Consider the following 121,896-nt stretch of genomic DNA (forward strand, 5'->3'; position numbering starts at 1 on the left):
TGTTCCCCTCCCCCCACCCACCTCCCCCCAAAATGTTACCATTCATTTCATGATTATGTACCAAGCTTGGAAAATGGTATTTTTTGGCATCCCTTTCAGGAGAGCATGTATGTTTTGGGGAGAAATTTCCAAACAATCTTCTTTGGAAGAAGGGTTGAGAATCAGAAGAAGCTGACTACAGTCAAACTGTAATAGCCCAGGAAACGAGCAGGATTTTTGCTTGTTAATCTAATGAAGGTGGAAATACAGAGGTAGATTCAGGATAAAAGGCATCGCATGCTATAGTGTGACCACTCCTAAATCTTTGGTACCAAATTAATGAAGTCATAAATGCTTGAGGACAGTTGGTATCGGGGGTAACTGGTCACACGTTGAGCTTCAGGTCTATATCAATATAGGCAGGACCAAGATACACAAGCCATAGGGGAGTGTTTGTGGAAGGAGAGAGAAGTCCAAAAGACTGGGTTGGGGAAACAGAGGCTCTTGACTTTTGAGGCTACAAAACTAGGCATTCAGGGCAAGCTTACCTAATTTTCCAAGGGACAGGGAGTCCCTCGCTGACAGTTATCCTGAAAATGTCTGTAATACATAGAGAAACACACACACAAATAATATCTACTAATAAGAGACACTATACTAGGCCATATAAGATTCATGTACCCTCTCTATTGGCTTTAAGTCTAACAGGAGAACAATACTATGTACAAGACTTCACAAAGAAATACGTACTTGTTGTTTATAATTTGTATATTTGTTGGTGTTAGAATCATTTGGGACTGACAAGTAGACTGGATAGAGAAGGAGTCATTGAAATAGGAAACAGCACTAGTTAGAAATGGTCAAGAGTAGATTGGGGGAGAAAAATTAGAAGATCATGTCCTGGTCCTACCTATTTCTACCCTATTGTCAAAACAGTGGTGTTAGTCTTTCTCTGTTGGTTTTTTACCTGGCTGAATGGCTTACTTGGAGCTGTTTATTTAAGAACATGAACACAAACTAACTCTCTCTCTCTCTCTCTCTCTCTCTCTCTCTCTCTCTCTCTCTCTCTCTCATTCTCTCCGAGATGAGCTTAAGCAAAAAGGGAGACTTCTTAGGGGAACACAGGGAACCTAGGAATAAACAGAGAATAGAGTCGCCGGACTTCGCAGAAGACTGGAACCAGCAAATGGTAAGACATCAGGAACGAGTTCTGCGACATTGCTTCCACCATCCTGGGACCACATAGTTTCTCACCTCTGCTTCTCTTTGTATATCGGTAGATCCTCCTAGCATTTAAATCAACTGGCTTCTCTCCATTTCCAGTGCCATGACCCTAGAGTAAAGTACTATCCCTTTTTGCCCTGAAAACTAAAATGACCTTCTAATTTTTCTCCCCCAATCTATTCTTGACCATTTCTAATCTGTTGTTCTCCTCACCATGTCCAGAGTGATTTGTTAAAAATGGAAAAGGTATTCAATGATTTTCCATGGCTCCTATGGTAAATTCAAAATCTTAAACATAGTGTGGAACTGGATTACTATTCACCTACATTCAGTGCCCTTCATTGTGGTATCCATCTCTGTTGGAGGATTATACAGCCGTGCCTCTTGTTTTCAGGCATGGCAAAGGTTTGGCTGATGAAAAGTGAAATGTGAGCACACGCTTTAAGAAACACCAGGTGATTTACCACTTTTCTTTTCCTTCTGCACTGACAACGGCAATATTCCAGATAGACACTGCTCTGTCAGCCTGAGTCAAGAGGGAACGTGACATGAAGCAAAGCTATGGAGAGCATGTTGCATGAGAGATAAACCTTATTGTAGGCCACTAAGATTTTTGGAACCATTTGTTACTCAGCATAACCTATCCTATCCTAACTGATACACATGGTTTATAGGCTCTTGCTTATTGCTCCACCTCATTGCTATAAGCCCATTGGCCTTTTAGTACTTATACAAGATGCTCTCTTCCATCTTAGAATATTTATCTATGTTATTTTCCCTACTTGGAAAGTTCTTTACACCTGTTTTTGCCTGGTTAACATATACTCACCAGTGAGATCTCAACTTAACTGTAAAGTACTCAGGAAAGGATTACCTGATCTAAGTTCAAAGTACCTGAAATTCAACTTCTTTGTTATTATGTCTCTTTAAACTATATATTTCACTAAGACAGAGACCAGGTGTGCCTTGGTAAGCATTATATTCCCAGTAAGAGGAAGGAAGGACTTCTTTTCCAAAGAGTAGCTTTTTCTGCATCTTTGTCCATTTGGAAGAAAATGGCCATTCTAGCCCTAGAACCACAACAACTCTCCCCTTTAAGGCCACCAACTGATCGGCATTCCAATGTTCTATTTCAGATTCTTGGAATCAGAATCTGGTTGGCTAAACTTGGACATGTTCTATCATGGTCCACCCAGAGTTTACTGAAAGATCTAGGCCAAGCAGAATTAACTTGGCTACAGAGACCTGTTCTCTGGGGAAAGGGACAATTCTCAGAGAAAGGGAGGTGGACTGAGTAGATATCTCAGAAAATATCTGCTACAGTCACTATAACTGAGTTCACTCTTCTGTGTCCTTGACTTTGTTTTAATAATCTTCTCAAAACTATCCTCACACAGTATACAAGGGAACAGTCCCTATAAGCAATTTCTTAAGGAAGAAAAGGGTGGTGATCAAGTAGTTCTGAATCTGTCTCTCTGAGTTTTGCCTCTCCTTTGGTAGCCTGTTACTTTGATGACCACTGCGACTTCACTGTGATCTCTCAGGGGTAAAGGGCTACTCTTTTAACACTAACATTGTGGGGACAGAGCTCCAGAAAGTAGTTTCCAGGCTCTCAGCCTCACATAGACAGGTGCTGGATCAGATAGTAAATGGCCATCAACTGTGATTGGATGGCCATCAGCTGTGGCTAGTTGGCCGTCAGCTGTAACCAGTGAACCATTGGCCACTAATATAACTGCTGTGGCTACGCTAGCAGAAAATGGGGGCTAGCAAGAAGATGCTGGCTGAGCCTGCAAACGGAGCAGTGAGGGTTGCGAACAGTGTGGCTCCTGCTTCCTGTGTCTCGGATCCAGCCGCCAGCGAGAATATAGTGGTATGACTCCCCTACCTATGGCTCCGTGGGTGTTCCTTTTTGGCCTCACCATGTCCTGCATTCTTATGTGGGGAGCGGGAGCAGGGACCCCGCATGACACCCTGCACGACAAATGGCGCAGCGAGCAGGGTCTCCCGCACGACAAACATAAAAACAAAACAAAAAACCCAACCATAACAAAACAAACACAAATAAACAAACCCTTTCCTCAATTCTCCATAATGCTTTTGGGATAAGCTAGAATTAAAAAAAAAAAAAAATTACTAATATTAAGGAAGAAAGGAAACAAAAACTGCAAGGCAATAAAAACAGTGAAGTTTTTCACAAAGTGAAGGGTTTTTTTACCGTTTCCCTGGATATATAGTCCTTGTCTCATTTTACTTGGGACCTAGGGGAAAAGAGGAACTTTATCATTTGAAATTGTGAATCTGTTTCTCACCAACAACAGAGAAAACAAAAACAAAAATGAAGTTCAACTCTACCAGGATTTTTTCCTGTAATATTTCTTTGGCTTTAAAAAGGAAAATAGAAGATAACACTGTCCATCTAATTTTTGTTAACATTTTGAAACTATTTCTATATGTTTGGTGATTTCTACTTCTTAAAGACCTTTAAAATATCTATGAAAAAATTTAAAGGTACCTGCATAAACAGTGATACAATCCAGATATTTTTGAGGTCTTTAACTTCTTACATGGACATGTGTAAAAAAAAGGTCTTTCATCTTTTTTATTGTTAATACAAATTAGAACATAACTTCAGGTGAACTATATTTAGGATTCCCTAAAAATATTTGCAAATTGGGACTAAATATAACACATCTGAATCAACATGCTATGGGTTTCCATAAATCTTTTTCAAGTTGCTTCGTTCTGATAAGTATGTTCCATGTTCTATTGCTTTTCACCACCCTAAACAGAGACTATGAGTTCGGTAATTGTTTTTAGCTTAATTAAACTAATTTACTACTTAAACCATCACATTTTCCAGGTTATCATGCAGTTTTTATTTTTTCTTGGTCTCCCTTTTGTATTGTATTACTTTCCCCAGCATAACTAATCTCAGAAATAATTTCTATACCTTTAAAAATGTTTTATGTTTGTTGTTTACACTTATGTATGATATATAAAATCAAAACTATTATCAATATTTTCTTTAGAACTATGTAAAGTTAGAAGTCTTTTTCTAAGGTAAAAAAATTGAGGGACCATATGCTTTGAGTCACTTTAAATGACGATTCTATTTTAAAGTATTTATAGCAGCATGATGTAGGTTAAAACTAGCATGGGGTTGGCAATTAGGAGATTTAGGTTCAAGGCTCTATCTCTGCCACTAAGTTACCATGCTCCTAATTAATTAAGTAAATATGGCTTATTTTTTTCTACTTGCAAGAGTTAGGCTAGATATTTTTAAGTCTCTTCTAGTTCTAAAATTCCATGGTGCTAAAATGTGAATGTTTGTCAGGGAGGGCATTTACATCCTGGCTTTTCTAAGTGTTATTTCATATATTTTAATTGTCATTTTCAACCAAGGCAATGCACTAAACATATAAATAGTTGTAAAACTTTTTGTTATATACACCAGAAAAATTCTTTATCACACATCGTGAGTTGGAGTTCAGAAAATGTGTTCACAGAACTCCAGACCTTCAACAAGTGTTTGTCAAATTAATGCGTAATACTTCAGAAGACAAAAAGATAAACATAAGTGCCGCATCAGCCCAACAGATCTTACATAGAATGTAAGAGAAGTACATAACAGTATACATGCTTTTTATATATGCCAGCTAAGCCACTCTTCGAGTAGCCATCAAACCAGATATTCCCTACCACTTTCTCTTAAGTAGCTCTCAACAAAGTCATTGTATTTCAGCCTCAAATTATCTAAAAGTAGGCAGTTGCCTAGAATATCCATTCACTGCTCAGAAAAAAGAAAAGCTGTACGTTGGAGACTTGATTGGCATTCATGAATACTATAGTGTCAATTTTAAACCTACAGTTACACCACTTAGCTATACGTTCGTTACTAATAGGTTAGCTTGCATGTTGACTACACCAAGCAAAGTTGGCTTTTTTCCGTTAGTGGGGCTGATTCTGCCCCACCTCCTTCAGTTTAAATTCAGCTAAAACAATTCAAGAAGCCAGTTAATTAAATTTTAAACTCTGGAGTTCCATAGACCAAGCCATAGTAGTTCAGCGCTTGGGAAGAGGCATCTCTCAAAGGCTGGGCGTTAAAAGTTACCGGGGATCGTAAGCCGCTTACATTTCTTAAAAAGAACAGACCACACCCCAGTGGAGCCAGCTGTGCACCTTACTGGTCCGAAAGGCGCGCTGGGGGTGGGAGGAAGCAAAGGGCACGATTAGTGTCTTGGGTTGATGGGGGTCAAGGGAATAACTTATAAAAGTCTGAGTTCCGAAACTGTGGGTTGTAGAGGTTAGAAAGGGGCTGGTTTACGTTAGGCCCAAACTTCGGCAAGAAAAGTTTCACTGGGGAGAAAACGAAAACAGCGAGTGGGCTCCCGAGTTCTAGCGTTCACAGCGGGGCCGTTAAACGCAGCAGAAAAGAGGGCGTGTCTTCTTCTTCCTCTTCCCGCCTCCGAGACGCGAGCCTAGTCCTTTCCCCTCATTTTCACTCCAGCCGGGTCCAACCCGCAGGCCCCACCTTAGCCGGGTCGGAAGCCGCCCCGCCCCCCGCCCCTCTCCCTCCTCGGGTCCCCTCCGCCCCAAGTCGCCCGCCCGCCGAGGGGCGGCGACCATGGCTGTCACGTGTCCTGGCAGCCGCCAAGTGAGGCCGCTTTTGCGACGCAGTGACAGCCAAATGGTGCGACAGGAGGAGCCTCAGCAGCGGCCGCTGCGCCCCTCACCGAAAGGCTTGAGGCGGCTCCTGGCGTCGCCCAGAGGGAGCGATTGAGCGAACAGAGTCCCGCGCGGGCGGGCGGGAGGCGGCGGCTGTGGCGGGCGGGCGGCGAGGGGGAGCCCGCTACGAGTACCCTAGCTCCCCGCAGCTCTTCATGAACTGGGCGAAATAAGCCGCGCCTCCAGCAGGGGCTGCGCCTCCATGAATCCCTAGTTTTTTTCTTTCTTTCCCGGCTCCTCACTCGCCTCCCCGGGTCCCGTCCCGCCTTCTCCCTTCGCCAGTGGCGGCCGCGTCCAGGTGCGGAGTCCAGAGCGGAGCGCAATGGCGTCCAATCCCGAACGGGGGGAGATTCTGCTCACGGAGCTCCAGGTAAGGGCCGCGGCCCGGGCGGGAGGATCTGGCAGAGGAGAGAGGGAGAAAGTGGCGCGGGGTCGGGGACCGAGGGAAGCGGTGCGGCCGCCGCGCCCCTAGCCCGCTAAGTGCGGAAACTTGGGGATGTCACTCGGGAGCCGCTTCCTTCGGGAACTGGACCCTCTCCCTCCTCCAGAACCCTGGCCTGCCACTGCTTTAATTACCTACCAGAGGGACCCCAGCTCTGCTTGCAGCCCGACTCTGCTCTCTCCTTGTCCCCGGAGCGGCCAGCTCACCGCCCCCTCCCTGGGTGTCAGAGCCGCCGGCGGACGCCCCTGCTGCCCCCTCTCGGACTGGCCGGGCCCCGCCCCGCCTTCGCTCGTACTCTGCTCCTCTAACTCCTTTGAATGACTCCCAAGTTGTTTTCTCGTTCCTCCCCTTCCCCTCAGACTCCGCACAAAGAGCGCCCCCATAACTTCCAGCCCCCAGACAAGTTTTTTCTTTCTTTTTCTTTTTTTTTAAACGTGTCTCACAAATGCTGGCTTCGCTTCACCAGCCCTCTCCAGGTGACTGCATTTCTTTCCTCTAATGCGAGGGCTACCTTTCTTTTTTTTTCCTTTTTCTTTTTTACCAAGTGATATATATGGTCCCCCTTTTCAGCTACTCCGTGCTCAGATTCGGAAGCTCAGATACTGATGCTTTTCAGACTTTCATTTTCCCTCCCGTTTGAACACCAGAGAAAGCTACAGAAGTTGTTTACAAATGAGAAAGCAGTTGACTGAGGGAAAATGTTGGGCACCACATGCCTGCAGAAGATGAGAACAAATTGGGTTCCTTAATTAGTTAAGCCTATGTCGAGTAGCAATATTATTGTTAACTACTTCCAGCTAAATATTTGATGATGTAGACACGATTTTTGTTTTTAGGTCTCTATGATTTACAGGGGGTACCTGCGCTACCCTTTTGGGTTTATATTTTCATTACTTTGGAGTGTTACACAGATGTTTACATCTGGATTAAAATTTTATACTTGTATTTTGACTTAAACTTAATTTTGATTTTTTTAATATAGTCGTCTCCTACCTTCCTAAGATTGGAGATAGGAATTTAGGAAAAGAAAAAACATACTTACGTTTCTTTAGGTGCGTTAGGGAGTTAATTTTAAAAGAGACTGAAATTAGACACTGAGGTATTGATCCTTGATAATGTCAATAATTTAAGTATTGCCACTGTTTCTAAGTTTTTGCCGTTCAAATGTTCTGTTCGATAGCTCCATATAAAAGATTGCTTTATTGTGCTGTAAACTTGAAGGCATTGTTATAATACGTGATATTTCCTCCACAAAAACAGAGACTTCATCAAGGTGTACCAATGCACTGTTGCAAATTTGAAATCCTTTGGAAGTGCAAAGCTGAATTTCTTATCATTGCACATGTTGCTGTATTTTAATTACTCTTAGCCATATTAGTATTTTAATTACTTTTAGCCTTTTATAAGGAGGTCTTACAGCATACATTTGTTAATGAATGGAATTTATTGTTTTATTAATTTACATGAGCTTTTAAAATGAAGTTTGAGGCGCAATCAGAAATGTTTTCCATTGCTTAGTCTTGAAATATGAAAGACATACTTTGGTTCTGACTGAGAAAAAGCCATGAAAATAGCAGGCGCATTTTCCTTTGAATGGAGTGTCTTCAGAATTAAAAAGATTTGGCATCCTTTTTTGTATTTTATCAAAAGTTGGAATAAAAGACACTTATTTTGGCACTGGACCTGAAAATATATTTTCATGTGTATTAAAATGTAGCATTTAGGGACTTTTAACAACATCAGTTTTGACAATAGCAAGGAAGCAAGTTAGAGAAATAAGGAATTTTAAATATGACTATTTTAAAAATGGGACCCAAGGTAAGGAAACACAATCTAAAGATAGACTTTTAAATAAACTAAAATGTAACCTCTTCCAGAAAAAAAATTGTTTTTATGACGTGTTATCTTATAGCTTGTCACATATATCCAGGGGATTTTTCTTAGTGTTATTTGATCCCCAGTGCTAATAAGTTAATGCATTTGAACTTTATCATGTTTATTAAAATAAGTGAGAATATTATTTGTATCCGTACTTAAGATAAATGGTGATAAAATTTGCCTCGCCGAGCACATCCATCTATTCAAACATTTCATTATTTCATTGGGTCAAGAAACTACTATACAGTAACTAAATATTTATCAAGCTTGCTGGTAGAACCAGTTTTTTTTAAAAACTTCAAAGTTTGGATTTATTTAAATTGAAAAGTTGTTTAATATGAAGTTCTTAATGCTTCTATGCCAAACTATTTTAAATATTTAAATTGTAATTTATGTAGCAAGTTTTAAAACTTGTGTTTAGATATTAACTGTTACTTTCCCATATCTTGTCTCAAGAATACCTGCTTCACTTTGAAAGTTACGTTACCTACTTTTAATGAAATAATGATAATTTATTTAGAAACATTATATGTCCAACATTTTAGAATTATTTTTCAAATTATATCGCAGAATTTGAAATACGTAACTACTTGAGCTGGAATTGGCTTATTGACCTTTAGTTGTGGGGAGACAAAGAAAATTTTAAACCGCAGTACTTTGTCTTGTTTCTTACTGTAATATTTCTATGGAGTAATGTTTAAAGTACACGCAAATATTGATGGCTAGAGGCTTCAAAGTGTAAGGAAGAATATTTACTGTAATTAAAATTAAAATTGGCTGTTTACAAATATCAACTTAATTGGCAATCTTAAATTTTTATCTCTTATAACAAACTTTTTGTGTCCTATTCATTTTATTTATTTGTTTAGTGTGAAACTTAATGAAATACTATTATGAGGCCAAAGAAATTAAAGTTTTTCTTTTTTTTTTAGTTAAATTTATTGGGGTGACAATGGTTAATAATAGTACATACGTTTCAAGTGTATAATTCTATAATACATCATCAATGTATCACATTTTATGTTCACCATCCAGAGTCAGTTCTTCCATCACCATATGTTTGACCCCCTTTACCATCTTCTACAACCCTCTCTCCCCTTACCCTCTGGTAACCACTAAACTGTTGTCTGTGTCTATGAGTTTTTGTTTATTTGTTTGTCTTGTTCCTTTGTTGCTTTCATTTTTGTATCCCACATATCAGTGAAGTCATATGGTTCTCGACTTTTTCTTTCTGACTTACTTCACTTAGCGTGATAATCTCCAGCCGTGAAGATCCAGCCATGTTGTCACCAATGGTAGTATTTCATCTTATGGCACAGTAGTATTCCATTGTGTATATATACCACATTTTCTTTATCCAGTCATCTATCGAAGGACACTTTGGTTGTTTCCATGTCATGGCAAGTTTATTTTCAAGGAAATTGGATTAATGAAAACTATATAAAGAATCTCAAAATGAAAATATTGACTACAACAGAAATTTTATAGACTGCAGACACTAATATTGAGTAGCATACTAATAAAATTACCTTGTCGATTATTACAGATTCTTCTTCATCAAAATGCCTAATAAAGTGTCACGTTGGGAATCTGAAATGCCATTCTCAGCAGAATTTATTTAGGGAGAGGTGATTTGCGTAATTGGAAGGTTGAAGTAGTTAGCCTTAAATTATAGAAACATTTATTTCAAGAAACATTGAGTACCTACTAAAGCTGTATTGGAAGATATAAAGATGAAAGATATAGTTTTCACTTTCTAGACAAGACTACAAATACCATTTATTGACTATTTGCTGTATGTCAAACATGGTCCTTCGTCCTCTACACCTTACTTAATCTTTACAACAATCCACTAAGGTGGGTGGGTGATTATTTCCATTTTACAGATCAAGAAATTAAGTTCAAGAATGTTTAATAAATTGTTCACGGTCGTATTAAGTCAGAGTTTGAATGTTTCCCACTACACCATTCTGTAAGCTACTACAGATCTGTGGACCCATAGATGTTTTGCATTCCAATGTTACAGATGTATGAACTTTCTAAAAATCGGCCAAAAATATAATTAACCAGAGTTAACTTTTAAACATCATATTACTTGTTAGGCTCCTCTGTAACAAGGAAAAATGATTTCCACATTCTATTTGGTAGTCTATAATTTAACAGTGCTTTATTATTGTGAATAAAGTGTAATAGTCTACAAAGAATAACAGTACCAGTAACCTTTTTGCAGGTTTTCTTCATTTAACAGTTATTGTTTCTGATGAAAGTTGTCAGATATTTGCCCAAAACCTTCCAAAAGATTTTACATTTCTCTGTAGAATATCCGTAAAATAAACTTTGCTTTAAAAATTAAAGCTTATGTTGAAACCAAGCTATGTGTTTGGCACTCAGTAGATATTCAATACATTGATGAGAAGTCCCCATTTGTCATCTAGGATTAGAAATGTCTTGACTGTTTTAAGAGAAGTTGGTTATAATCATTGACATAAGAAATTACTTTGTTTTCTTTAACTTACATTTCTAATCTCTTGTCCCAAAAATATTCCCTTCACGAGTTCAAAAGGGATTTCTGTACTAGTTTTGTTAAACCTATATACAGCAGACTGTTATTTTACCCATTTGATGGGAAATTAGGAGGTGGCATCTAATTTTGCAGTGATACTGGAAAGTGAAAGGTCTCTGTATTGGGAGGATTAAAATTTTCGGGTGAGTTGGAAGAATGTAGTATGAGAAAGGCTCATAAGCGGGATGGGTAAGATAGATTTTACAGTTTTTTTGAATTATAAAAGTGATACATGGTCATTGTAGAAAATTTGGAAAATGCAGAAAAGCACAAAAGAAAATAAAAGGTGCTCATAGTTCTGTCACTCGGCTGTAACTGACAAACTTGCCACTCACAAGCTCCATGGTATTTGAGTCTTTTTCCTTCCTTTTTTATTGGGATATATTTCATAAACACATTGTGTAATTTTAAGATGTACAACATACTGATTTGATTTTTTTTTCCTCCCTTTAGCGCATTTTACTTATTAGAGTTTTAGAGAGAAATGAGGTTCGTAGAATTTTAAGCTAGAAATAGCTATAGCTTGAAAAAGAATTTGCCACTAGTTCTAGATAAGTAGGTCTAACTAGTTTTATTGACTTTTATCTCAAAATATTTTGATTTTGAGTCATTACTTTAAGATACAGTTAAGAAGAGAACTGGCGAATACAGTATGGACTTAGTAATTAATAGACAATGATACATAACGTCGACTTTTTGAATAATATATCGATAAAATGCGGCCTTTAGCTTAGATTTGATTATTATAGAAATCTCCATACATTATTAAATAAGGTATATTTTAAATAACTTGCCAAATATTTATTGATGAGGTAAACACATCTGACATGAAACTAGTGTCATATAATAATGGCTCTTAAATGGATCATGTTTTTCTGTCATCTCTAATTTGTATAATAGAGATTAATTCTAATTTCCTACATCTCCTACTACTCATATATGATCAATGTTTAAATAAAGGTAGTAGAGGCACCTTCTAGGCATTGTGTATTTACCCCAGGGCTTTGCATCTGATTCCTTGGGTTATCTTTCTGCTTTTCAAATTTGGCAATGATTAATTTTCCTGCCATTTATCACTTTATGCCTACGTGCCTACTTTTAAACAAATGGGAAAACTGGAGTAGCAGTTTGTAGAGATAAAAATAATGTGACTTCCAGAAGCATACATGATATTTGAATAGAATAGTTAATTCTGCATCATTTCCTAGTAAAATGTATTGTGTTGAACAATTGTCAAATAAATGTCTACTCTATTTCAAAAACCAAGTTTACTCTAACTAGAGTATGAAAACATAATATTTAATATGATTAACTTTTGATATACAGCAGAGTTCAAACTTGGCAGCAGTTAGGAAGTTGAAGACTAGTTTAAAACTTTAAAAAGAATTTTAAAATTTTGAATGGGAAAACATACAAATGAAAAAGTAACTTCTACTATCTTAGAAAAGCAGAATAGAGAACATTTATTTTGATACATGTCTAGTTTTTCTTAATTTTATCTAATGAAATCTTACTTGAAACTAACTCTGTTGTCACATTCAGTTTTTCACAATCTCACAAAAATTAAATTTGTGTAACATTATACACATAAATATTGTCTGTTAAAAATAAAGAACAGGAAAGCCTAGAAGGAGTGTATTGATAATAATAAATGCCTTAGATTGGAAGGTAAATGTTAGCGTCACATTATAAAGATGAATTGAAATACAAGAATTACATAATATATACCATTATTAGTATTTATCTATTTTAGAATCTTGACGTGATTGTTTTTTCTCATTGGTTAATGCTTTACCACCCTTGCTCACAAACACCTTAATTTATTGGAAAGTTGTTATGGCAGCATTTGGAATTTATTTCCGGTTATAGAAGACACATTAACTTGTCTTTTCACTTTTTTTAGGGAGTTTGTGGGAGGGACAATTTTAAATGTTTTACCTTTTTGGCAAATATTCAGAATCATTTATATCCTTGTGATCAGCAAACCTGCACTTAACTATCTATTCTAGATTTGGAATCGAAAGTGGAAAGTTACCGAATTTATGATCCGTGGATTCAGTTATCCCAATGAAAGTTGTATCGCTTAACACATACTAGACACTCAAATTTTAGTTGACTCAATTAAGGAGTGAATTTAGAAGCAAAGAAATAATGAAAATTCTATACATAAATAGTTCATCAACTGCTCATTTTTCTCATTCTGTATCTCTTCAGTGAAAAATAGTATTAGTTATTTTTAATATTTTATTCATTCATTTGAGGGGCAATATATTCCAAGTATAGAATTATATGTGAATCGGGTTTTCAGTTATGTGGATAGCTTATCAGTAAAGCGTTGATTTACTGTTGGATATAAAATAGAAAATATTCTTCTTCTCTTGCAGAATTGACTCATATTGACAAATCTGGAATCCTAAATGCAGTTTTTGTTGTTGCTATGGAACCTTTTTATGAAAAATATTAATTTTAATTTTAGTTAAATTTGTTAATCTAGTTAGAATACTTTTGGTTTTTAGTACAGAAATATTTATGAATAGCCTTATTTAATTTTTCCAAGTTAGAAGTTAAGGTTGCACCATACTAGGTTATGTAATAAACTATACCTGAAGTTATTTTTGCTTAAATCATTAATAGTGCATTTTCCCCATATAGTACCAGTTTGTGATTATTCTCTTTTTTGTTGCATCCCCTGAAGCCTTGGGTCAATAAGAGCCTTGACTTAACCTCTTGTTAACTCCCCTTACATTCCCCAATTGTGGCTCAAACCTTTTCTGTTTTCTTAAGTGGTACAACCTATTCCCCCTCCTTAGTTCTCAGCAAATCACTCACCTACTCACTGCCTCTACTGTATAGTGTTCAATAATGAGAGTTTCCTCAACTTTTCTTCTCTTTAAGATATCTTGGAATTTTACCATCTTTTTTTTCTTAATTCCAGTTTTAAGGAAAAATTCTTTGACCTTGCTAAGGCTATACTCTCTTGGACTTCTTTCTTTGGAATATCATTTCATTCTTTTGCAGAATGGGGCTTTCATTCTTCCTTGATTCTGCCTGTTCTCATCTCTCCTTTTTATATTATTATAGTTTTTCTTTAATACTGCTGTCTCGTCAAATTTCTTTCTTTTAATCATCACACTCATTTAAAGAAATTTCTTAGTTGTATTTATTTTCTACCATTTATTTCCTAACTTACTCAAATATGACTTCTATCCCAGTTATTCTGTTGAAATTATTCTCTTAAATGCATCATTGATCTGCTTATAGTCCTTAGAGACAATTTATACCGCTTCAGCTTCCTAAAACTCTCGTTTAAATTAAGCTTCATGGACCCTGCACAGTATTGGTTACTTTTCTTTTATCATACCTGTCTAGATTTGCTACTATTGCTTTTGATAACTCCTTTCCTAGTTTAAATGTTCTATCTTTTTAAGCCTATTTTTCTCTTAATTCTGCAGATTAACCTCCAGAATTAATCACCTTTGTTTTGTCTCAGGGTTGCAGGGAATAGAAACCCATTTAAATTAGCTTAAACAAAAATTAGATTTATTGGAAAGCTACAGGGACATCTCACTTAATCAAAGGTAGAATATATAACCAAGTCCTGTGAGGACTAAATAGAAAGGTAGAGGCTTTCTTTTTCTCTAGGGTTACATGTTCTCATATCCCTTCTTTTAATATGTATACTGCTTTATTTTTTCCTTTGTGTACTGGTTCTCCTTTCATGTGGTCCCCAAGTGGCACTCCTAACTTGTGAATTTACATTAATCTACAACTCTGATGCCCACAGCTAACTTATTCACTTATTCTGTGCCACAATTCTAAATTCTTGGATAAGAAAATCTGGTTGACTCCATGCAGAACATGTACCCCTGATGCAGTCAACTATGGCAATGGAGGGATCGAGTTCTCAAGACTAGTATGTACCAGTATGGCTACAGGGACTCTCCTGTGAGTTAGGGGTGGGGCTGATCTCTGAGAAGGGAATATAGGTTATGAAAGCACTTCTCTACGTAAACCCTTTTAGTAACTTGCCATTTATTATAGGATGAAATACATTAGACCTTCCATCATCCAGTCCTTATCAGTCTTTTCAGATTTTTCTTCCTATGTATCTTACACTGTGATATTAAATTATTTGCAGTTCTTGGAACTACACTGCTTCTTTGTACTTCTGTATCTTTGCATATGCTATTTCTAATTTTAAGAATACTAATACTGATCTTCTGTCTGAAAAGCTTTTGACAAATTGGATACTCCTTAAAATTCCTTCAAGAAAAATGTGTTCATTGAATATATTAATGTATTCACATCATTTAATAAAGAAAAATTTTACGTAATATACATTTTTGATAAATAAGTAAATTTAGTGTTGGTTATATAGCATTTTAATCCATTGACAAATTAGCCTATTTCCCATTTTGCATCTCCTGTTATTAAATAAGTATACCCAGTATGGCAATTACTTGTTCAATTATGTGTATGTCTCCCACTTTCAGAACAGGAAATAGGTCTTACTCATCTTTATATCTCTAGTGCCTGGCATATGGTTTATGCTTGATAAATGCTTGCATAAATAAATGACCAATTTCTATGACCAATTCTATGATTGATTTACTACTTCTGACTTCTTGGATCTCTAAAGGTTATCATTCTATCCCTGGTTGTCAGTGCTAGTAATTTGCTGGTCATTTTTGACTACTGTCTCAGCCTCTTCTGTTGATTCTTCTAATTATGTAAGTTGAATTTATTGCTTTGCCACTGTCCAAGTTTGAGCTGTCATTATCATTTGGATGATTACAATATCTTGATACTCCATCTTTACCTCGTTAGTCTTATTCTGTTTTTATTTGGACTATGTACAACTGTTAGATTCAGAAGTTGTCTCCAGCATTCAGTGATTCCTTACTGCCTGTGAGATACAGTCCTAACTCCTTAACTCAGCACTGAAAGCTGTCATTGTTGTAGCCTCCAAATACCTTTTAATTCTTAGCTCTTTTCATGCAAGCAGACTACATTGTAGTCACACCATGACTGGTAATTTTTCCTCACTATGTATTTTTTCTGTATTCTGTCAACTGGAATGCTTCTTTAAGACCCATTTCAAATTCTGCTTTTTTCCTTATTTTCTCCTAGCCATTATAATCTCAGTCAAAATCTAAGGATATTTTCTATCTCATGACTTTTATCATATATTGCATTGCACTGTAGTTGTTTTTATCCTAGTTCATTTTCACTCCTAGGTTGAATGCTTAAAATCTTTGAGGGAAAGGACTACTCGTATGGGCTATATTCTTCATCTTTTACCCTTTCAGTCCTGAGCACAGCAACTTGTACATAGTAGTTACTTATTAATGTTTGTTGAATAAGTAACAGTCTCATGTCTGAAAATCCCCAGATTTTACATTTATTACTTTAAACTTTTTTTCTGCTTTTTTGGTATTTATGAGGGAACAGAACTGCTTTACGTGGTTTTTCTTTAGGTAGGGCCACTTGACAGTTACATAATTTTAAGTTTATTACCTTCAGTCATATAATTGAATTCCCCATTGCAGGCTGAGAATTTTCTACTGGCAGAAGGAGCTGTGTCTAGATACAGCTGAAGCTAGTAATAATAATAAAAGTAAAAATTTTGTTACTACAAACAAATTATAACCAGGTCATATTAATGTTGTTTCACTTAATCCTTAAAGCAATTCTACTGAAGTAGTGCTATTATCTCTACTTTATAGGAAAGATAGCTAAAATTTAGAGAAAGTAACTTCTCCATGGTCTTATCACTGGCCTGAACCAAGATGCCAATCCAGGTCTCTCTTCCTTGGGAGCACAAATTCTTCTTAACCTGTGTACTCTAGTGCGTCTTTTCTTCTTTCGGCATTTTTCTCTGCTCCTCCATTTCTCAGACTCATCCCCACTCCAATAACCACAGCCTGTCTCCTGTCTGTTCAGGTTCTTACCTTTTACCTTTTGCAGCGTCTCTTATTTTGTATTGTTCCTTCTCCCTCAACAATGCCAGTACTTGCTTTTTCATTAGGATCATTCTTGATAACTAGCTGGTTGATCTGAAGGGCAAATTTATGCTGAAGTCTTACCTTCAAGCTCTAGCTAGGTAAGATAGGCTTGAACCCGCAATCTTATCCCCTGTGGAAATCCCACGTCTATCCATATTTTGCCGGTGGTGGTGGTGGGGGGGGGGGGACTTAAGCTCTCAGGGCAGCCTCTGCTTCCTGCATTTCTGTTTCTACACATGTTTATAGAAATATAACAACTGGTTTCAGCAAGTATATCCATATTTCACTTAGTTCTCTCCCCTCCCCCAGCATTGTATACCTAGTTTCATATCCTGTGGCTGGCTCCTCTCACATCTTCATGTCTGTTCTTCAATCCTTTTTCCTTCTTGTCCATTGAAACTCCAATTCTTCTCTCTCTAAGGAAGAGGGAGAGTTCAGTTCCCTCAAATTGCTCCTGTCGAATGGCACCACCAAATTCCTCAAGTGTTCATCAAATAAAAGGAATATATATATTTAAGCGTGTTACAACCACTGGGTTCTGGACCCATGCTGTTTATGATGATATTTTCAGAAGAAGGAAAATGTTGTAAGAGTATGTATTCTATATACCGTGTTTCCCTGAAAATAAGACCTACCCCGAAAATAAGCCCCAATTAAGATCTCAGCCAGATGGATCTCAGCCAGTACGTTATCACGATGTTCCAGAAGAAGACATGAATGTATTTCAGTAGATGTAGATTGTTGTACATGAAAAAATAAGACATCCCTTGAAAATAAGCCCTAATAGAGCAAAAATTAATATAAGACCTGGCCTTATTTTCGGGGAAACACAGTATGTTGGTATAAAGTTACCAGTATATAGCTAAAGTGGTGGACTCCTCCATTCTGAGATTTTGCCATTACTGCTTCTCTTTACTTTCTTCCTTTCTTGATGTCAAAATGTACTTGCTTTTAAGAAATGATAAGGATAATTGATAGTAATATACTAATTGGCAAAAATAAATCGGTAACCGTGTATGTGTGTGTGTTTGTGTGTGTGTGTGTTTATAGATGTGCCAAATTTCTTTTTGGAAATTTACTGATCAATAATTTCAAGGCCTAGTTGAAATTACTGGTCTAGTAGATAATTCAAGTTTCGGAATCATATAGACCTACATTTAAATCCCATATTTGGTGCATATTAGCTGTATGACTTTGTGTGGATTATTTAATTCCATGAGACAAGTTTTCTTATAAAAATGGGGATAATTTCTGGCTCAGGGGGCTCTTGTATTTTTTAAATTATGTATATAAAGTGCCTGGTATATACTGTGTTTCCCCAAAAGTAAGACCTAGCCGGACCATCAGCTCTAATACGTCTTGGAGCAAAAATTAATATAGAACCTGGTCTTATTTTAATATAAGACCGGGTATAATATAATATAATATAATATAATATAATATAATATAATATAATATGAGAATATAATATAATACTGTGTCTTACATTAATTTTTGCTCCAAAAGACGCATTAGAGCTGATGGTCCGGCTAGGTCTTATTTTGGGGGAAACACGGTAGTAGGCACTTAGTAACCCTTCCCTCTCAGGTTTACATTTGAGGATTACTTCATTTTTCTTAAAATATTTCAGTTGTACAGTTGATAGGATGGCCAAAGTCGGGCATAAGAGACCTAGAGAACTGATCAAACTTCATAGGTTAATTGTTTGTTCCTTTTCTTTTTTGCTTTCTAATGGGTATAATGAGGATAATTGTCCTAAAGGTGTATATATCTCCATGATTATCTTTATTTAAAATAACACTTGGCTGAGATTGTGTGTAAGAATAATTAAAGAAATCATAGGTTAATATGTGATGAACTTCTAGGATTAAGCTTTCATTTAAGAATCTGGTGTGTCATTTGTTATGAGAAAAAATATACAACTCAGTAACATGGTGAAGCAGTTTAAATTCAGATTCTTATTTTGTCCTTTTCCAGAGGCTTTTGGACTTTTTATAAATTTAAACTCAGATTGTATATCTGCAAAGTCCAAAATGGTCCTGCACATTTCAGCACTAGAGAAACAGATTTTGGTTATATACTTCTGAATATTAATAAATAATATCAACTATATAATTGAATATGCTTGAGCTTTGATATGTGATTATAATAAATGTCAAGGTGTTTGTTGCTTATTGGTTATCATAATTGTCTTTGCATTTTGTTGCTGTGGAAACTATCTTTGCCCTCCATCATCAGGAGAGTGTTCATTTTACTATAAATTTTTATTCTGGTGCATGTTTTCATTGTGTTAGAACCTCATAAAACTGTACAAAATTCTACACTTAGTTTTGATTTGTCCTTTTAAAGATGGTATTATAACCAATGGAAACCTTAAATTCAGATCTAAATTCTTGCTTGACCAAATCCCTAAAAAATACTTTACTAAATCTCTTATATAAAGTAAACCTTTTCTTTTGTTTAGTTTGAGATTGACAAGATGGTGGATAATTCTTTATTACAGTATAGTATAATAATTACAAGAATTGGTATTGATTATAAAGATACCTCATACAAAATAAGAGAACCATGTTAAAAAAATATTAGTAGTATACTGATAGTAATATCACTCTATGTGAAGCATTTTTGACTTATAAAGCTCTTTCACGTGTCTTATTTCATTTGATTCTTAAAATGACCCTTAGAGTTAGGGATGGGGAGGGATTATTGTTCCCAATTTACAGGTGTTCATATTTACTCAGCCAATGTCAACTTGAACCATTATCTTCTCACTTCTGTTTCTCATTTTAGTACTCTCATGATTCTAGTTTTATTAACTTTTAGGATTATATTTTTTTCCTTTAGTGTACCTGAAAATGGTTAACGTTTTCAAAGTTGTGTTAAAAATGAGTGTGAAAAATATCATTTTTTCCCCAAGAGAACTAAGAATAACTGTAAAAGAAAATATATAATTTGCTACCAAGTTGTGAGTATTCATGGTAGTATCAAAATTTTTTGTAGTATTTTTATAACATAAAACATGTAGCTATTAAAATTTAAATTAAATAAAATTTAACATTCTTCAGTTACTCTAGCCACATTTTAAGCACTCAGTAGCCACATGTGTCTAGTGGCTGCCGTATGGGACAGCGTTCATATATGGAACATTTCGATCATTCAAGACAGTTCTATTGAACAGTCCCAGATAATGAGTGCATAAGTCTATTTTTTTTTGGGGGGGGGAAGGGGAACAGGACTTTATTGGGGAACAGTGTGTACTTTCAGGACTTTTTTCCAAGTCAAGTTGTTGTCCTTTCAATCTTAGTTGTGGGGGGTGCCGTTCAGCTTCAAGTTGTTGTCCTTTCAGTCTTAGTTGTGGAGGGCGCAGCTCAGCTTCAGGTCCGGTTGCCATTGCTAGTTGTAGGGGGCACAGCCCACCATCCCTTGCGGGAGTCGAACCTGCAACCTTGTGGTTGAGAGGATGCGCTCCAACCGCCTGAACCACTGGGCCGGCCAAGGTCTATTTTAATACCTTGAATTTAGAGAAGACAGAGAAGCCCCTTATATGGGCTATCGAAATATTTTATTTACATTTGAATAAAGAAATTTATTAATTTGTTTAATAAGTAATTATGTGTATTTATGTGAGTCCAGAGGACTTTGTTCACTTTGACTGGAAGGTGTGAAAATACTTTATAAACTGGGTAAATTTTAAATAAACTGTTTTTCAAGTGAAGTAAATGATAATGTCTTAGAAGTTTAATGTATTAAAAATATGTAAATCTTTGTATGTATTTGTATATATCAAAGATTTACAGAAAAGTAGTTTGAGTTTGAAGTCATAGTTTGTACCCATCGTTCTCTTAGTTATGGGCATATGTGTTAAATTACATTGTTTTTTGGGAGTTGGAGTTTGATCTCAGGTGTAGAAAACAGCAAATGATGATTAGTCGTAATTTGTCCAGTTTTTCTCATGTTGAAATCTTCAAACAACTTATCCTAGGAATGCTACTGGGGGTGCCAAGAAAATGTATACCAGTGAACACTTTGGTCAACATTGTTCAAGCAGTAGTTCGCAGTATCAGAAGTGTCTAGACGCTGATGGCAACCACTTTGAGCACTTCTTGTAATTGCAGAAGTCAGATGTGACTTGTATCCATCATTTGTTATTTTAACTTGCTGAATAATTGCTGGAGTTTGAAAATTCATTTAAATCTATTGGTATATATTGAGTATTACAATTTTAATAGTTTTTTCATTTCTTAAAATATGTATACTTTTTTTGGCATCTATTTTTTTATTTTAATTTTTTTATTGAGATATAATTGACATACAACATTGCATTAGTCTTAGGTATACAACATAATGATTTGAAATGTGTATATATTGTAAAGTGGTTACCACAGTAAGTTCAGTTAACATCACCACAGTTACAAATTTCTTTTAATGAGAACTTTTGAGCTAACTCTCTTAGCTACTTTCAAATTTACTATATCGTATTGTTAACTAGAAATTCTGTATTCTTAATTAAGCATTTTTACTTTCTCTGAGATTAGATGAAGCCTTTTGTTTTTTTTCTGACATCTTCAAATGCCATCTTTAGGGAATGACGGGGCAGGTGGTGGGGTGTGTGTGTGTGTGTGAGAGAGAGATTCCCTTTATCATTTGGGTTGTATGTTTTTATTAATACTAATTTGTTAACCTGTCTTTTAAAATTATTTTTTAAAAGATATCACAAGACATTTTTAATGCTTGGAACAGTTTTGAACCAGCTGACTATGTTTAGAAATTATTTTAACTTGCCGAATAATTGCTGGAGCTTGAGAATTCATTTAAATCTAGTATTTTTAGGTAATAACAAAAGCTATTGATTTTTTGAGTATAGTTTTTGAAAGACTTTAAGTTAAAATAATACCTCATTTCTAAGAATAGTGGTTTATGTAGTTTTCAAAACTGAATAGGAAATTGATCTAATCTCATTTTTAAAAAATCTCATTAATTTTTCCATATCAAAATTTTGACTGTTATTGCACTAATTTAAAAATCAATTTATAGTTAGAACTAATAGTAAGGAATAAAACATTAGGCTGTTTTGATCTTGTGAAAAGAGAAAGGAGTGATATTGATAATAAGCAACTCTGGAATAGGTATCTTTTTAGGCTTAATTATTGGAGTTGAGCTAAGAAAGGATACCATCCAGTTCATACTCCAGCTCTTTGTAAAACAGAAACTTGTTTTTCTGTTACTAGCTTGGCTTACTACAGTTGCAGTTGAAGAGCTGGTGTAATATTGAGAAGTGACTGAAGCTGAGGAAAGTAGATAATTTTTAAAATCTAGTATATATATGTAGATACCATAAAAAACCTTCAGTAACCAAGTAAGGTAGATTTAAATGAAAGGAAAATTGTTCTCTCACTATAGATTTTCTATACCAATAGCAGAAATAAATAAACATTGAGGTTAGGCTTTCCAGGCGGGAATTCCCGCCGGTTCTCAGGTATTTTTTTTGCTTTCCTGTTCCCGAATCCCGAGATATAAACTGTTTTCTGTTCTCCATGATGAATCGTTTCCACAAAGTGATGGCCGATACTACCAACCACCTGCGTTGGGGAAAAAGCAGGGGGAAAAATTCAGGTGGGAATTCCTGCTCAGAAACCCTAGTGAGAAGGAAATAAATAGGAAAAATGTCTAAGAGATACATTGTGAGTAGGATGTTTATTTCCCATTGTGGGTATCACTGGATTCAAGGAGCCGATTTTCCTGATTTTCAAACCAATTTTTCTTGGGGTTTGGGAACGGGAAAGCGAAGAAAATTCATGAGAAACGGGCGGGAATTCCCGCCAGGAAACCCTAATTGAGTTTAGGAAAAAGTTACCAAACCAGAATTTCACAATTTGCTATTTGAATATTAACGTTTTGTCTTTGTCTGATGATACTTGCAGCACATATTTTTTCATATCTAGGTAATGATATAATTCATTAAATTAGTCAATAGGAATTCCTATTGTATACCCACTATTTGTAATCAGATATGAGTAAATAAATTGTGGTAGTATTGTGAAGTTAAAATAGACACATTCTCTTTGTTTCAGTAATCCCTAGAGAAATTTTGTTTAAATTAATTTCAAAAGTCGCATCGAGACTTTTATGAAAGTCACCCTAAAAGGAGATCAGTTCTTATGATACAGGCATTGCCAAGTAGATACCAATGAAAGTTCTCATTCAAAACATTTCATGTGTATAAAAAGAGCAGTTAATTTAAGGGCGTGCATTATTGAAAGGATTCTGTATCAAAATGGAGCCATCTAATTTTAAGCATACTACTTACAGCTTTAGAAAACTGATAAAAAATAATCCTTACAGTACTTAAAAAATAATTTTTAAACATCCATAGAGTATGGAGCAGAGTCACAACTAACATGCCTTCAAGGGTCTAGGCAAGTAATATAAATTAATGAAGCAGGTGAGTGAGTGCAAGAGACATAACGTACGGTGTGGGATTGGCATTGACTGAACAGGTAAGCAGGTATAAAAGCAGCTGGTGGCAACCACTTCTCAGCTGTGGTCATTTGTGTCTATGTGGGGCACTTATTGCCTTTTATTGGGAGGTACGTTCTAAATTTTAAAATGTTTGTTCAAACTCTTAGAAGACTATAAACCAAATAAAACATGTCTGTATAATAGAACCATCTCTGCTACTGCAGTAATTTGTCTTTATTAAATATTGAAGTGCCTACCAAATTCAGTACAACATTGTTCAATAATACTTTCTGGGATGATGGAAATGTTATATATCCTTTCGGTATCTATCCAATATGGTAGCCACTAGCCACATGTGAATTGTGGCTAGTGCAACTGAAGAACTGACTTTTTAGTTTAAATTTAAATATACACAGTCACATGTGGTTAGGTACTACGGAGCTAACAGTGGCATTCTAGAAACTAAATTCAGTTGCTAAGACAATCATGAACAGTTACTAGTTCAAGATTTAAGTTATATTTCAGGATTTCAGTGGAAGAGATAGCTTGAGGTCACGCACAATTTCTAAGTGAATTGTACAGGCAGTTGGTATAGGACTTCAAAGGAGGGAGTGGTCATTTTAAGATAAGCTTTAGAGAGTAGGTAAAATTTAAACTGGCTCGGGGACAGGTGAAATTTTATTAAGTGGAAAAGATGTTCTAGGAGAGTGGGATAATGGGAATCAAATGCATGCAGGCAGGAAAAATTAAAGAAAACTTTTTCATTCATAAGGCTGCCCCAAATTATGTTCTTTCTGTTTTTTCCTATTTTGACAGGCAAATTAATAATTAAGGTGGCCTTGATGTATTGCTGGTTCTAAAGTTTGTTCAACAGAAAAATAAGGCATTGTGCTGTTTTTATTCTTTGAATACATCACCAAAAACGATGTAAAGAATGTAATTTTTTAAAAATAGCTTTATATCATACTTACTCTTTTTACTTGGAATATGCATATTTTACCACTTTGAAGTCTTTTTAGTCAGTTAATGTGTTTTTCTCTCTGTGTGATGAAAGATAACTCAAGAACCTATAGGGGAAAGCAAGTGAAAGCTCTCAACTGTATAGTTTTCATGAAGTATCCTAGTTTCAGTTGAAAACTTTTTCTGTTTAATAGTTGGATCTTTTCTTTGGGGGATTTATTTAATTTGCAGCATGGTGTTTGAAATATTTTGTATTCGGTTCATTCATACACCAATTTAAAGGAATGACTTCTTTATTAGTTTAGCTGGGGAAATCTTTGGCTAATGTTGCAGTGTTAAAAAATATTTTTTTGTGTTAAAAAATATTTATGAATTAAAATACACTAAAGTCCCTGTTAAAATGCTTCCTTATGAGATAAGAACATTTCCTTGATAACCTTGTATAAAAATAGCAGTACCTGTCACCCTATCTTTCAGCATCCCCTATCTCCCCTCTGCCTCCTTGTTTTACTTATGTAGATTAAATGAAATAAAGTGTTTATTTTATGTGGCTAATACTTAATAGGCACTCAAGAAATATTCTTGCCAAACCTTCCTCATTCATGGTGAACAAACAAATTCTTATCTATTAAAATTTATAGTGAGAGATAGTTTTTAAAGTGGTGATTGTTTTTTAACTCATGTTAATAATATGGTACTTATATTCATGTATTACCATGAAGTTTAAAATATGCAAATAGTGTTATAAGCACTATTTTATCATTAGTAGTTATTTTAATTACCACTTGTTGAACATCTGTTACGTGGCAGGCATCTGCTAGACATCTCACCTTTTTTATTTTACTCATCCTCACAGCAGCCCTAAGAGGTATTGGTTTATTTTCTTTATTTACATGTGAAAAACAAAACGAAACAGAGGCATAGAGAGGTGAAATTACTTGTTCATTTTACATAGTAAGTTAGCCTGGAATTTGAAATTAGGTCTGTATAAATCCAAGCCAATGCTCTTTTCACTATATGTTTTATATTTTTATGTTTTAAATGAGTATAGGAGTTTATTGTTGAATTTTGTAGTAAACATTCCCCCGCCCCCCCCATCGCAGAATGTGATTTGATTTACTATGGAGTCCTGGGAACAAATAATGTGATAAAAAGCCAAGGCTACTAGTTTATAGATCCATAAAATATTGAGTTGGACATGAATCAGTTTAGCCTAATCTCATTTTACAGATGAGAAAAATGAGACCCAGAAAGGTTAAGTGATTTGTCTGCCATCACTAAGTAGGGCAACTGGGACTAGAACCAAGATATTCTAACTCTTAATAGAGTATGATTTTTAATGAACAACCTTGAATTTAATAAAAGGAAAATATAACCATGTGTATCATTAGGAAATAAGAGAAAAAAGCTTTTTCTTTAAAAAAAAAAACACCTTTATTGAGACATAATTGTCATACATTGAACTATACATATTTTAAATATGCAATCTGATAAGTTTTGACATACCTCCATACCTGTGAAACCGTCACTGCAGTCAACATGGTGAACATATCTTACTCCAAAAGTTTGTGTCCCTTTGTAACCTCACTCTTGCCATCATTCCTGTCCCCCCAATTCTCAGGCAACTAACTTCTGCTTTCTGTCCCTATAGATTCGTTGTATTCTCTAGAGTTTTACATGGAAAGAATTGTATGGGGTTTTTTGGGGGGTTTTTTGTTTATTTTTTTTTGCATAGCTTCTTTCACTCTACATACTGATTTTGAGATTTCACCATGCTGTTGGATTTATCAATAGTTTGTTCCTTTTTATTGTTGGGTAATAGTCTATCATCTGGCTGTAAGAGTTTGTTTATACATCTAACTTGTTCATGGATATTTGGTTGTTGCCAGGTGTTTTGGCCATTGCAGCAAATACAGCTGCAATGAATGTTTGTGTTGCAAGTTATTTTTAGTGGATTTATGCTTCCATTATTCGATAAATGCTTAGGAGAGAAATAGTTTATTTTGGTATGAAAAGTATCTCATTTTAATTGCATCTTCCTAATTATAACAAAGGGTTGGTATATTTTCATTTGTTTATTGTTCATTCTGAATTCTTTTTCTATTATCTATTCTTTATTATTTTCTATTATCTGTTTTTCTATTATTGTATTTTGCTAACTAAAATATTGAGGGAAAACAACTCTAATATTTCACATTTCTTTATCCTCAAGTGCTCTCTCTAAACGCAAAACTAATCCATGTATAATTCATATTTGAATTACTAGGATACTTGGGTCCATAATTATTGTTGTATATTTATTTTGATGCGTTTTTACTTATTTTGTGTATTTGAAGAAAAGCCAGTCTTTTGGGCAGTATTAAATATAATGTAAGAATAAAACTGATTGCCATTTGGTTATGGTCAGTAGCATGATTAACACTAATGCTAGTTGCCAACTTTGGGGGGGACTCAAATTATTCATTATTAAGTGTTTACTTGATACATGATGCCTTAGTGACATTCTGTAGATCTGCAGTGCTAGCCTCCCTGTTATCCTCTAACTATGATTTTTGTGGTTCAACCTGTCTAACCTGTACTTCTTGTGTTAATGTGAATAGAAATAAGGAAACTAGTTATGGGTATTAACTGGTTCTCTGTACGTTTTTGTTATCTAACCCCACCCATAATGAAATGTCATTTTATAAACTTTGTTTCATTTGGTAATAAAGAATAAGATAGCTGAAAATCTTATGTGACTATTTATCTTCCTTTGGGATGCTGCTTATACCAGAGGAAAAGTTGGTTCTTCATTGTGGAGTATGTGACCTGATGTATTGTAATATAATAATAAGTCGTACTTGAAAATTATAGTTCTGAATTGTGATTAATATCTAGTTTTGTTTTATTAAATATTAAACCATATTATGCTTCATCAATGGAGGATGAATTATAGTTTCCAAATAAATTTGCTATGGGTTTTATAGCAAACGTGACAGAACAATGACTAAAATTTAGGTCTTCTTATAGTCTCTTTCTTCCCCTGTCCCCTGCTCCCCTCTCCTTCCCTCCCCTTTAATATGCCACCTTAGCTTAATCATTCTAGATATTATGGGATGTGAAACGTGTTTCTATGTTGGAAGCATGTAAGAGTCTGAAATTTGTACATTCTGTCTATTAAAATAGAGAAAAATTTTAATTATGTTTTTGATTGAGATGTCTTTTTTTACTAATAGTCATTTTAGTAATATTAAATGTGAGATGTGATTCGAGAAAAAATTATATCCATATTAATGAGGTGATTAAATCATAAGCATTTAAATTATTACTTTGGATATATAATGCATTTTAATAAATTACACATTTGGAATCCTTTTACAGGGCTTATAAGGCACTTTACAACTGCAGATAGATCATTTATAATGTGATCATTTATATTGGTTAATAAGTAGATAGAATCTTCACAAGTTTCAAACCTATAAGAGTAAAACGAGGTTTGAGGAATGGTAGTCAAAATTTGAGGAGGAAGGAACTGTATTTTATGTGATATTCTTTCGTTGCCCACTACACTTCTGATATAAAACATATATGATTTGGTTGGTGTATAAAATTATTATACTTGGTATATTTATCTCTGTGTAGGCCTGGTAAGAGAAACAAACAATGTGGAGAAATTATTTTTAACCTTCTTTTTCCTGAGCTTTTATAATACTGCTAAGATGATCAAATTTTGTGATACATGATTGGCTTAAGAGTTATTTCTGTTTTATGTAAATAATATATTTGGTGATACTTTATGGGCTTAAAATTCACGTTCTTCTAACCTGATCTATAATTTTTAAACAAATTATATTAAGTAGATATATAAGTAGGTCTCTGTAGATCTGAGCCATTGGATCTATTGACTTACAAGAAGAGTGGCTTAATCATCCTTATATCATCAGTGTCTGGAAAACAACTTTACACATAGTACGAGGTGTGACAATTAAGTTCGTGAACTCATCCTAGAAAAAGTGCTACATAGCTCATTGCTGAATATAACTATGGTCACCTTCGAAGTGTTCCCCTCGGGAAGCTATGCACTAGGCACTACCCTTCAAAGCAATTTTGGAACTTTTTCTGGAATGGCCATCAGAGCTGTCGTCATATTACCCTTGGTGTCCTGAATTTCATCAAAATGTCTATCATTCAATATTTTCTTTATCTTCGGGGAAAGAAAGAATTAATTGGGGGGCCAGATCAGGTGAGTAGGGAGGGTGTTCCAATACAGTTATTTGTTTACTGTCTAAAAACTCCCTCACAGACAGTGCCATATGAGCTGGTGTATTGTCGTGATGCAAGAGCCATGAATTGTTGGCAAAAAGTTCAGGTCATTTTCGTCTAACTTTTTCACGCAGCCTTTTCAGCACTTCCAAATAGTAAACTTGGTTAACTGTTTGTCCAGTTGGTACAAATTCATAACGAATAATCCCTCTGATATCAAAAAAGGTTAGCAACATTGTTTTTATTCTTGATTTGAACTGATGGAACTTTTTTGGTCGTGGAGAATTAAATTGACTGACTTCCATTGTGCACTTTGATGCTTTGTTTCACGATCTTATTGGTACATCCATGTTTCGTCACCAATTATAACACAGCCCAAAACATGGTCTTGCCTCTCCAAAAGGTCTTGGCAAACTTCGATTCTCCTTTGCTTTTGTTCATCGGTGAGCTCCTTTGGGACCATTATTATACACACCTTTCTCATGCCAAGATTTTCAGTTAAGATTTTCCTGTTTCTCTATCGATGTTTACTTGGTCTGCTATGCTTCTCACAGTCAACAGACAATTTTGACATACAATTCGATGAACTTTTGCAGTGTTTTTGTCAGTTCTACTCGTTACTGGCCGCTCTGACCTCTCTTCATCAGTGACGTGTTCTCTCCCCTCAGAAAAACATTTAACCCATTTGTACACTGCCGTTTGCTTCATGGCATTAGCCCCATAAACTTGGACTAACATGTCCCTGATTTCACTTCCACTCTTGCCGAGTTTAATAAGCAGTTTAATGTTTGTTCATTGTTCTAGTTCAAGCTCAGCATTCTCGCAACAGCACACAGAAACACGCAACAACAATAATGAGTGAGTGCCACTCAGCAAGGCACTGCCACACATCGACACAAACACAAATGTGAGACACTGAAATACCAAGGTTATGAAACCTTACCGAGATGTTTGTACAGTGCTGCCAGTGTAAGCGCACAGTGGCAAGTTCACGAACTTAATTGTTAGACCTCGTAGATATTTAATAAATTGTTGCTGAATAAAACAATTTTTTAAAGCAAACTTGTATGGTAAGTTAGAACAGAAGGTATATCAGAGTCCCTGTATGCCAAAAACTGAATTATTTATATCTGGCCTGACTATTATTGTAGGCTACTACTACCCCTTCCCATAGATATTTTTGTAGTACCTCATGGAATATGACTTTTGTAGAAGGAATGTGCTTGCAATTATGATTATTATATACTAATATAAAAATTTGTCAAGAGAACCAAGCACACCATATGCTGAATAAGAATATAATGTGAATGATTCCTTCAGGTGGGTAATAACCAGGGTTTGTTATAAATTATTTAAAACATTATATTAGCATAATATACCACAAAAAATAAAGGTTGTAAGTCAGAATCCATTAAGATACCAACTTGTGCAAATTTCACTTGACTCTTAATACATTTGTGCCATTTTACTTGTTTTATTCTGATATGTTAATATTTGTGGACACAATTTGAGAAAAAATACGAGGAAAAATAAGTGATCCATTACTAAAATGTAATTAAGTAGAGCTAGAAAAGTTTAATTTTTAGGAATTATAAAAGAAGCTTGTATATTACGTTGAGCGTAATACATACTTAATGTTTCTTATAGTGAAATATACCAAGTAGCATGGCATTTCAACTTAAAAATTCTTAACATATTTTCAAGGAAATATACTCAGAGTAGAACAATTTTAAGAGGTTGAGAGGCCATTACCTTCATCTGTAGTGTGTGTGAAATTCTACACAGAGGCCTGTCCTACATTAGATGACCATCCGTGAATTCTACAGTGTTCCTTAACTATTTCCACTGTAGTGAAATCAAGTGTCTTTGCTGCTAGATAGCTCTCTCCTTTTCTTTATTTTTTGTATCATTCCTTTCTCAATTTATTATATAATAGGCATACCAAATGGTACATAGAGTAATAAAGCCAAACACCACCATATTCACCTAGCTAAAGAAATAAACATTACCAATATAATTGATTGAAGCCTTCTTGATATCTCTCTGACATTTCTTCCCATCCTTATCCCTCCAACCCCAACTACTATACAAAATCTGGTAGTATTTATCATTTCCACACCAGGAATTATTTCTTGATGAAATTTCTAGCTCTGAATGGAACCCTCATGGTAATTATATTTTTCCTTGTGTCATCAGGAGACATGAAAACCAATATGAAGGACAGTAGAAAGGTTGTACTTATTTTTATTCACAGCATTTCTATCAAATCGCCAGTAGTATAATATTTTATCACTCACTCGTCTTTAACTTGTTTCAGCCAAGTCACATGGTTCTCTTATTGTTTGTAAATAGCTATTGTTTTAACTTGACTAATTAGTTTTACTTCCTTGGGGACTTTTTTGTATTGTCTATATAGTTTCATTTTTGCCTTCCCCACCTCCCAGCTCTGAGTAACTTGGCAACTTGCTTTCTATTTCTTCAACTTAACCAGTAAAATAAAACATTTAATAAGGGTCCCAAGCCTGATTCCCTCCTGCCCCCCTTGTTTTTCCCTGTCTGTCCTGTCCCTTCATTTATCTATCTGTAATAATCTTAGGTTGGTTGCCTTTTACTGTATGCTTTCACACAACAACAAAAGCATCCCTCAGCTTTTCCTTTGTGTTCTTTTAATATCTCTTTAAGCACCCAAATTCTTATCATTCATTATGCTTGAAATAGATGCACTACTATGTTGTCTATTCTGTTTATGGTTAGTGTTAAAAAATATTTAATACTTTAGCACATTGGAGGGTTTCGTGATAATCAGATCTCTAAATTAAGCATGACACAAAAGAATTTTAGCCCCATCTTTTCATTTTGATATCCTACTATCCTTTGCCTACTTTTTGACTGTATTTAGTAATAATGATAATGTTGGCTGTCCTGATAACTGAATAAGTGATAAATGCCAGGTACCGTGACAAATATTTTTATATTTTACTAATTTAATCATTTTATAATCTTTTGAGACAAAACCTTTGTTCATAATTGTTCTGATGTACTTTCAGGTTTCGTTATTTTTTTAGCGTATTTTGGCTATTATACAGAGTCTCTGTCTCTGCCTGTCACCTCCCTACCTGTCTTTATGTTATGGTCATCTTCACAATCAGAATTTCCACATATTTCCAAAATGCCCCTAGGAGGTGATAAAGCCCCTATTGAGAAGCTCTGGCTAGGGGAAATGACTTTTAGTTCACATTTAGAGATGATGAAAAATTATAATGTGTAAGTAGACCTTAATAATTTTTTACTCTTTGATTTTAAAAGTGTCAGTTAAAGAATTATGGTCAGTAATACTTAGCTATATGAAACTATTATCGTTATTTCTTGTATTGTTAGGACAAAGAACACGAAACAGGGCTTGTATGTTTTATATTCTGGGGGTTCGGCACTGGGGGAGGTTCAGAATGAAGATCCCCTGCTTTACCTTCAGAAGTATAAGAACAGATAGAATCTAGGCACTGAGGAAAATTTGTTTCATTGATCATCCAGAGCTCTGCTCAATATAATTCTTGAAGTTTTTAAAATTTTTAACATGGTTGATTTTGTATGAAGGAGGTATTCTAGGAAGTCAAGGTCTTATTGTGTGCTTTTTTATGAACATATTTTCTTTAAAAAGTCTTTTTTGCTTAGTTAGGCTCCTAAAAAAGAGCTGATAGCTAGAAGGTAACTGGTTGATGAAAGGCTAGGCTTACATGGGTTCTGAACTTGGGGTGCTTGGATAGCCTTAGGGGGTCTGTGAACCCCCTGCCACTGTGTGTATGTGTGTGTTGCATACATTGAATTTTCTGAGAGTCCATTGTTTGTGTCAGGATCCCAGAGTAGATCTGCAGTCTTTGATCCCACCCCAACCCCAACTCCACAGACACACAAAAAGTTTAAGAACCACTTCTAGAGGAAAATTGATAAAATTGGTCAGTGGAATGGTGATTACATGCTCCTAGAGTTGTTGGTAGTTCTGGTACCTGTTACTTGTTAGTGAGTCCTCTGGTTTAGAATACTGACAAGGTAAAATTACTTCTATTTTAAGCATATAAGTTACTAAGAATTTGGAATGTGATGGTAAAATAACAAAGGAAAATTTAGTCATTAAAAGGACAATTACAAAATTCAGGTTTTACTTACTGTATAATTTTCTCCTGTGCTTCAATAGGCATGTGACTTAATACAAAATAACAATGACTTGTGACTGAAAGCCCTTTCCATATTATAAATGATTGTCTTGATTTCTGACTCTGGCTATTTGTATTTCCCAGTACCTTCTTTTTCTTTTTGCCTGAAATTTTCTATAACTAGAGCTTTATTTGAGGGGAGGAAGAGTTTGGGGTTTGGATATGGGAGATTGTTCTTCTACCTCTGAATCTTGAAGTAGATTCTTTTCGAAATAATTCCCTTAAAAATATGTATTGATTGACTCCAGTGTGCCAGACATTGTGCTGGAACACAGTAGTGAACTGCCTCTGCTCTCACAGAGTTTGCCTTGTTGTAAAGCAGGGCAGACAAAGTCAAGTACGAAAAGGAACGTGATAGGGAACGTGCACAGGCACCTAAGCAATGATTGTAAATGGTATTGTGTTTTTCACGTCAGTGTCCACGTGGTCATTGTGAGTACATGGACGTGCATTTGTTTTTTGAGTTTTCTGTATCCTGTGATGTTGCTGTACTCTTTTATTCTAGAAGTTTCCGGTAAATTTCTTGGTGTTTTCTCTGTAGATGTCCCTGATAGGGACAGTTTTAGCTCTTCTTTCCTTCCAATTTATATGCCTAATTGTCTTATTGAACTGGTTAAAATGCCTAATACTGTGCGGAATGAGAGTGCTGGGAGCAAACATCCCCATCCTGATCTTAGGGGAAGGCATTTAGTCTTTCATCTCTAGAAATGATTTAGCTCTGAAGCAGATGCTCTTTATCAAGTTGAGGAAGTTCTCCTTTATTCCTAGTTTACTGAGAGCTTTTAATCATGAATGCCTGTTGAATTTTTTCAATTGCTTTTTCTGCATCAGTTGGTATGATCATGTGATTTTTCATCTTTATTCTGTTAACGTGGTAGATTGTATTGGTGGATTTTTGAATATTGAACCAGTCTTCCATACGTGGAATAAACCCTACTGAGTTTTAATGTATAATTTTCTTCGTTACTGGATTCAATTTGCTTATTTTTTGTTGAGGATTTTTATGTCTGAGTTCAGGGGAGAAATTGGTCTTTGTGTTCATTTACTGTATCCAAGTAACATTGATCTTATAAAAGCAGTTGGGAAGTATTCCCTCTTATTTTCTGGAAAAGATTATGTAATAGTTATAGGACTATTCAAATTATGTGTTTCATATTGGGTGAGTTTTGGTGGTTTGTCCTTTTTGAGTTGGTTCATTGATCTAAGTTGTTGATTCATATGTGTAGATTGGTTTTTAGTGTTCCCTTCTTATTCTTTTAATTGCAGTAGTATTTGTAGTCATATCTCCTGTTTTATTCCTGGTACTGTACTTTGTGTCTTTTCTTTCTATCTTTGTCAGTCTTGCTAGGGGTTTATCAATTTTATTGATCTTTTCAGTTTTTTCCTCTGTTATTTTCGATTTCATTGATTTTTGCTGTTATTTTTATTGTTTCCATCCTTGGCCTGCTTTCAGATTTATATTGCTCATCTATTTGTAATTTCTTGAGATGGAAGTTTAGCTACATCCCACAAATTTTGATACATTGTTTTTTCATTTTTATTCAGTTTTATGTATTTATTTTAATTTCCTTGGGGACTTCCCCTTTAAACCATGGATTATTTAGAAGTGTGTTTTTAAGTTTCCAAATGTTTGGAAATTTTCTTACCGACTTTCTGTTATTGACTAGTTTGATTCCTTTATGGTCAGTAAATATATGTTGTATTAATTCTTTTAAATTAATTATTTTAAATTTATATAGTTTTGTTTTATGACCCAGGTTCTGATCTGTCATGGTAAATGTTCCATGAGTGCTTGAAGAGAATATGTATTCTGTTCTTGTTAGATGGAATCTAGTTGTGGAGGGTGCAGCTCAGCTCCAAGTCCAATTACCGTTTTCAATCTTAGTTGCAGGGGGCACAGCCCACCATCCCATGTGGGAATTGAACCGGCAACCTTGTTGTTGAGAGCTCACGCTCTAACCACCTGAGCCATCCAGCCACCCCTCTGGGGACTCAGCGGCAGCTCGTTGTCTTCAATCTAGTTGTAGAGGGCACAGCTCACTGGCCCATGTGGGAATTGAACTGGTAACCCCGCTATTCAGAGCCTGCTCTCTAACCAACTGAACCATCTGACCGCCCAGTAAAGTCTCTTTTTTGATGGTGGTGTTTAGTTTTTAGGTGGTGTTTAGTTATTTTGTCTTCTTGCTGGTTTTCTCTCTGGTAGTTCTGTCTTGCTGAGAGAGGAGTGTTGAAGTCCCCAACTATAATTGTATATTTTTCTGTTTCTCCTCTCAGTTCTATCAGTTTTTGTTTCTTATATTTTGAAACTCAGTTGTTTCTACATTTAGGTTTGCTATGTCTTCTTTTGGATGGATCCTTTTGCCCTCGTTTGCTCTGATTATTTTCTTTGCTTCAAAGTCTATTTTTCCTGATATTAATATAGCCACTCTGCTCTTATTTTTGATTAATGTTTATATAGCATATCCTTTTCTTTCAATCTGCCTGTACCATGCTATTCTAAGTTAGGGTCTTGTAGATTGCATAGAGATAGGTCATATTTTTTTCAATCCATTTCAACCATTTACACCTAAAGTAATTATTGATATGTAAGAGCTTGATTCTGCTAGATTATTATTTGTTTTCTGTTGGTTTCCTCTGTTTCTTTCTCCTCTTTTCCTTTTCTTGCCTACCTGTGGGCTACTTGAATAGTTTTAGAATTCCATTTTGATTAATTTTTAGTGTTTTTTAGTATGTCACCAGTTTTTTTAAATGGTTACTTTGGAGATTACAATATGCACGTGTAACTTATTAGAGACTATTGCTATTGACATTTTGTCACTTCAGGTGACGTATAGAAATCACTTCTGTTCAGGTCCCTTTACTCTCCCCACTTAAAAATTAAAATTGTTTGTTTCCTGTACATTGAGTACATCAGATGATCATATAGAAACTCATGAGGAGAATGTTGTTCATTTTGTCTTCTTTCTTTTTGAAGTTGCAAGCCTACTTCAGTTATCATTTCTTTCTAGTTTTGAGAACTGCTTTTAGCCATCCTTTGAGAATAGGACTGCTGATGACAATTTCTCTTCGTTTTTCTTTGTCTGAGAATGTCTTTGTTTCCCTTTAATTCCTGATGGACATTTTCACTGGGTATAGAATTTGTGATTGATAGTTCTTTTCTATCAGCATTTAAAATGTTGTACTAGTTTTTTTCTGACTTTCATGATTTTTGTTGAGAAATGCATCATTACTCTCTAGCTGCTTTCAAAAATGTTTTCTTTGTTAGTAGTTTTCATAACTTTGATTTAATGCATCTGGGCTTTCTTTTGATGGCTTTGGATTTATCCTTTTGGGGGTTTGCTCAGCTTCTTGAATCCATAGGTTTATGCCTATTGCCAAATTTCAGAAGTTAGCCATTTTTTCAAAAATTTTTAGATACCTATTCCTTCTATTCTCCTTTTGGGACTCCAGTGACACAAATGTCAGATCTTTTGTGAATATCCTATAGCTTCCTGTGGGTTTTTCATTTTTTTAAAGTTGATTTCCTTTGTCTTGTTCAGATTGGTTAAGTTTTACTCATCTGTCTTCAAGTTTAATGATTTTTTTCATCTGTTATCGCCAGTCTACTATTGAGCTCATCCAGGGAGCTTTAGTTATTATATTTCCCAGTGCTATAATTGCTTGGCTGTTTTTCATATCTTCTATTATTTGCTAACGTTTTTTTATTTATTTATTTTAAAAATGTTTATAATTGTTTGTTGAAACATTTGTATGATGATTGCTTTATATCCTGGTCAGTTATTTATTTTTAACACTTAAGTCATCTCAATGTTGGCATATAGTTACTGTCTTTTATCATTCAGTTTGTCATTTCCCTGGTTCTTGGGGGAGTGATTTTTTTTAAAAAATTACATCCTGGCCATTTTGGCTATTAAGTTATGAGAGCCTGTATCCTATTTAAATCTTCTATTTTAGCAAGTATTCACTCTGTTTAAGTTTAACACACAGATCCTGGCCTACTATTGTGGGCTGTGTTTTCAATGATAACTTACTTTCTAGAGCCTTTGCATTGTTATTCTGGTCTGCTTTGTGTACTACCTGAAAGCCACTCTGAAAACCTGGGTTTCATGGTGTAGTTTATTTCTCAAAACTTTTTATTTATTAGTCAGCTTAATGGATGGGTTGGTTGTGGCAAGTCTGGGTGTTGCCCAGGACTTCTTACGCATGTTTAAAGAATTCTTTTCTGCAGTTCTCTCCTCTTCAAGACCTTCCTCCTCTTATTCCACTCTCTTTTTGGGGTAGTGAGGCACACTGCGTTTCCCTGCTGGATAGGAGTAGAATTCTTGATGTGGTCTTCATTGACAACATGCCATTGGAGGAGGGGACTGCCACTTCAGTCAGCCTGACACTGCTAGATGGGGGGGTGGGGCAAAAGCCCAGAATTTCATTCATTGTCTGATGACACCATGCAAGTGGGGGATAAGAGTGTCTCCCTGGGTCATGTACTGCTGGATATCGGGGTGGGTCTGCTGACACCACATTGTTGAGGGCAGGGACCATCACCCTGATCTGCTTACTCATGTCAAGTGGGAGTATAGATTCCCCATTTGGTCTCTATGTTGCCCTGGAAGGGAAGGAAAGCCACATACCAGGCCCTATGCTGTCTTAGTGTGGGGCGAAGGAGACCATGCTTCCTATTTGGCCTCTGTTGGTATCTCTTCATTGATAGAGAAGAGGATCCCCATTCTGGGCCCTGCTAGTGTCAGATAAAGAGCAGGAGTTCAGGATGCCCACTTCATCCCTACTGGACCACACTGGCAGGGAAGGAGAGCATTGACCCAGGGTACTACTAGTCGACTCATTACCGTGAACCACCTGATGCTGCCAGATGAGAAGTCCAGACTCTTCGCTCAGTGCCCTGACATGGCAAAATGGGGGAAATCCATGGTGCTTGCTGGGTAGGGTAGATGTTGTTAAAAAGGTTTATTTTTTGGACTTGGCCTTTGGAGGTTCTGGGTTGCAGGCTTCTCTGGCACCCAGTCTGGATAAGTCTGTGATAAAAAGAAAACCCAGAGAATTTGCCATCTTGTCTTCCTCAAGACCTGAAGTCCCTAACTGGTCTGCTTTCTTTCCACCTTTCAGTCTTATGATTGTCTTTTGTTTCATGCCTAGAGTGTTTAGTTGTAGTTATCGGGCAGGAATAGAGGGAAATGAGCCTATTCATCTTGTCTAGAACCAGAAATTTGACAGGTCTAATTTTTGTTTTAGTTTCTCAATCAGGAACAATTCTTTCTTTTTTCCCTTTTGGATAACTCTTAATCACCTCCTAGGTTTCAGAATAAACATTAACTTCCTCAGAGTCTTAGAGAGGCTTTCCTCAATAATTTGAATTATAGGTAGGTTTTTCATTGTTCTATCTTGTTCTTTTTTTTATTGCAGTTACCACAATTTTTAATTGTGGTTTACTTGTTTAATATATGTCTTCCCACTAAATAAGTTCCTTGGGTGTAAGGGTCTTGTCTTTTTTTTAACACGTTGCATACGGCGGGGTTTAAATCCCTCGTGAAAATTCTCGTGATCTGTACGCAACGTGTTAATATTTAATTTTTTTAGAACAGTTTTAGATTTACAGAAAAACTGAGAAGACAGAGGGTTCTTATATGCCATAGAGTTATTTTCTCCTATTATTAATATCATAATATATATATGGTACATTTGGTATAGTTAATGAACCTTATTAGGGACTAAAGTCCATACTTTACTCAGATTTCCGTCTCATTTTTCTGCTCTGGGATCCCATCCAGCATGCCGCCAGATTATATTTAATTGCCATGTCTCCTTAGGCTCTTCTTACAGTCTCTCAGACTTCCCTTGTTTTTTATGAACTTAACAGTTTTGAAGATTATTTGTTAGGTATTTTATAGATGCTCCTCTATTGGAATTTGTCTGGTGTGTTTTTCTTGATCAGACCAGAGTTGTGGGTTTGGGGAAGTACACATATCGAGTGTACATATATCAACATGATTTACCTAGCTGAGGGAGCGTTTGTCAGGTTTCTCCTTACTGTAGTTACTCTTTTTTTTTCTGCTTTTCATACTGTACTCTTTCAAAAGCAGTCACTATGTACAGCCCACACCAAAGGAGGAGGGAGTTATGCCCCTCTTCTTTGAGGGTGGAATATCTACATGAATTATTTTGAATTCTTCTGTACAGAAGATTTGTCTCCTTCACCGTTAATTTATTTACTCATTTATTTATATCAGTATGGACTGATAGGTCTGTATTTTATATTTTGTGTTACTAGGTTTGTGCAAAAGTAATTGCAGTTTTTGCAATTATTTTTAACCTTATAAGCCGCAATTACTTTTGCACCAACTTAATATAATCCAATACTATTTTGTTGCTAAAATTGTTCCAGCGTTGGCTAGTGGAGGCTCTTTCAGATGGCTCTTGGCTCCCTTTGACATATCATATCTCCATCAATGTGACATTTTTTGTTTAGTTTTGAGCACTTCCTTACATTCTTGCATTTTAAGGCTCATTTTGTATATTTCCTGCCCCAGTCCTAAAATGAGACATTTCTTCAAAGAGTCCTGTTTCATTTATTGGAAACTAGTGTTAGAAACCAAGATCTAGGTGCTGGGTGTATTTGTTGCTACTGAGGTATCTTTTCTTTTAGGCTCTCTTATCTGACATAGCAGCAAGATGTGTGTATATTAAGCTGTATATATATATACACATATAAATATTTCTGTATGTAACCTGCATGTGAATGCTCATAGCAGCTTTATTTATAATTGCAACAAGCTGAAAACAACCAAGATGTCTGTCAGTAGATGAATGGATCAATCATGTTTGCCCAGGATATGAGACACTGGTTTAGGTTACGAGGTGTCCATCCTGACATCATTCAACTGCGCTAGGGATATGGGATCATGAAAGAACATTTAAGACCTCATTAGAATCATATGGTTTGAGTGAGATTAGAAACATTTCCCAGAAACTCAAGGAAGAAGAGTGCAAAATAAGACCAAAAATTACTTGCGGCATCCTTTGGAACAAAGATGGAACGCTGACCCATTAGATTCAGTTTTGAGGTATAAAACAAGGTTATTTGCAGTGATATACAAACACTTTAAAAGAACACTGACCTTGATAATGGAAAACAATTATATATAGGGATCTGGAATTGCAGTTTTCATTACTGAATTAGAGAGATAAAATTTCATGTTTCAAAGTAAGAAGCTAGGTGTACCATATTATTTGGAACATTGATTTGTGATAAGAGAAATCTTAAGTCAAACTGAAGCCAAAAGGAAATGGTTGGCCTGTGACTAAAAAGTTTAGGGGTATAGAGTATGTTGGCTTTAAGCATGATTGGGTTTAGATGCTCAACCTGTTTCCTCAGTGATCTTTTTCTCTTTGTGTCTCATCTTTGCTTCTTTCTGGGTTAGCTTTGTTTTCTGGTTATCTAAGATAAGGAAAGCACTTCTCGTCATCAGTAGCTTCAGATTATTATTGTCTTTGCAACTGGTTTCTCAGGAGAAGGATTTCTCTATCAATCTCTGAAAAGGGCAGCTGAATGGACCTACTTTAATCACGTGATTATTCCTACCACTATCACCGAATCAAAGGATTGGGTGCTCTCACCTACATGCAGCTCATTCTTAGTTTTGTGACCGGAATGGGGAGGAAGCAAGACAAATTTTTTTAAAGCAACTATATTTCAGAAAGTAATGACTTTATGTTTTGCTTTTTTTTTAAGATAAAGGTTGTTGTCTCTACCTACATCCTTTTCAAAGTGAGTGTGTTTGGGGAGGGGGTGTGAAAAGTGGGAAAGAAAAGGAAATTGTTTTCTTCTTTTTTAATATAATGGTAATGTTATTAGCATCCCCATCCCTCAAATTAGATTGTTACCCTTTTTGTTTTTTGGGAGTCAACAAAAGGTAATTATTGCAATTGAAGAGAGTGCTTAGAGCTATTATCTCTTGCCTGGGTTACTACAGTAGCCTCTGTTTCACATATCTATTATACTCATAAATGTGTACCAAACTCATCTCAAGATTTTGTGGGTATACTAGTGTCTGTTCTGCTGGTCTTGCCTGCACTCATTTATGCAGCTGCATTCAGCTGGTGGCTGTGCTGGGCTGGAATGTCTACCGTGGCCTCACATCATCCGGTGCTTCCGCTGGAATGGCTGGAACAGCTGCAGTGCTTTGGTTCTCTTCCACATGGTCTCTCATCCTCCAGGGCCTCTCTCTCTAGCACAATAGTCTGGACTTCTTTAAATAGTAATTGGTTTTTCAAGAGGGAGAACAGAAGCTACTCATATGAGTTCTTTTGAGGCCTGCGCTTGGAACTCCCTACCCATCATCAGAGTGTCACTTCCATCATACTCTCTCTCAGTGAGAATCAGTCCCAGAGCTAGCCTGGAGTCAGTGTGGAAGGGCTACATGATGATGTGAACACACAGGAAGGCAGGATTCATTGAGGCCATTTTGTAACAATCTACCATAGCTTCATAACTGGTTTCCCTGCTTTCCCCTGCCCCTCTTAAATCTGTCTTAACACAGGAGGTCATATCGTATCACTTCTTTGCCTAAGCCCTACCCCATTTCACTCAGAGTAAAAGCCAAAGTCTTTATTTATATTGATCTATAAGGCCCTATATGATCCTTAGTTAAATAGGGATTTATATTTTATCTAAAGCAGGAAATTCAAAGTAGGCAGTCCAGGACTTGTGTAGCAGTTTAGTAAAGCCATCAGGGTCCCAGGCTCTTTCTCTTTTTTTTCCACCCTTAGTGTGTTGGTTTTTGTCCTGCTTCCCCTTTTTTGTCACAGGATGGCTCCTGCACCTCTAGACCACGGGTCTGCATTCTAGGCAGAAAGAAAGGGAGAAGTGGAATCTTTTCCCCCAAATCCTGGGCTTCTCTTGGACAAGAATTGTCCTGTGGCTATTTCTAGCTATAATTAAATCTGGTGAAATGAGAATTTTATGTGTGCATTTTGTTGCATCTAACAAAATGGGAGTGTTTTTAGTAAGGATACAGGGAGGATGTATATTATGTAGCACCCAGCACTATCTGCTTCGGTGCTGACAGTGTGTCAGCCACAGAAAGCATACTTTTTGTCCTAGGCAGAGCCGTTAATGAGACTTAGAAATAATGCAGTCAGGGTAATTGTAATAATTCCATTTTACAGGTGAGGAAATTGAAAACTTTAGCAGGTCATAGTATTAGAATTTGTACATGGCAGGTCTGGCTACAAATGCTTGGTTCTTTCTATTCATACTATGTTCTATCTGAACCTTCTGTTAACACACACACACACACAGTATGACCTACATCTGTGTACAGCTTTGCTGCTGCTTCAGGTTGTTTGGTTTTCATGTCTGTCTTCCTTAATAAACTGAATACCTGAAAGAAAGCAGGATTGTGTTATTTTGATTGCCTAGCATTCAGTGAATGTTTTGATAAATGAAACTTTAAAAAACTGAAAGTTAGGAAAGCCAAACATCATTTTGCAAATGAGCAAACAGGTACAGAGAGATGGACTAACATTCTTGAGTTGCATAGCTAGTGACAGAGAGCTGGTGTTAGAACTGGTTTCTGGCTTTCTAGTTGAGAACATTCACCCCTGAGACACAGAAGATTGGATTAGGGTAAAGTTAGAGAGTAAGAGGAAATATGTCCTGCCCATATCCCTGCTTTAAGGCTAATTAATGCAAATCTCAGTTGCAGTTGAGGTGTAGTTCAAATGTAGCGAAGTGGATACTGCAGAGGTCTCTTCTAAGAAGGCATTGTGGAGTAAAAACACCAAACTAGGAGTCAGGAGAGGAGTGTGCTAAACTCAGCCAGGTCGCTGACATTTCTTTGTGACCTAAGGCAAGTTGCTTAGCTGCTTTGAACCTGCTTTCCTCAAAACTAACATCAAGGGGGTTAGGCTACATGATCTTTGGAATTCCTTCTAGCTAAAATGGTATGTGATTTACTGTACCTACTGAGTTTTTATGGGTGCTCTAACATTTTTTGGCATCTATCAGGTTAGACTGTTTTATATTTCTATAATATAGAGAAAGTAACAGCTTTTTCACTTCTTCTCTGGGAACTTGGCCAGTGAGAAGTAAACATCCTTTCCTGTCTCTCCCTAAATGAAGTACTGGGTCATAAGTGACAGACTTTTTTCTTCATTTTGTTCTTTGAATCTGATCCTGTTCTTATTTTGGTGTTCTTCATTGTGAGTTTGTTGAAATGTAATAAATTGAAAATTTTAATTTATGTTTTAATCTATAGATCAGAATTTCATATTTCATAAAATAAAAAATAGTTGTACTTCATTATTTCATAAAATAGTTGTATTTAATAAATACGCATTAACACATTCAAATACGTGTATTTGAAATAGTTGGCTGGCATATGATGTGGTCTAGTTAGAGCGAAATGTGTAGTCTAATTCCTTGCAGTAGAATTGTATTGACTCTATAACTTAATCAAATAGCAAATATACTGTAGATTATAAGACCTCAATATAAACTTTCATATTTTCCAAATTGAAATAAAATGAGTTACTTTTGTTTTCCTTTAAATGTCTTTCCTTCCTTAAATAGGTAGGCAGTGTATATGCACTGCTTTAAAACAATCAAAAACTATACAAGACTTTGAAGAACAAATGAAAATTTCTTTTAAATTTTTTACCCAGAGATAATTATTGTTAATACTTTGATCTCTTTCCTTCCAGTCTTTTTTTTCCCCATTCTTATTTTAAACATAATTTGAAAAAAAACTGTGTACATAGCAACAGTACATCAGGCTAGACATCTTGCTGTGGAATAAAAAGGGCATAAATAAGAAAAACCTTTTCTTATTCTCTAGACTATTTAAAATTTTTTTGTAACAACATTTAATTAGCATCCTGAACTTCCTCTTTCTTATAAGTTTAAAGCCCTGCTCTTTCTAAGCTTTATAAGGAAGTCTGTCTCTGCTGAGCACAGTGCCTTCCACATATGAGTTATTAATTTAAAATTTACTGAATTGTCCATTCTATAGAGTAATAATTTCTACTTATTTTCTTAGGTTATAGTTCTAGAACTAGAGTTACTGAGTCAAAGGGCATCATTATTTTTAAGTTTCTTTTAACATTTTTTACTTTTATAAAGGCTTGTGGCTTATAGCTCAGTTATTATTGAATATTATAAAATCTTTGTCAGTTTAAGAGGTAAAAAATCATGCAATTTCTTTCACCACAGCACCATTTTTCTTTCATGTAAATTAACATACATGATGAGTGAACAGGGGAATGATGTAAGTATAACACGGACTCTGTGTTAGTTCGTCTGTAATTTGCCCCAGAATGTTAATATTTTGAAGCACATTTTTTGTAATTTTAGAGAAAACCTTAGCAATATATGAAAACCATAAGATAAAAGCTGAAAATCCTGTAGAAGTTTGATAGTTTTGGGCCTCAGTTATGACTAAGAAGTCTTCTGTTGATTTGTCATTCATTTGTAGATAAAATGCCTTTTATTTTCTCTCTTTATTTTTCTCTGTTTACTTTTGTTATTGTTATTTTCATTTATCTTATTTGCAACTTGATGTGACCTTCCAGTCTAAGGATTTATATCATTCTTCAGTTCTGGAAAATTTGTGCATATATTTCTCCAAGTAGTGCTTCCTCCCTATCTTCCTTAGTCTTTCACTCTAAAACTCTTACTAGATGTATCTTGGGTCTTCTCATTTTGTCTTCCAATAAGGTAAAATTTAATTTTTCATATCTCTGTGTGATGAGTTCAGAGTACTTTTCTCAGTTATCTGTCTGCCAGTGTATTAATTCATTGTCTTGGTCTAATTTGCTGTTTAAGCTATCCACTGAGTTTTAAATTTATTTTAGTTCCTTTGAAATCCATCTAATTTTTACTCTGTTTCTTATTTATTGAGGTCTCAGTTCCTTCTTTTATTTATTTAACCACTTGAAAACCTAGTTACCGAAAAATAATTTTGATTGTTCTATAAATCCTGAGGGTATTAATTCCACTAATGGTTTCCTTGTGTTTGTATTTGACCTGTTTGATTGAATGATTGCATTAAGGATGTGGATGATATAAAATTTAAAGTACTTTAAAAATAGGTAGATAGGATTAATCATGAAAAACTTGAAATATTTTTTGAACAAGTGTTTTGTGCTCATGAATTTAGATTGACAGTGAAAGGAATAGGACATAAGAAACACGGTAAGAGAATATAAACAGCAAAGTGTTCAATTAATTTGACTAGAATAGAATGGATAAGCTTGTGATCTCAGTGATAAAAGGTATAAGAATTATGGGGTTTCTTTAATATATGGATAATTGATGGAGGAGCATGAATACTCTTAAGAGTTTAATTTTACACTTAGGATTAGTTTTTAAATCTTTTATCTATACTTTCCCAGCATATTAATGAATTTTAAAGGGAGTTTGTGATTAGAGGTTGGATCTAGCTAGCTTTGTTTTAAAAAGATGAAAAGAGTATCTACTGTTTACTTTTGGGGGACGCATGAAATTTTATAGAGTAGAAAAGATTGTGAATGGTAGATGAAAGTGTTAAGCTTGTAAACATAATATAATGTAGATTGTGTAGACAATTACCACAGCCTGTAATAGAACCTATTCAGGCAAAGATTATCTCTGCAGATTTTCACTGGTTACGTAGCTTTTCATTTTCCTGAGGCTAATTTATCTTCTCTATATCAAGAATATTATTTTATTGCCTACTACTGCTTCCTGGCATTTTTGAGAGAGAGAGAAAGAGAAAAACTGATTTTTTTGGGGTGGGGGGTTAGACTTATAATTTAATAGATGGAATATCTCATTTCAATTGTTCCAAATGCAAGAAAATTACATTTTCCAATAACTTTCACAATTTATGGCAACTGAAATGTTCAGGAAAGGAGTAAATAGAAGGTACTGTAACCTTTCCTATCTGCTCCCAAAGGGCATTTGTATATTATCTTAAATTACTGATTATATTGTACTTTAGCTGCTGCTCCTTTCCGAAAGGTGTTAGAGCCATTCCACAACAAAAGATGGGAGTAACATTCAGGAAATGGGAGTAAAAACTAAAAATTCAAGCCTATGAAAAGGGGAAGCAAACATGCTAACCACACTATGGTTCATCCAAGTCAGCTAATATAGTTGATGTGATTGAATATCAATTTTGCCCTTGAACTTTCTGGAATATGAATTCTCTTTATCAGAAATAGGAAAGCATGACTTCCTCAGCAGTGATGAATTCTAAAAGAAGGATATTAAATAGTGTAATAGACAAATCATTAAGAAAACAAATTTGCCCAGGCATCAGCCCTCTCCTCAGGTTGCTCATAGTCTTTGGAGTGGTCAGATAACAAAAGGATCGTCGTTCAGATGGGATCCCTACTGCTATCAGAGCACACAGGAGAAGTATTAATCTAAATTCTAAGAAAGGGCATAGTCTCTTCTTTCCTGAGAAGAACTGGGATGAACTTTGAGCAAAGTGAAAGTTAGCAAAGAAGAGACTAGGAAAGCAGAGTTGAAGAAAGAAGGAAAGTTGGTGGATCCCAAAGGTGCAGCATACATAGTAGCTGAGCCAAGAGAGATCGTCTTTGTCATTAAATTTCTGTAATTTGATTGGAATTTAGGGAGCAAATTGAAAAGAAATGGGAGTTGAAGTAGGCAAGGGCCTTCAAAGTATTCATATAAAAAACAAGCCAATTTCATATACTAGTTTTGTTCGTTTGTTTTGTCTTTTGTTTTAACAGCTTTTAAATCTTTATACCGTGATTCTCAAATTATGCAGCAGTTCTCTAGGGTGCCTCAGCAAACTCTCAGGATGCTGCAGTGTATTTTAAGTTTTTAGGGAAGCACACAGTAACACCATTTGTTGGACACCATGTGAACTAACTGGAGTCACTTAGGTTTCAATATGAGATTATTCTACATTCTTTTTGTACAATGAAACAGGAAATGAGGGTGGGAATATACAGTCTGATTTCAAGGTTTGAGAAATTGTGAAGGTACTCAACAGGCAGACACGTCACATTAATAGGTAACTGTGGTTAGTAAAGAATGAAATAAAAATGTAATTTTCTTTCAATTTGTATCATTTCAGACAGCTACTAAGTTGTAAGTATTTTTAGTTATTTGGACCTTACTACTTAATACATGGAATTGTTAGGTATTCCTTGTGGTCTTTGAGGCATAAAGGAAAATTTACTGTGACATTAAATTTAGGGAACCAAGAAATTTAGGGAACTTCTGGCTTAGTACAAAATAATACCGCACAAATTTATGAAAATTCATGCGATGTTTTCTAAATCTATAACGATAGAAATAAAAATATCTAGAGGAATGCGGTTAGCTTGAACGTTTTCGTCTAAGCATTGTTTGCCTCAGTCCACTTTACCTGAAGTTAGACAGCAGAAATTTGGGATTTTATTTGTTGGCAGTAGCCATATTTGCTAAGCCAAAGGTGGATTCATGAACTTTAGAAACTGAATAAATGGATGATAGGACTTATATTCTATTATAGATAGTAAAAAAACCTAGATAATATTTTGGCCCACGTAGAAGCTCTTTGTATATCCGTATAGATAAGAATCAGACATTTTAAATTTAAAAACTTATTTTTGAAATGTTTATATATCAAATTATATATATATATATATATATATATATATATATATATATATTTTTTTTTTTTTTTTTTTTTTTTTTTTTTTTTTTTTTAAGAGAATCAGACGTTTAAGGTCAGTAGATGTAGATCATCTATCCCAGGAATTCTTAATCTAAGATCTATGGAATCTGGAAATTGTACATACAAAGATGAAGTTTTCTTTGTTCTAGTTATTTGTTTGCTTATCAAAGTTTCAAAGGGGTTCTTTGGCCCTGAAAAGGTCAAGAACAAATTTATGGATCAACTACTTCATTTTTTGCTTAGTATGCCTATTAGCACAGGGTAAAGTGATACCAACGTCAAGACTAGATCCTGTATCTTCACATCTGTTAACTCTATTTTGCAAGATACATGTTTTTTAGACGTTAAGGATTAGATGACAAAGTATTTGCACCAAGAATGTAAATAGAACTTATTTATATGGGTGTAATTAATTCCCAAAGAAATTAAAGAAAATCTTTTAATTAGTTAGGTCTGTGGTTCAAAAGGTGCACAGTAAAATATGTCTCTCTTTCCTCTGTGCTTCACAAACTCAGTTGTTCTTCCAAAAGGTAAATGTTATTTCTACTTTCTTGTGTTTCAGAAATTAACAATTTAAAAACCAACAGTATTATAGTAATGGAGTTTAAAATAGTGAATGACATACAAATAACTAAAACATAACTTTGGTTGTTTTAAATGTAGATTAGATGTGCTTACCTGATTTAATTTTCATTTTAAGATGAATTACTTATACAATGTATTACCTTAAATTCTAACAGTAGAACATAATTTAGGTATATTTTCTAGTAATGATGTTTTTGTAGTGAGTCAACCAACTTATCAAGGTGGTTAGTTAGCCATGAAATATATAGAGTTCTGAATGCAGTCTTCCCAAGCCTTAATGCATTTAATCATCAACTAAAAAGTGTTCAAAAGAATATAACTTTATTTTTACCAATAATTAGTTTATTTTAAGAGGTTTCTTATAGACGATAAAATGAAATTTTATCTTACCTATGGAACTTAATAATTTTCACTTATTAGGTGACTATAATGGGGCAAGAATTGTATTTGGAGCTTCACATATAATATTTTGAATTATCACAATATCTCCGAAAGGTGGCCAATATTATTATTTAAATTTTAAAGATGATTAAACTGAGTATTTGAAAGGTTAAATAACTTGCCCAAGATTCACAGTGTCGGCTTTGGGATCTAACTTGGGTTCATAGAATATCAAAAATCCACTATATACAATCCTAAGATGCCTGTATATGTAGATATGTTGTATTTATTTTAATATAAATTTGTCAGGTAATGCTATTTAGTGAGTGGGCAGAGTATTTCAACTTACAGTTTTGTATGGTTTTAAAGGTAAATAAGTAGTTTGCTGCTTATTAAGGAAAGAATTAAATGTAATGCACTTAATAAAGAATCTTTTTTTGTAGTTTTATTCTTATGCTGCACATTTTACTGAGCAGCTAACTTTCCTAAATTTCCATGTTTCTATGTTTATTTTTTTCTGTAGGGAGATTCCCGAAGTCTTCCATTTTCTGAGAATGTGAGTGCTGTTCAGAAATTAGACTTTTCAGATACAGTGGTGCAGCAGAAGTTGGATGATATCAAGGATCGAATCAAGAGAGAAATAAGGAAAGAACTGAAAATCAAAGAAGGAGCTGAAAATCTGAGGAAAGTCACAACAGATAAAAAAAGTTTGGCTTATGTGGACAACATTTTGAAAAAATCAAATAAAAAATTAGAAGAACTGCATCATAAGCTACAGGAACTAAATGCACATATTGTTGTATCAGATCCAGAAGATGTTACAGGTATGTTGTGTATTTTATTTGATGTTTTTATGGTATACTAATAAGAAATGTATCATTTTTTAAAATGGCAAACTTTGTGATGTATAGTTTTTAGCTTTTCTGAAAGAACAGGGACTGTGTTTTCTCTTACAGTTAAGGTCTTGTTTATATTGTATTCAGAAGTGTGTTGAATTGATGGATATGAAAATTGAAACGTTTACTTAGAGATGAGTAACTCTGCTGTCTACTCTCTTATCCTTTGTCAGTAAGGTATTACTTAGAGTCATTTTCCAATATTAATGTTGTATTGAGTCAACCACATGCTCTTACCTGATTCATCCTTGTGATCAGCAGCAGGAGTTTGCCAGATAACTTGCTAAAGTTAAAAATGCATTCTGTGACCAAGGGCTATTTTTATTCTTTGCAAATATAATTAATCAAACCTATGACCTTTGTGCTTTAAGCAACTGAATTAACAACTAAACCACCAGGCATATTGTTTAAAAAAGAAGATAATTTTTTTTTAAGAAGAAGAAGATAATTTTTAAAAGCCAAACATTACTTGTTTTTCTTAAATATAGAAAATAAAAGGAAAATATAACCTATAAGTCCATTCTAAGAGCATGATTTTTAAACAATAGGATTAACAAAATGTTCATGTTGGAAATTTTTTAGTGGTACAGAAAGTAAAAATGGAAACATTACCTCTCTCCACTCTAGGCCCTTTCCCTAAAGGTAGCATTTACTAACTTTTTCTGCTTATCCTTCCAGAAAAAAATTTCTGCCTTTGTACCAACATTCATATATGTATATATATATAGCTATAGATATATATAAAATATATACATTCTTTCTAAAGGTTTTTACTTGAAAAAAATCATAATACACATTTGATCTAATACTTTTGTCTTTGCAAAGATTATATTTTGAACAAGGTATTTAATCTCTTTAACCCCTGTTTCTTCATTTGCAAAGAAAAGGAGTGATGTATGGTTGAGTAGTAATGTATCTAGAACTGTAGAAATTGTAGAAGAACTGTGTGACTAGGTAATAAGAAATAGCATATAAGTAAAATTAAATTTGATTAAGAAAATACATAGATTTGACTAAGAACCTCAAATTACCAATCTCAAAAGTTGCATAAAATACTTCTGATACTCAGTGTACTTGACAGAACTTCTTTTTAATGCATCAATTTTAACATCTGGGACTTAACTAAGGGATTTCATTTGGAGACACTATGTAGAGATTTCAGCCTTGTAAGAATAATAGAATCTTGAAAATGAAAGAAATAGAGAAACAAGCCTTCGTATTTTAGACCTTAAATAATCCCAAAGATGTGCATTAGTTTGCCCAGAATCACAAAGCTAGCTAAGAAGTCTTCAACTTATTTAGTATTCTCTTACCAACACATTCAATAATTACATTATAAGTAGAAATTTGTATTAAGAAAATGCTTTTTTTAGCAATGTCTTATAAACTTAGAAATAGCCTGTTCTGTTGGAACTCTGCCGAGCTCTACATTTTTTGCCCATTACTTCTTTAAGAGAGATCTAAAATAAGAAATGGCGCTGCAGCTTTAAACTCTGTTTATTTAGAGAAAACATTTTCCTCCTCACAGTACTGATAAGTACCTTGTAATTGGAATATAGAAGAGTTTTTGATACACAGAGTCCATTTGGTTTCCCCAGTCCCTTAAAATATTTTAACTTTACTGAAGTATAAATTACCTATTATAAAATAGACATATTTAAGTGTATGATTTGATGGGTTTTAACTCAGGTAATCAACAATATATCCAGTGGTCCTGAACTTTTCCACCACTTCAGTGTTTCTCTTGTATTCATACTTCTCAATCAGTCTCCAATTCCCATCTCTGGATTTAGGCAACCTTTTCTAACTTCTATCCCTTTAGATTAGATTTGTCTTTCCTAGAGTTTCATATAAAGAAATGACCTTTAAGTCCTATCAAATTCCTTTTCTCCTTCAAAAGCCAATTTGGGTTTTAACTGTGAAAGTTTCCCTGACTTTCTCTGATGATCTTCTTTGTCCATTCATTATTTTATTATGTTGTATTGTACATGTTTAATATCATGTACATGTAAATTGTATGTTGCTCTAGGGCAGGGATATGTTTTTATTCACCTATTTTCAAGGCTTATCATAGAGCCTGGAACACGGGAGGTATTTAGTTGTGAATATTGTATCTCAAAAAAACAAAAAACCCAGCAAATAAAAATCTTGTGTTAGTTGTTGTAATTAATACTAAAGCATAATTTATCAGGGAACTTAAAAAATTTAATGACTTGGAAATTTAGAGAAAGCTGGCAATAGTAAAGCTATGTTACAAGCCTTAAGGACATTGAAGTCATTAAGGTCCCAAAAAATGTTTCCCAGAAATTTTAATGATGGGAACCATTTTCATAATACATGAGCTAATTTTTAAAATCTTTTCTATAACTAATGCTAACAACTTGGTAAAATTTCTAAGTGTTAGTTAAAAAATCCAATATGACTTTTTTCAGGACAAAAATTTAATAACTTGGGGAACAAAGCCTTAAATAAAAGTTTTAAGATAAAGAAATCCAGAAACTTTCTTTACTGATTATTTTTAGTATTGACTTTTCAGATAATTTTGGGGCAAATGTTACATGAAGCAAGCTTTCTTAATACTTCAGCTTGTTTGGAATAAACTTGATAAATTGGTTAAAATTTGAATTTATTTAAAAAAAATACTTCTCTTTGCAAATGGCATATTCACACAGTTTGGTAATAAGGTTTTTTTCTTTTTCCCTCATTATTGATATGACAGCATTAAAACCACAACAGTACAAGATTAGAGGTACCGTGTTTCCCTGAAAATCAGACCTAGCTCGAATGCGTCTTTTGGAGCAAAAATTAATATAAGACCTGGTATTATGTTATATTATATCATATTATATTTTATATTATAAAGACCTGGTCTTTATTATATTAAAATAAGACCAGGTCTTATATTAATTTTTGATCCAAAAGACACATTAGAGCTGATGGTTCAGCTAGGTCTTATTTTCTGGGAAACACAGTAGTTCAATTTTAATTTTAGGTCAGATTACTATAAAATTTTATAGTTTTTTACGTTGTGCACTAAGGTAAACAAAATTATTTATTTTAGATTATATGTGACAAGATTATTCAAGGGTAGTACTTTACTTTTAGTTTTCTAAAGTACAGACATTCCCCAAAATTACAATAGTACAATTTATGTTTTTTTCAACTTTACGATGGTGCAAAAGTAATACAGATTCGATACAAACTGTACTTTAAATTTTGAATTTTGATGTTCTTCCTGAGCTAGCGATGTGTGTGGTACGATGCTCCCTTGTGATTCTGGGCCGCGACAGCGAGCCACAGCCCCTAGTCAGCCATGCGATCACAAGGCTAAGCAGCCAATACTTTACAGTGTGTAGTGTTGCAAGCATTTTTTTGGATTTTGTGTTTTTATATCCCATCATGTCTATAAAGCCGCCATCTGAGTCTTCTGCTTCTGATGAGAAGAAGAAGGCAATTACTCTTGATATGAAACTCAAGATAATTGCCCAAATGTAGGCTAATATAAGTGTTACATTTAAGGTAGGCTAGGTTACGCTGTGATGTTTGGCATGTTAGGTGTATTAAATGCATTTTCGATTTAGGATATTTTTCAACTTATGATGGGTTTATCAGGATATGACCCCATTGTAAATTGAGGAGCATCTATATCAGATTAATAACAGAAGTATTTGGCTAATTCCTGTTATCTTGGGTGTATGTAAGCAGAATCAATGACTTAAAGGAAGAGGGACAAATTTTAAGTGCGTATTGTATAAATGATTACAATAAGTAGTAAGTAGTTAGGACGCCTGCTCTTATCACTCTGACAGTGATATTTAACTGTCAATCTTTAGTTTCTTATTTGTGAAATAAGGATTTTTATCAGATGATCTTCAAGACTTTTAACTATAAAACTCTCTGAAATGTTACTTATTATGTCAAGATCTGATGTTTTCGGACTTATTGGTAAAATATGTGTATGTGTTTATTATGAATAGTAAGAAATGATTTTTTTGATGTTCTCTTTATGCCCGTGATACTCTGAGCTTCTTGTTCACTTTCTTATTTCCCTTTCTTGTTAATTCTTCCCATTTCCATCTTCTCAGACCCAACCAAACTTAGACTGATTTTTACCTGTTGAGGTACTGAATATTTTCTTTGGTATCTAGAATACCTAGATGGGAAATATTAATTTAGTATAGAACTAATAGTATTGGGATTTACTTTTTGGAGTTAACCTTGGAAATTCTTCTAAATTCAGAAGATACAACTATATTGAGGGAGTTTTTTCCTTAATGACAAAAGTTCATTTTATGATGTCTGTCTGGAATAAACAGAAGAATTTAATTTTATTTTTTATTTTTCGTCTATCTACCTAAATGTGGCATAGAAATTATAGTTGAATTTTATATGTATTAAAATATAAGTGTGGAATCTGTGACCTGGTTTGTTACGTCATTTCTACGTATTCCTTATTTCTAATTGAATTTCCCATTTTGAGGTTAAATGTTTTGTATTAAGTTGTGAACTCTTAAGGAAAGGATTGCCATTAATTAGCAAGTGACCATTAATTGGCAGATCACTTTTAACACCCCTGGATTCATTTCCTTATCTTTAAAATCATGAGATTAAATGATCTGTAGATCTCTGGCACTTGAATTCTTTGATCATAGACCTTTTTTTTAATGTTAATACACAGTAAAATGGATTCTTTTTTGGGACACCTTCCCATGAATTTTAACATATGTAGAGGTTCCTCTAACCACCACCACAATCTGGCAAAGGAACAGTGCTATCCTTTGGTAGTCACCCTCTCCCCACTTTATATCCCCTGGCTACCACTGGTCTGTTCTGTCACCATAGTTTGCTTTTCAAGAATATCATATAAATGGAATCAAGAAGCATATAACCTTTTGAGACTGTTTTCATTCAACATATTGCTTTTTGATATTCATCCAGGTTTTCGCACTTACCAATAATTCATTTTTTTATTGCAGGGGAGTAATACATTGTGTAGATGTACCACAGTTTATCCATTCACCAAGGACATTAGGGTTGTTTTCCAGTTTTTGGCAATGTTCAGTACAGCTGCTGTTAACTACCCATGAATAAGTTTTTGTGTGAACACGTTTCGGTTCACTTTCATGAATACTTAGAAGTGTGATTGCTAATTCATATATGTTAGGGTATGTTTAGCATTACAAGCAACTGACAAAATGTTTTCCAGAGTGACTACTGTTTTTTATTGTCACCAGCAATATGTGAGAGTTCTAGTGTTCCATATCCTCTCCAGCACTCGGTATTGTTAATATATATTTTTAGCCAGTCTAACAGGTGTATAGTGGTTAGTGATATGCATTATTGTAATCGCAGGGAGGAAAGAAGAAAAATAAAGTGGCGTCAGGTTAAGAAGAATTTACAAAAGAACTATGTATGCCCTAGGTACTGAGTTATGTACAGAATGACGAAGACTTGTCTACCATGAGATAGATACAAATGTGTGGTTTTCAAATATTAAGATCTAATATAATAAGTACAAGCAGTTCTGAAATTTTTAATGCCTAAGTTGCTTATTTCACCTTAAACAAAAAATTTTACAGCCAACAATTTTCTCCATGCTTTTTTGGTAAAATATTTAAAAAGCTAAACCAGAGGTTGTACCAGCAATAAAATAGTTCAGCAGAATTGCTTTACTCGGTGACATCTGACAAAGGTCATGCTGATTAATCATCAAAATTACTGATTAAGTATCCATTAATAATAAGTGAGCATTCATTATAATCTGAACAGGTTCCAGATGACTTTATAATGTAAGCATTATCTGTTTAGGATTTCGGGGGAAACATAAACAGTTAATGTAACTGTAACAAATGGCAAGATTCTGGAGTTTATTTTTAAAATACCAACTTTTAAGTACCAAGCAAAAACCAAAATGTTGACCAGTGAGCAGTAACTGAGAGACTTATAGATGAAAGTTTGTGAAGGAGCTAAATAATTAGTACTTCAGCATACTACTACTTTTATTAATTTAGATTTGGCTAGGTTTATTTCAGCTTTCTTTATTTACTTACTTTTAGTGCAGTAAATAGCCTTGATACAGAAGTAAAAATCTGGCTGTTTAAGGTACCACTTTATGAATATTGAACATTGGGAGTCAGCTGGCTATAAAAGAAAAGACCAAAGGTTTTATGATGAGATCTCATTCCAGCTGAACCATTGCATAGTTGTGTGGTTGTTCACCTCTTGCAACCCCTTCAGGCCTTATTTTTTGTCATTTGTAAAACAAGGAGGATAGACTGTGTATGTCCTTTCTAGACTGTTTTGTGAAAAAAGGTGTTTTAATAGCTTGAGGATAGATCAAGTGTGAGTCATCTAAGCTCTTCCAATTTTGAACACAAACACCCCTCACCCCCATCACCCCCACCCCGTTGGAAGTAAGTAAAGTCTGAGGAAGGTTTTTTGGGGCTGGGCAATAAAGCCATTAAGGTCAACTATATTACTAGCCTCCAAGAGAATCAAGGAACCAGTTTAAGGTTGGGCCTTACATAATCAGGAGCCTTTGGAGGACCTTGATTGCTGCTATGTTCTAGAACTAATTCATCTTGAAATCCAGGTAGTCAGTTGTGGTTTTGGAGAAACTACCAAAAGCATCAGAAACATCATATCTGTTGCTCTACAAGGAGACTACTAACTAATTCAGTTTTTACTCATCATTATGGCCTGGAAAATCTTATCCTAGGGGAGATTTTAAACACATCATATTTTCTGGTACTAACAACATGGTATCTCAAGCCAAGATGGGTTTTCTAGCCTTATAGCCTTACAACCTTCTAGATATTACCCAAATGTTCTATTGGCTTTTCCTCTCATCGTGTTTAAAATTGAACCCTTCTTTCCTGGAAAACAACCTCTAAATCTTTCCCTTTGTTTTCTTTCCTGTCAATGGCATAACCCTAGTAATCCATAACTAAAACCTGACTTTTACTATAGACGCCTTCCTTTCTTTTTGATTTTCACTCTAATGTAAATCTGTATGCCAAGTCACCACGCCCTGTAGATTCTACCTCTGACATAGGTCTCGTATCTCCATCTCTTCTACATTCTTACTGCCAAAGCCTACAAGTCCAGTATTGCTCTAATCCAACCTAAGCACTACTACCAATATTTTTACCTAATATTCAGATTTGATGCTGTTGTTTTCTTGTTTTAAACCTTTCGGTGGCTTTCCATTCCCTGCAAAATACAGTACAAATTTGTAGCGTGACAGAGATGTGCTTCATGTAATCTGACCTCTGACTGTTTCTTCAGCTTCTCCTGCTGCTACTTCCTAATCTAATTTTCTCATTTTTCCTCTTACCATTTGCTCTTTTTTTACCTCTACCTGTGTTTGTGTTTAGTTGGCAGAATGTAGGTGGTGGATATATAGGTATATTGATATATTATTGGTGTGTATATAGTATATTGAAAACTCACCTTTCCAGTGTATTTGAAAATGTTCATGTAGACACACATATACTCTTGAATATATAGACACACATACCCGTGTATACAGGTACATAAAGGTTGCAAACTGTATATGTATATAAATACCTGACTCTAAGCTCTTTGGAAGAATAATTTTGTCACTATTTTGTCCCCAGTCTTGTCCACAATACCTGGATATATGTGATATAATCAATTCCCTGTATTAAATTCCCTCTGTTGAAAATATCTAGTGTGGTTTCTGTTTGTCAACTAGATTCTTCACGCCATACAACAAACTTAGAATACTTTAACTCCAATCTGCTTAACTCCATTTGACTTTTATGCTGTTGCCGTCCATATTTTAGTTCTATTATTTTATCTTCAGTTCCACACATTAGATCTATTATTTTATGTAGTCATTGTTGGTTTATAGTTACTCACACGTTTATCATTTTCTTTGTTCACCGTTTCATCATACCTCTCAGACCTTTCTTCTAGAATCATTTTGGTTTTTCTTTTTTCTTTTTTTTAAGGTATATACTGTAGAAAGATATTTCCCCTGATATACACTTCTAGGTTAATATTTATTTTCTCTCAACACTTGGAAACTGTTATTTCATGGTCTTCTGGTTTCCACTGTTGTTGAGGAGGTAGCTGTCAGTCTAATGGTTGAAGCCATGTAGATAATCTGCCTTTTCTCCCTAGCTTCTTTTAAGATACTCTGCCAGCAGTGTTCTGCTCTTTGAGAATAATTGTATAGATTTCCTTTCATTTGATCTGCTTGGTATTTGCTGGGTTTCCTGAATCTGAGATTTGTATATTTCATTGATTATGGGACATTCTTAGTTTCTATGTCTTTGAGTATTGCTCCTTCTGTATTCTCTCCATTCCTTCATTTTGGAACTCCAATTAGATGCATGGTAATTTCTTCAAGTCTGTCTCTATTTTTCTGCTACTCTCTTTGCCTGTGTCCAGTTCGCTCTTGATCACATATATTGTATTTCTAATACAGATGTTTTAATATATGTATTTTAATACAGAGTTCTATTTTGTTAATCTCGGTAATTTTTCATAGTCTCTTACCCCAGTCATTCTTTTGCTACTTCCTGTATTTAGTTTTAAATGTTAAATACGCTTTTTCACATTCTGTATAAGATAATAACAATAGGCAAAAATCTTTGCTACGCTACTCCTGTAGTTTTTTTCTCATTCATGGTGATTTTTTTGTTTTTTAACCTGGGCTGTGTTATTTCTACTTGTGTTTATATTTTCACTGGAACTTTTCCTATGGGAATTCTTTTAGGTCTAGATTTAAAGTGCCTTCTTTCAAACAGAATTTGCATTTGTTTTTGTAATATACCTGGAAGCAGTACCAGCCTGAGGTCAATTAAAATAAAATTTAAACTTAAGTTTTGGGGGGCCACATAGGTAGTGTGATTTCCTGCCTCAAACTTGTACGGAAGCAGTAGGAAGTTTTAAAGAACATCCATTCCCACTCCCTCTAGTCATCCTAAGCCAAAGGCAAATCAACAAATAATTCATCCATTATGGATGGCACCTTTTGAGGTTTCTGTCTTTAATTAGGTTTCTCCTGGTCTGATTGTCCACTCTGTAGGAGTCCCTAGGCCTTTTCTTGGGTCCTTATTAGAATCCAAGCTTTACTCCACCAGGATGATTAGAACCTGTCGAGTCTCTTTTTTTAATCAGAAAAGCAAAACGTTCTCAGAAGCACAAAGCTGCAGATGTGTAGTTATATCTTTCCTGGGATTGCGTTACATTCACCATGCACTGCCCTCTCCTAGCCCCAACTGCAAGTGAGACTGAGAAATCTTGTGGGTTTTTGTTTTGTTTTGTTTTCTTTCCCCCATTAACCTGCCTCTTATTTTAAGAAAGAGAATGACATTGAGCATGGGGGTTTTAAGTTAGTCAACCTGTAGTGGCAGGTACTTAAAGATTACAAATATCGTCTACATTCGTCTACAACTCTAATTTTATTTGAGATATCTTGTAACACTTTGAAATTGATTGATAATTGTTATTTTTTCTTTCATTATTGGTGAAATTATAGTTTCTTGGGATGTTCTCCACTTTACATAGTTTTCAATTTATTGACATAATTTATAATATCTGTGTATTATTCATTTAAAGTCGGGATATATCTGTAGTAGCAGCATTCCCTATTTCAGTACTAATATTGGTATGTTCTTCATTTTTCTTCCTTGACCACTTTTCTTGTCATATTATTTTTCTGCATCCTTCATAAAAAGATAGTTTAGCTCTAAAATAACTCTACTAATCCTTTCTTTTGTGCATTTCTATTTTGTTAATCTCTGCCCTAATCTTTATTAATTCCTTTTTCCCATTCTCTTTGGAATTATTTGTTTATTTTTTTAACTAACTGATGTAGATGCTTAGCAATTTACATTTGTTGTCTTCTAATATATTCATTTAAGGTTTATAAATATCCTCTAAGTAATTGCTTTACCTGCATAACAAAAGTTTTCATATGTAAATGTTTTTAAATGTATTTTTATTGAAAATATAAATATGTAACATTGTGTAAGTTTAAGGTATGTAACATACTGGTTTGGTACATTTCTATATTGCAGTGTGATTATCAATAGAGCAAACGCCTCTATCATGCCACATAATTATCATTTCTTTTTTGTGGTGGGAACAATTAACATCTAGTCTCTTAGCAACTTTGAAGTTTATAATACAGTATTGTTGTCTATAAATCACTATGTTTTGCATTAGCTTTCAGCACTTATCCACTAGTTCCAAGTTTGTACCCTTAAACAGCATCTCCCCAATTTCCCTACCCTCTAGCCTCTGGTAACTGCCATTCAACTGTCTGTTTTTACAAGACCTTGGCTTTTTTTAGATTCCTTATATAAGTGGTATAGTACAGTATTTGTCTTTCTCTGTCTGATTTATCTCACTTAGCATAATGTCCTCAAACTCTCCTATTGTTGCAAATAGCAAAATTTCTTTCTTTCTGATTACTAAATAATATTCCCGTGTGTGTGTGTGTGTGTGTGTGTGTGTGTGCATGCATGCGCGTATGCACGTGCACGTGTGGCACATCTTTATTCTTCATCTATTGAGGGGCACTTATGTTGTTTTCCTATCTTAGCTATTGTGAGTAATGCCACAATGAACATGAGGGTGCATGTATCTCTTTGATATCCTGTTTCCATTTCCCTTAGATATATAGATACATACTCAGGTGTGGGACTGCTGGGTCATACGGTAGTGCTACTTTTAATTTTTTGAGGAACCTCCATAGTGGCTGCACCAAATTACATTCTCACCAACTGTATACAAGCTTTCTTTATCTCTGCACCTTTAACAGCACTTGTTATCTTTTCTTGGTGATAACCATTCTAACAGATGTGAGGTGACAAATCATTGTGGTTTTGATTTGCATTTCCCTGATGATTAGTGGTGTGAGCTCTTTTCTTTGGGAAAATGTTTTAGTTCCTCTGCCCATTTTTCAGATTATTTTTTATTATTATTATTGAGCTGTATCAGTTCTTTAATATATTTTGGATATTAATCCCTTATCAGGTAGATAATTGGCAAATATTTTCCTTCATTCTGTACGTTGCTTGTGAATTTTGCTGTCAAGAAGCCTTTTAATCTGATGTAGATAGAGGTTATTTTTGCTTTTATTGCTTGTGCTTTTGGTGTCATATCCAAAAAAACATTACTGAGACCAATGTTGAGGGCTTCTTCCCTACATTTTCTTCTAGGAGTTTTATGGTATCAGGTCTTATTTTTATGTCTTTGATCCATCCTGAGTTATATATATATATATATATATATATATATATATATATATATATATATATATATATATATATATATATCTGCCTGGAATTGGTTGGATATCTTGAATCTATGGATTGGTATCTTGTATAAGTTCTGAAAAAATTGTAGTCATTGTCTCATCACATTCTGTCTTTGCAACATCATTATTCGCTTTGTCTTCCCAAACACAGTAAGATGTAGTTACGATTTTTTTTTTGCCTTCTGTGTCTCTTAATCTCTCATTTTCTGTCTTTCCCCCCTTTCTATACTTAACTATTTTTCAGTACTAATCTTCTATTTTAAACTCATCCATTAAAATAATTAAAAATAAGTCCCAGCACTCAAGATGCTTATAGTCTCAGAGGGAAACTAGATATGAAATACATCATTAAATACTATATGATGGATATTTCAATGGAGGGAGGAAAATGTGTTTTGAAGACATATTAGAAAGGGCACCTGATTAGATTGGGGGATGGTTAGAGGTTTCCTGGAGCAAGTAATGCCTGAGATGAGTTAACAATAGTATGGAGGAGGAAGGCAAGTGCATTGCATTTTTCAGAGGTAGAGAGATACTGATTTTTTTTTTCTTAACCGAATGTAGAATTTGACAGAAAAATAATAATGGAACGTTAGCTTAGAGCAGGGGTGTCAAAACTTTTTTCAACGTTTTTTACCAAGGGCCACTTGCGGTAAACAGCCGGGCCACTCACTCGAGGTAAAGTACGTATTGCCTCACCTGGTTTATTGAGTACGTATTGCCTCACCTGGTTTATTTAAGTAAACTAAATATATTTTTGGAATTTGCTGCGGGCCAATTAACAAAGGATTGCGGACCGCAGTTGGCCCGCGGGCTACAGTTTTGACACCCATGGCTTAGAGCTAGTCAGCATAAAGCCTTTAATCCCCAACTATGAAGGTGGGACTTTATTTGAGGCCTCTTTGATATATCCTCTAGGATATAAACAATATATACTGTATTAAAGGCTTTTTATTGAATTTGTGTAACATACATTTTGGAATTGTATAATAATGTTTAGAAGGTTAAAAGTACGAACAATTCTTGTAATACACCCCCAGCCCCCTCAAAACACTGATTTGGTGTTTAGAACAATAGACGCAGCAAATGTTGAGTTGTCTTTAGTCTTAATCATGAGGTGTAGTTTTTTTAAGTGGCAAAGTATGTATTTAAAGGTAAATTCATCATTTGTTCTTATAATTTAAATGGAAAAATAATTTCATCTTACAGTGCTGTAACTGACCATAACCTATAAGAAAGAAAACTGGAGAGAAGAAGAGTATAGCAGGTTAAAAGAGAAAATAGTTGAAATCTGAAGAAGACACCTAAGTGGTTCTTTGATTTCCAAATGAGTAAAAAGTAGGCTTTATAAAACAAGATATATCTAAGGCTACATTTCTGCCTTGGCGCACACACTTTTGAAACCTTTGCAAATTACTTAACCTCTCTGAGTTTCGGGGGCAGGGAGATTGTTTGGAAAATGAGGTTATATTACAACCTTTGTGAGTTCTTTATGAACAGAAATACCAGCTTCTTAACTTAGCCCTGATATGTAATTTTATTGAGCCCTAAACATTGGCCTAAGCACTATACAGGGTTTTTCTTCACAGTAACACCCACTTTGTGACTGACAAAACTGCAACACAGAGATGATAGGTAAGGATATGATCAAGATCACACCAATAAGTAGCAACCACAGGATTTTAACCAAGGCATTCTGACCTCAAAATTCATTACCATTCATTTTTATTTCTTATGTTCTTGTAATCCTTACTAAAACTGAGAACATCTTTTTCCGTAAGAACAGTGTTAGATATAATTGTAGATATTACAAATTCAGACTATTAGAATCAATAGACATTTAATGTCTTAGTACAACCTGCTTCAATGTGTAAGACTTTCTTATATAGCATCTTTAATAGATTATAATCTGGCTTCTATGTAAATGCTTTCAGAGACAAGGGATTTTATTAATTTTAAGGCAAATCATTTCATTGCTAGATAACTCAAAATATAAGGAATTTCTCTTTATCTTGTAATAAAATTTTTTCCTTCACTACCTTTACCCATTGATTGTAATTCTCTGCCATGTGAAGAAATAGTCTAAGTGGACAACTTCTCTTTCATAGACAAATGTTTAAATGTTTAGGCAAGAATATTTCTCTTTCTCATCCTAGGATAAGCACCATCAATTATTTTGCAAATAACACATTTCCATACTCTTCTCAACTGAGGGCCATCTGCTCTAAATGCGTTCCAGTTCTTTTTTAAAATATGCTTATTATAAATTATATGCCAGATTTTGTGTGATTTCGATTTCTTATTCGAATCTTGTATCATTTATGTAATAATAAAGGAAGAAGACCTTACTGTGCACAGATCTGAATACACTTAGCTGTTCAATCATTCGTAGAATGGGCAGTTAATTTATGGACTCAACAGAGATATACTTAAACTTCCTACAGTGACTACTCCTGGTTAATGTCTATTGAATATTTAGCATGCACTATATATGCCCTTTTCTAAGCTCTTTACACATGACTTATTTAATCACAACAATCCTGTGAGGTAGATGCTATTTTCAGTATTTAAAGGATGAAGAAAATGAGACACAGCACTGTTAAGTAACTTATCCCATATTACATAGTTTGTACTGAATCTCTGCCAAAATTGAGATTGAAACCTAGGCACTCTTAACTACTTACTGTAGCACTGTATATATACAAGGATGTGTGTGTCTTAGTTTGGGCTGCTTTAACAAAATACCATAGACTGGGTGGCTTAAACAACAGAAATTTATTTCTCAAGTTTCTGGAGGCTGGGAACTCTGAGATCAAGGTGTCAGCATGGTCAGAATTCTGGTGAAGGCCCTCTTCTTGGTTTGTAAAGGGCGCCTTCTCACTGTATCCTCACATGACAAAGAGGGACCGCCCTCATGACCTAATTATTTCCCAAAGGCCTCACCTCCAAATACCTTTATATCATGGCTTCAACATACGAATTTTGTCCATGGCAAACATTGTATCCATAGCAGTATGTTAAGTAGTTCCTTTGTGAGCCTGATCTGAAATCTTACCTACCTTTTGTATCAGTTTTCTATAAGAATATGTCACTTAAAAAATCAAGTTCTGTAATTTGGGGGAATTCCATTGTAATAGAAACCTTTCCTGATGAATCCCAGCTAATAATTTTGTGACTTTGCCTGTTTCCTGATGTGTAAAGTATGGATAATATCTGTCTCAAAAGGTTATTTTAAGGATTAATATGCATCCATACATGTTTGTATGTGTATAATTATGTTGTTATATATGTAAGTACACACATGCACACACAGAGTCTAATACAGTTGTTTACAAGTCTTTTAAATGGCAAAAAGGCAGCATAGCACAGCAGTTATTAAGGTAGACTTGGTAACAGAATTGACTAGCTATTTCACCTTGGGCAAGTTACCTAACCGCTCTGTGCCCTGGTTTTCTTTCCTGTAGAATAGGTGTAATGCTCATTATAGGGCTGTTGTTCATGAGGATTAATGAGTTTATAAAGCACTTACATCAGTACTAACACCTTGTAAAGTAGTATATAAATGATAAAATAGTATTAGTTTACATCAATATCTAGCATTTGTATTTTTGTAAGTTAATTAATAAATTATATTTAAATATTTTTGAACTAGTGAATTTTTAAAAGGAGTATAAAGCCAAATATGCAACATATCATTAAAGTCAGTCAGTCACATCATCTTTTATTGCAAGGAGAGGAGGAACCTTGAAGCACAAAGGTTAAATAATTTACAGTTTAGGCAATTTTCCAGTGATTACCAAGTTACTTACAACTAAACCAGGTCTAGTACCTGGTTTAGTTATAAATAACCAGTCTTCTAGCTTTTTTTTTTTTTTTTAAATAAATGAGACCCAGTGGAGATAAAACACAAAATGATGAACTTCAATATGAAGAATTTTGGTTACATGGTAGGATTATTAGAAGTGTTTCAACAAAAATTCTACTTGAAGTTTTTGTATTTGTTTTAAAATAGAACCATCACAGTGTGCTTTATGAGACTTGAATTTTTGGTTTTCCTGTACAACCTCCTACCATCAATGAGATACCAGTTAATCAATATCCTTGAAACATTTTCCATTGTGACTGAACTTCCCCACAGTAGAAAATGTGATGGCTTTTATGTGTATGATTAGGTTACTACTAATTAATGCATTATATTTGAAGTACCCTTAGTTCTATTTACCAAGCAGTACTTTAGAGGATTTTGTAGGATATTTGAACGTGCTTTGTTCTCTAACCAATCAGGTAACAAGTAGGGAATTTAGTTTAATTATTGAATTGACTAGTAAAATTGATTTGGTTTAATTTAAAAATTAATAATGTTGGAAGAACTCTTGGCAATGATCTGTCTAACTGAGCTTCAGGCTCAATGTAATCACTTCTGTGGTATCTGCCAGATAGTGTTGCAACTCCACTTAAATATTTTCTTGACTTGAATTCTTGTGTTATCTGTACGCATAAGGAAATTCCATTTAGGTGACTTGAAGCTCATCTCAAACCCTATAATTCTTTATTCTTTGCAAATATTAGCTTCCAATTTTAAGCAGCAGTTGGTCCTAGTAAGTAATTTTAACATACTGTTTAATTTACAGATTGCCCAAGGACTCCAGACACTCCCAATAGTGACCCACGTTGTTCTACCAGCAATAATAGATTGATGGCCTTGCAGAAACAATTAGATATAGAACTTAAAGTAAAACAAGGTGCAGAGAACATGATACAGATGTATTCAAATGGATCTTCAAAGGTAAGTACAGTAAATAAATGTCAGTGTACGCAGTCCTCATTATTCATAGTGTGAATACTGTGAATTCACCTACCCTTAAAACTTACTTGTAAGCCCGACATCAGTACTGGTGGTACTTGCACAGTCTTTCGTGAACATGTTACAGAGGGTCAAAAAATTTGAGTTATATGGTGTACGTGTTCGCAGATGAGGTTGAACAAGGTGACACTCCGCCTTCTTGTATAAGCTCTTCTACTGTAAACAAGTGTCCTGTTCAGGTCTAGTTAATACCAGATTTTTTTGCTTTTTTGTGCTTTTGGTGATTTTGCTGTTTAAACACTATATTTTGATTTTTGAGACCATTTAATTACAGCTAACTTTCAATATTATTATATTAGTTTCAGGTATACAGCATAATGGTTAGACATTTATATAACTTATGATGTGATTCCCTCCAATAAAACTAGTACTCACCTGGCACCATACATAATTATAATATTATTGACTATATTCCCTATGCTGTACTCTACATCCCCATGACTATTTTGTAACTACCAATTTGTACTTCTTAATCCCTTCACCTTTTTCACCCTGTTCCCCTCCCCCCTCCCATCTGGCAAACATCAGTTTGTTCTCTATATTTATGAGTTTGTTTCTGTTCTGGTTGTTTATTTTGTTTTTTTAGATTCCACATGAGTGAAATCATATGGTATTTGTCTTTCTCTGTATGACTTACTTTTTAAATTGCTTTTTTCTACCTAAACCAATCAAGAAAAAATGTTGACTGTATGAGTAAAGGGTATACAGGAACTGTCCATATTTGCAACTTATCTAGAATTCTAAAATTGTTCTAAAACGCAAAGTTTATTTTTAAAAATTTAGCTTCTAATGAGTTTTCTATCGATACACACAGGATTTTAGGAAAGGGCAAATGAAAAGGCAGGACATTCTAGCACTGGTGATTGTTTGGACCAGATCTGTGGTGTGGGTTCTTGGGGAATCTGTTATGGGTATATAAACGCCTAATTGAAAATCAGTTATGGGGAGCAGTTGTTACTAATGCAAATGTGTCCTTGTTCTGAGGTATAATGTGGAAGAGAAAATGTTGAGAACCACTGAGTCAGATTATCATGAAGATCTTTAAAATCTGGCTTCTATAGTTGTTTAATTTCCAAAAAGGCTTAGAAAGGTGGATTTTATAATAAATAAATTTTATAATAAATCCACCTTTCTACTCTCCGCTCATTTAGTTCAAAGATTCTCTGCATATCAATGTTTCTTCCATATTTTAATAGATATATTTCTTAAGTAATTACAGAATAAAAATTGAGGTGGGGTTTTTGTTTGTTTTGCGGTTTGTTTTGTTTTTAGTTTAGGAAAAATTTGAAATCGGGATGAGGGGGAATCTTTGCTTGGAGCCGTGAACCATACCTATCACCCAAATGAAGTTTGGGAAGCTGCAGAAGAGAGAAATGCGTATATGTTATCCATAAGATTTTTAAATCTTAGTTAAAATTAGATTATATGCTGTATTTCAAAATAAATTTTAAATTATTTTTAGAGGAACACATTTGTTTCTACTTGATACATATATGATACAGTACTTGATAGCATATTATTTCACTAACTTTGAACATTTATTATGTGTGGTAGATTAGTTTGTCTGTGTTTTTATTTTTAGTATTGACTTTTAGTTTGATGATTTTTTTTTTAATCTTTATCAAATGTTATTTTGGACTTTTTTAAAAGGCAAATACTGTGTTATTGGAACTGTGAATGCACCATATTAAACTAACTGAGTGTTTTAAAACTAGAGTAACCCAACTACTACCCTCTGGTGTAAGGTTTTTAAATTTCGGGTTGCTTAGCTTGAGAGGTTCATGAACCCTTTGAAGTTATAGGAAAAGTGAGTGTGTATGTTAATAGATGGATGAATGAGAAGGCCATAGGTTTCACCATATTCTCAAAGTGGTCTGTAATATTGGCCCCCAAATTGAGTGGAGTTATGGACATATTAAAAGTAAAACAGATAACTTTGATAACCATAGGTCCAAAATGAACAGAGCTGTGAGCAGTCTGCTAAAACAAATAGGCATTTTTCCAATAGTTTATATTTCTAATTAGGAGATTCATTAATTTGAGAAGGGTCAAGTGGAGGTCCAGAGTATATTAACAGCTGCTATAGTTCCTGAGGTAGGTAGGCCTGCTACTTATTTCTGTCTATATTTGGACTTAACTGTTTTTGTTCATCATCTTTAAATCTCTCAAAGGGTCATAATGTATCTTTATGAGATATGGGATAATTGTAAATTGTAGTTATGTGGGATATTTAATTTTTTTCATTAAGAACTTGACAGTTTGATAGCTGTTATGCTGGGCTCTGGAGTATGAATGAATATGAATGTAGTATAGTGCCTTATGTGTAGTAGGTACTCAACAGATAATATCTTGCTTTCAAGAGACTCACTATCTAAAAAGGAGGCATAATATGTAAATAATTACAGTATATAATACTGGTATATGAATATACAAGTTACTTTAGAAGCACAGTAGAAAAGAATTGTTTAACTGCCATAGAAATCATTAAATCTCAGTATATGATTTTAAGGATGATTTGGAGTTGAAGAAGGAATTACCTTCTAGGGATGGTGATGTGGGTAAACCCAGTATATGCAGGGTAAGGAACTGTGGAATAGCATGGCTTATTGTAAGAAATGGAAGTATTTTCATATGGCTATCGCAGAGGCTCTTGACTTATTTCTTTCTTATCCAGCATATCTGAGGATAGGTAGAATGCACTTCTAATGGAATACACAGTCATCAACTCTAGTAGTCATTTTCAATGAGAAGGCCACGCCCTACGGGAGAACAAATCAGAACCTCCAGAAAGGCACATTTTATTTGAGAAAAATCTTCTAGGTGATTCCAACAGGACTTTTTATTTTGTTCCCCACTGGTAGAGCTTTGAGTGAGGTATATAGTAAGAGGTGTAGCATAATTGAACGACAAACCAGATTATAAAGTACTTTGGGCAAATTAAGTCTCTGAGATTCTGTTTTATAAGATATAGAGCTGCTGAAAGACTTTTAGCAGAGAAAATACACGACCAGAATTAAAATTTAGAAAGTTCATATTCATTTTCTTCAGACTTGAAGAATTAATTGGAGAGGGGTCAGTCTACAGGCAGCAAGTTTAAATAGGCTTTTGTAGTACTCCAGGTTAAATATGCTTCATCCTCTTGCAACAGCAATGAAAGCAAAGAAGACAAGGTCAAAGCTATCAAGATAGAATAAATGCATGGTGTTTAGATCTGAAAAAGAAGGCAGAGTCAAAGATGATTCTAGGTTGGTTATGTGGTGAGACTGGTGAATGGTAGTGCCCTTCACAACAATAGGTAATTCCCAGTGGGGAGTAAATTTGGAGACAGGGATGATTCATTCAGTTTGGTAGTAAACAATCTTCTTCAGAACTCTGGTTATTGGATCCTCTGTGACAAAATTATTAGGACCCCAGTACATGTTATAGCCAGAGTTGTTTTAAAAGGTAAGTCAGATAGATTTACACTCCTGTTCAAAACCCTCTGGTGGCTTTCTAGCATGCTTAAAACAAAATCCAGAGTCCTTACTATGACTCTGCAAATTCATACATGATGTACCCCTGGCAACCTTCTGATCTTTCCTTCTAAAACACTTCTGTTCTCTCTCCTTACGCTCTGGCTGTATTGGCTTCTTTGCTATCCCTTGAACATACCAAGCACACTCTTACCTCAGGGCCTTTGTATTTACTGTGTCTCTGCCTAGACATCTCTTTTCCCAAGTACCTTCATGCCTTTCTCTCTAACTTCATTACAGTCTCTGCTCAGATGCTACCGCGTTAGCAAGCTCTTTATGATTACACTCTATAAAATAACAAACCCTGTCTTTCCCTATCCCTTTTACTGAACACCAGTATCTGAAATTATAATTTATACAATCAATATTTTTTTATTATCTGTTATCAACAGAATGTAAATTTCGTAGCTGTTAAGTAGCACCCTTGGTTTTCAGAAGAACCTCTGAGGGCTTGATAAGACATGTGGAAGATGTTCCATTCATACATTCAGATGACAAAACAAGCTAGTTATCAAAACTTGAGATTCTTACTACCCTCTGGGACTTTTTTCCTCTTTGTAAATGCTCCCAAGTCTTTTCATACTTTTTCCTCATTTGAAAATACCTGGCCATCTATCTCTCCAGGCCTCCCTCACCCCAATCTTCCAATCTCGACATGTTACAATCTTATCTATATAAATAGCCCACAAAACTTTTCTGGATTCCTTCAGCTAAAATTGATTCTATCTTTCTTTGAATTTTTCTTTGGCTACTTATAACCTGCTGATACATAATAATGATCTGTATCTCTTAAACTATAAGTTTTATAGGGTAACATTGTAACTGATTAATTATTTTCACTGATGACATTTAACACATGCAAAGTAAGCCTTACGTATGTGATTGAAAAATAAAGATAATGTTGGTTTATTTACTTCTAAAAGCTATATGTGTGATACAGTTCATTATAATATCCCACTATGATTTGTAAAACAAGTATTATTATAAAATAAATATATCATTTGAAAATATTGTAAAATCTATGCTTTCTATTTATAATTATAAAATATTGTACATTCAAAGTATAACTGTCAGGCATTGTAGAGTGCCAATTAACAATAGGTAACGACTTTATTCTATTAGGTTGAACCATATGAAATTGCTATTCAAAATCAGTCAGACATTGGCATTTTCATATGGTTCAACCTAATGTATATAAAAATCTTTCCAAACTCTTAGCATAGAACCAGTATTTATCTAATACATAAACCAGCCCATATATTTTGGACCTTATCTCTTACCTTGAACATATTAGGTGCTCAATAAAAAAATCAAGTGAATGCCTGAAAGCAAAAAACTGACAATAAAAATTCATTGAATTCCGGGAAGTATAAGACTGACATGTCGTAACTGTAAATTGCCTTTGACAGGTAATATCCAATGTTAGTTTTAAAAGCCTTCATCATACTTTGACATCTGTGCACATCTTCCAAAATCTGTGTGGGAAAGTTCGTTTACTTTTTAAATGAAATACAATGCTCTTCCTTGCATGTTGAATTGAAATAGTTAAGAAAGGAATATTTCTAAAGAAGTAAATAACAGGATTACTGTCTTTTCACGTAGTGATAAAATAATAAGAGTTGCTTAGTTGAAAAGTATAGTATTGTATAGTTTACTGAGTATTTATACTTTCACATTAGAATGTCATTAAATAAGGTAATCATGATTTTTATTGCTCTAAAAGAACATTTTAATGCCAATCGTGCTAGGCAGTATAATTTTAGTTTTATCTAATGCGTGCAAAAGCTCTATATTTTAGAGAGTGGTATCTCCATTTACATAATTTTTTCAAGAAACCTAAATCTTACAGAAGATAGGTAACTAACCCAAATTTACAAATATAATAAGATTTGGGTCCAAGTCTATCTAATTGCAAAACGTATTTATCCCATTAAATTTGGAGCTTTGGAATACTAAGTTTTTCTGTTACTCTGATCTGGTCTCAAAGAAATAGAAAAGTTATTTCAAATCTTCAGTTTGTCTAATGTTCCTAATACTAGATAGAAGGAGGGATTAAAGTAGAAGTATTTTCATTTTAAATTCAAAAGGTGAATAGGTGTATTCATAAAGGCATGTGTAATAAGTCATAAACACCAAATTCAAGATAGTATCCTTAATGGTAAAGCATAATTAACAAGTGTGTGTGTGTGTGTGTGTGTGTGTGTGTGTGTTCACGGTATAAATTAATATTTAAGGGACTTAGTAAACTAAGAGTCCAATTCCTTAGTATGAAATCTTAATACTTTATTTAATAAAGAACAAAATCTGACTAGAAGCTCTTAAATGACTGACTTTGGGAGCAAGAAAGAAATGGAAGAAAATTTCACAAATTTGGTAATTGCTTTTTCCTCCACTGTATAGTAAGCTAGTTTGGTGTTTTAACATAATATAGTTTAGCTCACTTCCTTTTTTTTTCTTATATAATAGCAATATTGTTTTTCTCACCATATATGTCTCCCCATCCTGCCCTTTATTCAGTGTCATAGTCTTGTGTGTGTGACTTGCTGAAATGACTCTGTGCATCTGATGCTTGTCTCTTAGCTTCTGGTCTGGAGTATCCTGGCTAATACAGGTTGCTTGTGTGTTATTTTATTTCCAAATCAATACTGACTTCCTTAGTAGTGACAAAAGTAGATGCTAAAATAATATGCAAAAATTGTCCTTTCTTGTGAATAAGAGTTTCCTAACTTGATGCTGTTTTATCATTTCGTTTTTTGTGGATTGAAGCCTACTAGACTTTGACAACTAATGTAACAATCTAAGCAGGACATAGCATTAACTTCTGTTACTTCTAATACAAAACTTTTGAGAAAAAAATTCCTATATTAGTTTTCTATAGCTGCTGTAATTACCACAAATTTAATGGCTTAAAACAACACAAATTTATTATGTTACAACTATGTAATTGAGAAGTTTGAAATGGATCTCACTGAGCTAAAATCAAGGTGTTGACAAGGTGTGTTCCCTTCTAGAGGATGTAGGGGAGAATTCCTTTCCCTGTTCTTTCCAGCTTCTAGAGGCTGCCCACATTCCTTGGCTCATGGCCCTCTTTTGGCTTCAAAGCAAAAATAGCAGATTTAGTTCTTTTCATATCACTCTGACCTCTTCATCTACCTCCCTGTTCTACATTTAGGAGCTCTTGTGATTACATTGGGCCCACCAGAGTAATCTCTGTATTTTGAGATTGGGTGATTAACAACCTTAATTCCATCTGCTATCTTAATTCCCCATTGACATGTAAAGTAACATACGCACAAGGTTCCAGAGATTCGGATATGGACATCTTTGGGTTGATCATTATTTTGCCTACCACAGTTCCTAAATAGTAAGTTTTTTGTGACTCTAATATTCAGTGTTACTGAAACTAAACTGAGATAAAACAGTAACATTATTTCACTTAATTCAGGACCTTTCTTAAAGTCTTAAGAGATGACAAGTTTATTCACTATAACTTCCAATCCAGCTTGGTTGAGAAGGTCTCATTTTTTGACATTCGGGAATTTCTAAGGACCTTTCTCATTATCTCCAGTGTTGACAAATGCTGCTTCTTTTATCAGAAATTAAGAGAACATGAATATTATCTATGATTAACTATTTTTAAAATGTGCCTACATATGTGAAGCTCCATGAAAATTTAACTACAATTACAGTAATAGGATAGGAAGAGATTTTCTAAAATTTTTGGCTTAGTCACTGAAGCATCCATCCATCATATATAGTGCTTCTAAGTAGGAGAGTTATTGACCATGGTACAGGAAAATTCTTTGTATTTTGCATAAAGCAAAGAAAGAAAATTACAAATATGAATTTGGATTTTTTTAAAAACAGTAATAAGATTCACTTGCTTTCTTTCACATTGTCTTAACTAATGGAGTTGCTTTTCTCTTTTATCACCGTATCCACTTGATGGCTTTTTAAAATAAATGTATCTACAGGTATATATATTTTAGTGCTCATAGTGTTCTTTTAACTGTTGTTTTTCAGTTGTTGATCTCAATTGATCTTATTTAGAAGCTATGAAAATGTTTTGTCTTTTTATCGATTACCTTTTCAAACTTATTTTTAATAGGATCGGAAACTCCATGGCACAGCTCAGCAGCTGCTCCAGGACAGCAAGACAAAAATAGAAGTGATACGAATGCAGATTCTTCAGGCAGTCCAGACCAATGAATTGGCTTTTGATAATGGTGATGGAATAGAAATTGTCATTCTTAGTATTATGGGCATATGGTACTAAATAAATTTTATATAAGAAAGAAGCAGTGGTTTAAAATTGAGGAAGCATTACGGGTTGTTGTTGTTTTTTATCTTGAATTGAGTTTTGTTCTAAAAAAGACTATCTCAGCATTGTATCTGTTAAGTATTACTTTAGTGTTTATTGCTTTAAGGACTAACTTTTAATGTTGTAAGAATTCATTTTTCTTTTTCATGAGTTTTAATCACTGCCTATTAGAAAGTTGAGTAAATGGTTCAATTACATTTTTGTTTTTTCTCCTGTAGCAAAACCTGTCATAAGTCCTCTTGAACTTCGGATGGAAGAATTAAGGCATCATTTTAGGATAGAGTTTGCAGTAGCAGAAGGTGCAAAGAATGTAATGAAATTACTTGGCTCAGGAAAAGTAACAGACAGAAAAGCACTTTCAGAAGTAATTTTAAAACATTTTTAACTTAATATGTTATTCAAAGAATGTAGTTATTTAGGTGACAACAATTGTCTTTTCCCTGTTTAAGGCTCAAGCAAGATTTAATGAATCAAGTCAGAAGTTGGACCTTTTAAAGTATTCATTAGAACAAAGATTAAATGAACTTCCCAAGAATCATCCCAAAAGTACTATCATTATTGAGGAGCTTTCACTTGTTGCATCTCCAACACTAAGTCCACGTCAGAGCATGATTTCTACACAGAACCAGTACAGCACGCTGTCCAAGCCAGCAGCACTGACAGGTACGTGGCACATAGCTCCTGATTACTTTGGGTGCTTTTTTGGCTATATCTGCTCCTGGTTTAATAAATGAATAAAAATTGCACAGATTTTTGAAATGTTGTGGCAAGATACACATAACATAAAACTTATTATTTTAACCATTTTAAAATATACAATTCAGAGGCATTAGTATATTTACAGTGTTGTGTAACTATTACCACTATCTAGTTCCTGAGCATTTTTATTACCCCAAAAGGACTACTCATTAAGTAGTCATTCCACATTCCCCGCAACTCCCGGCAACTGTTACTGGCTTGTCGTTTCTATAGATTTGTCTATTCTAGATATTTCCTATAAATGAAATTATATATTTATGACATTCTGTGTCTAGCTTCTTTCATTCAGTGTACTGTTTTCAAGGTTCATTCTTATTGCAGCATGTATCAGTACTTCATTCCTTTTTATAGCTAAATAATATTTCATTGTGTAGGTATATACCAGATTTTGCTTATCCATTCATCAATTGTTGTTTCTACCTTTTAACTATTGTGAATAGTTTTGCTATGAACATTTGTGTACAGGATTTCAGTTATTTGGGATATAGGATAGATGACCTAGGAGAACTAGGTCATAGAGTAATTTTATGTTTATTTTTTTGAGGAACGGTCGAACTGTTTTCCACAGAGGCTGCATCATTTTATATCATCAGCAGCAGTATGTGAAGGTTCCAGTTTCTCCATGTCTATAATACGTCATCTACATATTGCATTGTGTGTTCACCACCCAGAGTCAGTTCTCTTTCTGTCACCGTATATTTGACCCCCTTTCCCTCTTTTACCACTCTCTTCCCTCCTTACCCTCTGGTAACCACTAAACTATTGTCTGTGTCTATGAGTTTTTGTTTGTTTTGTTCATTTGTTGCTTTCAGTTTTATATCCCACATATGAGTAAAGTCATATAGTTCTCAACTTTTTCTGACTTATTTCGCTTATCATGATAATCTCAATATCCATCCATCCATATTCTATTTCTTTAAAAATGCCATTGGGATTTTGATGGGGATTGCATTAAATCTGTATATTGCTTTGGGTGATAGGGCTATTTTATGCCTTACACTTAGCTCTGCCCTGAGACATTTCATAGTTGGGTGAAAAAAAGCCAAGCCCTTTGTGTTAGTTCTTCAGGGAGCACGTAGACAGGTCAAAACAGGCGACCACAGTTGAGAAAGAGGTCTTGTGTGCTCCTTCAGGCATGAGGAACTACACAAGGAATGCAGGCTATCTTAAAGACCATCACCAAGCCCTTGGGGGAGAGGGTGGAATGAGGCAAAGGTACGATAAACTGCCGATAAACCTTAACCGCCGCGAAGCACGAAGCTATCTTACTGTGTATTGATAGCCTTTTTTGGTTAAGTATTTGCTTGGTTGCAGTCAACTTTTGACTGTTTTACAGATTTCTGATAAAGATTGAAACAGTTTTTGTTTGTTGTTTAAGTACTGTTGGTATACAGTATTCGCTTCAGATGCACGATACAGAGATTGCACGTTTACGTGGCTTACAACGTGATCACCAGCCTTGGTCATGTTTCTCGTCACTGTACAAACTTACCACATAATTTTTTCTTACTGTTGTCTACTGATGTCGCCGCCAGTGGCGGCGACCCAAAAGAAAGCGATTAAAGTAAAATTGCATCATTCTCAAAGGGTGCCGCTCCGATTGATCTATTGACCGAAGATGATGCAGGAGGGATGTTTTTCCATTAGTGGAAATTTCTACATCTGCCGCGAAACAAGTCGGGCCGGGTGAGTGGGTGGGTGAAAGGGCGCCTCAGAGTCGAAATTTCCAAGTCCACTCTGGGGACCCCTAAATCGGAAAAGGAGGAGTGTGGGTTAGGAGGCCCGAGGACGCGGCAGAACGCCCCTGTCCCATAGGCCGCGTTCCGCAGACGCCGTGGTGTCCAACTGCCCGCTGCGCTCTGGTGGTGAAACGCATAGCGCGTTGAATCGGGAGGTGGCTGGACTCCCGGGCCCTCGGCCGTGCGTGTCGGCCGTGAGTCCCGCCGCCCGGGGATCCCGATCCCGATCCCGATCCGTCCGGCTAACCTGGCGCTGGCGGTCGGTGATCAGGCGCCACTGATAACAGTTTGTGCTAGGTTTTTTGTTTGTTTTGTTCCTGTGTTTCTGTGGAGAAACTGCCTTTGGACTTTGCCACTCCTCCATGTTCTCTGACCATCACCTACAAAGGTTTTTATGGCCTATTTGAATATGACATTTTTTTGTTACGCAGATTTCTCTCACTTCCAGAAATCCTTAAATTATCAATCTGAATATCTACCAGAGCTTTGCCTTAAAAATAACGTCATTCAATATTTTAAAAATATGAAAGTGTTCATACTACCATACCATATTCTTCTAGTAACTCTGGTTGTTTTATACTAATCAGTTTTATACTATGGCAAACTTATACATTAAAACTTGAAGGACAGATTTAATAGTTAAACTATACTGTTAGCACTATTAGGCTCTGTCTAAACCTGCAGTTACCAAATTAAGTTTGTAAATCTGAAACACCCTGGGATTCCAAAATAAATTCACAGGGGTACAACAGGATACTTTAAGTTGTTGAGGAAAATACAGTGTTATTTCACTTACTAGTCACCATTTTCAAAGGAGCTTAGGGTATTTACAGTTTTCAGCATTAGGTGGTGCTACATTCCTTTCATTGATGTCATGTTGATGAAGCTGGCTTATCCTTCATTGCTGTCATAATAAATATCATGTGAAAAGCATTGTGGAATAGGAAATAAGGGTGGCAGTTTTTCCAATCAAATTCTGAAGTCTGAGACATTATACAGTACCCAATGAGTATTCACATCCCATTAGAAAGTAACCGTGCTTATGTAAGAATGAAAATAAGGTTACTTTTTCTTTCCACTTATTTGTATGTATTTTTTCAAATCGTTATTTGTTATATCCTATGAAATAGAACGGTTAAGTATATCAGACTAGGAGCATAGTGAAAGAATTGAGACACTAGTATACTATGAAATGAGAATGCTTGGGAACCTCTGTTTTAAACCTTCCGTTTTATTTAAAGCATTTTAAATATTTATTATTTAATAATAAAGTGTTTTATCTTTCTAGCTGCATCTTTTATAATTCCTACCATGAAACTTTTATCATAATTAAACCGGTTTGTGCACAGTGCCTGTTTAATGCGTTTGCCTTAGTATCTATCTTTTTATTGTATTTTTTAAAATTAAAAGTGGAATATAGACCTGTGAAGAGCAAAGACCTATGATCTACCTACATGTAATACTAGCCCCTAGCACAGAACACTACACATTCAGCAGATACAGTAGTCCCCCCTTATCTGAGGCAAATAACGTTTCAAGACTTCCAGTGGATGCCTGAAACCACAGATAGAACTGAACTCTAGATATGCCTTTTTTCCTAGACATACATACCTATGATAAAGTTTAATTTATAAATTAAGCTTAGTAAGAGATTAACAATAAGTAGTAGTAAAATAGAACAATTATAACAATATTCTTTAATAAAAGTTATGTGAATGTGGTATCTCTCCCTCCTCCCTCTCTCATTCTCTCTCTCTCTCTCTCTCTCTCTCGCTCTCTCTCTCTCTCTCTCTCTCTCTTCCTCCTTCCCTCCCTCCCTCTCAAATTAATCTTATTGTGCTGTACTCATTCTCTTCCTGTGATGGTGTGAAATGATAAAATGTCAAACCTGTTCCTGAATGTGTATAACTATTCCTTGTACTAAGTGGCTTGGTGTCACTTATTTCAGGGGATCCCTTGCTGAAGTCTTCGTGTAGGCTCAATACTTTCTGGTGCAACATGTTGCTTATCAGTCGGAACATGTTTTCTGTTCATGTCTCCGCCCACAAATTTAACTTCTTTTCCATCTTATCTAAGCACTTATCATGCATTGTAGCAATAACTTGCAATGTGATGTGCAACAGCAAAACTAGCACGAAGTTCTTTTTCCTTCTTCACAGTGTTATGGATAGATTTGTTCTTAACCATAGATCTTAACTTTAGCATAGAATCTTTTTTATTATTCCTTGCTAAGTTGAGAATTTTCACCTTTTCACTTAAGGAAACATTTTACAGGTTTCCTTTGGCATATCCGAATTGCCGACATCACTACTCTTGCACTTTGGGGCCAGTAAGTAAAATAAAGGTTACTTGGACACAAGCACTTCGATACCATGACAATCGATCTGATAACCGAGACAGCTATTAAATGACTATGAGGTGGGGAGCATATGTAGCATGGATACACTGAACAAAAGGGTGATTCACGTCCTGGGCAGGAAGGAGCAGAATAGTGCGAGATTTCATTAGGTGACTCAGAACAGAACACAATTTGAAATTTACGAATTGTTCCTGGAATTTTTCATTTAATATATTCAGACTGAGGTTGATGAGTGACCAAAACCATAAAAAGTGAAACTGCAGACAAGGGAGCACTACTGTACTTGGTAAATACGTATTATTTAATAATAAGGCAGGGACTGTATTTATTATCTAAGTTCCACCATCTTATGGTTCAATGCTGAACGTAGGAATATTCAAGGATTTCTGAATGATTCATTGATTAAAATATGGTTGTCAATATTTGGAAATTAATATTTCTAGAAAAGTAATAAAACCATGTTTTAGGATGTCAGCTGATATGACTAGAAATTTTTTTTTCTTTTCTATTCTGGTTGGCTCCTCTCCCCAATTCTTAACCTCTTGTCAGTTCTCTCTTTCCCTGTTCTTCATTCTCTTAGTGAACTTGACTCAAAGTGATTTAAATTGTTACTTTAAAAGAAGTTATAATTTTTAAGACATTTTGGTTTTTTTAAAAAATCCTTTAAGTTTCTACTGGATCTTAAACTAAATATTGGTTAACTAGGAAGAGAAATAGTACTGGTATTAATAAAGGACTAGACATAATGAAGGATAAGCGTGGATAAGTAGTAGGAGCACTTACTGTCAGTTTTTCACTGAAGGCTATTATTTATGGTTTGTCTCATTTATACTCTGGTTTATTTTGTGGTCATGTGATTATAATATTGCAATTTGTATATTTGTTGCTACCGTGTTTACCCGAAAATAAGACCAGGCCTTATATTAAGTTTTGCTCCAAAGACACATTAGGGCTTATGTTCAGGGGATGTCCTCTGAAAAATCATCCTAGGGCTTATTTTCCAGTTACTTATTTTGGGGGAAACAGGGTACTTTGATATAAGGTGTAATTGAATCTTGTTGACCCACTTTGTGAGACATTTACTAGTTTTTGTAAAAGATTCCCTCAGAATTAAAAAATGTTACTGAGCTGAAATGCTGAATTAGTAAAATGGATATAAACTAGTTTTTCTAGAAACTTAAATAAAAATACATTTACTTGGTTTAATGGAATTCATAGGTACTGCTTATGAAAATAAACAGTTACTTCTTGGGTTTGCTTGTTTTCATATTGTGGGTTATAAAAGTAAAAAAATATAATTTTAAGCTATTTCTAATATGGTTATATGCAATTTCAATTGTGTTACCTCATTAAAGATAGAAACTTCTAGATACTTAACAAAGATCTTAAATCCCTCCAGATTTGTTTTCCAAATGAAAGCAGGTGTTGAACATAGTCATCTCCTAATAGTATAATTATTAAAATATTTAATAAGCTACCAGGGTTTGAAGTAGTAACCAGATGTTTACAGTTTCCCCAGGATGACTTTTACAGCTGAGCATTTACAGTGAAATTGAGCTAAGTTTGCCAGTTTAACAACAAAAAAACAAAACACAAATATAAGTTGTTTCTTTTGAACTAAAAGTAAAATGAAATCTATTGTACTTAATCACCTTAAAACTTTATAGTTAGATAAGATTTCTGTAGACTAACCAAACATAAGATTGAATCTTCCCCCACCCCACCTTTACCAGCTTTATTGAGACATAATTTACATACCATAGAATTGACTCATTTTAAGCATACAGTTTTACAATTTTTAGTAAATACCTATAGTTGTGCCACTGTAGACGTTTTATTGAGGTATAATTGACATACAATTAACTATACATATTTAAAGCTGTAATTTGAGATGTAATTTGTCATATAAAGTCATGAAACCATCACCACAATCAAGATAATTACTATATGCATCATCCCACAAAGTATCCTCATGTTCCTCTATATAATCCCTCTTTCCTACTTTTCGTCTTCTCCCTTCTCACAACTGTCCCCAGGCAATTGCGGACCTGTTTTCTGTCATTACATAATAGTTCGCATTTTGTAGAATTTTATATCAATGGAATCACAATATATACTGTTTTCTTTGTGTTGGGAGGGGGCTAATCTGTCCTTTTTCACTCTGAATATTTTGATACTCAATCTGTGTTGTGTGTATCAATATCAATATTAGTAGCAGTATTCGATTCTGTGACGACACCATAATTTGTTTACCTGTTCACCCATGATTGATATTTGGGTTGTTTTCATTTTCTACTTTTTCAAATGTAGCTGCTAGTAACATCCATGTACAGTTTTTGCATAAACGGATTTTACCTCACTTGAGTAAATCCCTAGGAATGGTATGGCTGGATCAGACAAGGTGTGATCAAAATACATTGAGTGTTTAAATAAGAAATTTATTACAGTGAAAGACACATTGCCATTAATCCCCCTCAAAATAATCCTTTCACTTCAAACACAATTATCCCATCATTCTTGCCACTTTCTGAAGCAGTTCTGAAAGTCCTCTTTCGTGAGTGTCTTTAGTTGCACTGTTGTGGCTGCCTCAATGTCCTGAATCGATTCAAAACATTTACCTTTCATGGTCATTTTGACTTTGGGGAAGAGCCAGAAGTCGCACGGAGCCAGAAGTCCAGTGAATACGTGGATGAGGACACACCGTAATGTTTTTATTTGAAAGAAATTGCCGTACCAGAAGCAATGTGTGACACAGAGCCTTTCCGTTGTGATCACAAAATATGATGAATACTGCTGCCGAGTGCCATCCAACGGAAAGGCAGGATTTTCAGTACAGGAAGGAGCGTGTCAAACCTTAGTAACCGTGTGTGACAAGTTTCAACTTGTTTGGTGCAGTCAGTTGTGTGTGAGCTATGGTTGAGAGAAAGTGTGTTTTAAAGTGTGCCATAAATCATCCTCCATCATTACAATGTTCCGTGTTACACATCGCTTCTGGTACAGCAATTTCTGTCAAATACAAACATTATGATGTGTCCTCATCCACCTTTTTTACTGGATCTGGCACTGTGTGACTTCTGGCTCTTCCCCAAAGTCAAAATGAGTTAGGACATCAAGGCAGCCACGACAGCACAAAAGACACGAGGACTTCCAGAACTGCTTCAGAAAGGAGCAAGAATGATGGGATATGCCTGTTGAAGCCAGGGGGATTTTGAGGGGAATTAATGACAATGTGTCTTTTACTGTAATAATTTTTTTATTTATTTAAACATTCACCATATTGTTTGATCACACCTTGTATGGAAGTTTGCTGATAATGGATTCTTTATCCATTTTTATATATGAAAAGTCTTCACTTTTGAAAGATATTTCCAGTGGATTTAAAATTCTGACTTCACAGTTTATTTTTTTTCTCAGTACTTTAAAGATGTTGCTTTTCTGTCTTGTTTCCATTGTTTCTGATGAGAAATCCGCTGCCATCCTAATCTTTGTAGATAACATGGCTTTTTTCTCTGGCTGCTATCCTGTTTTGAGAAATTTGACTATTGTAAACTTTGGCGTAGCTTACTTATTTTTCTTTTGCATGGTGTTCATTAAACTTCTTGAATACTTCTTGGGTTTATAGTTTTCAAAAATTTAGAAAATTTTAAGCTATTCTTTCAAATATATTTTTTCTTCCCTCTTCTGAGGGACTTCAATTATACGTATATTAGGTCATTTGAAGTTAAACTCACAGTTCACATATGTACTGTAACTGTTACTTTCCCCTCAGGTCTTTCTGTCTCCTGTTTATCATTTCTATTGCTATAGCTTCAAGTTCACTAGCCTTTTCTTTTGCAGTGTACAATCTACTACCAATCCCATCCAGTGTATTTTTCTTTAAATCTCAGGTATTGTGGTATTCATCTCTAGAAATTTGTTTGGGGTTTTTTTTTATTTCTTTCATGCCTCTATTCTGTATTTTTGAACAGATGGAATATAATTCTAACAACTATGTGAATGTCTTTATCTGCTAATCCTAACATTTAGGTCAGTTTTGAATTGGTTTTCATTTGATTTTTTTTTTCTTATCATGGTTTTTAGTTTTCTGTTTATTTGCTTGCCTGCTGTGATAGGGAGAATTTTTAAAAATGACCTTCGGGACACCTCCCCTATGAATATGATGGGACATCACTTCTGTGATACGTAGTATGTCATATAGAAAGGGAATTTTCCTTATGTGATTAATACTAATCAGTTGACTCTGAGTTAATGTAAAAGGCAATTATCTGAGTAGGCCTAATATAATCACATGAGCCCCTTAAAGCAGAGAATTTTCACCGACTTGTTGCAAAAGGAGAAGTCAGAGAGATCTGAATTGTGAAAAGGATTCTATATGCCATTGCGGGCTCGAAGATAAATGGAGACACATGAGGAGAAATGCAGGTAGCCTCTAGAACTTAGAAACAGCCCCTGGCAAATAGCAAGAAAATGGGTCCCCAGTTTTATGGCTACAAGGAACTACAGGAACTGAATTCTGCCAACAATCTGAATGAAGTCGAAAGCAGATTCTTCTTCAGAGCTTCCAGATAAGCGCCTGGCCTGGCAGACAAGATGATTTCAGCTTTGTGAGATCTTTAGCAGCGAGTACAGACCATCCCACCTAGACTCTGACCTACAGAACTGTGAGATAATGGGTATTGTTTCAAGCCACTGTGTTTGTGGTAATTGATAATGCAGGAAGAGAAAACAAATACAGCTGGAAGTCTCTGATTAGATGCCAGACTTTTTGAATTTTAGCTTGTTGGTTGCTGGATATTGTGTATTACTATAAATATTCTTGAGCTTCGTTCTAGGTCAGAATTAAGTTACTTGGAATAGGAAACAGTTTGATCTTTTGGGTATTGCCTTTAAGATTTGTTATGTGGGAACAGCATTATTTAGTCTAAAGGTAGGTATTCTCTACTACTGGGGCAAGACTGAATACTTGGTCAGGGGCACGCTCTGTTCATCTCAGGAGTTCTGTCTCTGGTCAGTTGTCTACTTTTCCTTTACTCTGCCTGTGAACTCCAGCCGCCTTGGTCAGTTCAGTCTCAGTTCTGTCTCATTACTCTCAATTCTGTCTCCTTAACTCAGGTAGTCCACTTGGCTCCACCTGAGATTCCCACTGCCTGCACTGTGTCCTGGATATTCTCAAGGCAGTAAGCTAGATCAATCTTCGGGTTCATCTCATTTGTTTTCCATATCTTGCAGATCACTGTTTTCATTTTCTGATACTTTCTGATACTTCCAATATCTTTAATACTGTTTTTTCAAATATTTTGTCTAATTTTTCTAGTTGTTTGAATTGAAGGAAAATCCAGGCTTTTTTTACTCTTAAAAAAGTCCTTTGGTTACTTTTAAATAATTAAAGACTTTAAATAAAATTAAGCTTAATCATGTAAGTGTAATGGGACAGCTTTTACCAGGAAATACTCTTCCTAAAGTGTCATGCTATGTGTAACGTCTAAAATTTTAATACTGAAGCACCGTTTTTAAATTCTAGTACTCTAAGTCTAGCCCAAATTATTAGAAAGCCATATCTCCAGATGCCCTAATTCACAATTCCTCATTTTCATTTGAACACCTTTAGTGTTTATTTGCCTAAGGAAATTGCAATTATTTTGTGCTTGGATAACTACAACCCATAATTATTTGACTAAACTATTAGAATGGAAAGATAATGTTATTTTATGTCTCCAAATAGAACAGAAACCCATTTATTTATGCTAAACAAACTAACGTCACTTTCTATATTAGCTACATACCTATTAAACACAGCTGTTGTTCACATAGTCAGACTTGTAAATTCTGTATGTTTATTTTAATAATTATATTATTTAGCTTTATATTTCCCCTCCCATATGTTCTATCCACATAATTCTGTAATTCTTCCATGTGATTATAGAAGTGAGTATTCAAATACACAAGAAGTTTATGTAACTTGTTATATGCTCTACAGTTAGTTTTTGGGAGCTGCTGTTCTGTGAAATTTATCGTAGTTGTCTTAAGAGTTTTTAATAGGTTTCTCTAATTAAAATCGGAAAGATGATGGTTACCTCACAGATCCTCTGGGAGAAGAGATTTTGCTATTTTAGCAGATCTTCCCTCCCCATCCCACCCCCATTTCTGAAATGGTAACAAAGAAATTGTTCTATATATTAAAAATTGATGTTATTTGATACTTGTTTATGTTAACAGGTACTTTGGAGGTTCGTCTTATGGGCTGTCAAGATATCCTAGAGAATGTTCCTGGACGGTCAAAAGCAACATCGGTTGCACTGCCTGGTTGGAGTCCAAGTGAAACCAGATCATCTTTCATGAGCAGAACGAGCAAAAGTAAAAGTGGAAGTAGTCGAAATCTCCTAAAAACTGATGACTTGTCCAGTTCAGTAACCAGATTTTTTAATAATTTATAACAAATTAAAGGGCCTATACAAAGGACTCAGCACTGGGGACAGAGTAGAATGAGGAGGGTCAAAGTTGGACAAAAACCTTTAAAATTATGATTTCCATAATTTAATTTTTAAGTATTAAGAGCTATAATGACTTTGTTGAAAATATACTAGAAAACTCAATGACATATAGCATTAATTCTTTTAGAAGAATTAATGCTATATGTCATTGAGTTAGGAGTTAGGAGTTATTTGTGGAATTTTGACTGTGCCAGCATCCCTAACCTCCACATTATTCAAGGGTTAACTCTACAAACATAGCATACACATACATTATGACAAACAGCTACTGGTCCCGTTAGTCCTTTTAATATAAATGAAAATAGATAGGAATTAATATTTTTGTTTTTGTCAAACACAGGATAATTTGTGAGCGTCTAGTGGTTTTATATATTATATACATATATATATTATATATGTATATAATATATATACCATTTAATATTTGAATATTAAATGGTAAATTACCATTTAATATTCAAAAGCTTCAATGTTGAGTAAGCAAGAAAAACCTTATTTTCAAAAGATTGTAAGACTTGTTGCTATTTAAGCAGCAGTGTTTCTATTTTAAAGGTTTTAAAATATTTAAGCAAATTTATAAATTCTAATTACAGATGACGTCTGTGCAGTTTTGAAGCTAGATAATACTGTGGTTGGTCAAACTAGCTGGAAACCCATTTCCAATCAGTCATGGGACCAGAAGTTTACACTGGAACTAGACAGGGTAAGATAAGAAACTTTTTACTTAAATTTTCATTATATGTATTTATAGTTCATTTTGAATTTATGTTTTATAAGACTTTGAGAAGTTTTATTTTTAACAGAATAGAAGAACTTAGTATTTTTGACATTTCTCATCTGAGGAGTTATACGTAAATCTATCTACCTTAAGATAGAGGTAAATATCAGATTGCTTGAGTAGCTTTCATTTGTGCAGTGATTTGAAAATGTGTGGTTTGCATTGGAGTAGCTTTCATTTGTGCAGTGACTTGAAAATGTATAGTTTGCATTAACCTGAAAGATCAACAACCAGGTGAGGTCTAATACTGAAATATATTTATTTAAATAATGGACTCTCTAACTACTAAGGTGACTCTTCTGACTCACCATTTGTAGGTTATATTATCAAAGCTGGATTTGAAATGAGCTATTATTTTTGGTCATCCACCCCTCCATGTGTCTCAGTGGCTTTCGCTAATGATGTGAAACCTGTAGCCATAGACGTTAACTTGGTTCACAATAAATTTATATCCATGATGACAAATAAATTTATTATTTAGATTTTAATACATCCACCGGGGTGTAGGAAGAAAATATTAAAATTTAATTATAGTTTTATCTAAAAAAATAAGAAGCAATGCTTTTTTTATCAGTTAATATTCAGATTGGTTGTACATATGTCATTTTTAAAAGTACATATAGTAATGAAAGCAGATTTATGATGTTTAATAATGCTGTGAGGTGGTGATTACTGCTCTAGCCTCTACTTTTAAAATATTTTTCCAATTTATTATTTTTTTCTGTCCTCACAGCCAGCATTCTAATCTGGCTCTCATCATTGCTTTTCTTGGTTCAAATACTGTGTCTGCCACTTAACTGTTGTATATACTTGAGCAAAACACTTAACCTTTTATGTATGCCCATTTATTTATCTTTAATAGTACCTACCTCACTGAGATGTGTGAAGGTTAAATCCATGTAAACATCTTATACTAGTGGTAAGAATTCAATTAACGTTGGCTATTTTTATTAAATTAGTTTACTAACTACTTTCCGAGTATCTAAGAACCAGACTGATCTTCAGAAACACTACCTTCATGTTGGCATTCATTCTCTGGTTTGGGATCATTTATTCATGAAAAATTATTATGAAATTATTCATTCATTTAATCAGCATATATTCATTGATACCTACTGTGTTCCAGGAACTTCCAGGTGGTACATGAGCAACAAACAATATAAACAAGGTCTCTCAAGTTTCCTTCAATGAACTTGTACTTCAGTGGCTTTTCAGTATATATCTGATTAGTTGCAGAGTTTATACCATTACATCTGAAACTGTAAGAATCCACCATCTCATTTCCCATGCATACCTTTATTTTGATTTCAGTGAAAATCATATTGAGGACTTCAAATGCTAGGCTAAGGTGTTCGTACTGGTTGGTAATGGGGATGGGGGAGATGTAACAGAAAAAATTGATACTCGGATTTGTATGAAGAATGAGTTTGAGGGAAGAGAGACTACAGGCATATAAATTGGCAGGAGGCTACTCCAGTACTATAACTGTATGATTATGAGAACCTGAAATAAAATGTTACAGTAGAAATAGAAAGATACATGATGTAGGCAATAAGGGAAAATTAGTGTGACTTAGTAACTAATTGGACGTGAGTACAGAGGAAGGAATTTATAATTTGCCAAAAAAAAATGCCAAAAATGCCACAGAAGTTAGAAAATAACTATCTTGGAGGGTGTTGGGTTCTATATACCTAATTCTTCAGCAGCTAAATAAAGATGTGGAACTAGAGGTCAGGGCTGGATAAGTGGATTTGGAGGTCATCTGATTAGAGGTCACAGTTAATGCCATCCAAGTGGATAAAATCGCTCCATTTATTTCACACATACTTATTGAACATCTTACATGTACCAGGCATTTTACTAGATTTATAGAAATCATCTATACTTACTGCTGTAATTGAACTCTTAAACTTAATAATCATTGATTTTCCGTTCTGTACCAAACATCATGTCTAGATGCTGATGATGATTGATCGAAATATTCCAAGTCCCTATATTTATGGACCTTATATTCTAACAAAGTAAGATAAATAATAAACAAGCTTTTAAAAATCTACACGTGCAATTAAGGAAGTAAATAGGGTGGTATAATTACATTAGAAGGGGACTACTTTGAATAGAGTAATTAGGGAAAGTTTCTGTGAAGGCTTGGGACCTAATAGGTGAAAAGTTGCCAGACTTGCAAAGATACAGGGAGAGTGTTCCCAGCAGAGGGAACCCGCTGAGGTAGGAGAGAACTTGAGGTGTTACAAGAATAAAAATAGTGAGACAGAAGATCATTGTGAAGTAAAATAGCAAATATAGGTAGGTGCCACAAGACTGCTAGGGTCTTTACAGGCTCTGAGTTGGAAGACAATTGAAGGGTTTTTAATAGGGGAGTTAACATCATCTGATTTATTTGTGGTAAAATGATCTAATAGAAATAAGTACCATGTATTATAGAAGTTAATAAAAAGAGTTACTAACCATAATGGGAAAGAGTTTATGAAGAAAGAAAACAAAGATCTAACAATAAAATCTTAAGCAGTATCCCAAGGGTAGGAGAAGAAAAGTTTGCCAAAAAGAAATAAAAAACTGACTTGGATCAGATCATGCTTTAAGTTCAGATAAGCATTATAAAAGGTTATCCAGTAAAGAATGCTGGAATGGTGAGATGATGAAAATCCTGGTTACATATGGAACAATGGAGGAAAATGGAATTTTAAGTCTATTAGAGATTTAACAAAGATTTGATACTATCTTTAAAGTTAAAAGGAAGAATGTGCAAAAAGAATTAGAGTAAGGATAGCAATGAGATTTCAGCTTGCATGTGTCAACTCTAATTGGTTAGTAGTGATTTTCTGGAGTTCAGTGTTAAGATTTACTGTGTGGGTCCTGATTTTCAGGGAAAGTTATACTGACCGAGGAGCAATGTTTACCAGATGCTTGGAGAAGGGGCAACTGGTAAGCTGTAGTACACATTCCATCCTTGGATTGACTGTATACTTCATGTGGCTGTGAGGACAAAGCAAAAGGCAGTGGATGGCAGATTTCATTTCAGCGCAAAAGAATAATACTGTTAAAAAAATGAAACTAACTGCTATAGGAAATAGTAAGTTCTCTCTCGAAGTTGAATAAGCAACTTATAAGAGAGACTTTAAGGGAATTCTTGTATCAGGAAAAGGTTACACTTCTAAGACTTTTTCAAGTGATACATTATTTTTCAGGGAAGGAGGAGAAATTTTTGTTACATGCTATAGTGTTTGACTAAATAGTTGAACCAATATAATTCTGTCAAGTCCACCAGAGAGAGAAATATAGTTGAGGTTGTAAGTGCATAGTCTTCATGTCTCGTTATACCTGCGTCTTCTTTCTAAACTGTGTGAATACATATAAATATGACCATAAAATGTTTCTTTCAGTTTTCATTCATTTTTAATGTACTAGGTTTGCTATAACGTTGGCTTTGAAGCCAAACAAACTGGGTTCATTGTCTGTCTGCTACTTGTTAGCTATTTGATAGTAGAAATAAATACTAGCGAGTATTTATTTCACCATTTCTAAAATAGGGGTAAAGTGTAACCCAAAACCTGAGATAGTGTATATAAAATGCCTTGCCTGGCACATTTTAGTCACTCTATGATTATAGTTTTTTCTGAAGCCCTAGGCTTTGATGTGTGGCTATGAATTTGAGTATAATAGAACAGCATGCTAGGTAATGGGGATTTAATTGGTTGAATGTCATTTTCTTTCATTTCAGAGCCTATTTAAAGTAATTACAGGGTTTTTGATGAGTGATATGACCAAAATGAAACTTAAGAAAGAGAATTATTGTTAGAGGGGAAAATGGCTGGTTAGAAAATATCTCATAGCCAGGTTATTGCATTATATAGTTATATATTTAAAATAGAACCTAAAAGTAATTAAATGTCTTGTGATCATTGTATAGTTAAGGAAACTGAGTACCAGAGTAGTTACATAAAGATATTTCACAGCAGGTACTAGACTTTCAGTGTCCTAAATGGATGTTCTATCCTCTGTGGTTACTTACTTGAATGAGATAGAAAGATAACTGGCACAGAATAGGATACAGAAAACCTGGAAGAGAGAATATATCATGTTTCCCCGAAAATAAGTCCGGGTAGTATTATATTAAGTTTTGCTCCAAAAGACGCATTAGGGCTTATGTTCAGGGGATGTCCTCCTGAAAAATCATGCTAGGGCTTATTTTCTGGTTAAGTCTTACTTTGGGGAAAATATGGTAGTTTAAAACCACACAAACTACAAGCTTAGAGAGCTAGATAGACTGATAACTGTTGATTGGTTGGTCTTTACTTGCAATTGTAATCTTCACCTAAAATTGTTTTCTTCTCCATGGCATCAGACAGTCTTCTCAATTTGGAGTAATCTCTGAAACTTTGAAGACACTGCATAGCTAAGTAAAGCCATTCATCCCTCAGGCCAACTAGACCTTCGAGGTTCCTAATGTGCACATTACTTGTCACTAATTTGATTGTAAACTTCTCTTTGGCAGAAACCAGATTTCTTATTATGATAACTCTTTCTGTTTGCATAGTACATTTTACTTTTTCATGTGTTTTTTACTCTTTTATTTTATGTCTTTTATTTATAGAATATTTATTTATAAAGACGTTTATAGAAAAGGTTATTTTGAATTGACATGTTCATGCCCAGCATTTTGCTTCAAATGCCAAGTTTCTTTTCTAAAGCATCTGGAAAAAAATAGTACTGTTTCTGTCCATTTCAAGATACAAAGATTCATTGGTCTTTTTAGAGTTTTAAGATATTATAGAAATGATATAGATCTAGAATGATCTAGAAAAGTTCAAATTATGTTCCTGAGAGGTCAGGGCTCTGCAGAATTGTCTCAGGAGACAACACAGATACTTTTGTTATTGGGATTCTGGGTAAAATGTCATTTGGAATTTGCCACTTAAAATAAAGGTTCGAAAATTGCTGATGTAATCCAGCCCCATCATTTTACAGATTAATAAGGAAATTACGGTCTAGCAAATAACTAGCCTCTAAGTATAACCCAGGATTCTTAATGAAGTCTAGTATCAGTTCTGTGCTCTTTCCGTTCTTAATCAAGTCAGCCTTCTATATTTTCTTATAAATGTTGGTATTTAATAATGTTCATTGTAAACATAATAGCTGATTTCCCATTTTCCCAGAATTCCCCCAGCTCTCCTGTTATAAAAAGTTTAATTCTCCCATGAGACATAGAGATTGAAATAAAAAGCAAGAGGGTACACTAAGCCTTTATGTCTAACCTTTTCCCTTTCACATGTCATTTTGATTACCTTACTAATTAATGTAAAAGAGAATAATCTTTATCAATATGAGAAACAAGGATGGGCCCTGTCCTTAGAACTGAAACTTAGAAAAATTTTAGCAGGAGTAACATTAAATGTTCACTTAATGATCAGAAAGGAAGAAAAGAGAAAGGACATCAAGAAAATGAGAGCCAGTAAAAAGGTAGTAGGATTAACAGATTGGAAGTAACAAAGAGGCTGAAGGATCAGTGAATGTTGAGGTGTGCTAGAGAGAGTGAGCGAGAATGTTAGGAGGTGATAGAAGAATGCAGACAGCTGAAATTGTGGAAAGACTGCAGTTATTTGTGTGGCACTGGGAGGAGAGGCAGAGGTATAGGATAGAGCACAGATTATTAGAGAAGATCTCACGGTATTCTTACTATTTACTGGTTTCAAATTTTCAGAAATTACCTAGTCATACTACATTAAAGAAAGTTAGAATTTAACTCTCTTAAACTACCCATACTCATATCCTAGTCTCCCAAATAATTAGTTTAAATGAATAATTTAGTGTTTATATTATTATGACTATATAAATACTGTTTACAGATGAAACATGTTCTGTATTGTGATTACATTCCCTTTTTAGTACTTTTTTCCTTCCTTTGGCCTAGTGCGTCTTTTTTTGGTTTTGTATTGGTGGTTTTTATTTTTCTTGTTGAGAAATCAATTGTTGAAAACCCAGTTTAACAAAGATGCGATGTCATCAAAAGCAATGTGGTACATTCTGGTGTTGAAACTGCACATACAGTGTCGCGCAGATGTCAGTGTGTTTCCTTTGAAAAGTGAAAACATCTCCATTGCTGCCGAGTTCCTCGGGAGCAGTTTGGGAACCTCCGCTTTCGTTGGCTTCAATTCCTTTTATGCTAGATGTATACTGGGTTTTTTTAAAATTGCAACACACGTTTTAAGTTGTTGCTCTCCTCCTCCTACGTGTAGGACCGATTCAGTGTCTCTTTTTTATATTTACTTTCAGGCGTTGCAGAGATTTCAGACAAACCATACAGATTTCTTAACTCTACCACAGAGTTTTCTCTTTGATCCTACGTTCAAATTCATAATAAGACAAAAGGAAACACAAGTTTGAAGAGGTTTCCAATACTGTCAATCAGTACCTAGCTCAGATCATACTGCTCAACTATTGTAGTGATTTCACTCCCGCTAGAACTTTGTTACTCTTAGAGTTTGACATTAACCTACCAGCATGCGCCTGCTTTATAAAACTGACCTGCTTCATCTGGAAAATTGCCAGCAAATGAGCAGTCACACATGGAATTTAAATTCAATAAATGTTAGTGACATCTCCTTATATAGAAGGTACTTTGCTTTTCAGATGCAACGTATATCCCTGCTCTACCTATCCAGATCATACTGGATGTTATGTTAGGGATTAAAGTAAGATTGGGGTTTCATGAAACAGTGTTATAAGTACTGACATGAAATACCTCAATCTACTCTGTCTAGCTCGGAGCTAAATTTGGAGAGCGTGATACTGACAGGGAACAATGCAAAGTAACAAAATTTGAAGGATTTTAATCCTAAAACCTTAATATAGAATTCCAAGAAAGCTAGCGTAAGGCTTTGAGACACCCTTCCATCCCAGATCTCAGATCTTTCTAACATACTTCAGTTTGAAGCATGGAATGAAGAGAAGATGGAGAAATGAGAATTTTACCAGAGTTGGTTGGGTTAAATACAAATGAGGTGACTGCACCTCCTGTCATCCAGAGAAAAGTATAATGTTATTGTAGCAATGTGAAAGTATAACTTTTACCAAGTGCTAATTCTATCCCCAGCATCTGTACCCCTTGCATGTGCCTAATCCATAACAAGTCTTCCTCTCCAATAACAGTGGAGGAAGGTAGGAGAAAGTAGACCACTCCTACCCTAGTCTAAAACAATGTAGTCTAAATTACCAATCCCTAGTTTAATTATTGATTCTGTTTTTTCCCATAATAATTATTTCCAAAATATTTTAACTTTCAACTTGAATATGATAGCATTCACACCTACCCTTTTTATATGCCATTTGCTGATCTTAAAAATAATTATACTCTACTCATACTTTCCCATTCCAAGTATTCTCTCCCATATTATGTGTGAGAGAAGAAATGAAGTAGGAGGCCCTGGACTCCCGTAGTGACTGCCATAGATATCTTTTTCTAGGCCTTTACCTGATTGGCTATGAGACCTTCTGGCACATTGTGTTCTGAATCATTTTTTTATGTTCTATTTTTTATAAATGTCATCTGTGTTCATTTACATCAACTGGTTTTATTATTTAAAGTCAAAAGCTTTTTTACTATGTATACTAGGAACTTACATAATAAGATTCATAAGTTCATAAATTGAAAGTTGTTGTATGAAACAAGTAATTTATTATTTTGTTGAGCCTGAAGGGGAAAACATTATTTTTTGTGGATGGTCTGCATAATTCTGAAAAACAAAATAATGGAGAAATCTGGTGATTTATAATTAAAATGTGTGTACATCTTAACATACATGTAGAGGTCAGTTTATGGCTTGCCTCCCTTCTTATAAACTGGGTTCTTCAAGTATATTTAATAATTGATTGTTAAAACCTTAAATATGTTTTTCTTTGTAAGAATTATTTTTAATGACTACAGAGTATTCGCTCATGGTGTAATCTACTTGTCCCTGGTTGTTGGACATTCAAGGTCTTGCTTGTTTGCCTTTATTTTTAAAGTTGTGATAAAAGAACATCTTTTTGTATAAAACTTAGTCTGAATTTCCCTTTTGCTCCCTACCTACACAGGCCCCTGCTATCACTAGTCCTATTACTCGATGGTATTTTTTTAAAGATCAAGGTACCTACTATTTTTTAAGTGCTTAGCACAGTGTGTGGCACACTGTAAGTGCAGAATAAATGCTATTCACAGACCTTTCCCTGACACTGAGGCAAGGAAATAATATTTGAAATGAGTCTTTGAGGTGAGGACCGATGTTTTCTAACAATAGCACAGCAAGTGATGCCAAATGGAGGAGGAAAATCTGAAAGATTGAAGCTATAAGATGGGAAAGAGTTTCTGTGGTCATTCATTTGTATTGGTTGTTCCCAAGTTGTGTATTATTTGTATAAAAGAAATACCTTAGCTGGAAACTGTCAGAATTTAATTTCTTCCTTTGAGTTAAGATATGTGTTTGTTAAAGTAATATTATAAAAGAGAAACATTAAAAAACACTTTTTATAATAGTGCAATCATTGTGTGTGTTATCTTTGTTTATTTGTATTTTATATTTTTGTGATATTTTATTCAAGTGTGTGTCCAATGATGTCTTCTCTGTTTTCTTTATTTTTTTTTTAATTATACTAGTCACGTGAACTGGAAATTTCAGTTTATTGGCGTGATTGGCGATCTCTGTGTGCTGTAAAATTTCTGAGGTTAGAAGATTTTTTAGACAACCAACGGCATGGCATGTGTCTCTATTTGGAACCACAGGGTACTTTATTTGCAGAGGTAATAAATGTATTTTATTAAATGTGCATAACTACAACTGAAGGTAAATTGATTCTAAGTGGTGAACACACAATGCATAGAGATGATGTATTATAGAAAGGTATACTTGAAACCTATATAATTTTACTAACTAATGTCACCCCAATAAATTTAATAAAGATAAAAAATTAAAAAAATAAATTATATATGTAGGCAGCATGATGCAGGAGTGGAAAAAGTGTTAGGCTGAACAACAGACAACTTGAAATCTTGGCTCAATTCTGCCACTGAAAAGGTATATTACCTTAAAACAAAGAATTTATCCCTGCTAGATCTGCTTTCTCATCTAGAAAATGAGGGGGTTGGACTAAATTGTATCTAAGATTCTCTTAAGTTTTCAAAACTTAGAAGTATAGTGAATTTCATGAAATATAAATCCAATGCTATATTCATATCAGTTTGAATTTTCTTCACTGCAGGTTACCTTTTTTAATCCAGTTATTGAAAGAAGACCAAAACTCCAAAGACAAAAGAAAATTTTTTCAAAACAGCAAGGTAATTACTAAGAACTCAAATAACTATTTTGGTGTTTTTTTAAATATAGAAAATTTACATACTATTTAAAAAGTGATATCCATCTTTGTTTTTGTTATTGTTCATTCATTTCTAACTTCTTATTAAGGAACATTTCAAACATATCCATAAGTAGAGAGACTCGTGCAGTGTGCTGTCACTTAGCTTCAACAGTCAACTCATGGCCAGTTTTGTTTTACTATATTTCATTCACTCACTGCTTCCTCAGATTATTTGAAGCAAACCCAGATATCATTGATTTATCCTTAAGTATTACAGTTAGTATCTCTAAAAGATAAGAATCCTTTTTTTTTTTTAATCTTAACCACATATATTATTACTAGACTTTAAAAAACAGTTTCTACCTATTTATCTTTAAAACGATTTTTTGGTATTTTGCACTAGCCTTTAATAAATAGCTAACTGTTTTTTAAGTGCCAAATTTTGTTTGTTCTTCATAAATTATAAACCGATGAATTTTTAAATTATCGCTTTTGGTCATATATATAAATATTATTCTATTTTCTTTCTTCACAATATCCACAGGCAAAACATTTCTCAGAGCTCCTCAAATGAATATTAATATTGCCACTTGGGGAAGGCTAGTGAGAAGAGCAATTCCTACAGTAAATCATTCTGGCACCTTCAGCCCTCAAGCTCCTGTGCCTGCTACAGTGCCAGTGGTTGATGTACGCATGCCTGAACTAGCACCTCCAGCTAGGTATGCATCTAAGATTTTTTTAAGCATCAATTCCATGAAATAATTTTTTTTGACATTGGTACATATTGCTTACAGAGGGTATATTAAAAGTCACATTTTTTTTCCAAATGGTGTTTTGAAATTAGTGTGGTGCTTACTTTTAAAACAATAAAATTGTTTGTCTTAATTTTAAAGCTATTTAAAATACATATTTTTTATTACTGTTTTTGGTGAATTACTCTGTCTTCTATAAGTGATTCTACAGTAACCAAATTGGACTTTGATCTTGAACCTGAACCTCCTCCGGCCCCACCACGTGATTCTTCACTTGGAGAAATAAATGAATCTGCTGCATTAAGAGATTTGGATACACCAGGACAGGCAAGACATTTTAAACCTTGTATTTTCACCATTTGAATTCCCAATAAAATCATAGTGAATGAGGTATACATTTCAATTAATTAAAAGTTGCCTGTGTTTTGTGTTTCTCATGAGTGAAACAAAATCCTTTGGATGCTCATGGGCCCGTAGAGATGAAATAAGCTACTTAAGATAGAAGGAACATAAGAACATGGTTAATATTATATGACATATTGCCTGAAACACTCTTCATCTTCTGACTTGGTTAATATTTATATTGACTCTTGACATTTTTTCTTTAACTTTATCCTTACCAAACAAGTTGTTTCCTGAATGTTGCTATGATTTCATGAGTATTTAATATTTTACAGGATTCAGAAACTGGTTTTGATATTGAAAATGACAGAAATAGTGTACTTCCAAAATCTCAATCTGAATATGAACCTGATATTCCTCAATCAGGCCTAGAATATAGTGGTATTCGAGAACTTGAGGATAGAAGGTAAAGAATATGTACACAGCTTTGTTACTACATGTTTGGTCCCATACTTTTGGCTTATTTTTAATTGACATTACTGTTTTCAGATCTCAACAGATGTTCCAGTTTAATCTACAAGATTTCAGATGTTGTGCCGTCTTGGGTAGAGGACATTTTGGAAAGGTAATCTTTTACATTTTCTTGGAATACCTACAAAAGTAGTAGCCCAAATAGGAAATAATTATTTTAATCTCATTTCAGGTGCTTTTGGCTGAATATAAACACACAAATGAGATGTTTGCTATAAAAGCCCTAAAGAAAGGAGACATTGTGGCTCGAGATGAAGTAGATAGGTTAGTTTTTTTTAAACAAAATTGTTTATTTTTATGAAGTTGCGACTTAATATGAAAATCAATGTGTAGATTGCAATAGCAAAACTTTCTATTTCGTAATAATATGTGAAGAAACTATATAAATTAATGTACCTATACTTGACATATGGCAGGCATTAATTAAATACTGTTTTTCTTTTGGGCCAACTCCTTCTTTCCCTTCTTACAATTTACTGATTAGGGATACCAAGGAAAGATGATGAAATATTTAACCTAATTCTGTTAAGTTTTTTATGCTTGGAGATATTAAAGTGTTTATATGGAATAGGAACTGTTATTTAATTGTTGTTGGGTGAGGCTATTTCCCATTTCGTCTTACAGAAGTTATAAAATGTCATTTACAGATAATCTGCAGTTAACTGAATGGTTAATACATTCTGCTTTATACAATGCACTTATATTTGTTTTTTTCTCTTTCTTAAAATGATATTTTTGACCATAGCATCTTACCTTTCTGGGTTTAATAAATATAAATTGATATGGATACATCTATATATTATAATTATTAAAATGCCGGGACTTTGGGTATAATATTGTAATTAGGTTAGAGAATGTACTTTTAAAAGACTATCTTAAATAGGGTGATAAAATATGGAAATTATTGTATAACAAATAGCATACTTGTTGCAGAAAGAGGCTATCATTTGATATTTAGAAGTATTTTTCTTAGACCACTAGGAAGTATCAATTGATATTAATGGAAGACAGCCCTGTAAAATGAAAAGAGCCTACGGCTGTGAGTGAGAAGACTGATTTCTCTAGTCCTGATTGTTTCTTAATTAATCATTTGACCCTAGGGCAATTCATTGAACATCTGTGAGCCTCAATTACCCCACATATTTTTAAAAATATATTTTTTTAATACTCAGCCTACTGAATTGTATTAAGTGCCATATAGATATATCAAATTACTACTTTTAATGTTTTCTTTTTTCCATCGTATGGGAAAGTCTCTGAATTAGGATAGATCCTAAAAAATGAGGGTTTCCTTTGTATACAAATTTTTTTTCTTCTAGATTTGCCTATTTACTTTTTACCTGTTTCTCATACTCCTCAATTACATCAAAATAAACTCTTTCTTGACATTTAAAACTACTTCCAAAGGATTTTTGCTGAATATGCTTTAAAAGTATATTTTTATATGACATAAGTAGTTAAAACAAACCTTTAATCGCAGTGTCACTCTGTTTATAATTTCGCAGTGTCACTCTGTTTATAATTGCAATAATAATACAGTCAAATGTTCTTCTTTTCTGGAAAAATGTTTGCTTTGTTCCGAATCCGTCAATGGTAAATTCATTTGTTTCCTAAAATAATAGGAAACTGGTACTACCTCTGTTAATCCTGGTGTTTTATGTAGTTTATATAGCTTTCTGCTACATTGTTACCACTTTTTGCCAAATCTCTGTAGGAAACACTTTCTAATTAAATCTAGACAGAATAATATTAATATTGCTGTTAAAGAAGAATGTCCAGATCAGAGGATGGAGCTTTAGTTAGAACCACTCCTGAAAATTAATCTAGCTTTGGTGTAAAGTTTATGAGTAATCTTCCTCATCTAACTTTAGTTATGAATTCACATATTCGGTAACGTAGAAGTAAAATAATCTCCAGTAGAACTGGTACAGAAACATTTCAGAAATGGAAAATTTGGAGGGAGAAATAAAAATTGACTCTTAGAGAAGTTTAAGGAAGGCAGGGAAAAAAAAAGAAGAAGAACAATTAGAGGAAGGCAAGAAAAAAATTCAGAAAATAAAAAAGTAGACACTCAGGGCCGGCCCGGTGGCTCAGGCAGTTAGAGCTCCATGCTCCTAACTCCGAAGGCTGCCGGTTCGATTCCCACATGGGCCAGTGGGCTCTCAACTACAAGGTTGCGAGTTCAATTCCTCGAGTCCCGCAAGGGATGGTGGGCAGTGCCCCCTGCAATTAAAATTGAACACGGCACCTTGAGCTGAGCTGCCGCTGAGCTCCCGGATGGCTCCGTTTGTTGGAGTGTGTCCTCTCAACCACAAGGTTGCCTGTTCGACTCCCACAAGGGATGGCGGGCTGTGCCCCCTGCAACTAGCTATGGCAACTGGACCTGGGGCTGAGCTGCGCCCTCCACAACTAAGACTGAAAGGACAGCAACTTGAAGCTGAACGGCACCCTCCACAACGAAGATTGAAAGGACAACAACTTGACTTGGAAAAAAGTCCTGGAAGTACACACTGTTCCCCAATAAAGTCCTGTTCCCCTTCCCCAATAAAATCTTTAAAAAAAAAAAGTAGACACGCATATTTTTTTAAGTAATATACATGTATTACTTGCAAGTCTAAATAAACTAATTATCACTAAGCAGAATCGTTTATATTTACTTTCTAAATTTTCTTTCTCTACTCTGGATTTTATTAGTTTACTTAGAAAACTGCCCTTTTTTTTAATAGATCATAGAAAATTCCAAATTAACTTCTTTTTAAATGAACACAAATTATGGACTAACTCCAAAGTAATGTAATTCATGTACAAAAAGATCACATTTTCCACCTACAAATTAGTACAATGTTGTCTCTTAAGTCCCATCTTTCCCCAGTCCAGAGTGAGAATGTTAAATTTATGTTATTGTAATAGCTTCTCACTCAGCTTCATTTTCTTACTAGTTCATATTTTGAGACAATAGAATAGGGTTGGAAGTATGTGTTTATAGTCATACAACAAAAGCACAGCTAACCAGATTATACACATATAGAGAATTCAATTCTAAGACCTTAGCCTTATTAATGATGTGGTTTTCCACTGACCAAAATAACTGTTAAGTTTCTAGCATGTCTAATAATGTACTACACTCTAACGGAAGTGCACAAAAATAATGTTAGAATGGAACTAGTCACTTAATCAGAGACATAAGACAAATACACTAGTTATTTAAATAAAAGAGGTTACGTATGTTTGAGTTTAAAATAAATAATACAGAGTATAGCAGCTCACAGAAAGGGAACATCATGGTGTACTGATGGATTTAGGTAAGACCTTGTAAAGGAGATTGGATGTTTGCTATTATTGTGACAATTTGGGTCTATAGGGAGCCTTTCTCCTCTACCTAATAGCCTAAGATATCTATCCAGTCCTCATCAAAGAATTCCTAAGAATGACATTAAAACCACTTTAAGAGGCATTCTGATCAGTGATTCTCAATCTTTTACAATATTTACATGTTAAATACAAGTCTAACCTAATGTACATATAGTTGAGAATTAGTGATTCACCTATACATTTACCCATAGTGAATTAGTAATTCATCCATAAACTGTAGATAATGAAGAGACTATGTTTGTCATCTACTTGAGCCCAAAACATCTTACAGTTTGTTTTATTTCATCTGAGTATTTTATCTATATTACCCAAAATTTAGATTGACTTAGTAAATCAGTTGTTTTAGAATCCATCACATAGATCTTGCCCAATTGGACATTATTTTCCAATGCTACATTTAAATGGTGATAAAAATCAAAGCTATTAACTTTCTTTTTAATTTTCTTTTAGTTCCAAGTTGTATTTCAATATTTGATCTGGTTTTCTTCTACTTTGGATTTTAAATGGTTGGTTTACTAAATATTTTCAGAAAAGGAAGAGTAAAATTTTTTGCTATTTAGGCAAAATTAATGTTGCAGAGTCAGTAAATTTGAACATTGTTCTTTCTCTAGCAGCTTGTAAGAGTTCTTACAGGAAAAACCTGTAATTGCTTCTTGAAACATGTTATATAGAATTCTCCACGTTGCCTCTCTGTTTTCCAGTCAGCCTTCTAAATTAAAATTGTATGCAGCATATGTTTACGTCTCAACTTCATGTATTATATGATAAAATATTTGAATACTGTAACTTATGAATTAAAAATACTGTCTTTGAAATTACCTTGGTCACAAACTATATTTTTAAAATTATGCTTCAGGTTGCTAAATTCTCTCACCAATTCCTGATAAATTTTCACAGTTCACCCTAATTAAGCCTTTTTTATTAACTATAACCACTAGCCATATGTGTGCTATTTTGATACAGTCATTGTAAACTATGTAATCTTTGTCACACTAATCACGTATTTTAGTTTGCAGTAATATGTTTCAATTAAAGTTATATGTGTCAAGTAGACCAAATTTTTGAAAGCCTTTGTAGCAAAACTAAGACACATTTATGGTTTTAAAATTATAATAGTTAAGAACTTTGCTTATTTAGAGTTCAGTAATTTTTAAAGACTATTTACAACTAGAATTAAAAATGAAACCTTTTGACTTTTAAATGTTTTCTCTTACAGCTTGATGTGTGAAAAAAGAATTTTTGAAACTGTGAATAGTGTAAGGCATCCCTTTTTGGTGAACCTTTTTGCATGTTTCCAAACCAAAGAGCATGTTTGCTTTGTAATGGAATATGCTGCCGGTGGGGACCTAATGATGCACATTCATACTGATGTCTTTTCTGAACCAAGAGCTGTGTGAGTATGCTTTAGAATTTCTCTGAGTGGTTCATGACTAATTTCTTTCTGGGAAGGAAAAAAGCTCTCTGAATTAAATTTTTTTTCCCCAAATGGAAAATAGATCTCCGTAAGGACTGTTAAAGCTCTTTACTTACCTTTTCACAATATATAAATATATCTATTTTACTCTATTGTCCATGTTGAAAATTTCATGGATTACCCTAAATCGCACTTGATAATTTAGATATACCATTTAGGTTCAGTTTAGTAAAATATCTTTTTTTATTATTATTATTATTATTATTATTATTATTATTATTATATTTTCTCCCTAGGAATACCATCTAGGACCATGGCTTTAAATACCAATTATACTCAAAGTACATTGTTAATGAAAAAAGTGTAGAAGAGTCTCTATCATGTGTTTGTATGAAATATTTGTATTTGCATTTTAAAGGGTAATTTTAAAATATATATTTTAAGCCTTTGTATATGTTTACAATATCTCAAAGAATATAAAAGAAACTGGTATGCATATTGCACCCAATGAAAGACATAGAAAGCAGACTTCACTAGAACCTTCTTTGTAGTTTTTGAATTTGATATTACATGAAGGTTTTGCTTACTCAAATGCATAACAATAAATAATAGCAAACATTTGAGATTAAATATATATGTATATATATTTTTCCCCTAGTGTCATCTCAGTTATAGCTCTTAAGTGGTGGAGCTAGGATTTGAACCTAGGAAAGTGCTCTTAATAACTGTATTCTACATGCTGGTATTTACCAAATTTGTATCTCCAGCCCTGACCTCTCTCCTAAACTTCCTACTCTAACAACATTCAGTGGCCAACTGGACTTTTCTCTCGTGTGGCTAATAGCATTTCTCATTTAACTTCTCAAACTGAACTACTGGATTTTCCCATTTTCCCCCGACCTCACCTACTGCTCCCCAGGCCTCTCCTCTCCTAATCTCCATCTTATTTATTGAATGGCAGTACCATCAAAAAGTCTTTTCAAGCCGAAACACAGGGTGTCATTCTTGGTCCTCTTTCCCCTCACAGGCAACATCCAAATTACTAACAAATTCAATTAATTCTACCTCCAAAACATATCCCAAACCAATAGTAAACCTTTATTGCGTTTATTCTTGAGTTTTCATCACTTGTCTATATTCTGACAACTGACATTTATGTAGCATTTTCCCTTTCACTCCTTTGTTTGATTCTCATCATAACCATTACAGGTATATGGAGCAGATAGTAGACACTGTCATGCCTTCAATTTTCAGATAAAGAGATAGGAGGTTAGTTTTGAAGGATACGAAGCTTTCAAAAAGCAAAAGCCAGAAAGTAGTAGAAGGCTATTAGTAATTCTCTGAATATTTAAAAATTAATATTAATATTTAAAAATTAAAATCAGGGCTTCTAGACCATGCTTCACCCTGTGCTGCCATTGGAATTAGTTTTTGTTTTGTTATGTTTTTGTTTAGTTTTTTTTAAAAAGAGAGAAATATAAAATTCAGCTCTGCCTTAAGGAACTTTTATTTTTTCTGAGAATACAATTGATATACATAAATGAAACAAACCCAATGAAACACAAGAATAAAATACATTGCAGTAGTTCAGATCTGAAGTACCTCCCTCTAATTATTCAAATCTCACCTCAAATGCTGTTTCTTTGAAGGTCATTTTCTGAGTACCCTGTATAAAATACCACTATGTCACTAATGTCCAGATCAGGTCTCTCTATTCTGTTTTTCATTTTATTTTCTCCATATCACTTTATTTCTACCTGAAATCATCTTACGTGTTTATTTTTTACATTTTTATTGCCCGTCTCCCCTCACTTAAAGGGAGGAACAAGGACCATTTCTATTCTGTGTACTAGTGGAACACCTAGAAGAGTGGCTGGCACATACTAGGTGATTAGTGAATTTTTACTGACTGAGACAATAGAATCAAAATTAGTTTGATTCCTAGCTTTGCTGTTTTCTAGCTATGTGACTTTAGATAAATTACTGTCTCTGAAAGCTTCATTTTTCTGCTTCTGTAAAATATTTATCTTAAAAGCTTGATTTGAAGATTAAATAAGCTGATAAATGAGAATATTTAATAGTACCTGACACATAGTAAGCATTCAGTCAAATACATTTTTTAAACAGTATTACCCAATTATTTGTTAAGTTCAGTATCATTAGGACAGTCTGTTAACAAAGAATGAAACAAGAGAAATCAAAAGCATTTTTATAATTGTTACAATGTTTGTTTTACCACCAAAGTGAGTTCACTAAAAATTTACGTATAACTACCTTATTAATTTTAGAATCACATTTATCTTAATGGACTTTAGTTATAACTTTTAAACTTCTGATAAGTAATTATATAAGATCTAATGTATTATCAAATAAACATTTCTAAATAGTTATGTTTTAAAAGTCTCCCAAATTATGGTCCCATTTTTCATAAAAATAAACACAAAACTTAGCTCTGTTATCTACATGTGCATATAAATGCATTCTAAAAGTTTGAAGATCATTCACCAAACTGACAAGAGTAGTTATCTCTATGGATGTTAGTGGCATTAAGGTGAGATAAATAAATGAAATATTGTACTTTGTGCAGGAGTATTAAATGTATTTTATAGAGAAAATATGCATGTATTATATGTATAACTAAAAACTGATTTTCCTATTCAGCTATTCTACACTGAAGACAGATCTGCATTTTTAAATTTACTCATTTATTACCTACCTCCTCATTCAGTACACCTGCTGTATGTCAGGCATTATGCTAAGCATTTCATACAAACAATGAAAAAGACAAACATGGTCCTGTTCAAGAGTTAATATTCTCACTGGGCTTAAGTTTTCCTAAGATACAAACTCATTTATCCAATTTCTAGACCTCTTCACCTGCCCCAAGGCAATTCAGAGTCAACATGTCTAAAGCCCAATTCATTTTTCTCCACAAAAGTTTGGCTTCTTCTGTATTTTTTTTTTACCTATTCATTACATTGAGAAGGAAACCTTGAGAGTCGTCTTCAGCTTTTTTCTCTCCCTCATCCTCTGCAGCTAATGAGATACTAAGTCATGTCTTGCTAGTTTTCAAGTTTCTCTTGACTCCATCTCTTACTGTCTTTGTTGGCACTACATTGGAGATTCTCATGGTCTTCCACCTACACTGTCATAATAGCCTTATCTGTTATTTTTCCCTCTGGTATCTACCTACTTCTACTCCAACCTTTATACTACTATCAGAATAATCTGTCTAACATAAATCTGATCATCCTGCTCTGATTAAAATGGTTTGATTCTCTATCGCTAAGAGAAAAAATTTTGGTTTCCATAATATGACATTCAAGGTCCTTCACAGCTTGACACTAGGCTGTCTTTTCAGCCTGTCCTCCGCTACTTCTGCCCCATTCTTTATTTCAGCCACAGCAAGCTTGTTATTGGTTGTCAAACATTTTACGCCTTTCATACCTCAAATCCTTTCCCTCTTAGGGATTGCCTTGTATTTCCCCCATGAAAGTTCTACCGTATTTTGCCGCGCATAATGTGCATGTTTTTTGCCCAAATTTGTGAGGGAAAAACAGGGTGAGCGTTATACATGGGTAGTACTAATTCTGTATCTATATAAATGTTTTTAATTCTTTTATTTATGCTTATGAGTTACAAGTGTAAGTGTAGAAATCAGTAGTGAAATCCGTATGCAAAATAATACCCTGGAATACTATAATCACTTTTGTTAAACTTATGATGAACTTGCAATGAAGAAGAGTTCTTGGCCTTCTGTGATGCATAAATATTGTAAATGTATTACCAGTACATAAAATTTCTTGTACTTTGTATCTGTTCTTGTGTTTTGTAATTATTTGTTACATAATCTTATACCATAATATGTTTTTTAAAAATGCTAAAATTATTTTGTAATACAAAAAACAAATACCTAAATGTAAACAAATAAAAATTTGAATTAAAAAATTAAAATGAAAAATATTTTCCCTGAACATTTGGGCCAAAAATGTGGGTGCGCATTATACAATATATGGCAAAATACGGACTTTTCATACTGTCATTCTGCTCTTAATAGCATATTGTAATTTCTCCTACAGAACCAGGTCAAGTGTCTAGTCTAAGAACTACAGTGACTCCATCAGGCAAAGTTAATGGCTTCCATTGTAGAGATTGTATTTTCCTTATTTTTTTTTACCTCCAGTATTTAGCACATCTTACTATGTCTGGCACATAGTAAGAACTAAGTAAATATATGTGAAATTAGTTTACTACAGAATTCTGCTTTGAATCATAAAAAAGTAGTGGAATTTATTAAACTTTTTTAAATTTAATTCTTCAAACAGATTTTATGCTGCATGTGTTGTTCTTGGGTTGCAGTATTTACATGAACACAAAATTGTTTATAGGTAAGTAAAGTTTGGTACTTTCTAATGGCTTACTTTGGTATAAATTAGAATTAAAGATAATTAAGAAGGATATTTTGTGTTTAACCAGCTTCTTAATTTTCATTTAAGTGACCTCTAAAACAGTTAAACTCCATAACTTTGAAAGACATGGTTAACACAATACATATGTGATGAACCATTTAGTTCCTGAACCTCTACCCATTAATCAGAATAGTGAAATTATAAGTTGGCCTGTGATAACACAGTTTACCAACAATATTCATCCTGGTGAATATTTTACATTCAGTTGATCCACTGCAGAAAACTTCTATAGACTAGTGCTACTCACAATTTGTCCATGATAAGCTAAATAGCTTAGGCCAGAGTGTAAAACATTACCCTGCTGCCTTCATTAAGTCTTGCTGTCAGCTAAACAGTGTACTTGGTGACATAGCTGATTTATGTATGGCACAAGCTCCTTATCAGATTGCAGATCCATAAAGTAGCTCATAGCCCAGCAGCTAGTCTAGGGGCGACACTTAGAATAGCATTTCTCTAGACTAGACAAATTATGGGAGGGCTAGTCATAATTAGGAGACTATGAACATTAGTTTATTCAAACTTCTAACAATATTTTCAACGTGTTTCCTTGTCCTATTTTACTCAAAGGATAAAATATTTTCAACTTAATTTCTCATCAGTATGGACAGATAGCTATCTCTTTATTTTGAATTATTCTCTTAGAAAGTTAAACCTGCCCCTCCCCATACCTTATTTATACTGTTAGACATCTCATGGGTGATATGTAGGCAAACTTCAAACTTAAGTCAGATTATCGCAAATAACAAATTAATAAATTCTGAATTAAAGATTCTTGACCTTTCATGCTTTAAAATACATGTTTAAATCAATAAAAACAATCCTTTTTTAATACATTCTTCCTTTCTGTAGAACAGGGAGGAAATTATTCAGAAAATGTATTATGCAGCATAATGAAGTTTCCAAAAGGAAGAAAAATTAATGTTTGCAATGCAGCATTTAAATCTCAAATTGTAACTTGAAAAGTTGTTTTTAGTAAAAAGAAAGTATAGCTCTTGATGAAATGATTTCATTACTATATCTACTGATTTTATTGATTTTTTTTTTCATTGTGCATTTTTTTATCCTAAACAGAGATTTGAAGCTGGATAACTTATTGCTAGATACAGAAGGCTTTGTGAAAATTGCTGATTTTGGTCTTTGCAAAGAAGGTAATTAGACATCTTAAAGTTCCGTTTCTAATAGATTATTATTCCTTTGTACTTTTGTAGTTTTCAGGGTTGTCTATGGAAAGGAAAATTTATTTTTAATTTTAATTTAGTCTTTATTAAGACATTACAGATTGTTCATATAACCTAATTATGACATTAAGAATTCTGTGAATATGAATAAGGTTAGGTTTTCAGAAATCATACTATGAAACTAAGATTCTCCTTGATTAATATAATTCTATCACTACTCTAAGAAAACATTGGTTTAGTACCAAAGTTTTCACTTCACTGGGCCTGTACAGAGTGAATTACATAGGTCTAATAACTTCTCTCCAGCTTCTTAAGACTTTTAACATTCTTAAATAGAAAAAAAATGCATGTATCTCAAGAATCCTTTCAATATATTCAAAAGTCAATAAATAAGTAAACTGAGGAATTATGAATCAGAATCAGTATAAGAAAGTGTAAAGAACATGGCCGTAGGTACCAGATAGTCCTAGGTTTGAATTTCTGGCTCTGCCACTTATTTGCTCTGTGTCTTTGGACTAGTTACTTTTAACCTCATTTGGCCTATTTCCTCGGCTACAAAATAAATATAATCCTTCTTGTTTAGGAGTATTATGAGAATCAGAGATAAGTATGTGGCACAGTGCCTAACATATATTGGTATTCTTTACATTTAATATATTGTATTATAATGAACATTGTCTGTCTCCTCTACACTGGTAGCTGCTTGTTTCCATGGCACATAGTATACTGCTTGGCACATCTTAAGTATTCAGTGAATGTTGAATTAATAAGTGGATGGATGGATAGATGGATGGAAGGAAGGAAGGAAGAAAGCTCTGTAAGTGTATGTCCAGTAGTTAGCCACTGATCTCTTAATTACTGAATCCAGTAAAAGTTTTTTTCCTCTTATTGGACTTTTCTGTATTGGACATTGTTGATTTAAATGCTCTTGTACCTCAGAGTCTCTCCTTAGTCCATTGCTCTTCAGTGCTAGTTTTTAAATAGCAACTATATGCAAGTGATTCCCAAATCTGTTTCCTTTCCTAGCATATATATTCAACTGTCTACTAGACAGTTCTGCCTGAATAATCAGTAGGTACCTCAAATGCTATACAAACAAAAGTAGTTTCTTTTCTCAGATAGTTTAGTTCATACTTGATGGTGCCACAATCCTCTCAGTCTCCCAATTTGGAAATGTGAAATTATTTACTCTTGTCTTCTTCTCTACTTTCCACATCCAGTCAGTCGTCATATTGTGCTGACATCTACCTCCTTAATACATCTTAAATGTTTTACTTCCCTTCCATTACTGCCAACCATCATCTCGTTTTGACAAGACTAATAGCCTCTTAACCTTTCCTGCCTCTAGTCTTTTTCTCCCTCAAATCAGTCTACCATGTAATTGCAAAAATTCTAAAGGGGCCCACATAAATAGAAATCTGACTATGGCATTCCTCTGCTGAAAATCCTTCAATGGCAAAGATGTGATATGCGATGCCCTTCCTGATCTGCCTGCCAACCTACCCAGCCAGACCTCTTGCTGCTGTCTGCCTAGTACTTTCTGCTTCAGCAGCGATGAACTGCTTAGTCTATGTCTCTCCACCACTGTCACCCATCACAACTCTTATTTTCTGACTAATGTCTTCTCGTCCTTCAGACTCAACTCAGGTGTCACCTGCCTGCCAATAAAGTTGCCTGAGACTCGGCTCCTCTCCTATTCCAATCCCCAAGTCAGCTTTAGGAATCCTACTTTGCAGTGTTTCTATAATATCTTGTTCTTACTGTATCGTTAGAAAATTATAAATCTATGTCTGTTTTCCTCCAGTTTCATGGAAGCTCCTTAAAAACAAGAATTGTGTCTTACTCTCCTTTTTATGTTCTCACCCCTTGGCGTGGATGCCTAGGACGTAATAGGTACTCAGAAAAATACATATTCAATAACCAGACTCAGTAAATGTGTTTTTATTCATTATCAGAAGAATATATGCAGTATATTATAATAATAGCTAACAATTTTTGAGCACTTACTGTGTGCCAAGCACTTTACCAAATCCTTCTTATGCTTCATAGTCATCTAAATAACACAATCTTGTGAAGGTAGATAATAGTGTTAACCCCAACATATAGATGAGGAAACTAGGCTTTGAGGTAAGACAACTTTCCCAAGCTCTCATGGCTAACAAGTGGCAAAGCTGGAATTTAAACCCAGATCCTTATGACTCCATAGCCTGATGTTAACTACTTAAATGGAGTTTACCAATTTGAAATCCTAGATAATTGGGCCTACTTTCAACTTCTCTTAAAAACATCAAAACAGGAAAATTTATCAGAATAAATATATTTATCAGAATAATTGTATTACAATAATGAACATAATATACATGCATTACATTAAAATGTCACAGATGTATAATATTACTATTTAAAAACCAAGGGGAAAAAAGTATGACTTACGAGTCGTATGTAACATGTTCTAGTTGTGATCAGGGCACAGAATAAAAATCAAGAAACATTAGCTCTGTTTCCATCTTTGTTAACTTTTTCCTAATCTTGATCAACTCATTTAAAAGGGTTTTATAGAGCTTACATAGATATTGCATCAACTCTTTTTAAAAATAATATTCTACTGAAGAAAAAACAATATGACATTAAACAAATTTTGCCCCCCCCCCGAAAAAAACACCCTCACCCTAATGTGCTAATGTATTTAATTATGCCCTTCAGTCTTGGTATATAGACTTACAAATTCATTTAATATTTCAATCATTTAAAATATATATCTTTTTAAATTTAGAATGGCTAGCTTTTCTTTCAAGTTCTTTCATAAGAAAACACTTATATGAGCTTTTAACACTGGAATACATTGACACATTATCTTCAATGTTTAGAATATATATTTGATTAACATATTACTAAATTATGAAGAACATATATTTGAAAACTAGTTAGCTAAAATATTAATACCATATCTATATTATATGACACATTGGTGTCTTGATTTTCCAAGGGTTGCTATTTGGTATTTTCCAAACTATATTTAGTGTTATTTTTATAATGAAGCAAATAAAGTTACTTAAAAGATTGAATTGAAAAGATGATAGAAATTTAAATTAAAAAAAGTATGGAAATTTTATTTCAATTTACCTATTAAATAATAAAGTTGCTATTGCACAGTCTTCTCTATATCAGTCCTTAACATTTTCTTTAAAAATCTTTGATATATTTTGACTTTGATCACTATGCACTAATGTGCAACTTTAGCTTTGCTTCCTAAGGATATTTTCTAATTTTTATGCTAGATTTTTTTCTTTGCTAACAAATATTTAAATTTTACCTTTTTCAGGAATGGGATATGGAGATAGAACAAGTACATTTTGTGGCACTCCTGAATTTCTTGCCCCAGAAGTATTAACAGAAACATCCTATACAAGGGCTGTAGATTGGTGGGGCCTTGGTGTGCTTATATATGAAATGCTTGTTGGTGAGGTAAGCAGTACAAAATAGGTGAGAAAAAAAGAGGAAAGATGACTGAAAGAACAAAGGATGTCATTTATAAAACAACTTAATATGTCTCCTGTGTAAAACTTAAGTTTTATATATATACTAATAATTGCCTATGATTCTATATTACCATCACTGTCTTTTTTAGATTTTTATATTATCTGTGGAATGCATTGCCAATGCTTTGAAAATAGTTCCTTATATCTTGGTATTGCTATGGTTTTATGATTTTAAGATATACTAACATAACTGATCATTTCATACAAAATAGAATAACAGGAAGACTAATGAAAAAAATGTCCTCTATACCTGTAAAGAAAAGTCAGCTATATACCTTGGTCAAAAATAAATGTTACTTTTAATGTTTTCTTTAGATAAACTTGAAATAAATTTCTGGATATAACTTAGTTGTACACAGAAATTTTTACCACTTAGGAAACAGTGAATTATATCTAATAAATAAAGCAGTAATAAGAGGCTAATCTATTTTGTTACAAATTGTTGGAAATTATATAATACATGAGGGTGGAATTGGGAAAGAGTCAATATTTAGACAAGTAATTGAAAACTATTTAGAGGGGCTTGATAATCTCGAGATGCAAGCAAAATTATCTTGTGGGATTGGTTCATTGTTCTGCAGTTTCCCCAGTGCCAACAACCTTTCTTGGGCATTCTTGGCTTGGATAAATTAGTAGCTCAATGAATGAATAACTAAATTATTGAATGTCACAAATTTCTAAAGTTTTGCTATGTGCTTGTCATGTAGTGGCACTTATCACAAACAAATAAATGATTTCAATTCATCCAGTTGACAGCCCCTTTTGATATGTCAAATTGGAGTAAATAAATACTTGGAAAAGGCGGGAAAGAAATAGCTAATTAAAATATTTATCATGTGCGAAGCAACGTACTGTGTGCTTTATAAATATTAGCTCATTTAATTTTTTAGCAATGTTTAATGAGCTCAATACTAATTTACTCCCATTTTTAGATGTACAAATGGAAACGGAAAGAAGTTTAATAACTTGCTTAAAGTCACACAGCTATCATGTGGTGGAGCTTGGATTTTAAACTCTGGCTCTCTGGCTTCAGAACCTACCTCTAAACCATTATGCTTTGCTGCCTCCAGGGCAGGGTATTGAATCCACACTACCCAACCTTGTTTCTATTCTTACCGTGCGTGGTCGAGATGGTCGAGATCTGAATTTTTTACCTCTGTTTAGAAAAGCTGTTATATGGTGTTTTAGGATGGAAAGATGTATTTTATCCATAATCCACAGTTGTCTTTATTTTCTAAGAGTGCCATAAGTACTCGTAATAGTTGTTTCTGTAAGCTTTGGCATACTCGAAATCCCTTTTCAAAAAAGTAACATTTTTGTTGGTTTGTTTTTTTTAAGTGTGGTATTCAGTTACGTGTGAGATTTAACTAGGTTACCAAAAATTATATGCTTACTTAAAATTTACCCTCCATATTATAGATGACATACAAAGAATATGAGTTTATTGCAAACTACTACAGAATTAAGAGCCGATAGAGTCTACTTCCTCCTATTCTAAAGTGACTGGAGGATTGGGCAGTGAACAAGTGAGGAAGCTCCTATACTATATATTTTTTTAAAAGAGCTTCTAATTAATTAAGCTCCAATTACTAGGAGATAAAAGACAATGAAGCCAGCTATTCCTTCAGAAGTCCTTTATGCAATTCCATTTTTCCTTAGCACCTCCATAAGAGGGTAGTTGGGAAAAGAACTAAAAACTCATTAGTATACTTTATAATTTTATAGCATTGGTGAAATTTTTGCAATACTATTTAACTATAATAAAAGTGAAGTTTGGCTAAGGTTTTATGTCTCATTTCTATATTATTACAAATAATGGAACACTCACTGGATGTATCATGCATATTCAAATTTGTGTAAGTTTTGAAAACTAGAAAGACTCCAGGAATAAATTAATGTACCATGTCACCTTTCCCTGTGCCAAATGAGAGTGAAGGTATCAGAGAAGTTTAAAGGAACCTTAGATCCTGAATTTAGATGCTTGACATCTGAACAGACTATTGCATTTTTCTATGTGCTTCAGACACATTTGTTAGCCTTTTGTTGTTAGTCCTGTTCACTTATAATCTATTTGCATAAACAAGGAACTTTAACATCTTAACGAATATGAAGATGGATCTTCGCTATTTAGAGACTTATGGAATGATAGTTTTCAAATACAAAATTGATCAAATAGGAGACAAAAGCACTTTGTATTACCACGTGAAATTCTGATTGAGAATCCTTGTGAAATAGAATTTTCCCCAATTTGTTACTATCCGAGAAAGAAATTATATTGTCCCATATAGTAGGTATTTGATTTACGTGTTTTGAATAAATGAATGAATAAATAAACCAAAGTTTTTATAACTGAGAAATTTGAAATTATGTTAGATATGAACAATAGGATGGGCAGCTTCAGCTTCCGGAAGTTGAGTTCTGAATTCATTTTCACAGAATCCTCCGGTCAAAGATCCCTCTCTTTGCATTGATAACTGTTTGCTGCTTGGTCCTCATTCTTTAATACCTTACAAAAAAGAAGGAGTCAAAAATCTAAGCCATCTGAAATTCTGAAGTAATAAGTCATATTTCATAGCCCCGTTTTCCACATGGTTGAGAATGTATCCCTTTATACATCATATTGTTGTACTGAATGTAATTTATCTACTTTTTTATGACTCAGTCTTATTGTCATTATGAGTAATAATTTTAATATTCTGCTTACTAAAATGCCCCGAGATCTGTTGCATATAGAGCATTAAATAGGCCTAGAAATATGTGCTTTTTGAGTTCCTTTCAGTTTAAGTTTTTTTGGCAGCTGCTGCTTAGTGCAGTCATTATGTCTGCAAAATTTCTAATTGTGTTTTGCAACCATTAATTTGCTATTGACTGTGAAATTTAAAGCACATCCATATCTGATGTATTTCCACAAACTCTGTGCTTTCCTCTGTAGTAATGCTTATTACCATATTCCCCTTAACAATTTCCTTCTTTCTTTCCACAATACTGAGCTCTTGAGGATTGTATCTAGTATGTAAATATTTCCCACTATCTGTTAGGTATTCAAAATATTGACTGGCCAGATAAATGAATAAATGGATGAAATAAAATAGAATGGAATTAAATTATATGAAAAACGATATTATATAATATAATCAAATTTGTTATTAAGGTCCGTGAAATAAATTGAAGGAAGATTGCAGTAAGAATGTATGGGATATCCTCTGGGTAATAGATACATGTCTGTTTTGACTTCTTATAATCCTTGTATGTTTGGTGTTTTGGTGGGTTTGGTTTTTTGTTTTTGTTTTTGCTACCTGGTTCTTGATTGTACTTTGGATAGGTTATAAGACTTTACTGTATTGAAACTTATTTTGACTTACTCAGAGATATTTCTTCTAGTCTCCCTTTCCTGGTGATGATGAAGAGGAGGTTTTTGACAGTATTGTAAATGATGAAGTAAGGTATCCAAGGTTCTTATCTACAGAAGCCATTTCAATAATGAGAAGGGTAAGAATTAATGGTTTATAAACTACTTAAACTTTTTATATTGAAGGACATTTCCCAAAAGAACTTTAGAAATTTTTCTGTGAATAGATGTTGCATGGTTTAGACCAGGGGTGTCCAAACTTTTTTCAACGTTTTTCACCAAGGGCCATATGCGGTAAAATACACAAACAGCCGGGCCACTCGAGGTGAAGTACGTATTGCCTCAACTGGTTTATTTAAGTAAACTAAATATATTTTTGAAATTTGCTGCGGGTCAATAAAAAATGGATTGCGAGCCGCAGTTGGCCTGCGGTCCACAGTTTGGACACCCCTGGTTTAGACAAATACCAAAAATTAAAATCTAAATCTTTGCAAGTTAAGAGAATCCTTATCAGTGAATTCGCTGGTTTTAACTTCTTTATTTTGTGTTAGCTATTAAGAAGAAATCCTGAGAGGCGCCTTGGAGCTGGTGAGAAAGACGCAGAGGATGTCAAAAAGCACCCATTTTTCCGGGTAAGTATGAAAGTTTAAGTTTTTTTATGGAACTGTAGCAATTGGGAATAGGAAACTCAACTGGTCTTTTTATATTTTGTAATCCAGCTAATTGATTGGAGTGCTCTGATGGACAAAAAAGTAAAGCCGCCATTTGTACCTACCATTAGAGGACGGGAAGACGTTAGTAATTTTGATGATGAATTTACCTCAGAAGCACCTATTCTGACTCCACCTCGAGAACCAAGGATACTTTCAGAAGAGGAGCAAGAAATGTTCAGAGATTTTGACTACATTGCTGATTGGTGTTAAGTTCCTAGACACTGTGAAACCAAGCAGACTGACTCACACGATGACCTCTTAAAAATAGCAACCCTTCATTTGCTCTCTGTGCCACCAATAGCTTCTGATTTTTTCTTTTTCTTTTTTTTTTTTTTAACACACAAAGATTTGTTTGAAAAGTACTTTTAATACCTTCTTGAAAAGTGGCTTCTCAATGTATTTTCAACATAAATCTGAGCACTGGAAACAGTTTCATGGAGTTTAAGCTGAATGAGCATCAGCCATGAAAATCGATCACAAGTTAATGCTTTTGGATCAATAATCTATTGTTTTTTAAAAAGAGGGAAGAAAATCACTCCTCTGCAGTCCCTGTCTTTGCCGTATACCTGCCTTAAGTGAAAGGAAAATTAATCAGTTAACTTCACTTAGCTATATTTTTATAAAGAAAAAAAGGCTTGGGATGCTATTACTATTCACACATAGTATAATTCTGTTTGAGTAAGGCAAATGCTCTTATTTTTTTAAAGAAATTAGTGTAATAATCAAAAATGTAGTGGTAGTTGTGCACATTTTCAGGCTTTTTTGTAATGAAATGAATTGATGTTTTATAAATTTTCTATATTTATTAGGAGAAAATTTTTTATTGCCTTATCTTTACCAACCATGTAACAGAACCTCACAGTTTTCCAACAGAGCTACTTGCCAAACAATTTTTTGTTTATTGAACCAAGCTGAAATGAACAGGAACAAGCAAACATCAGCATTTACTTAAAATTTTAAGAATGAGGACTTCTGATTATCCTGAACCAAGATACTGTGTTACCTATATGCATTCCCAAAGTCTAGACACTCAGTGTGTTCAGTCATACCTTCTTCCAAAATCAGTGAACTGATTACTCCTTTTTTTGTATTGTACGTTTATCAACCTAGTTCATCTTGTTCTGTGTCTACTGTAGAAGGGAACTATATCTTTGTTAAAACGTAGGGATTATCATTGTATACATGCTGTGAACATGTATATGTGCAAGTTGTAATGTATTCTATGTTGTAGGTTTATTATTTAATTTCACCACTTCATCACTTTTGTACAGTGGCCAAGCAGACACCTCAAACTCCAGCATTTACATTAAGTGAATTTGCAGACTTTAGGTCACTGGATCCAGATTTTATATTGGCAGTTACTAAGGGCAAAAGCAATATATTGTAACAGAATGTATAAATATTTTTGATAAAACAGTCTATATTTTATAAAAATTACAACACTAAAACTGTACCTCAAAAGTCTCAAAAATAATTTGATCAAATACTTTTTAAAACTCATCAGAGGATCCTTTTGTGGCTTTTTTAATGTTCTTACAGGAAAGTCTTTTTGCAAGCCATGACTTTTCTACTTGCCTGGAGTTTTTTGGGTTTTTTTTGTTTGTTTGTTTTTCCCTTCTGGTCCATGACTTCATTGTTTTTCCTTAGTTCAATAATAACATCTTTGATTCTGTGCTTATTAGCATGTTAGGGTCATCATACCTCAGGAACTGAAATTAACCATTTTAATCACAGTGAATTCATGTCTTAAAAATTGTTCAAGTTTAAATCCTATGAGAAACATGAAAGCACATTTGTTTATAGAATTGAGCTAAAAACATTTATAAATATTTCAGCCTTCCCAGGGTGTGTTGGCATGTTCTTTTTATATTCTAAGAACAATTAAAATTGTTCAGAGATAATTTGTATTTTCTTTCAAATTGATTATTACCCAAGATCCTTTGGGGGATAATCTCACAGAAGGAGCAATATGTTGTTTAAAGTTATTTTTAAATGCCAGTTAACTTTTGGTAAATGACAGTAGAAGATCTTAGATTAACTGGCTGGCTTTAATTTAAACAGTATTAACACAACATTAAAAAAACACTACATCCTTTTGAGGTACAGTCTGTTCACCTTTTCTGGTTCTCAGATATGCATAAAAAGCAATGTCTAAAATAGGCTTTTAGCATTAAAAACTGACATAGCGTTTTGTAACTACACAGTGTACAGAAATTTTTTTAATTGAAGTCAATCACTAAAAAAATTAGAGGGCAGGGTATATTCACACAATTAAGCTGAAGAAAGCACTAATTTTGTCTGTAGTTTTTAAAATATATATATTTTAGTCAGATTTTAAAATTTTAAACTCTATAGAATGTAAATATATTTTGCTATTACTGTATGTATAAGTGACTGCTCAAGCACTTTGTAAGGAAATTAGGATATTTTAGAATGGTACACTATGCATTCAAATGAATTGTGCCTTTAACTATGTCATTCTAAGAGAAAAAGTGTTTTGCAGTCATAAATTACCACAAATGCACAAATTAAAGTTTAAATAGATTGTAATTTGTAACTTTGTTTTTAAGTATTATTTCCTTTTGGAAACTTCCTATTGATGAAAATATGCATTAGCTTTACTATATTCAAGATTTCAAAGAGTATTTAACTTTAGTTAGCCTTCTTGCAAGCACTTTTTGTCCTGGGGAAAGGTAAAATCATGAAGATTCAAAGCAAGTTGTTCTCTTTGGTAATAATGGGAAAACTTTACCTCTTACTCCTGCAAGATCAGAAGCATCTTTCATTCAATGGATATTTATGCCTTCTGTATGCTAGACACAGGATAGAAAGGTGGGGGGAACAACTTCAAAGTGTTCAAAAATAAAGAACTATGCATTAATGCTGAAATGCAAGCACCAGTATTATATGTACTTTTCTCTTGTTTGAGATTATTTTATTTTAGGACCTGACCTTTCAGAAAGTAGGTAAATGGAAACAGAGTACTAGCCATTTTATAGCCATCTTATTCAAAAATTGCAATGGAAAATTTTAGAAACATAATCCTTGTTTTCCCTATAACACAAATTGGGGTGATAATGGAATTATTTCCATTATGTGTTGACTAGGTGAATGCTGCATTATAGATTCAAATTAACAAAATTTTCACAGGTGCTGCTGATCTTCCAAAAAAACAGGGTATGACAAACCCAAAGGATCAAATGCCAATCCATAGATCATAATCTTAATTTAGAATTCTTATTTACCTTCTAGCTATCATTTGAGATCTAGTGTTTGTCTGAGATATTAGGTGCGCGTGCACGTGTGTGTATGTGTGTGTGTGTGTAAACATATGCGAATATGTGCATATATGAATAGAGAGGTTTTAAAAAAGTGTCAGAAATCTTCCATAATTCCCTCTTATAGTATCATACCTAAGTAGAAGCTCTAAGACCTCCTCAAGGTCTCATTAAAGGTACAAGTGGTCTCCAGCAACCTCTCACCCCAAAACAAGCAAAGAAATTTGGGCATGAATCTGGACAAGCTAAGGCTTCAGCACCAAAGAGTTAAGGAGTTCCCAAGCACCAGAGTGAGACTACTCAGACGTTGGGACTGGAAGCTGAGTCCACAGAGTACGCCTGAGAAGTAGGAAGTTGGAGAGGGTAAGAGCGGGAATGACAGGGAGCTGTCTTTGGAAGTGCAGGCACCCGGAAGAATGCCAACGATAGAGTCCTATAGCAATCCCATTATGAAGGTAACAAACCTTGCAATAGCTGTAGAACTTACATTCTGTTGTAAAATCCTCAAGTTATAGCTTGCAAGTCATTCTCTTTCTACAGTAGAATCAAATGCTTTCTGAAGGAAAGCTTCTCCAAGATGAGAACATAGGACTTCCACAGATTAAGTAATACACCTAGTCAAAGATCACCAAACCCATGAGAGAAAGCAAGCTACCTTGAATGAGAACCAACAAAAATAGTAAATTTAGACATCCCTCCAAAAGATTGCCAATATTAGAATTTTTAGATAAAATACGTAAAAAAGTTATATATAAATGTTTATATACCTAAAATTACCACGATAAACATGTAAAGTGAAATTTTAAAGATATTAACATTTTTTTAAATCCAAAAATGAAAAATATAATTGATCAAATTTGAAACTTAGAGGAAGAGTTAACAGTAGATTAGATAGCTGAAGAGAAAACTAGAGAACATGTCTGAAAAATCAATCCTATGTAAGAAATTGAAAATATGAAAGGAAGGTTAAGAACATGGATGATATAACAAGACCCACAAGGAAATCATTGAAGAGAAGCAATATTGAAAGAGACGCAAATTGACCAGAGATGAAAAAGAAGTAAAATATTCTCCATATAGGATAAATATAAATAAATTTACGCATGGAACTATTGTAGTGAAACTGCAAACCACCAAAAACAATATCTTGGATCTACCTGGAGAAAAGGGACTAATTGTCTATAAAGGAAAGACTAACAGCTGGCTTCTCAATAGCTACAGTAGAAGCAGTGGAATATTGTCTTCAGAGCATTGGAAAACAAAATGTCAACCTGAAATTGTGTAGATAGTAATTTTTGTTTTTTAAGGATGAGAGCAAATAAAAGATTTTTTAAAAAGGAGGTACCATTTCACATCTGTTAGAATGGCTATTATCAACAAGACAAGTAATAACAAGTGTTGGAGAGGCTATGAAGAAAAAGAAACACTACTGGTGGGAAAGTAAACTGGTACAGACACTATGGAAAATGGTATGGAGACTCCTCAAAAAATTAAGAATATAATTACCATAAGGCCCAGCAATCCCTCTTCTGGGTTTCTCCCCAAAATACCTGAAAACATTTATCCTTAAAGATATATGTACTGCTATGTTCATTTCAACATTCACAGGACCAAGACATGGAAACAACCAAAGTGTCCTTCAATAGATGATTGGAAAGATGTGGTACATAAATACAATGGAATACTGCTCAGCCATACGAAAAAGATGAAATACTGCCATTTGGGATGACATGGATGGATCTTGAGATGATGCTAGGTGGAAAAAGTCAAGAACCATATGACTCATACATGGGATATAAAACTGAAAGCAGCAAACAAACGAAAACTCGGACAATAGTTTAGTTGTTACCAGAGGGTGAGGGGGGAAGATGGGTGCTAGAAGAGGTAAAGGTCAAATATGTGATGATGGAGGGAGAATTGACTTTGGGTGGTGGCCACACAATGCAATACATAGATGTATTTTAGAATTGTACCTTTGTAATCTATATATATAAATTTTACTAACCAATGTCACTCCAATAAATTTAAATTTTTTTAAAAGGAAGGTTTATTATCATGGTTTCTACTCTAAAGGAAGTGCTTCAGCAAGAAGTAAAATAATCCCAGAATGATGATCTAAGATAGAAAAAAAGGCTTTTGAATGAATACAGTGGTAAACTCTTGGTTAAATCTAAATAAACCAAATCAATAGGTAGGTTTTGTTATAGACGGTGAAAAACCTGAAATAGGGAAGATGTGAGCTAAAGTATTCCTATTGTTGGGGTGTTGAAGTATTGATTCACTCTAAGTGTACATCATAAAATGTCAAGGATATCAGAATGTAATACATACCAATTCCAAACCAAAAGCTAAGATGGTAGAAGTAAATTCAAATGTATCAATAATCACAATAAATGTAAATGGAGTAAACTCACTAGTTAAAAGTGCGGTATAATTTTTTTTTAAATCTGGCTTTAATACTTAAAAAATGATACATGAAAAATATAAGCACTTAGAGAAGTTAAAAGTATGAGGGAAAATGTATGGTGCAAAATGCTAAATCAAGCTATACTTATTAAAACAGATTTTAGGCCCATCATGAAAAAATATCACCAAAAGTAGAGTGTTTCTACATAATGATAAAAGTTCAACTAGCCAAAAAGATATAATTCTAAGCATGTATGTCTCTAATAAAATAGTCTCCAAATACATAAAGCAGAAATTGTTAGAGCTACTTAAAAAAGCTAACAAATACTTATTGGGGTGGTGGAAGATCTCAACTAGCTCACATTATTGGACAATGGACTTTTAAAAATCAGCAGAGATATAGAATGTTTGGAAAAAACAGTAAGCTTGATCCAATGGATATAAATGGAATTCAACAATGAGCAACTAAGATTTCACATTCTTTTGAAGTACACATGGAAGCATTTATAAAAACTGAGCCATGAAACAAATTGCAGAAAACAACAAAGTATAGTTAAGCCAATTGTATTTTCTAACTGGTTAGAACAAAGATTTTAAAGTATATATTTGAAAAAGAAATAGATCAAGGGAAGATATAATAGTGGTAATTAAATAGCTGAATAATGGTAAAAACATTACATACCAAAACTTGGGATACAGCAAAAGTGGTTCTTCTAGGGAACTTGATAAACTAAATGCTTATTAGAAAAAGGAAGGTTAAAAATTGATCAGATTGTAAAAACCACGTATGGTGTCAGATGGGTACTACATGTATCGGGGATCACGTCATAAATTATATAAATGCCTAATCACTGCGCTATATGCCTGAAACTAATATAAAATAATATTTAATGTCATATATGGGACTTAAATATATATATGGGATGAAAAGTACCGCATAGGGAAAATAGTGATGTATGATGGAATAGCTATGTATGATGCCAGATGGGTAATGAGCTTGTTAGGGTTATCATTTTGAGGGGTGTAAATGTCTAATCATTATGTTGTTTTGTACAACTGAAAGAAATTTTAATAATTGATCAAATTGTTCAGTTTAAGAAGCTAGGAATAGAACAAAAGAGTAAACAAAGTGATAAACAATATAACAAAACTCTTTAAGAATGCTAACAAAATAGACACAGCTCTGAAAAGATAAAAAAATGAAAGAAGGCATGAATACTGTCATAAGTGAAAATACAAATACAGCAAAGGTGTTTTTTTTCTAATTAAAAATACTTTCAAAGTTTTTAAACGGGATAATTTTTGAGAAATAAAAGTACTAACCTAGGAAGATGTTAAAGACTGAGTAAACACATAATTATTAAAGAAATAAAAGCAGAAGTTAGTCTTTCCACAAAGAAAATACTGGGTTTGGTTATTTTTGATGTAATGGGAAAAAGTTACATCTCCTAACACATTCTATGAATTCAGTATAATCTAGATAACAAACTATATAAGAAGAGTATGTTACTAGCAGATTTCACTCATGAATATTGATACAAAATACTAAACAAAATATTACTAAATCAGATTCATTAATGGATGAAAAAAGCTTAGTAAATTGGGTTTATCCTAGTAGTGCAAGGATGGCTTAATATTAGAAAATCTATAATTGTCATTTGCCATATCAGATTAAAGGAGGAAAAATAATCTAGAAAAAGCTGATAACAATCCTGTGGTTTTTTTAAAAAAATTGGGGGTGGGGGGTGCAGGATACATGTAGGGTTTCCTTAAACTGATAAATAGTACCTATATTTAAAAAAAAAAAACTAAAGACTATGGCATCATCCCATGTGAGGAAATACTAGAA

General features: G+C 34.1%; 1 protein-coding gene across 3 annotated transcripts; it reads left to right on the plus strand.

Moving 5' to 3' along the window:
- Nucleotides 1-5,682: 5,682 nt before the first annotated feature.
- Nucleotides 5,683-119,230, plus strand: PKN2 (protein kinase N2). Of its 3 annotated transcripts, none has more exons than XM_074335098.2 (22): nt 5,684-6,301; nt 48,865-49,165; nt 65,165-65,319; nt 73,018-73,135; nt 73,449-73,594; nt 73,680-73,893; nt 84,304-84,441; nt 85,172-85,281; nt 94,007-94,150; nt 94,609-94,684; nt 95,249-95,423; nt 95,657-95,783; nt 96,134-96,264; nt 96,348-96,423; nt 96,502-96,593; nt 100,918-101,094; nt 105,441-105,503; nt 106,656-106,732; nt 110,085-110,227; nt 113,683-113,790; nt 114,202-114,282; nt 114,370-119,230. In XM_074335098.2, exons 1-22 carry the CDS (start codon nt 6,254-6,256, stop codon nt 114,571-114,573), a joined length of 2,904 nt encoding a protein of 967 aa, XP_074191199.1. In that variant the 5' UTR covers nt 5,684-6,253; the 3' UTR covers nt 114,574-119,230. The 3 variants fall into 3 exon arrangements, with proteins under 3 accessions (XP_074191200.1, XP_074191199.1, XP_019607325.1); XM_019751766.3 differs by having other exon boundaries at nt 5,686-6,301; nt 84,304-84,489; XM_074335099.2 differs by lacking the exon at nt 94,007-94,150 and having other exon boundaries at nt 5,683-6,301; nt 84,304-84,489.
- Nucleotides 119,231-121,896: the final 2,666 nt, after the last annotated feature.

This window comes from Rhinolophus sinicus, chromosome 14, assembly GCF_057876585.1.
Source record: "Rhinolophus sinicus isolate RSI-liver-muscle chromosome 14, RSI-T2T, whole genome shotgun sequence".
NCBI classification, from domain to species: domain Eukaryota; kingdom Metazoa; phylum Chordata; class Mammalia; order Chiroptera; family Rhinolophidae; genus Rhinolophus; species Rhinolophus sinicus.

Coding starts and splice junctions, on each gene's coding strand:
- PKN2 (XM_019751766.3), top strand. CDS start 6,254: ATGGCGTCCAATCCCGAACGGGGGGAGATTCTGCTCACGGAGCTCCAG. Junction 101,095..105,440: donor TTTTCTGAACCAAGAGCTGT/GTGAGTATGCTT, acceptor TTCTTCAAACAG/ATTTTATGCTGCATGTGTTG. Junction 113,791..114,201: donor CCATTTCAATAATGAGAAGG/GTAAGAATTAAT, acceptor ATTTTGTGTTAG/CTATTAAGAAGAAATCCTGA.